At 39.9% G+C, this 144,179-nt stretch overlaps 3 protein-coding genes and 1 long non-coding RNA gene across 6 annotated transcripts; 2 read left to right on the forward strand and 2 right to left on the reverse strand.

Annotated features, from left to right (window-relative positions):
* Positions 1–6,561: 6,561 nt before the first annotated feature.
* LOC146763672 (uncharacterized) lies at positions 6,562–11,912 on the reverse strand. Of its 2 annotated transcripts, none has more exons than XR_014951195.1 (2): positions 8,387–11,912; positions 6,562–7,927 (listed from the first exon to the last, which is right to left on the reverse strand). It is a non-coding gene; the product is annotated as an uncharacterized LOC146763672 (long non-coding RNA). The 2 variants fall into 2 exon arrangements; XR_014951194.1 differs by having other exon boundaries at positions 6,562–7,961.
* Positions 11,913–14,307: 2,395 nt separating this feature from the next.
* NR2F1 (nuclear receptor subfamily 2 group F member 1) lies at positions 14,308–27,323 on the reverse strand. 2 transcript variants are annotated; one of them, XM_021541562.3, is made up of 4 exons: positions 26,321–27,323; positions 22,739–23,266; positions 17,500–17,687; positions 14,308–17,415 (listed from the first exon to the last, which is right to left on the reverse strand). In XM_021541562.3, exons 1-4 carry the CDS (start codon positions 26,769–26,771, stop codon positions 17,407–17,409), a joined length of 1,176 nt encoding a protein of 391 aa, XP_021397237.2. In that variant the 5' UTR covers positions 26,772–27,323; the 3' UTR covers positions 14,308–17,406. The 2 variants fall into 2 exon arrangements, with proteins under 2 accessions (XP_021397237.2, XP_021397236.2); XM_021541561.3 differs by having other exon boundaries at positions 14,308–17,687.
* On the forward strand, positions 27,323–28,503 carry LOC146763673 (uncharacterized). Its single transcript, XM_085567354.1, has 2 exons — positions 27,323–28,091; positions 28,454–28,503. The coding sequence occupies exon 1, from the start codon at positions 27,464–27,466 to the stop codon at positions 27,803–27,805; it is 342 nt and encodes a 113-aa protein (XP_085423480.1). The 5' UTR covers positions 27,323–27,463; the 3' UTR covers positions 27,806–28,091; positions 28,454–28,503.
* Positions 28,504–28,762: 259 nt separating this feature from the next.
* LOC116184592 (uncharacterized) lies at positions 28,763–100,403 on the forward strand. Its single transcript, XM_085567984.1, has 10 exons — positions 28,763–28,847; positions 30,121–30,270; positions 30,883–31,372; positions 39,848–39,898; positions 55,485–55,570; positions 57,801–57,853; positions 57,961–58,094; positions 73,404–73,449; positions 75,871–75,966; positions 95,464–100,403. Exons 1-7 carry the CDS (start codon positions 28,763–28,765, stop codon positions 58,081–58,083), a joined length of 1,038 nt encoding a protein of 345 aa, XP_085424110.1. The 3' UTR covers positions 58,084–58,094; positions 73,404–73,449; positions 75,871–75,966; positions 95,464–100,403.
* The last annotated feature ends 43,776 nt before the right edge of the window (positions 100,404–144,179 follow it).

The following is a 144,179-nucleotide window of genomic DNA, read 5'->3' on the forward strand; positions in this document are numbered from 1 at the left end:
AAGATTTTTGCGCTGCGGAAGAACGAGAAAGAAGGGAAAGAAAAACAAATCCAGACTCCTGTTGTGCTGGCAATATTTCGGGAAAAGGGGTGCTCGTCTTTCTGGCGTGACACCTCGCGATAAGGAGAGGGGGTGTGCCTTGGCCTCCGCGCACCGCCCGGCCGCGGCGGAGAGGCTGGGACGTGGGGCGAGTGGAGTGGAGAAGCTCCGAACCGTTCCTCTGCTAGCTCTTCCCTGAAACGAATACGTGGCCGAGCTTGGCTGGCGAGAAATTCAAAGCTCAAGACAGGCACAGCTTCGGTAGAAGGGCAATTGTCATGGTTTTCTTCCCAACTGGATTAAATTTAGAAGACTTAAAAAAAAAAATTAAGTTTTTTTAGGTTTTTTAATTTCGGAAAAATAGAAGGGATGGGTTAGCATGTAAGTAACTGGAGTTAGAACAAGAGCCAAGCTCTTCAGCATATAAATTCTCATTATCAGCTTTCAGCCTAGCAAAACTAGAGCCATTTGCTTGACTTAATCTGTAACATATGTTTGGAACAGTAGCAGATTGTGTGTGTGTGTGTGTGTGTTCGTGTGTGTGTGTCTCTGTGTGTGTATCCGTGTGTGCGTGCATGTGTGCATTCACGTGTGTGTGTGTGTGAGTGTGTGTGTGTGGTTTGGAAATTATCAAGTTGTAAATTTTCTGCCTGACGTTTTCAGCGCCTCCTATTTACAGCGTAACACATATCGAGAGAGAGAGAGTGAGACTCCACAAAGATCCCATGGTATCAAATCTGAATAATCCGACCCAGAATCACTAATAAACTTTATCAATTAGGCCACCCCAACTCCTTTGGATTCATCCCACTGAGAAAGGAGCTGCCACGTTCTGAGAAAATTAAACAAGCAATTCGGTAGCATCCCCATGCTTTATCTGCATGATTCAATGTTTACTATTACTTATGTACCATTTCTCCTCAAAGTATCACAGGGGTAATGCAAACTATAGAAGCCTCCCTGTTCGTTAACAATAATAACAGCAGTGACAGCGCCCATGATGATCCTGCAGAAGATCGTTTGTTTAAACTCTGATTCACTCTGCTAGCTTTATGTCCCACAACAACTTCTAAAACATCTGTCCTGCAGGAAAGTAATTTTTTCCGTACTGAAGTGACATTTATTCTTTAAATATAGGTTTATAACAGAGCCCGAACAAGATGAGAGGAGATTTTTGGGGAGTAATATACACACACATTCATATACACACATGCACACCGAATTTAGCATTATCAGTGTTTACCTTGGCTATTGACGCTTAAAAAAAAAAAAAAAAAGTAATAAAAATTACATAGAATGGCTTAGAAAGATCCAAGGCCCGTGATTTTTTTTTTTTTTTTTTTTTAATCTGCGTTTGGAATGCATCATGATTGTGTGGATTGGTGAACGGCAGAGTGATACAGGGATAACCACAGAGGACATGTTGCTATTCCTGCCAAGCGAGTCCCCGAGACCCCCGAGAGCCGTGTGCCGGCAAGGCCCGAACGTGAGCGATGCCGGCCCGCGCCTTCCCCGCCGCGGTCCACAGCGGGACCGAGGGCGCGGCGCCCCGACGCGCCCGGCCCGCGCCGTCCCGCGGGCGCTCCGCGGGCGCGGCGGGGCGCGGGCGGAGCGCGGCGGTGCCGCGAAGCGCAGCGCCACCTGGGCTCCGCCGCGGGAAGCGGAGAGCGAGGGGCGCGGAGCGGCTGCGGGGGAAGCGCGGGGGATCGCCTCTTCGCCAGCGGAAGGGACGGCTCTGTTCTTCTTTTTTTAAATTACTTTTAATCGGTTCCGCGTGAACACTCCACGGGTGGTGGGTTTGTGCTCGTGGAGGGGAGAGCGACGCGCGCCTGCCTGTTCACACCCAGGACTCGTCAACCCCGAACGCACGAAAAAAAACTAGACAAAAAGCCAACTAACCAAGTAAACCACCAAAACTCCTCCTCGGTATTACCATGAGGAGCAAAGACTCAACCGGGGTGCGGGGCGAGTGCGCCCAAAGAGCCGAGGGGACTTGTCAAGGGGAACCGAATAGGCTGCTTTACATGTTACTTGATAGCAGCAGCAGTGCCTTGCTTGAAACTTAGAAACTCCAATGCCCTTATCTTCAGACAGACAAACAGGCGAACAAACTTTACCGGGTGTTTAGATCCTCCTCTCAAAGACAGCTAAACAAAGGCAGGGCGTATTAAGTGACCGCTGCAGCTCCCATCCCATCGAGTGTCACTTTTATTTCACACACGTATAGGTATCCCAGGGACAAAAACCTCTCAAACCAACCAACAAACAAATCGCTTCTACGTCGTGTTCGAATTATTTCTGCAAAATTATTCAAGTCGTGGGCGGCATGCAGACACCGAAGCATCGTCCTGCAAGCTGGACAGAGGGTTCCATTGCCGAGAAATCGCCACAAACCATTCACCCGAACCGTCTCTAGAGTGTTTGGAAGAAAATTACTAACACCAATGCACGCATCTGTGTAAAAATTTCTTTATTTTTAAGCCGTTTTAGAGGTTTACTCGATTATTTAAAAATCTTCTGTCATATTTCCTAATAGAAAACCATGCCGGTTTATCTACTGCAATTTGCTTTTTATTGGTCGGGGGTTTTAATATCTTATTGATTAATGATGCATCTATATCATTATGCTAGAATGTTACTGCAGGTCTCTAACTTACTTACTTTCTTTCTTTCTTTCTTTCTTTCTTTCTTTCTCTCTTTCTTTCTCTCTTTCTCTCTTTTTCTCTTTTTCTCCTTCCCTTTCTCTCTCTCTCTTTCTCTCTTTCTCTCTTTTTCTCTCCTGCTTCACTCCTTGTGTCTATCATACTTTCTCTCTTCCTTTTCCCGCTCCCCCTCTTCTTCTCCCGCTACCTCTCTCAGCATTTCTGAAAACAGAAAGCAGATGTGATTAGACAAGCGGCGCCCGGGGTCCCGTGGCTAGCAGGTGCACCCAATTTCTTCACACTCACTGTGAGCATTCTTAAAATGGAAAGTTATAACTGAAAAGCACAGATTCCTGCCCCTTTCGACCGCGGCCACCTGCATGCCGTGCAAGTGCGTCGTGGTGTGGAGATGAGGAAATTAGCACTTGGATAATAACAATTTGGGGCTATTTCGACAGGTCGTGATACTCAGTACAAGTACGAGTCAGCCGAGGGCTCCTCGCAGGCAATCTCTCATCTGCCGAACGAGGTGGGGTGTGTGTACTACCGGTGCCCCGCCGGGCTTACCCCGTCCCTCGGGTGTTCCCCACGACCCCCTTCCCAGCCGGCAGCGGTGAAGCGGCAGCCAGCGGGGAGGGAGACTTTTTCACCCGAGGGAGGGCTCGGCACCCGGGGTGTCCGGCTAAACCTCGCTGCTGAGGTTTGCCTAAACGTAAAACCTCCTCCGGGATAGCGAGCCCAGCTGTTATATTAACATTGATTTATTGCTTTTAAAAATAAATGTACACACACACCAACAGCACTCCGTTTTGTTTCCCCAGACTCAAGAATTTATTTCCGACTTGGTGCTCATCTGACAAAACAATGCCCTTTAATTTTGTTACATATCGATGAGAAAATCTGTCTAGTTTTTGGTTGAATTTATGGTTCTACTACTTGTGGAGACTTTTGTGATACAGCAAAACCCAAGGTCAGAAAATATACACAAAAATAACAGCTAGGCACAGAAGCAATTATCAATAAAAGAAACAACATCTAGTAGATGTTATTATCTAGAGTCCATATGCAGCCAGGATCACAATTAGAAAAAGGAAAAACCTTTGAAGCTTGAAGTGAGCAGGTAGTTTGCTTGGGGTTGTTTTTTCTTTCTGGTTTGGTTTGGTTTTGGCTTTTTGTGTTGGTTTTTTTGTGTGTGTGTATGTGGCTTTTTGTTGGTTTTTTTGGTTGGTTGGTTGGTTTTTGTTTGGGTTTGGTTTGGTTTGGGTTTGGTTTGGTTTGGTTTGGTTTGGTTTGGTTTGGTTTGGTTTGGTTTGGTTTGGTTTGGTTTGGTTTGGTTTGGTTTGGTTCGGTTTGGTTTGGTTTTTTTATGGTGATGACCGAGTCTTCGTTCATTTGTAGGAGTAAGAGATCTCTAGTAAACCACGGTTTTGCACTAATAAAGTCCGTGAAATGTTATCTACAGTTATTGAAGAGAAGAAATACAAGATTATCCATACCATGCTGCCTTACTTCTGTGCAGGTCCCAATTACCAAATATATCTGATGTCTGAACTCAGTGGAATTAGATTGAGCTTTGAAGCAGCTTTTCCGATACATTTCGGTTTTCTTTGGCAGTCTTTAAAACGCCACTTATTCTTTTCACTGATACACTGTGTTTATGTCCTCCATTTCACACTCTCATGGAAAAAAAAAGTTTTGACATCTTGGAGTTGGGTCAAAAATAGTATTTTTAAAAATCTGTGTATTGTATTTCTCATTCTTTCCTTCTAAGCACCCCGCCCCCCCCCCCCCCCCCACCTGGTGCTAATCTATTATTTTAAAGCAGGGGTTGTTTGCACTAACGAAAGCTCCTTCAGTGAGAGTGCAGACAGAGGGATACTCCAGCAGCATTAGGAAAGCAAAATAAGACGTCGACAGAGTGTAAACAAATCCTCTCCTCTCCTCTCCTCTCCTCTCCTCTCCTCTCCTCTCCTCTCCTCTCCTCTCCTCTCCTCTCCTCTCCTCTCCTCTCCTCTCCTCTCCTCTCCTCTCCTCTCCTCTCCTCTCCTCTCCTCTCCTCTCCTCTCCTCTCCTCTCCTCTCCTCTCCTCTCCTCTCCTCTCCTCTCCTCTCCTCTCCTCTCCTCTCCTCTCCTCTCCTCTCCTCTCCTCTCCCCTCCCCTCCCCTCCCCTCCCCTCCCCTCCCCTTCCCTTCCCTCTCCTCTTGTCCCCCTTTCCCTTTCCTCTTTTCTCTCTCGGTTTTTTGGTTGTGTTCTAGACTCACTCACTGTCTGATGTATCAGAGAACCATCTAATAATCACTTTAGAGATGTTCAAATTAGGACACTCACTCTTTTTAAGCACTAAGTGAAGACGTGACAGGTTTTGTTATGGACGATAGTTAGACCTTTGTAAGAAACTCCCTTTCTTTTCCCGTAAATACACCACCTACAAATAAAGACCTCCTGTCTTAAAGGCGTGACTCTTCTCTATGTCTCTGTCCACATTCTGTGTACTGGCTCCGCATAAACTCAAACTGTGGGTCATTTAAATATTTTTTTGCAAATAGTTAGGGTTATGGGCAATTTGGTGCTGTATTTTCTTTTTCTGCAGAAATTGTACTATGCTTTTCCCTGCTGATCCTTACGTCCACATTTCCCTCGGTAGCAAAGAGACCTAATCAACCCACTAAAGAAGATAGCAGAGGATCTCTGCATATCACTAGAAACTCCCCTGCCCGTGTTAGCAGTGACTTTCTGGTCGGGCTCTGGAGCTAGAAAGGGGAGGAAAAGGACAGAAAACGGAAAGGGTTGGGGTGGGGCTGTTAGGAGAGAAAATTTTAAAAGCACCCTGGGACTCAGAAAGGGGCTGTTTCCTTAACACCCATGGGACAGGCCTGCCTGCTCTGCCCCGCCACGCACACGGGCATGTGGAAACGGGTACAGAGACCCTTTGGGGAGTTCAGAAATCACACCTCGTCCCCTACCAAAACTGGCTTCTGAGGCAGTCTAGGGTAGGACACGGGACTTGGGGGCCACTTAGAAGTTTCCCCCCCAAGACCTGTGTCAGGTAGTGGGGGTAGAATGGACTGGGATTTGATGTTACTATCATCGTGTCTTAAGCCCGTGCGGGTTCAGTCCCGAGATGCAGCTGCACACCCAGAGGTGCACCTCCCCTCCAGCCCGTCTGCCCCGGCTGGGGGTCGCCTTTTAGTGTTACCGCCCGTCCCCAGACTTGATAGGTTTTGTCATCTCAATTTTGAGGATGCAAGGAGAGTGGAAGCGCCTCGAAGCCCTTTCCAGGGGGGAAACAGTAGAGGTTCTTTGTGGGTGCAGAGAACATTTGTGACACACTCCGGCTCATCTGGCAATGGCTCTGGCCTTTTATTGCAGATAGAGTAAAGAGGCGTGGGTGCTTGCATCCCGATCCCCCTCTCCATACGAAGGACAAAGCTTGGTAAAATAGCCCGTGTGTGAGGATCGCCGGGAAGCACCGGCTGCGTTCCCTAGACAAAGGTGGAAGCTGAGGAAGGAGAAATGAGGGATCGCACCTTCTGGCATCTGGTCTGAAGAGAAGAGAAAGACGTGTTGAGGACGCTGGAGAATAAAATCTGAGTTGGAACATCAGATTTTTAAACACAGCATCCGAGGCCGTGCCTGTGCACATTTTCGTATTGATATGCAATTAAATGTCAGCAAATTCCTCTATAAATTATATCGTTGGGAATCCTTTAAGATTCAAAAATGCCTGAGGTTAAGTAGCTTTTAAAACGTCAGTTCTGAATTACTTATTCAATGAATGGCTACCTTCAATCTTAAACCCATTGTAAATATACTATACATATGGACTTCAGTTTATCTCTACATATTTCTTTTTAAAATGAGGGAAGCGTTCTTAAAAAGCTACTTGTAACACTTTATTTTAGGAAAACAGATGTTAACTTTTTTACATATCACTTTATGACCGAGTACATATGTAAATTGGAAAGCATCTAGAACGCCTCGATTATATGCTAAATGATTTTTAGTAGAGACATGTTATTCCTGGCACAACCAAGGTATATGCTACATCAATAAAATAAACATCTGTGATTTTGGCATGACAGGAAATAAATGTGAGTTCCTATAGAGTTACTATAAAAGCAGGGAAAGCGTTCGTGTAGAGGGAAACACACCTGCAAAGGACTACATCGGCTATTTACACAGTCACGATGAAACCAGGATCTCTGCCGTAGAGTAAAAAAAAAAAAAAAAAAAAAGAGAGAGAGAGAGAAAAAAGGTCTCGGAATTCCAGGAGAAAAACGAACGCGACCCTGGATGTGCCTTTCTGATAACATATCCCAGGCAATGAAATAAAAGCCCTGGAATGTTTTCTACACAATGATTGCGCTCTCTCCCTCTCTCTCCTCTCTTAAAAGCAGAGTGTTTACCTCGCAGGAATATATTAGCCACAGTTTCCTCCTGTCAATATTTAAAAATTACCAGAGACTTCAAGGGACTGAATTTTTCCCTTTTCACAGCGAAATATCTGTGAGAGACGTTTGTGTTTGCAAGGAGTTTTACGAGGGGTCTGAGTACATGAGAGCAAGGCATAATAATTAACTGTATGCAATATTTATTGCCCTGTGATGTTTGTTATCATGCAGGCGAGTGCAGTCATTTGAGGTTTAACAAATATGAGAGTTATTGATCAAATATAATGAATAAATATGCATATGTTTTATTTATCTGTGCACACACAGGAGCATATCTGTATACACACAGGAGCATCTCGTTATTGAGAATGAGGAGAGCTGTCTGCCACTGCCCCTGCCTTCCTGTCCACCCTGCCTCTGTGCCAAGAGACTGCAGAGAAGTTGGGTTTGGGGTTTTTTTGTCATATAAAGTATCACAGATACGGGAAAAAAATAAAGGTCACCAATAAAATTGGTCTCATCATGGCGTATAATGGTAACAAAATGATGCTGAATAAAAACCAAAGATCTCACTGGCTGGGGCAGCATCGTCGCAAACCATCTGGTGCATATTAAAAGCAGTGCTGTAAATATTGCTGGAAACTAATGTGGTACCAGATCCTATAGGCGCAGGGGCCTGCCGAGCTTTTCATATGCTGGATGCGTGGATGGCGTGGCACACGGAGGGAAAGGTGTCGCATCGGCCAGGAGATCTTAGGGCATGATTTTGCATAATCCTGATGGAAGTTTGTCCCGACAGAGAGCGGAGGAGGCAAGGAAGGCAGAGGAAAGGCCTCTCTCCCCGTCCCGCTCGATCTGACGACGATAGGGTATGCAACTGCTGACGTCACTTCGCATCAGGACCGAGGAACAAACGTGACCCAGGCAGGAGATCATCTGTTTCTCATCACTTGGGAAGTTTTTCTCGCTTCCCTCCCACCCTTCTTCCCTCTCCCTTTCTGCCCTTTCCCTCCCTCTCCCCCTTTCTTTTTATCCCCTATATAAACCGGGGCAGGCCCCATCCCGATCCTCGCTCTCGTCCCATCCTCGCCCTCGTCCCCATCCCCGCTGCCGCCCGGGCTCCTCGCAGGGAAGGGACCGGAGGTCGAGGAGCACTCACACGCGGGGTGTCCGGCCCCTGCCCGCCCCCCTGGGCCTGGGTCTTCCCTTCCCCCCCCATTCCGATGCCATTGTTCGCGCTCGCAACCCAACTTTGGCTGCCGATTCAAAGCTCGGCACTCCCCTGGCTCCTGCATTGTACTGAGGGTCACTTACTCTTTTCTCGGAGTTAGGCTCTGTTCCTTAATCTCTCCTCTTCTCTGCTCCTCATGAGCTGTCGCGTTCTCCCCACGCACCCGAAGCTGCCAGAGAAGCTCGTCTTGGATAAACCTGCTGCTAATCTCGGCCCGATTCAACAAACACAGAAACAAAAAAATATCTCTCGTTCTCTTCTTCCCCACACACCTCCTTTTTTTTTTTTTTTTCGTTTTCCCTCTTCCTCTTCTTTTCCTCTAGGCTTCATTCCCCTCAGAGCTCTGCTGCCTTTAATTATGGGAGATACATTTCTTCCCTGGGAGTCATTCATGTTTTTTAGGTGGAAATATGTTTCAGCTGAGTTATTTTTGTGCAGAGACCAGTGCCCTATATCCAGAGGCTTTGAGTGAAGTGCAGATTGAGACATATCGGGTTCCCTATAAAAGGATCATTTCTTGTGGGAGGTTGGACACGAAGTTTGGACTCGTGACTTGCATTCCTGAGAGACATGCATATTTTAAAACAACAAAGCAAGCTCGGAAGAAGGCTTAGAGGAGGGGAGGGGGGGAAATAAAAGAAAAAACTTCAAGAAGTTACTAAGTTACAAACATCTGTCAACATGGACCAATTTGTGTGGCTCTTAGGGGGGAAAAAAGTACCTGCTATTTTTTTTTTTAATCACTTCAGGGAGTCTCAGCTACTTGCTGGAAGTTGATGTGGCTCTCCAGACGCTAAGAAATGCAGTTTGGCTCAAAACTGGGAGCTTAAAGCGCTTTAGTGGCCTGTGAATTTAAATCTCAACTCCTTCTTTATTGGCTCTTTGCGTGGAGCTGGTTAAGCGTTTCAACGGATATCTCACCTCTCAAAAAGAACCCCAGGTGGGGGAAAGACAAAAGGAGAGCAAGTAGGGCGACTCGTGTGTTTGTTGAAGGAAGCCACTGGCGCACCCGATCCCGCAGTGCAGATAGAGGAAAAGTGAGAAAGCAAGGGGAAAAAGAGCAGCCCTGACTTCCCTGAGGGGAATAGGGATCCTAGGGGCCGCAGGAAGCACTTCAACATCCTAAGGAGAAGGAAGGGAAGGGAAAATTATATATATATATATATATATAAACTTGTGCGAAGGTGAACGGAGAGGTTGGCCGGAGGCAGCGGCAGGTGGGGTGGCAGCTTGTGGCCGGACACAGAGCGCGGAGCGCTGCACGCAGGGCTGCACGCTGCAGCGGTGCGGGCAGCGGATGCGCGGGGGTCTGGGCTGCTGCCGGCAGTTTGCAGACAAAAGAAGAAGGCCTAATGGTGAGCTGGATATCTCTGTTAGTTGTCAGCGCTGGTACACGGCTGCCGAGAAATGCTAATCAGCCCTCGCTGAGCGGGATGGAGTCTAGGCTGACTCCTGGCACACACACACATGCATTCAGGCTACTGCAGGGTCTCTGACACGCAGACATATGCATCTCACTCCTCAGTGGGGTCGACCGTGACCCCCACGCTTTGGTCTGGGCTTTGTTTAATCCAGCGGCGGTATGATCCACCTTAAACGTCATATACAGCAAGTACCTTCCTAAACAATATAATAGCATAGCTTACAGCCACCAACCCGCTTCTTCTTAGGAGCCTCTCCCCACCTGCTCTTCCCCCTTTCTTCCTTCTTTTTAACGACTGAGGGTATTTTACACCTGTACTTTTGGATTTGACCCGTTGCTTTAAGTTTGGTGGAAGGTTCTGAATGAGAGGAGATTATTATTGTATATCCAATGATTGATTATACAGCCATCATTGAAATTACTAACAGTAATCTTATGTCAGCCAGACACTCCAGCTTTGAAACATTACTCACATGGTCCTGATTTTACAAAATTTGGGCTAAAAAAAAGGCGAGAAGATATAATTTCCTCCTGAAAAATTGAATTTTTCTCCATATTACTAATTGTTGTCTTTCATCGCAATTACTTTTATAGACTGATTGGGCCCATTACATGTGGTGTCTTTGTATTTTCACTGAGACTACGTGGGTGCAAGAGAAGAGATCCTGACATCCCTCCTCAAGCCTTCTTCGGAATACCTCCACCACCCTCCTCCACACACCAGCTCTTGCATCCCAGTGACCATCAAAACTGCTCTAGCGAGAGTAGCCAGGGTCCCCACCTTTCTATGGCTTTGGCAGTGTCAGGGAGGGGTGTTTCTGGTCCTTTCTCACGGACAGAAAATGCAAATTTTTTCTTTTTTTAGGTGGCCGCACTTTACACTGGGACCGCCATGGAAAGATATCAGGCAGGGGTGCCTTCAATTAAAAAAGAATAGAGCGGTAGGTGACTGCATAGCATTGTCAGAGACGCCTTGGAAGAAACGGGAGGGAGGAAAAAAGGGCAGGAACTGTAAAGTGGGACCACCTTGGGAAGTGGTCACCTTTCCCATCTTTGCAGTTTCAGACTCGCTCCCCCGGCTATTTTGCGCTGAAGGTGCTCAGACAGGAGAAGGGGTGGGTACTGAAATGCTTAAAGGGAGCATTTAAACCCAGAGCCTTCAATGAAGGAAGAAAGAATGGGCGTGGAGGTGGAAAAAAAGTTGGAAAATGGATTCGCTGACAAGTAAGGATAATAAATGAGAGGCGCTTTCAGATAGATATCTCAGTCGTGAAATTGCACCCAGCTGGTTGTGTAAGCAAACAAATAGTTTCATGTTAGGGACTCTCGACTTGTGGCTTGATGAATAGAACACGACAGAGGTAAATGGCTCTTTAACTCATTTAGGAATAAAACTCTCTGGCTTCCTAAGTAAGAGACCTTGTGACGCCATGGATCCTGAGCAAGTACTTTAACAAGAGTTTTATTGGTTTCCACTTCTGCCCCCGGATCTCCCCTCTCGTTCACCTCCTCCTTCACACCTCTGTCCTTTTAATTTTTTAAAATTGTTTTACTTTTTTTTCCTTCTTCTTCCTTTCTTACATCCCTCCTTCTCGCTCTTGATTTCTCTCTCAATCTGTTTTTGTCTGTTTGCTTGTTTGTTTGTTTGTTCCCCTATTCCTTTTCAAAAGCCCCTCGTATGATAAATTCTCCCACATCATCAGCACCTGGAAACCCGGCAGGTTTGCAAGGTACCCGAACACAACAGGTCTGCCCTTGGCACCTTAGAGTTGTGGTTTTCGAAATGTATTTATTTTTTTATTATTACTGGGGAAATCACTTCGGAAAACTCATCCTCCCTCTCTCTGACCCGCTGCTGATTAAACAGGGAAGGGTGTCTAAAAAAAAAATCCCACATCAAAGTCAGTGGCTGTGAGGATAGAGAGAAAGCAAACCTTTTAAAACAAATATATAGACAGGTTTTGTGGAGGTCATGCAGTTTCAGAAATTAGTCCAAGAGATATAAAAGAAAGGGAACAAACGTGGGAAAGGGCGAGGTGACCCCAATTTCTGCCTGTCCCATTAAAACAGAGAGGAGAGAAGACTTATATATGGGTCTAAAAAATGGAGAGGAGAGGAGAGGAGAGGAGAGGAGAGGAGAGGAGAGGAGAGGAGAGGAGAGGAGAGGAGAGGAGAGGAGAGGAGAGGAGAGGAGAGGAGAGGAGAGGAGAGGAGAGGAGAGGAGAGGAGAGGAGAGGAGAGGAGAGGAGAGGAGAGGAGAGGAGAGGAGAGGAGAGGAGAGGAGAGGAGAGGAGAGGAGAGGAGAGGAGAGGAGAGGAGAGGAGAGGAGAGGAGAGGAGAGGAGAGGAGAGGAGAGGAGAGGAGAGGAGAGGAGAGGAGAGGAGAGGAGAGGAGAGGAGAGGGGAGGGGAGGGGAGGGAAGGGAAGGGAAGGGAAGGGAAGGGAAGGGAAGGGAAGGGAAGGGAAGGGAAGGGAAGGGAAGGGAAGGGAAAATAATAAAAGAAAATAAAAGAAAATAAAAGAAAATAAAAGAAAATAAAAGAAAATAAAAGAAAATAAAAGAAAATAAAAGAAAATAAAATAAAAAAGGGAAAAGAAAAGAAAAGAAAAAAAGGGAAAAGAAAAGAAAAGAAAAAAAGGGAAAAGAAAAGAAAAGAAAAGAAAAGAAAAGAAAAAAAAGAAAAGAAAAGAAAAGAAAAGAAAAGAAAAGAAAAGAAAAGAAAAGAAAAGAAAAGAAAAGAAAAGAAAAGAAAAGAAAAGAAAAGAAAAGAAAAGAAAAGAAAAGAGAAAAGAGAAAAGACCCGCTATTTCAAGACTTATAAACTAACTCTTTGAATAGTCAAAATGTCCCTTGAAACTGGAGGAAGCACGTCGACAGTGTCTGTAGCAGCCATGCACACGCGTTCACGGACACTCCCTGAGTATGGCTGCACGCAGGGACACTGCTGGAGGGACCGGCTGCAGCAAGCCCTGACATCCCTGTTCAGCCCTCCATCCCTCTGTCCATCTGTCGGAGAGTCCATCCAGGCCAGGCAGTGCCACCGTCCCTGCTAACCCTGCCTGCTCACAGCTGGTCGCATCTGCTGTCTGTTGAGAAGGCGACGTCTGGCTGCCACACCCCATAGCTAATGAGAAAAAACCAAACCGAACCAAGAAATCAAACAAGCACACTCCCCTCATAAAAACAAGCAACAAACAAAAAACCAAAACCAAACAAAAAAAATCCACAACAAACAAACAAATAAACAAACAAAACCCCCCCAAAATCCAGCAAAAACAAACAAACAAACAAACAAACAAAAAAAGAACAAAAAAACCAAACAAACAAACAAAAAAACCCCACCAAACCCGAAATCGAAAAACCCGCAACAAAACACCAGCAAAACCGGAGGTCCTAGTCATCCCCTTCTGTCAGATAAAAGACATTTCTGTCTTTGTGTAGGTAACCAACCAGCATCCTGCGAGTGAACCCACGCAGAATCCACCTTTTCTTGTATTACTTCTGCTGACACTTGCAGTGACCCCGAGCCAGATTTTCGTGCAAGAGCGTCCATTTGCCTCAGCACGAAAAGATTCTTTTTCATCTTGATCCGTCGATTTTATTGGTGGCGATGAGACAGGTCACTCGTGATGGAGTCCCATACCCACGCTCCCTCACCAGTTCTACTTTATTTCGACCGATACGGGGAAAGCGGGGGTTATCCTTTACCCCTACCCCTAGAGTGGGCTTGTCACCCTCCTCCTGCAGATGAAGGAGGTGGATGGAAGCCGAGCCACCCAAAAGGTGCCTCCCGGGGGCAAGGGCGTGTCGAGAAATCCCGGGAAAGGGGAAGCCGCAGCCCACGGCATTCAGGGACAGCAGGAGGAGGCGCACACACACAGAAACGACCCTTGCCTCGGCGCTACCCCTGCCACCGCCGGCAAGGCCCCCTCCTCCTCAGCTCGGGTTCAACCTACCACTTAGCAGCATTTCCAAATATTTATTCGATTAAATGTATAGAAAAGGCCTAATTGGGCGGTGGGAGGAGGCAAGCTAGTTAGCGAAGTGCTAAGAGGAGTGGGAAGGAGGGCTTTGTAACTGCTGTGCCCCGAGCAGGTTCCCTGCGCGAGGCTCGGGTGGGAGGGTCACCCCTCTCCCAAATCCCACCGACCCCCTGCTTCCTCCCCTCCAACCCCAGCTCAGCCTTTGAAGTGCTGCCACAGCTGCTGGTGAGCACGGAGGGGCCGCGGAGCCCTGCGCGGCGGGATGCAGGGATGCAGGGATGCGAGGGAACTCCCTGCCGACTCCGCCTCCTGAGGAGCTCGGGGAGCCGAGGAGCCTCCGGGGACAGCGCCCGCGCCCTTCGCAGCATCAAGGCAATGTAGATGGGGCTGGTTTTAAAGCAGTATATTGCAGATTACGAATAAGTCGGCAGAAACTTGCTGAGGGACCCCAGCCTTTTTTCCCCCCAGCAAATAGCACGCGATGACGCGATGATACAGTGCTTTCAGGTGCCATATGAATGAAGCTGCAGAGCGGCAAAGGAAAACATCCACTGACACAACGCAGGTTGGGTAGTTAACACTTCAATGCACAATACCGTCTTATAAGCAAAGTTTAATAAGGGATTGAAACACTTCTTTCTAGGCACATACATGGAAATAAGTGCATCTCGTACACCTCCTCTACACCTGCAAGTTTCTCGGCAATCCGTGGGTTTTTATTATTCATAAATATGAAAATCAATTGAAAAATATCTACGAAAAGGTTTATCTGTTTTTATCAGTGGGATAACACTGTAATGAATTTATTTACATCCCATTGGAAGAAACCGAGACCTGTTTTTCTTTTCCAATATCCCCGTTTGATTTGTTTATTTTTAGGTAGAGAGGGGGCTGGTTTTTTTTATTTTGTTGGTTTGCTTTTTGTTGTTATTTTTGGTTTTGGGGTGTTTGTTTGTTTGTTTTGGTGGGTTTGGGTTTTTTGGGTTCGGGTTTTTTTTTTTTTCTTTTTTTTTTAATTTGCCGTTGTTGTTTTTTTTTTTTTTTTTTTTTTTTTGTGTTTTTAACTGCTAATTCATCTGGGTCCCAAATCACCCATCCCACCATAAAGCAGTGCTGAAAATGTTTCTTTCAGCACCTCCCATGTCTGAGCATTCCCTCTTTCCCCCTGTTGAGAGCCCGGAGGGGCTCTGGACTGCCTCTCTCCAGGGAAGGCCCCGGGGAAGGGGCAGGAACAAAGCTCTCACTCATGCAGTGTCCAAGTGAGTGACAAAAGGGAGGATGTCTGTCTGTCTGTCGAACTCCCAAATCCCTGTTCTTCTGTGCTCAGGTCTGGAATTATCCAAATCCCCCCCTTCTCCCCAGCACCTATGAATACAGGCCGTTTCTCCATCTTGAATGGGGTGATGCCCCCATAGAGGATCTGCCCGTAATCTTGATTATCCAGCTACAACCGTCTACTGTATAGAGCTGTTCTCACCTCAGATCTGCTGCGCCTAGAATATTAAAAACCCCAAGCGAGTTGAATTGAAAAATCTTGCTAAAGAAAGAAAAAAAGGGGAAAAAAGAAAGAAAGAAAAAAAAAGGATGGGAGAGATTAAGAGAGAGAGAAGGAAGGAGAGAGAAGAGAGTATGGAAGATAGCAAATTAAAGGGAAAACACTGCCCATGTCTTCACAAACCAAAAAGTCTACCTCATCTAGGCTTGTTTGGAAGGCACAGGAGGTGTCTGTGTGAGGGGGACAATGTTATTTTTAAAGATCCAGCTTTATTAATACATTAAGAAAGAGCTCCCTTGGCAGTATGTTTTCTTACAGCTCTGCCTCAGATCCTATAAAACATTAATGCACTGAAAGCAGTTACAGAGATCTGCACCACCAGCTAGAAGCCTTTACCTTCAAAGGAGCTCCATTACAAAAACGATTTTTAATTTTCTGGGGAAAAAAAGACAAGCTGAAATGAAAAGGGGTTTTTGGCACAGAGCTCAGACCCTGGCAGTGGGTGGGCCATGGTGTGGGATGTCACAGCCTGTGTTTTTTGCATGGCCATGGCACATAAGCATACATGAAATGCACTAGCTCACCACCCAATAAGCAAGCATCCAGCTGGATTTCCGTATTAATGGAGTGGGAATACCCTCCACACACAGCAACTAGATTTGGGGAAAAAAATCAAGAGATCTGTTCTGGCTGACAGTAAGCAGAAGGCATGCACACTGGAGCACATACTGGGGTCTGTGAACCCTTGGAGTGGAAAAGAAGGTAAAACCAAAAAAGTCAGCCTGACGCCAAGCCCCCAGAAGCAGAAAGCCACCATGCCTGGAACAAACAGGACCCATGGCTGGGGATATGCCTCCTGCTGCACAGGTAGAGATGATGGCATATGGTGCCTTCAATCCATGCCCACGGTGTCTGAGAGTAAAAAGCAAGGTGTGAACTCAGCAGAAAATCCAGGTGATGGGAAAAGGTGTTTCAAAAAGGAGCAGGCCAGCCTGATAGGCCCATCAGCCTTGATGGAGAGTTTGTGGTGCGGTTCCCTTGAGGTGAGGTCACCTAAGGCATCACACTACAACTCCTGGTCCCTTTTTCTAGGCCTTGACAGCTCAGCCCTAAGCTTATACAGTCAAGTCCATTTTGGAACATCCTGTGGTTTGCACAACTTGGTTACCCCTCCCAAGTATTTTTTAAGTTCTCCTTTTTAGCACCAGTAAAGGAGTTAAAAATATAGGGAGATTTTTTGTTGTTATTATTTGTGTTTTTCTTTTTTTTTTTTTCTTTTTTTTTCTTTTTTTTTTAGTGAACTGTTGGCATGTTTCAAGCAACAAGACTCATGGGTTGTGGGGTGATAAGTTGGGTTTTTTTGCTAAATTCTTTTATTTTTTTAAATTCTCACTTCAATTTTAATTCTTGAAGAACAGCTTTGACAACATATATCGCACTCATTATAAGAAGCAAAGGGTTATATCAAAAATTATTAGTATAGAATCACAGGAAATCTGGTTTGGAACCAGAAAAAAAAAATACAAAACAGATATAGATACATAGACACAGGACAATTCTTTTATAATTATTTGGAAAATGTTATTTTCCCCTAATTCTCCTTTTTTTTTTCTTTATGCGCATATGATGTTTTTTAACTTTTACCAAAATCGAAAATAAAGACTAATATATTACAAAAGGAGTAACAATGTTCATGGTAAGTGTTTGCGCATGGAAATTTTGTTGTTGTTTGCTTGGTTTTGGGCTTTTTTTTTTTTATTCTACACAAGGTTCAGTTCAGTTTCAATGCTTTTATGTTTTGTTGGTTTACTGTACAGCATATATCAACAACAGTCCACAATAAATCCTGGAAGATCCAGTATCCCCTTCAGGTTTGATTAATATCCCCTCAATACTCATTTTTTTTTGTCTCTTTTATTAATATTATTTATTTCTTTTTTCCTCCTCTTCAAAAGAAAAGAAAACAAAAAACCAAAATAGGCCAAAAAAAAAAAAAAAAAAAAAAAAAAGCGAAACATCACAACCTCCACGGACGACAGGTCCGTCCTTCTCCCCGCCACGGCCACATCTGTGCTCCCACTGGCCCTTACTTTTGTTCAGTGTCCACCTCCCGGGCCCCCCCCGCACCCCGACTGCCCCTCGGTGCGAGCGCTCCCCTCTCCGCCGCTCCGCCGCCTCTCTGCCGGGGGTGCGGGATGGGCTCTAGGAGCACTGGATGGACATGTAAGGCCAGTTGAAGCTGCTCCCCGACAGTAGCATATCCCTGATGAGGGTTTCGATGGGGGTTTTACCTACCAAGCGGACGAAGAAGAGCTGCTCGATGACAGAGGAGGAGACGGTGCGCAGGGAGGGCAGCCGCAGCAGCAGCTTCCCGAAGCGGCTCGGCTGGTTGGGGTACTGGCTCCGCACGTACTCCTCTAGCGCGCACTGCGATTTCTCCTGGAGGCTCTCGATGTGCGCAGCATCCGATAGGCCGCAGGCGTCTGCCCACCGCACCGCACCCGCGGAGGCAGCCACAGAACGGCGGCAGGCGGGAGGAGAGTGCAGGAAGGAGGTGGAGGAGGAGGAGGAGGAGGAGGAGGAAGCGGGGGGGAAGATGGTTAGTGGCTGGGAAGCACACAGGGAAATTCCGCGAGGATGGGGGCCAGCCCAAAAGCGCAGCCCCCATCCCATCCCGTCCCATCCCGTCCCGTCCCATCCCATCCCGTCCCGTCCCATCCCATTCTATCCTATCCCATCCCATCCCATCCCACTCCATCCCGTCTCATCCCACTCCATCCCATGCCACCCCATCCCATCTCATCCCATCCCGTCCTATCCCATCCCATCCCATCCCACCCCATGCCACCCCATCCCACGCACCGCTGCCAAATAAATAACATGACCTTGCTCTGCCTCATCGCCAGTGTGGGTATTTTCACCCAGAATATGATGGGGTGCCAACACCCCACTCGTCCCAATCACACACATACACAAACCCCCACACTTTCTTTTCACATCCCCCCCACCGACACTCCGCGCTGTCGAGCGTGGTTTCTGCTCCAGGGAGCCCATCACCGGGATGCTGGAAACCTGGACCAGCCCCCTTAAATAACGCCGAGAGGAAGAAAAATAAGGTATTGGGGAAAATAATAATAATAATAATAATAATGATAATAATAATAAATAACAATAATAATAATAATAAGATAAGCAGAGCCGCACGTAAGCAGAGTGAGACACAAGGAGTTTGTTGACATGGCTGCACATCACAGAGAGGCAGCGACTGGGACCTGCAGCGACTGGCAGGGAGATGGCTGGGAGATGCCGTGTGGCAGGGGAGTCTCCTCTGCTCCTGCATCGCTGCCAGTGATCTCAAGTTTGCGATGTCTTTGTGGGCTTTACGATAAATCTGGTAGCAAAGGGTTAGGTTAGTCCCAGTTTGTGCTCAGCAGGCGTCTGTAGCTCTCAGACACAAAGCTGGGGAGAGCTGCAGTGGCTAAGCCTTGCCTAAATGAAACCAGAGAGACTCTTTCCTTATAGGTCTTTCTGGCACCCAAACGGTCAGAAACATACACCTTGCACCTTGCAGAACTACATGACCTGGGCAAAGGTGCACTAATCTGAGAGCAGAAACCCTTTACATCCACGTATTTGTATCTATATACATGATTCTGTTTATATAGATACAAGCAGAGAGAGGTACGGATGCATCTGTGCATTTGCGCACACACAGAGACACTTACAAGCACATATCCTATCTCATGGAACACATAACCGAAACCAGAGGATAATTGTGCACCAGCTGCTTGTGGAGGGACTTGCTCAGGAAACTACAGCCATGGCAAAGTGATGGGTATGCCCAGATGGTTGAAACCATCCACGTTGTTTCAGACATTCAGAATAGATATTAAAAACACCAAACCAAACAAATGACCAAAAAACCTAACCAAAAAACCAACCAACAAACCAAAAAACCCTCCAGCCATCAACATCAGAGCAAGGCGGTCAGCTAGCAGTGCAGGTTAACAGATCAAAGCCAGACTTTACTAATATAAACATCCATATATGAATTAGTTAATGGCCCACAAAAAGATATTATAAAAATGTGAATGTAGAGTTGTGACCCTGAAAAGACACAACAAATTAACAAATTATTCAAAGCTAAAAATAAAATAAAATCTGTTGCACAGGCATTTTGGAAGCTTAAGTATTCCCTTACCAAGAACTGACTTTATAAAGATTTCTGAACACCTTCATCTACAATACTATGGCCTCAAGCAAAAATACAAATAAAACAAGCCATAATTTAGGAACTTCTGAGAAGGAGAACCTTTGACCTGAGCTGTGGACTTAGCATCCCTCAGACACACTATTATCTGAGATAGGCTGCTCTGCTAATCCATACTCTACCTTTAATGCAATGATATTTTGCAACATCTAAAGCACCAGGTTGCAACATATATATCTATCAAAAGCTGGGGCCTGTTCTTGTTTGCAATACATATCAAAAACCACAGACCTGTTCATATGTTGATTGCCACAAATCAGATTCCATATTTACATATATCTTGCTATTTTACATGCATTATCTGCCCATTATGCATTAGGATCCTATTCAACTTCCAAACAATGCAATATGAAAGGGTCTTACTGACACCCTGGCAGAGCTTTTTTCTTTATGCCCCATATGTCATACCCTTAAGGTTAGTAAAATATTTATCAGACATTTACAATAAGTGCACCTATAAGTGCAGGTCACTGGACAATGTGGATGGCGAACCTGCTCTCTAAAAGGGCATCAGCCTGATATGTGTGTGTGTTTGAAAAATTGCCACGGATTTTGCCTTAGAACTCCAAAAACTCAGAATTTTCTCATGCCACAATATCTGTTGGTCTTAAACTATTTTAAATGGTCTGCCATATGCCTTCACTTGGATTTTATTTCACTGTCTTAAGTGGGGGTGGAAAGGCTCAATTCTCCCTTCAGAATAAGATTAAAAATAATAATAATTAAGGGATCCACAACTTGATTAGATTATGCAGCCCAGAGAGGTGCAATCCATGGGAGAAATAATGCAATCCATGTTTACTGAAGGTAAATTATTATTCCATCTCAGAAAGTGGGCTAATGTGAAAATCCTGTGTGTGCTTTGCGTTTTTATATGGCAGTGTGTCAATAAGGGAAAGCTCTATATTTCTTCTTGCAGTCCATGGAAAAGAAATTATGTAAATAAATAACCATTACTGTTCAACATACTCCAGCCTTCCCCTTTGTAGTGGTGGTAATGTATTTCATATTACATGTTCAGAAGAGTTTAGTGTTCAGAAAATAGGACGTAATCAGTTGGCATCTAACTAGAAATCAAAAGTTCTTATTGCGTTGCAAATAGATTTATTTGATTTATGTTATCTGTCTCTGTCTGTCTGCTCCTGGAAACATTTATTTATGACAATGAAAACGTAGATGAAGAAATTAATAATGCTAAAGCTTGGCAGCAGGGAGAAGGAGATGAGCGCATAGAGGAGGGTATAAGAGAGGAGGGTAAAGGCGGCAAGAAAGGAGCTGGTTTTGGGTTACTAAACAGCATTTGGATGGTGTCCAGAATTTTACAGAATAAATACATGCTCTCTGGGGTCCAAATATAGAAACCACAACAGGAAAAATCCATGCCAGTTTTAAATACTTAGTCCTTAGTGAAGGACTTTGGACAGTATGCCTAAAAATGTATTTTCTGTCATTTAAAGTTTGTTTAAAAGTTTGAGAAAGGTTTCTCATTAATTCCTTTCTGAATATGCAATGAAAAAAAGTTTAGTGAAAAGTGGAAATGCATGCATGGGGTAAGGAGTAGTGGATTACTCCTGACAGCAATATTTCTATTTTCTGAGATGCCCTGCGTGATCCTGCTCTGAAATAATATTATTGTTCCCTTCCTTCATTCTCCACTCCACTGTGGGAAGGGGCTTCTCCCCTCACAAATGTTATTACATTTGGTTTTATTATATGTAAATGAGGGGATCCTCTAAAGCCACTTACCCTTTTTCTAGCCAAGGTCAATTGTTTCAGAAGTAAAGGAGGAAAATTTTGGGGAACAGGGAGAGAGAAAAAGAAGGAAAAAAAAAAATTCCCTCAACTATGTCCCTGTCAGGGGCAACTTCCTTCACAGGGCCTTTGACGTGTGGAAGGGCTGAGGCACAGGCCAGGCATTTTCCCAGCTCTGCTTAGGAGGAATCTCTCCAAGTTGCGTCTAGGGAAAAAAAAAGGTTCTCCTTGACTGTGTGTGTTTATTGATGAGCTCCCTGAAACGAATGGGAAAGGAAAGTCCGGGAGTCTGCAGGCAGGCTGTGGAGTTAAATCACCCTGATAAATGCAGGCAGGTCTCTTTGTCACTCTTGAAAAACATGTTTCCATCAAGAAGACTTATTATGATAAAATACATTAAAATGTCGAGTTGGCTATTCAGTAAATCTTCCGTTTGTTTTAAGATTTGCACATTATCCTTTGCAAAGAAATATTCTCTCCAATGCTGCGAGACTGCATTTGCACTGGAAGTAAAAGGGGGCAGTCACAGTACATGTCTCTGACCACCCTGCATACAAATTAGATACTTCTGTCTAAATAAATTATCTGATGTTCAAATCGATATTAATACTACATTTGCTACATTACAATATAGTGCAAATTTAGGAGACATTTTAATACAATGTAAATACTATCTTTCGTGCTTGAAAGGCAGCAAATATTGATGGATTATGAACTGCTCAGTGTTAAACAAGGCCTTTGAACGATTTGCCATCTTTGTTCAGGAATGCTTTTAATTTTGCCTTGGTCTGGTTTTAAGTCACATTTATCAGAACTGTTTAGTTATTGCTAATTGGGAAAAGAGGGGAGAAGCTCATACAAGAGAGGAGCTAGGGGATGGGGAGAGGGGATATAAAATATGGAAAAGAAAAAAAAAAAGAAAAACAAGTTGGAAAGGTGGCAATTAGCCACATCGTGATGATAATTAGAATAATTTAAAAACTACACTGCCCAGACTCTTATCTTGCCTTGTTTCCATTTCCTATATTTCCTTCACATAGTTCCCCTTTGATGTTTATAAATTCTCCCTTGCAGGTTACAATAATAGTGTACATATTATATTCTTATAGGCTATGACCAGAGCACTTCAAAGGCAATGCTAATGCAACTTTCCTGCTAGTTAATTCAAACCATCTATCACAGGGAAAAATTGTTAACATGCATGTTTCCACCGCCTACACTTAATTTGATTTTGGTTTTTAGTATTATTTTTTTGGAGGGGCTGTGTGTTAAAGAGCCAGTATCAGTGGCAATGAGGATGATCCCTGGACTGGAGTGTATCCCCATCAGGTGCTATGCTTCCTTGACCTCCAGTCCCTTTCCTTTAAAAATTATTCTATTTAAATTTCCCCCTTATTTTCCTGCATGCAGTTTGGGATATTTTTTTCTTTTTTTCTTTTTTCTTTCTCTTTTTTTTTTTTTTTTTTTTTTTGTTCTCTCCAGACATCTCACATCCCCAACCCGTCCCCTCACCTGAGGTGAAGAGGACGATGGCTTTCAGGCAGCTGTATTCAGCCGAATCGACGTGCAGCGCCTTCAGCTTCTCCACCTGTTCCTGGAAGATGCGGATGTGGTCCATGAAGGCGACAACGCGGTCGGCCGACATGGGGGAGGCGTGGAGGCCGGCGGCGGCCAGGAGCGGGGCCACATGGAGGGGCATGGAACACTGGGCAGCATTGAGGACGAAGAGCTCGCTCCAGGTGAGCCGCAGCAAGGCCACCTGGTCGGTGATCTGCAGGTCGGGGAAGAAGGGAATATTGCGGGCCCACTCGACGGCGCTGAAGAGCAGACGGGCGGCCAGCTCGCAGATGTTCTCGATGCCCATGATGTTGTTGGGCTGCATGCACTGGCTGCCGTAGCGGGAGGTGGGGTAGGGCTCGGCCCGCAGCAGGAGGGAGATGTATCCCGAGAGATAGCAGTGCCCATTCAGAGGGTCGCCGTTGGTCAGGGCGTACTGGCCGGGGTTGGGTTGGGTGGGCGGCATTCTTCCTCGCTGAACCGCTGACAAAAAGAAGGAGAGAAGGAGAGGAAATGTGCATCCAGGAGGCTCGCAGGCATCGCCCCGGCGGCGCTGCCAACCAGCCGGAGACAATGCCGGGCTTCTTCCCCTCCCCGCCACCGCCTCGCCCCCGGCACACGCACAGGCACGGACAGACAGAGGCATGCGGAGTCGGGCAGCTGCCGCCGACCTGCATTGAGCCCCCCGCCCGGCCCCTGCATCGGCCCCGGCCCCGACCCCTGCTCAGGCAGCCTCAGCCCAGCGGCAGCCAAGCGCGTTCCACTCCCCCCACCCCCGACCACAATGCAGACAGGCTTCACAAAATAAACAGATTAAAAAGAAAGGGGGAAAAAAAAAAAAAAAAAGCCAAGGCAAACAAGACAAATCCGCACACAACCCCCTCTTCCCCCCTCCCCTCTCGTAACAAAAGAAAGGCCCGCACGTAAAAAAAAAAAAAAAAGGAAAAAAAAAAATCAAAGAAATCCTGCGGGTGGTGAGAAAGTAGAGTTAAAAATCACAGCCAACTGTAAAAAATATAGCCACGCTCTCTGGTGAATCGCAGCCTACTGCCCTTATACCGCTGAAATGCACAAGTAAATTGATGTATCCCTTTTTAAAATGAAATATTAAATAAAATAATTCATAAAACCAAATGCGTCCATATTCTTCAAAAAATACCTCGACGTTACCCTTCAAGCTGGAACAGGTCGCAGCGTTCCAGCTCCCCACTGCTAACTTTATCACACAGAACCAGCTTTCCATCGAGACCCCCCTCCCCCGCCCAGCAAAGTTTTCCCTGCTAAAAGGAAGAGAAAGGTTAAATATTATCAAGGGAAAGGGGGAAATAAAATAAAAATGTCCGAACTTACAATAGCCAAACATTCGTGGGAAAAAAAAGGGGACGGTGTAATTAATATCTTTGGTGAGCTGTTGCCACTGCAAAAGCCTGCAGTCAGCGTTGCACAGTGAATGCACAAGCTTGCAACTGCAAAAACACTGGATTCATTAACCATCTCCACACAGAGCGTAAGCATGCCTCGAGTCCCGAAAGCTGACCAAAGTTGGTTTTTTTTTTTTTTTTTTTTTTTTTTTTTTTTTCTTTAGTGTGTGCGTGTGTTTTATTCCTTCAGTGCCAGCGTTTGCAACCGCTTGCCATGTAAACAAATGTAACTTCAGGGGAAGATACGGCTACTCAGGCTTGTACCCTGCACACACAGACACCCCGCACAACCGCACACGTTTGCAGGCACACACCCGCACATGCAATCACTCATGTTTCCGGCGCGCCACATTTTTCTCAACTTTCTCTTTTCTTCCCCGACGAGCCCTCCTCCCACCCGGGCCAGATCTCTGTCCTGCTGCCCTTCAGCCTACCTCTCCCTCTTCAATCTACTTGTAAACTTGGCAGATATTTTTCATTTAACTGCATGCATAATTCTCACTTTTTTTTTTAATTTTTTCTCCTTCCTTTAAAAAAAAATTTGCTTGCCTCCACTCTCCTAGGTGCCTACCAACAGCCCCTGCAACTACCAATGAAGCCATCATATTTGTGAGCTCTTTCAGATCTGGAGCAGCCTAATTCAAATTCTTTTTCCGTGGCATATAAAATACAGTTTTAAAATCCCTGCTCTGCAAAATCACCTATTTTGCTGACGTGACATCTTTAGAACATCTTTAACGACAGTCACAGGGTAAACTTTAAACCGAGAGAACATGTTTCAAGGAGAAAGGAGGGCAGCAATTCTCCCTACACGAGGATGAGTCTGAACGCAAGGAAAACCACAGACAACTTTTGGAAAGAAGGAGAAAAAAAATCAGCAGAGCGCTTGGAAATAGTGGGGACCCCGTGCCAGATGCAGGCTGCGGATGCTGCTAAAATGAGAAGAACCGGTAAAGAGGTTATAAATCGAGATTTGTATGAAGACTTTAAGGAGAGGGTGGAGTTTGATGCAGAAATAAAATGAGCAGCGCACTTAAAAAAAAAAAAAATGACAGAAGTACAGAAACACGGTTCAGTCACAAACTTTCCTTTGAATGCATGGAATGAAAACAAGGCCAAATCTCTCACAGAAGCACACTCCTGGGCACCGGGAAGCACATGGAAGCGAAGACAGAGTAGCACATTTCCTCCCCTTTTCTTTTTTTTTTTTTTTTCCCTTTTCTCCCTTCTATCTTTTTCACACCCTTTCCTCTTTCTTTAATTACAAGTCTTTCATCTTTCTTTCGGGTAAAATGAGCCTGAGAGATGAATCTCAAATACCGAGAGGTATTGCAGGTTTAAAAAGAAATGATGGGGTGGAAAGGGGGTGGGGAGGGGGTGAGGGGGAAGGAAGCTGAATGGAGTCACATCTCGTACGGGAGAAAGATGTATCTCCCCCCACCCTCCGGTCTCATGCCAACAATAGACAAAACCACATCTAAAACACGCACACGCACACACGCATACACGCGCGAGCAGGGGGAAGTGGGGATAGCGGCTAAATGATAAATATTTAGCAAGCGATTGTAATAATAGTAGTAATAATAATAATAATAATAAATTCTCTGCACAATTATCAGGAAAGGGGAGAGTGTGGCAGTGCTGTAGAAGGGGGTGGGGAGGAGCGGGAGGGAGGGCAGGAGGCACACACCGAAAAGCAAAAGAAAACACCACCAACCACCATCGACAATAACAACAGAACCTGGTGCAAAGCTGCCAGATGGAGTGCAGGCAGAGGAAGAGATTGACATGTGCATGGAAATATATAGAGAGTCCTGGCTGGATTGCTACGGAGAGCTGTAAATATATATATATATATATATATATATATATATGCACATATATATATATGTGTGTGTGTATTTATTTTTACATATTTATATTTATATGTGTGTGTGTTTGCACGCCGCGCGTGTGCGCGCGCGCGTGTGTGTATAGCTATATGTATATGCATATAGGTGCGCGTGTGTGCGCGTACGGACAGGCAGACACAGACAGACGGAGAGCCCTCGCACACGCACGCCTGCACAGCCAAGGGGAGAGGGGAGCGATAGCATAGTAGTGAAGAAATATTCACCTTCCCGCCTCATGCCCACTTTGAGGCACTTCTTGAGGCGGCAGTACTGGCACTGGTTGCGGTGGTGCTGGTCGATGGGACAGTTCCTGTTGGCGCGGCATGTGTAAGTTAAGTTCCTGCGGACGCTCCTCTTGAAGAAACTTTTGCAGCCCTCGCAGGTGAACTGGCCGTAGTGCTTGCCGCTGGACTTGTCTCCGCACACCACGCATTCGATGTGCTGCTGGCTCTGCCCCGAGCCCTGCTGGCCCGCTCCCTTGTCTCCGGCCGTGCCCGGCGTGGAGGGGGGTCCCGGCTGGCTGGGGGTCTGCGGGGTGTGTGGGGTGGCCGAACTCCCCTGCTGCTGGGGCTGCTGCTCCCGGGCCGGCTGCGTCGCGGCCGGGTTGGGGCCGCTCGGAGTGCCCCCGGCCACGTCTTCCTGCGGATCTCGCCAGCTGCTAACTACCATTGCCATATCTCGGGCCCAAAAAAGTGCTGGGGAGCGGCGCGTCTCGCTGCGGGCTGCCGGGGAGTGAGGCGGGGGGCGGGGGGGTGGCGGCCGCCCGGGCGCCGGGGGCGAGCGGAGAGCGAGGGGACCCTTGCTGCCGCCTGCCTCCGCCTCTGCTGCCTCCGCCGCTGCCCTGCTGCCGCCGCCGCTGCTGCCGGCTGGAGCCGCTCCTGCCGTTTTCTTTATTTTATTTATTTTTCGCCGCCGAGAGCCCCCCTCCTCTCGCTCGCGCTCTTGCTAATTTTTTTTTTAGAGAGGGGGAGGGGGCGACGGAGGATTTTCTCTTTCTCTCTTCCCCCCCCCTTTCCTTTCCTTTTCCTCCCTTCCTTTTCCTTTCCTTTCCTTCCCTGCCCTTTCCAGCGCTCCCCCCTCTTTAAAATACCCCCGCCTGACCGCTTCTCCCCTCTGCTCCCGCTCTCCCCGGCTCTCACTGCCTCTCCTCGCCCTCCCCCCCCCCCCCCCCCCCGCCGCCACTTCAAGTTGCAAAATCAGAAACGGCAAACAAGGCTGTCGGGAGAGGCATTCAGGAGAGTAACACGCCGGACACGCACACGCAGGCAGACACGCGCGCAGATGCCCGGCACACGGCTCCCCACTCGCGCACACGCACACACGCACGGGCACAGGCACACGCGGTCCGGGCGCTACGAGCGCGGAGGATGTGCAGGCATAGAGGAAGCCGCGGCGCCGCCGAGGAGGAGGAGGAGGAAAAGGAGGAGGAGGTGGAGGAGGAGGAGGGGAAGGAAGAGGAGGAGGAGGAGGTCGCCGCTCGCCGCTCGTCGCCGCCGGGGCTCGGCCGCCGCCGCTCCCGCGGAGGCTGCTGCCGCTGTCGCTGCCGCCGGTGCCGGTGTGGGCTCTCGGGGAGGCGGGAGGTCGAGAGAGGAGCCGCTCGTCGGCGATCAGAGTATGGAGGTGTCCGGGGGCCAGGTCCAGGGCAGTGCGCCGTCAGCCATTCAGGGCGGTGGAGCCGGGGAGCTCGGCGGAGGCGGGCAGGGAGCTGAGGCAGTTTGATCTCCTGTCGCGGCGGCAGGGAAGGAGGAGGAGGAGGTTGCCGGTCGCTGCTCTTTCTCTCCCGAGCTGCTCTCTCTCGCTCTCTGTCTCTCTCGCTCGCTCGCGCTCTCTCTCGCCTTTTTTTTTTTTTTTTTTTTTTTTTTTTTTTTTTTTAAATCGCAGAAAAAAAAATCGGATGTGACTAAATTCGCAGAGGAGACGAATTCACGGCGAAGTGTAAAAATAGAGAACGGGAATAATAACGACACTTGCAGGAAAAAGAGAGATCCAAAGTAGGTCGGTAAATAAATCCTCTTCTCTTTCTTGCCGTTTCGGTGTTCTTCTGTGAGAGCGCACGATACTGGTTGCGAGGAAAAAAAAAAGGAAGAAAATCGGTGGAAATAGTCCCAAAAAGATTCTTTTTGTTTGTTTGTTTAGTTGCTTAAAAAAAATATTTCGTGTAAAAACTCATCACCCAGAAAAGAAGCCCACCCCCAAAATTAAAAAATAGGCAAGAATGGTTAAAATAATAACGGTATTAAGATGTGAACGCGTTCTCTCTCTCTCCGGACTTTCCCCCTCCCCCCTGTTTCTCTCTCTCTCTCCTTTCCCCCTTTTTTCTTTCTTTCTTTCCGAGTTTGTTTTTTTTTTTTTTTCAGTTTCACCTCTCTCCTCTTCTCCTGCAGGAATGAAGCGAAAGACACAAGGAGGAAGGGTGGAAAAAAGAAGAAAAGGAAGGAGAAGAGGGAGATGAAGGGGGGGCACACAACTAATAGAATATGCAAGAAAGAGAAGGGGGGGAGAGAGGGAGAGAGGGGGAGAGAGGGAGAGAGAGGGAGAGAGAGAGACCCAAAAAATGAATGCGTTTAAACGGTGAGCCTAGCGAAGCAATGTTTCCGAAAGGGGGATCTGCGCGAATGTCTGTATATAGTGAACTTTGACACTACTATTGAAACTGACACGTTTCTATGGAGATAGCTGCCTTATATGGAGCTCGTGTCAAGGACCCAAGAGAAGGGCTGCTGGCAACTGATAATCAAAGGCGACTGACTGGTCAGAGCCCTGAACTGGGGGGAGAGAAATTGGGAGGCTAAGGTTAGCCAAGCCTCCTTCACTCCATTGGTTACCCCCCCAGCTCCCACCCCCTCCGCGCTTTTCTCTTTCTTTCTTTCTTTCTTTCTTTCTTTCTTTCTTTCTTTCTTTCTTTCTTTCTTTCTTTCTTTCTTTCTTTCTTTCTTTCTTTCTTTCTTTCTTTCTTTCTTTCTTTCTTTCTTTCTTTCTTTCTTTCTTTCTTTCTTTCTTTCTTTCTTTCTTTCTTTCTTTCTTTCTTTCTTTCTTTCTTTCTTTCTTTCTTTCTTTCTTTCTCTTTCTCTCTTTCTCCCTCTCTTTCTCCCTCTCTTTCTCTCTTTCTTCTCTTTCTCTTTCTCTTTCTCTTTCTCTTTCTCTTTCTCTTTCTCTTTCTCTTTCTCTTTCTCTTTCTCTTTCTCTTTCTCTTTCTCCTTCTCCTTCTCCTTCTCCTTCTCCTTCTCCTTCTCTTTCTCCTTCTCTTCTATCTCTTAATTTTTAAAAATTTAAATTAAAAAAACATTCTCTGCTACCTACTGAATGGGATGGGGAAGGGAGGGGAGAAGGGAGGGGGGAGGAAGGGAGGGAGAGAGGAGATTCTTCTGACAAGCACAGTTTACACTGAGATCCCCCTGTGCTGCTATTTACTTTGAGACCTGAGTAGTATGGGTCATCTATGGCCCCTCTACTCCCCACCTCCCCACCCCATCACACAGAGGAGGATGCATTGCGAAAGGTAGAAAGGTGCATATAAAAGGACACGATATGGGCTCCCTGTGAAAAGTTAGTGTGGGTTGGGGTTTTTTTGTGTTTGTTTTTTTTCTTTTTTTTTTTTTTTGGGGGGGGGGAATTTTTTTTTGGTCTTTTTTTCCCCACTACAGATCTGAAATAGGGATTTGCCTTCCACTTTCCCGTTGCAAAAGCCACTCCAGGGTTTTTAATGATGAGAAGGAAACACGCGCGCTGCACGGAGGAGCAGGCACCCGTATATGCACACCCCTGCACACACACGCGCTCGAGTCCACACACGTATTCAAATCCCCATATGTTCCCATCCCACTTAGGGCTATTTTTGCAGCCTGTCCCTCGCCCCTCACCCCTCATTCCTCACCTAACATGTCCACCTGCAACCCCGCAGGGTTCCACGCTTCTCGCGGGGGTTTCACCCCTACCCTTTAATTTTATTTTGGGAGTGTGTGAGCAGTCACAACAACCCCAAACGGTCCTGCACGCAATGTCCTTCGCTTCATCCCCTCCCCAGGGTCTCCTGCTCTCCCTACGCAGGCGGGTGAGGAGGATGCGCGGGGGGGTGGTGGGCTGTCGGTCCCTCTCCTGCCCCTCGGCTCCCCTCCGCGGCCCGGCGCGGCTCCGGCCCCGGCGAGCAGGAATCGCTGGCTCCGGCTGCCATCTAGTGGGCACGGAGCCGTCGGCCCGGGGGAGCCCGGGAAGCCATTCCGCGGCCTTCCACCCCATCCCCGATTTAACAAAAAATGCATTTCTGCTTTTTTTAAAAACAATTGTTTTCAATAGAAAACTAAACTGCGGAGAAGACCTTCTTCTTTTCAATTTCTGTCTCTCTCACAAGCCAGCCTTATCGGCAGCTTCCCTTTTGTCAGCGATCTGAAATTTGCCTTGGGTTCGAAAGACTGAATGTGACAAAGAAGAAGCAGACTGTAAAAACTGAACAGCTTCTCCCCGCAATAAAAAATCCCACCAAAACTAACACCCCAAGCCCCTCTACTCACCACTATATTTTTCTCTTACCTCCCATTAAAGTTTATAATCAGATTAGAATCTGGATGGAAGACCTACAGAAGGAAAGTGAATTAAATAGGTGACAGAAGTTTTATTGTTACTATTTATTTTTGTAAAGTGATGTTGCTTTAATTAAAAGTAGAGAGAAAAAACCAAGCCCCTCAGATTTGATGTATAGTGATCATTATATTTTTTTTTCTTTCCCTGTCAACTCTGAAATCTAAGGCTGGGAGCCTCCTGAAGAAAAGATTCCTTCATCATTTCTAAGATCAGAATAAACGCTTGATTTTGTCCCGAAATAATGAAGAGATTTTCAATGAGGCCCTTGGCCAAGCCGTCTCTGTTGTATGTTGCATTGATAAAAAGGATGTTATTGACTATGCAACAGTAGGCTTCTTTCCTCTCTCTCGCTCTTTCCAAATAAAGTCTCCGTCCTGTCTCTTGATCAGTGAAAAGGTGAAACGAATAAGATTAAACAGGACAAAAAAGCAAGCTCCGTATGTGTATCATCTAGATTTTACTCCCCAGACTGTGAAGAGACAGGGAGTAAAAGAGGCAGAGCAAAGCACGCGGGGGGGGGGGGGGGGGGGAAGAGAGAGAGAGAGAGAGAGAGGGAGAGAGAGAGAGACAGAGGCAGAGACACAGACACAGACACAGACAGAAAGCCTGAGAGAAGGTGGACGGACCCAGCAGCCGCAGCCCAGCTCCTCCCGGACCGGGCACCCTGCCGACGGCCCTGACTCCCCGGGCCACCCCAGGCAAGTCGCCGCTTCCTTCCTCGGGTGGTTTCGGGACAGAGGGAGGGGAGTGAGGCCACGACACTTGGCAGGGAGACCTTTCCCAATCCTGCCCCCCCGGGCCACCTCCTCCCTTGGCGTCATTTGGGCATTCCGGCATTTGGGAGGAGTGAAAGGCACCCGGTCCTTATTCTGTCCGAGATTTTTTTCTCCCTCCTCCTTTTCGTTCCCCTTTCCCCCTATAGAAACATGTGTGGGTATTTCCACTGCTCCCCTCCCCAGATAACGAGCGTGTCTCACAGAGGTGACCCACGCAGGCACCGATCTCAGGTCCCAGGACCAGCTGCAGCCGCAGGGCGCCGGGCTGGGGATGTGCAAGCATTCCAACGTTCTTCTCTTTCACCTGCTTTGTTTGTTATTTGATCACCTAATGAAAAGATCGATGGCAGCTTGTTTGTCTGGGTGATAGTGTCAACAGATTACAGGGGCAGTAATCAGATGTTTCCCAGCCGGGCTGGGCACAATTGTAATACAGAAGGAGCCTAAACATGCTCAGACTACGCTGGTCTGGGCAGCGGGGGTTGTGCGGTGGGGAGAAATTTTTTTCCTTCGTCTGGCTGGAAACGCTTGGTGGTTTTCATTCGCTCTGTGCTGAGGGAAAGCAATTTCTAAACGTGGTTTGAGAAATAACCGAGGGGTGAAGGGCTAGTGAAATTTGCAGGAGTCCCGAGTTAAACCCATCTCCGACGTCCTGTGGCTGTGCAGTAGCCTGTTAGGGAGGGGAGACGAGACTCTGGGCGCCCATCAATAAAAGTTTCGTGCCTGTGTTGACCAGGTTAAAGCACAGTTCAGGCGACGAGAGGCATTTCCTCTCCTCGACAAATTACAGGGATACTTTAAAATGGTCACAACTCACATTTAATTGGGAAATGAACTTTGATTCCGTTTTTAACCTCTGTGGATCTGGAATGTGTAAAGGAGGTGGAGCTGGGAACTTGGAGACTTAATTTTCCCTCTGTCATACTAGATGCTACTTTCCCCAGGCCAGGGTCCAAGGCTGGGATCTGAAGGTGGGAGAGTTTTGGGAGGCTTTAGGGGGTGGTTTTGGTTGTTTTTATTTGTTTGTTTTTTCCTCTCCGTTCTGTATCTCTCTTCTCCACCCCCGTCTCCTCCCTCGTGTAACACAACCCGGAATGGCACTGGTTCCTCTCTCGTCCCCTGCAGAAAGAAAAAGTTCTTCTGGAGATTAGTGGTGACAACTTTTACAGGCTGTTTCTGCCAGGGAGGGAGGTGGGTTGAGGGGTTATAGTATAATATAAAACCCAGTTGATGGTATTATTATTTTGAGCTCGGATACATAGCCTATGTTTTCCTAAACAAGTAAGTGCCTTCTTCAGCTGCCAAGCTCCACAAGGAACTACATAAATAAATAAATAAATAAAAAAAAAATATATACAGGCACGCACAGACACACACATTTAAAAAAGTACTCACACACACGGGGACGTACATACCTATATACACATATATATGCACACACCTACAGAGTGGGGTGAATGGAAGACAGTATGTGCACACTTACACAGGGTGAAGTGAACAGCTTTGACCTACAAAAAAAAATTCATTCTTGCATTCAATTTTTAGTACATTCGGTTGTCCTCAGTTCTGACCTGTGGGCACCTACAAGCTGTAAAACCGGAATGTTGTACTGGGGTTTCCCCCAGCACCACCGTCCTCCCTCGGCTGGGTTCTTCGGGTGACCTTTCTCCTGGGCCGGGCCTATTGCAAAGCAGATGTGAACGGTCAGACCTGGACAGTCTTCACTGTGCATCCCAGCCCTGCTGCTCCCCGGGCACCCCCCAGCCAGGCTGGGGATGGTAGTGCTGTTCCAGGCCTCCACAACTGGTGACACCAAGCCAGGCCTCATTTCCCATCAGCAATGCTGGGGCTTTTCCTCACAGCATTTGCCTCTCCATTTGTCTTTTTTCTCTCTTTCTTTTTTCCTTCCTTTTTCCTGCCTTCACCCAAGCCAGACCTGAAGGATAACTAAGTTTTTGAGGAACGCAACATATGGTGTGTGTGCGGGAGGTGGTGCTTCTGGATGAGCCGCGGTCACCTCCTGTCCTGGGCAGGTTGTCTCCGGTGAGTGGCATCACCGCGGGGAGATGTGAATAAGTGCGGCTAGCTCCTCCCGGGCGTTCTGTGCTGCTCGCACCCGCAGCTGTCCTGAAGGACGCACTCTGGGACGCTTTGTGCCAGCCCTGCTCGCTTTCTAAAGGAAGCCCGACGCCGAGGGTTTGCCCATCCCGCCCTAGACATTCCGGGTGGGTGTCTCCTAGCTCCTGGTATCCCTGTCACAGTCACCCTAGCCTGTCGGCCAGGACGTTTCATTACGTCCCACCGAAGGCGACTGGGCTTGGGAAACAAGGCCCTCCACCTTTCCCTGCTCAGCTCCCCCTCCGCCCGTCTGCCGCACATGCCTCGGGCCACGCCATCATGCATAACCTTCCTTATTTACTTATTAAAAAAACCCCAACAAAACCGCCACTCTTCGGAGCGTACTCTTTCCTCCCAGCTCTTCTGCGAAACATCATCTTGGGGTCACAGCTGACATCACCACGGTATCCAGAGCTGCTGCTCATCGTAGTGGGTCTGGCAACCCATGAGGTGTTGTGTGTCCCACCCCGCCGAGGTGTGCCCACTTTTCCTCGCCTTCCGCGTGTGTTTAACCCAGAGGCGCGACCGCCCTTCCCTTCCGCACACACCGCCTGCTTCCCTGGAATGATTTCAGAAGGGATTGGCAAAAAAGCAGTGTGAGAGCGGCCCTCGCAACTCCCCCCGCCACGCCCTCGAGAAAGCAACTGCCGTTCCCTCAGCTTCCTCGGCAGCGGGTCCGCGCCGAGCCGGGGTTTGTCATTTGTTAGCGCTCTAAAGTACCGGGCTCCAGTTCCAACCAGGAAGCAGGCACTCGTTATCCCTACAGAAACGCCTGAGCACCCAACAGTCAGCCTTTTTTCTCAAATTAAAAAAAGAAAAAAAAAATTTAAACCTGTGCCTAGAAGTAAAAACCGAACCAAAAGCAAAACTAAAAATCACAGAATCCCAAATAACAACCACACAACACAAAAAAGGTGTCTTTGAGAGAACGGGAGAGAAGGCACCCAAAGCGAAGGCCACTTTTCTAACAGCACAAAGAAACATAGCAATTCCCAAGTAGAGCTTCACGGACAGAAACTGATGACCTTTGGATGCAGATCAAACCTTCCTGTATAATGAAAATCTGCGAATAATTTTCAACACACTCATGAATCCAGGACCAAACATTTACATTCGGCACAAATAAAGCTACGGTGATCAGAGCGCTGAAGCCAAGAGAAACAAAATTTTACAAAAGCCACAAGCATAACGCTTTGCACTGAACAGCTCTGACTGTATTTTGTGCTTTCTGCTTCTGTTAGGGCTGAATTTGGTGTTTTTATGATTCTGAATTGGGCTGGAGATTTTGGCGAAAAGCTGACGTTTGGAAACGAGTGTGTAAAGTCGTGATATTGTCCTGACTACGCTGTCGATGGCAGTATATAATAATTTCCTTAACAGTTACCTGTCAGACATTCCATTTTTTTTTTCTAGCTGAGGGCATTAGTCAGTCAGGACTAGATTTGGGCTGAACTTTCCACAGACCAGAGACCGGCTCCAAGATGTTTAATTATTTTATGTCACTTTCTCCCCTGCATCCGAGATAAAACTGTGCAAAAGTATGTTTGCTGGGAAATACTCAGCAATGCTACAGTAGTAGCGATATAATCATATTTATTCATTAGAAATTGATCTGAGTAATAAACCTTAGCATTTCTATTGGAACTGTCAGGAGCAAGATATGTTTATTACGGCATATTCTGTCTGCGTGGGGAGGACGGGGGTGCGCTTTCAATAAAGTTTAAACGAAACAGAATAAACACAGTAGATCGCTCCAGCTCAATACAAAAGCTATAAATGACTGCTACATTTTCTTACCGCACAAAGGCTTTTGAATATTTAAAAAAATATATAATTCTTCACACGTTTCTAGGGGTTAAACCCAGACATATCCAACAGTGTCGTTAATAAGTTACACAAAATTGCCTGATCCTATCAAACGGGTCTAGAGTTATATGTTTTATTGTTAACCCCTTCCACCGAATCTTCTGAAGCTGAAAGGGAAAGGGCTTTTGTCCGAGTTGATCCTTGACTATTCTGGGGCTCAGGTTGGTGTGAAAGGGACGAGGAGGTCTCTTGAAATCTCCTTTTATCTACTCCTATTTTCTCTCTGGATCAGCAACTTTGAATAGAGACCATCTAATCGCTCGTAATGGAAAATGAAAAAAAAAAAAAAAAGAAAACAACCCACAAGCCACCCAACAAAAACAACTGTATGTGTGCTCTGGGAGCTGCGAAAATGCTTTTGCGCTGGGCTGCCTGGCCGAAGGGGTGCGTGCCCTTGAGTGCGCCAGACGAGGACCAGCGTGAGCAGCCCTCTGTAGCTGAGTCCTGCTATGCGCGCACCCTGCGACTCGGCGGAGACACAGGCATGCCCTGTCCCTCCTCCCTTCGCCCCCGCGCCAGGGTGCTCCTGCCTGGGGCTAGGTGGTCTGGGGGTGGGGAGCGACCAGCATCTCAGACACCCCTTCCCGGTGCCCGAGCTGTGAGGACCTTTTTTGACGAGTGATGCTCGGAGTTGTAACACGGAGAGTCGATCAGACACTATTTTCCCTCTCACCCTCAGACTCCTGGATTTTCGTAATTTTCACTTATTGCGGATACCTGGACTGAAAGACAGTCCCGGCCGCTGGGAGTGGGTAACCCCAAGAAACATTCGCCCTGTGGCGGGTAACCAACTCCGCACATCGGTCAGGCACCGACGGAGGTGTGCGCAGGTTCCTGGGAATCCTCTTGCCAAAGGCTTGTGTTTCTGCTTTTTTTTTTTTTTTCCTTTTCTTTTTTTCTTTTTTTTTTTTTTTTTTTTTTGGATGCGTTAAGGAAAAAAAAATAGAGGTGGGTAAACTTGGGGAGCTCTGTCAAATAGAAAGTTTTCTTCTAGAGGCTCAATCCAGGGCACTATCTCTTCCTTTCTAGCAGCTCAGAAATTGGCGTTTCTTTCTCAGTTTGGGATGCTTTTGCTGTAAATTCCTTCATGTGACTACTTTGTTGCTAAGGTTACTAGTTCCCATCCCGACACACAAATCTTTTCCACTCCAGGAGCAGCTCAAGTCCTGGGCAGAAGTTATGGCTTAAGAGACTTACTTCAAACTCCTTGGAGTACCTCCCTGCTAAATACCTGCTTAAGTCTGGAGGTTCAAATGAAGTCCTCCTCCCGCCATCGTGTGTCACCTCCCTCCTTCTCTCTCGAGGTACGTTTTGCTGGAACTTCTGGTAAATAGATGGCGAGAAGAAACACAGTGCAATAAGGATTAAATTAAGTAGAAGAAATCCAGGCGGTGTATGTTTTGAAGCTCCGATGGGGCGTCAAACTGATGTTTAACACATTTTTTCCACTCACTGTGCACAAGTCCTCAGCCCCCATCGCCTTGTTTAATTTTTTCAGCCCCGAGGAGGCGGCAGTTGTGGGAGGTGGACAGAAAAAGGCTCCCTCGACCCACAGATCTTTCCCTATCCTCAAATGCCATAGGAAAGGGCAGGGAGACACCGTGTCCCCAGGCACGGCTGGGGACACGCACACATTCACATTCACACTCACAGACACTCACACAGACACAGAGGTAGAGCTCAGGTGGAAAATGTGGGGCTTTTTATGTGGGGCTTTTTTCTTTCTCTCTCTTTTTGTGTGTTTTTTTTTTTTTTTTTTTTTTTTTTTTTTTTTCCTTAGCAGAATTACCCACCTCCTTCCTCCCCACTGCCTTCGCCTCTGTCTTGGTTGCACCGGTCAGGAAAATACAGTTTTACAGTTTTATCTCCTCGGCTCAGCAGAGTGGACAGGTGTTTGTACACGACTGAGCCCTCTAGCACTACTGAGAGAGTTGCTGTCCTACATGCAAAAGGAGAAAAAACCTTAACAAAACCCCCTCAGCCTCCCTCCCTACCTCCCCAAGAAGCCCCAGAGATGCTCTTCTCCTGAAAAAGTTAAGCGTGACTTAGTAAACATTTGTAAATGCAAATAGAAATGAATAAATAAACATCAAACCAGGTAGTTTGGGTGTAATAGTTTAGCAGGACTAATTGCAGACAATGAAGCTGAAATGACTTCTCCAATTACCTGCCGGTTGGAGCTTATTTGGAGGAACTGTCAGCTCTAGCGACGGATAATTGCTTTATTGCTCACAAAACTATCATCTATTTAGAACATATGTGCTAATTACTCTGGATGGGCGTCGGAAAAGAGACCATAAATCTATTAGCCCTTTAAAAAGTCTAAGAACAACCAAACTCCCTTCCTTGGACCTTAAGGGCAAGATTTTCGCCTGGATGGTACTCTTTCCATAAAATAAAATAAAAATAAAATATAAAATAAAATAAATTCAGCCATATATACATGTATATTTGCCAGAGTATATTTGCGACTTCACAGTGGGAGGGAAAATAAAGGATAGCATCTTTCTGTAGACCAAACTGGTGCAATAAATCACTGTCATAAAACCGATTTTCCTCTTTAGCCTTGCACTATTTTTCCCCCCAAAAAGATTAGTTTAAAAATCATTTAATTGGATTACTCTGGAAAATTAATCTCCTTTGGGCTCGCTAAGTTTGTGTACCAAATATCTGGAATTAATTCAGTGCCACAAAATGCATCTGCGACGCCTTTTGTTCAAAGTAGCTAAAAAAGGGACAGGTAGGGAAGGTAGCATTTCGCCGTACGCATTCATGTCCCCTCGCAGTTCTCTATGCATATTCATTGCTGTATGTGTCGCATTGTACCGCATAAAATTGCTATTGTAAAGGACATAAACAGAATTGTTTGCTGGACTGTGCTGTGGGTCAAGACACCAGTGAGGGGTGAGGAATTCAGGGGAAAAAAATAGAGAAAGGAAAAAGCTTTGGCAGCCCAAGTAGGCGTCGCGCACCGAGGGTCATACCCAGGTCGAAGCGGCTTTCCGTCGCTATCCGCCCCTGGCCGCTCCGCGGGTGCGCACTCCCTCCGCGCCGCTTCGAGCCACTCCGCCCCCCGCCCCTGCTCCTCTCCGCTTCTGCAGCTGGCCCCGGACCTGCGACGCTTTCGGAGCCGTCTGAGTGGAACTCCCCATCCAGGGCACCCGCTGGGAATCAATAGGATCCCTTAATTTTCAGCCCTATTTGAGTGTGAGCAGCACCCTCGCGAGGTGCCATTAATTGCGGGGGCGGTGGGGGGTTAGAGGCTTAATGACTTGTCAGGGGGGTGGTGGCGACTCAGTAACGCAATGTCTTCTTTTCCCCCGCCTTTTACAAGTGCGGGCTGTGTCGCTGCTAACAGAGCAATAAAGCTGGGTTCATCTATATATTTTCCCTTTTTTGTTTTCCCGGAAGCAAACGAACCTGTCGCTTGTTCCCGGTGGTTTATATGCAGATTGTGATACTGTACGGAGTCCTGGGGACCGAAGGGGCAGGGAGCCTTCCCGGGGAAAGAGTGTGGGAGGAGAGATGGTGAGCGAGGAAGCTCCTCCTGGGTGGAACAGGAGGCAGGTATCGCTTGTGCGAGTGTCTGTGCGTGTGAGCTGAGATTCAGGCTGGGCACGGGGTGGGCACGAAGCAGGCTGGAGGATGAGGCTGAGGAGTATGAGGGTGAGGATGAGGGTGAAGGTAGGTTTTTACCTCTTGAGCACTGGTCTAGCTCAGCGCCCTATAGAATAATCTCTCTGCCCAGACCCAAATCCCAGCCACTCTTGCACGCTTGTCACACTTCATAAGTTGTGTGTGGCATTTCCAAGTCAGCATTAAATTTTTAGTGTCAGCCGCTGGTGAGCTGTGAACCGCTGAGTGGGATTGTCTGCATTTAATAATGTGTGACACAAACACGCGTGGAATCACATGGAGGGAAAACATGCAGAGCAAGGTGAATGTCCCATGCTAGAGGCTGACGCTGGGGCATATAAAACGAGCCCAAGCCCCGAAATCCTGGAGACAGGTGAAATACCAGTTCTCACATGCAGCCAAACAACTTCCACCGCAACACGCGTGAGATCCTTACGTGGACGTGCATAAATAGATCCCTATTTCCAGAGAGAGTTTATGTACTTACTAAAGAGCCCTGTGGTCTGCAATGAATTAATTATTGCACCTCGGATCCCTGCTGACCATGCACCACCCTCGTGTTTCTTCCCATCGTGCACAGGTGAAAGTTTTTCAGCCCCGTGCTGTAGCTAAACAGATGATGACACGTTGAAAGACTCTTTATCCCTAATCACGTGATGTTAAATGAATCTTGAAGTCCCTTTTGAGACAAACGAATAATTCTCTCTCTTTCTCTCTCTCTTTTCTCCCTGTCTATCTGCCTGCACTGTGAACGTGCCCTGTGGAAAATATTTACAGTTTGGAGGACTCTAACCTTGATTTTCCAGCTTTGAGCTCCCTCTGGAAGCGGTAAGAGCAACTACTCCATTTTACTGTACATATTCCACTACCATGATGGGTCGCAGGTGTTGCAGTCGCTATTGTTCGCACCCCTTCTGCAGCCCCGCAGCCAGAGCCCAGAGATTGCACCGTCCCCCACATGCTGCTACGCACAGCCTCAGAGCTCGGGGTTTTCCCCTTGCTGAGTATGCATGGAGGTAGAGAGTGGCGAATTTGCGTCCTCACCCACCCCCCGCTTCTCGCCGCACTCCGGCCGCCCACTGGCCTCTCCCGTCTGTGCTCAGCATGGAGATTCTTACTTTCTCCCACGAGGGGAATAGATAGCTCATGCGTGGACAGGCATCTTTTTCAGTTTAATGTCAGGAGTGCCGAACGCCTAAAACAAGGCTGGAGGCAAAGTTCCCCGAGATAAACTGGAACTGCCCTTTAGCCCCAGGCTGGAGTGGAGGGAGGGTCAAGACAGTCACTGAAGGATACGAGGCAAAAACTAGGCAGAGACGACTGGCAAAACAACTCCTAAACAGGAAAATACCTAGAAACCTCGAGCCGTGCACATTTGACCAGAAAGCATTTAGGATGGTGACTTTTAATTTAGGCTGTGCAATGATCCTTTGGAGACGTTGTAAAGGGTGCATTTGTAACTGGCTACAAAAGTGAGGGGTGGAGGCAGGATCCTGTGCTATGCCGGAGCATCCCCGAATAACATTAAACTGTGTCATGAATCAGTGTCATCATGACGTATGACACACCACAAGGGATCATGATGAGTGACTGGCATAATAGACACAGATAGTGGACCAAAGTCTCCTTGACAATTCTTAGTCATATGTCTTGGGGGGATAGTTTTACATTCATGATCCGTTTATTTTGAGCCAATATAGGGAGAGAGACACATGAAGCACACGGTTAAATCTGTCTAAGTAGGATGAAGACAGGCTTAAATGGCACGCAGCGTTCCCGGGGAGAATCTGAAGAGGTCGCCGGTTTAGAAGCGAAACACATGGCAAAAACCCACCTGCTATTAGGCTCTACATAATTAAACAGTACGTCCCTGGTTTCTCCTGCCAGCCCAGGGAAGGGTTAGCTCACCCAGCGTATCTCCGTGCTCCTCCGTCAATAAACTGCGGAGCCCCTTAGGCAGCACGCATCGCCCGTACCGCGGGCTGATAATCTCCCGTCCTATCGCAAACAGGGATGCCGCTCGTGTTCTTTTCGTCACGCTTGGGCTTTGCTGCGGGCTGCTAAGCGCCGAGAGCTAGCAGGGGCAGATGGATAAGTCTTCTCCCTTCAGGTCTGCCGGGCAGGTGAAAGCACACCTGTAACAAACGCTTAGTCCGAGAAACGCCCCCGATATGCCTCTCACTACGAGCTGGAGAGCCCGAGTTGCTGGAGCTGCGGGTTTTCTTTTGTTTGCCAACTTCCCGAGCTACCAGGTGGAAATGACATTACTCTTTTTCCTCCCCCTCTCCTCCAAACTTACGTCTCCCTTTGGTGGTGTCTCCAGAAGGGCGAGAGGGCCCCAGTGACCCTTTGAAGGGGATCAGCACTCCGAACTCCGCCTGTCCTGGTTGGGAATGCTTGCCATCCCAGCGGAGATCACTGACAGGCTTCTTCCCGGGAGAGTAGGACCGCGAGGCTCCCTCTTCACACAGACCCTTCAGGAATACTGATAACCTCTAGAAATCTCCATAAGAGGCATTCCAATGGGCAAAATAAATGACATGCGCCCTGAAAATAAAAATAAGAGTACAAGAGTGGAATCCTCTTCAGCCTGGGCTACAGCCCCCCCCCCCCCCCCCCGCAAAAACCAACCAACCAAAAAATATCCCAACCTCCCCCCCACCAAAACTGATGGTCCAGATGCTAAGAAGTTTATTAAGTGTGTGAGTATCTAATGAAGGGAATAGCGACATTGTTAACAGAAAACATCTAATTAACAATGACTCCATTTGATTCGGAGGATGAAAAAGCCTTTTAAAATCAGTCCAGATTTACTGGCCTAAACACAGCAAATTTTTCAATATAGAGGTTGTACTAATTCTGCCTTCTTTCAAGATGTCATCTGAAAGGTAATAGGCTAGGTGAAGTAATGTAGTTACACTGTAGAAACTTTTGTTTTCCTTTCTTAGCAATTTAATTCGGTGCTTCTTCACTTTCTCAGGAACAGACTGACTCCATCAACGGCGATTTCCATGTTTAGACTCATGTCTGTTTGAAGCATTTAGGTTTCCCAATCTGCATTTCTCCCGACATCAGCAGTATCACTGGATCCTTACCTCATCAACCTTTTCAAAGTAGGGGAAAGTCGGAATAAAACATGAGTCCTAAAGTGTGCAAGGTAGAGAAGCCGACTTGGAAGTGGGCTATCAAAATTACCTTTTTGCCCTTAGCATGGGAAGAGCGAAAAATAAAATAAAGAAGTGCTCCTCCTGAGAGCGCCCCGGTGGCCGAATTTTCGGCAGATTAGCCATTTCACGAGTTTTCCGCTGATTTTCCAGCGTGTTGCCTGTCTCCCACCGCCTTCGGGGGGTCGCCCTGAGGGATGGGTGATGCTTCCGATCCTGTCCCACTTTCTAAACAGGTGTCACATTCACAGGAGGAGAAAAAAACAGCGAGGGTGGGGAAGTCGGACCGCGCTGCCACGACACGTGTGGTTTTGTTTTTGTTTTTGTTTTTGTTTTATTGAGGCGGCACCCGTGAGCGGCAGCAGGTGTCGCTCCCAGCAACCTCCCCCTCCATCTAAGAGGCGGGGGGAAGGTACACCTCTGGATAACACGAAGTGATTTTTAAGTACCTGTCGATGGCATCGACAATTCCGTATCTTTGCTCCGCATGCGTTTCTCTAAAAGGGGACCGGTAAAATAGTGAGAGGATGGAGGGGGACAGCGGGTCTAATTCTGCCCAGCCTCTCTGCCCTCACAACCGGTGACAATTGATGACGTGGATAGTGCCCTCAGCCCCCCCTCCGACCCTGCCCCACATGTATCCAATGGAGCTGAAAAGGCGGGTAAGGATCAGTGCACCTGGCGTCTGCACTTTGCAGCAGCATGAAGAAAAATATCTATAAAACTAAACAGGCAATCAGCTGAAATCTATCCTCTTTAAATAAACTGATTCCTTAGTATTTTCCCAGTATTGTTGTAAGTTGTTGTCTGTGATGTCCCCCAGGGCTCTTTCCTCTGCTCTCTGATTTTGTGTATAAAAGCACCTCTGAGTGATGGATTACTGTGTCATTGAAGCCTGCGAAGGATTAATTTGTTTCATTGATTTCTCTTTAGGCAGATTGCCAGAATTCTCTGCTTCCCACCTTTCTCTAGGACTTCAGCAGTAATAGACAGTAACAACCTAAGACAAATCAGCCCATTCTTGTAAAAATAGAAACACAAAATCCTGAAGTCCCAGGGAGGCTGTAAAGAAGTTTTTTCCTTTTGCTATAGACCCACTAATTCCTTAAGTGAGTCCATTTTCTCTCCTTTCACCACTTCCCTTTAAAAAAAAAGGTTATCATGTCCTGGTGGGAGTTGCTTAGTCTCATGAGCAATTTCAACAAGCAGTTAGATGTGAACAGTGAACATTTGATGTCACAGAGAAATGTTCTGTTCATGCTAAACAGCAGGGATAGGAATTACAGGAGGATTGCATAAACTTCAAGGTTCATTCTTTCTTAAAATCACCAGACCACCTACATCTAATCTATTTTCTATCCATCTACCTATCTGGGATATTGAAATAAAATGCAGTTTATGTCAGGTCCTGGAGTTGCTAGTCTGTGGGGGTAGATGGGTCTGCAATCTCCCAGATCAATTCATCTGCATGTTTTCAGGATCATCTGATAAAAAAAATCAGGCCTTGAAGTGTTGGGCTGTGGTGACAAAAGGGAGCTGGGCACTCCTTTTAGTGCAGATTGTGGAACCATGAGGGGAGAGAACGAGATCTGCTGCTGCTGCTACTCTGACTACAGCACTGCTCTTTTCAGACCTCCTTTACCTGCAGCAGAGTTGGTCAGCTGTGCTCTTCTGTTTGTTTCCACAATGCTTTCTAAATACTGTATTGATTTAGTCTTCACAAGTTAAACTTTAGGTGTTCCTAGTGCTATAGTAAAAAGTAATGTTACCACAGATTACTGTCTTTACTGCTTGGGCTTGTGGAAAGCTGTGTTATACAAACCCAGCACTTTTGGATATCATTGAGAGCAGAAAAATGTTAATTTTACCTCTGTATCTGACTTGTTATGAGTGTAGCTCAATGGCTACTTTCAAAGGGACAGTAAATTTATTGTATTGGATAGCAAGTCTGGGAAATTTTCAAGTTACAGCCCTGCTATTATTTTCCCCTGCTCTCTCAGAGGATGTTAGCCTACTACGTTCTTTTTAAATTTTCTGTAATTTCAGGTGAAATCCAAATACCAGTACTAGTGTCAAAGCATGATTTCCTTGTCATCCCACAAGAAAATATGCTTTGCCCGGCCTGTAATATTCTTGTGTTTTCTTGCATGAGACCCCTCTGTGGTCTGTCAAGTCTAACATACCCTTCTTTACCTGGCAGGTTTCAAAGGAACTTTAAAAGTAGTCATAAAGAGTTAATTCAGGTTTTCACTCCTGGGAATTCCTTGAAATCCCTGTTTTGTCTGGGGAAACACTGCAGTGTGGGTTAGCCTGCAGAAGGACAAGGGTGGCTGCCTCCATGCATGGCAGCCTGGGAAATGCTGATATCCTGGGGAATGCCGCAAACTTTCCTTCAAAGGCTTCTGTGGTGTAACAGGGACCCTCACTTTTCTCACTTAATACAGACCCTCTCTGCTGAGCATTCCCACTCCTGATAGTTTTTCACTGTCAAGTAACTTTGAAAATAAAGGCACAAAATGCAACAGTTCACATTCTTCCTGCTTGGATAGCCAAGCCCCAGGGAGGCTTGGCTCTCAGGGCAGCGTTTGTCTTGCTTGGAAGCTAATGCTCTCATTCCCTCTGCCCCTTTCTCCTTGCCAATCCTTTTCAGCTTACACAGGGGAATCCTTCTGCTCCTTTGCTAGGCAATAAGGAAAGTTATGCTCTTGATTAATAATGATAACAATATTCTTGGCTTGTAAAGTCTGAGTTAGGAACAGAGACAGATTTCCAACCCTATCCCTCCAGTTTGTAATAAAACAGGCAGAATCCATCACAGACCAAATTTAAAATGCTTAAGTCAAGCTCACATCCTTTCATCCCTTCAGAGCTGGAAACAGAGCCTGTTAGATTAGCAAACATTAACCTCTTGCATAGTTCTGAATGTAGGATTAATGCCTACTGAAGGGATAACTGTATGACCATGACACACACTAAACTATACATTAGGGCTGTCATTCTATTGATTGGGAGAAGTTTGCATGAAGAAGGACTCCCCACCAGGGAGAAAAACAGACTAGAGTGGGAAAAAGACACTCTATGATGCACCCACTCTATCTGCTAAGATGCTCTTTTAAAAACCTCAGTTGCCATTTCTGGCATTCACAGGGCAGATGTGCTGGAATCTGCATGCTTCACCCTGCAGTTCTGGTGCAGACAGACCACACAGGTTTTCAGATGTGACCCTAGGACTGGCTCATCTTTGGACATAACAGACCTCTGCCAATGCTGGATTTGCACATAAGTAGAGTTTTGCTTGGACTCTGCCCACATGGGGTTTTGTGGTCTTCTGGGACTCTAATTTGCTGTACTTATATATATATGCACATGTACTATATATATATATGCACACTATAGCACATATATATATATATATATATATATATATATATATATATATATATATTGTATATAATACTATATTCCCATTTAGCTAGTTTGGAAGAGACTGCTCCCAAAGACTTTTCTCCCTCACACCTAAGCTAAGGAAAAAGTGGAGTAAGCTAAGAAAAAGTGGAGAAGTAGTGATGAATACCATGTTTGTCAAACTTTCTTTTCATTAAAGTATGAAATCTTTGTGCTAAGAAAGCACAAGCTGATTGTTTCCTAGGGTTTGCTGGGTTAAATACAAACACTGGATTTACCTCTGATCACATCCAATTTTTGTGTCAGTCTCTTATAACATTGAATTCTACAGAAGCAACTGCAATTTCAGTGCATTTCTGAAAACAGACATTTTAAGGGCCCATCAAAACACTTTATTAGAGCAATCCTGAGGTCTCATCTGTCATTTAAAATTCATATTTATAGGGGACTCATGACAAAGGTGAGACCAGCTGTTTTAGAATTGAATCTTTTAGTCAAGGTAATTTTTGATTGCATTAAGTGCGCTGGCTCACAAGTTGTAAGAGTATTGGACTTGCTCTTAGTAGCGATGAAACCCTGCAGTTTTACAAGATGCAAATATTGGCCTTGGTCAGCCTGAATCATCAGATATAAAGAAAAACAAACCTGTGAGGAAGAGAAACAAAGACATCCCCTCTGATTGACACAATGAGGATTTGTGCCTTGCTGAGACAGGTCCATATATTTTGTAAAGGCAACTATAAGACCCTATAAGACTATAAGACCCAACTTCTGGAAAATATAAAAGATCTTGAATGGAAAGGTAAAATTGTAGCCAGAGTTCTGATAACTTTTTCCCTTGTAGCAGGGAGTAACTATTATTTTTTTCCCTGTAGCAGCCGGGAGTAACTTTTCTCCCCCTGCATTACTGAAGGCCATGCATCCATGGCTGTATGTGAACATAGGTAGGGAACTGCTGGGTACATGAAAGCTGGAAGTTAGGTACTACAGGGCATCAATTCTGCTGATATCAGCTCAACTCTAAGTCATTTAGCTCAAATAGCCAGGTGAAGGGTTAGAAAAAAATACGAGTGTATCGCAAGGTACCCAAAAACTGGACACCATTTTTTCTCTGGAAATATGTTCTTCCCAGCAAGTAATTTGATTTTTTCCTCCATTAAATGTATTTGTTTTAAATTCATCTAGAAATTCATAGAAATGGTTAACACTCATGCACTTCTGAACAGCATTTGGGAGTAGATCTCTTGCTTACCCATTTACCTCTCCTATTGTGAAGCTTTAAACCAGCAGCAGTAAAATTCACCTCCATGAATTAGGAGTTGCTATATTGCAGATCAAAATTTTGCTGTTTGCAGAAGCATGGAAAGAATACCATAATTTAATCTATTTGGTTAGAACTTAGCATTCAATGAATAACAAGTTTCTGCTTTTCCACAGAAAGTGTGAATTAAAACTTCAAATGAATGAGTACAACTTTCTTGCTTCGTATTTTACAGCCATTGCTGTATTGATAATTCATTTTTTCCAAGTGAGTAAAAAGTATGTGGCTTACCACACTAGCGCCTCATTACTAAGATCACAGGGAACATATTGAAAATGGTGGGATGTTAGATAGTTCTAGTGCTTTATGTAGCTATTAAAATTAGCTGCACCAGAACTTCTTTCAGTTTATACCATGTTAAAGGAAGTTAAAAAAAATGCAGTTATGGTTCTAATCAGCTTTTCAGCTCTACTGTATTCCACTATATCAAGAAGACCATCACTAATAAATCATAATTGTGTATTGGTAGAGATCATGGGTCTAGAAGGGAAGTATGATTTTTCTCATTCCAAAATTCACTGATTTTTAACATGCCAACCATTACACATATTCATGAGCTTGTGACTAGAAAATTATCCTTGTTAGACGTTCTTTTTAAAGAGCTCAACAGGAACTTTCTTGACTAACTGCTTTGGGACTCCTTCACCTAGAAACACTAACAGTGACATTAGTTGGAAAAATGCATAGGTTTAGTCCACACTGCACACTGCACCAACAATACCTTGACCTTGTGCACTTCATCATCTGTGGATTGTAAATAATTTTTGAAATTATTTTATCAGTTAGAAAATACATTAAAGTTAACTATGACACGTCTCAATCAAAACTGTGTTTTATCTTCTGAGTAATATTTTCATGTTTTTCCTTAACATTTGGATAGTAAAGAGAAAATTACCCAAGACTTTATGGTGTTTTTCAACTTTTCTAACTGAGTCAAAATTATCTTTCCAAAGTTGCCATTTTGGTTTTCAAATTTCTTTCTTCATCCATTGTCACAATGGCACCCTGTCTGGTCTGTGAGCATTTCCAGAGACTGGAATGCTATGGTTTCACTGGAAATAAAAAAATGTCCCAAAACATGAGTTTTGCTCATGGTTCAGTAGTAGTTTACATTTGATTTGATGCTGCCCATTAGGCATGACAACAGCTTTAGAGAAGGTTTCAAATGCATGCAGTGATCCCTTGCAATCATTATAAAATAACATAGGAATGCCTACAACAATAGGAACAGCACCATGGTTATAACTAATTTTAGCTAATTACATTCTGTTTTTCTAAACTCAAGTTTATTTCTAAGCTTGATCAAAACTTCCAGAAATAACTGTTTCTTTCCATTACCACTTTTTAGAGTGGGATAAGTTGTATTTCACTGCTTGATGAAGCCATCTCCATGTTCTCTGGTTTTTTTTTTTTTTTTTAGAAATGACCTTTGAGTTCATAGGGAGGTGTAAGTCTCTCATGTAGATTATCAATAAAGTAAATTTTTTAAAATCCTCCTGGTTAAAATAACATCAAAATATATAATACATTAAAATTTATCACTTAACAATTAATTCTCACATGAAAAAGAATTTATATCAGTACAAATTGACAAGAGGCAATTGTCTGTCAATGGACTTGCTTTTAGGTAGGGAAAGAGGCCAAGAATAAAGCATCTCACAGCATGGGTGCACCAATCACTCAAAAATTGCTTGATTCAGTTGTCAGGATATTGAAAACATATATTTAGAAATGCATGAGATAACAAGGAATAGTACAGCAAACAAGGAATTAAAATTTCAATGTAAGAGAAACTGCAATTAAGGGATTTCCTAAGTAATTCTAGCTGCATGGCTCAGAAGTTTAGTTTTGCAGCAAAAGCCTGGAAGAGAAACTAAATATTAAAAAACTGCACTTCTGAATATGATTAACACATATTAAACTGCATCTTCAGCACAGTTTCATATTTAAGGTGGCTGTGTCTTGTTTCCATCTCTGTCTACAACTATCTATCTGATTCTGACGGTCTGTGGTAAAAATACAGATGTCATTTGGATGTCATTCTGTATTAAATAATCATACAATGAAAAGATGCTTCTCAGCCACAGAAAGATGGTAAAGCAGTTGCTCTTTAAAAAAAGCCACACTAAAGCCACACTAGATGAATTATGTAATTTCCATGGTTATAAAACAACTTGAGAAATTGTACTGTAACAATATGATATATGGTAGAATTGATTACTCCAAAAATCCTTTCAAGAGGAAAAATTGCTGGGGAGAGGGGGAAGGGAAAAGCTTTTTTTTCTGTTCAAGCTTCACTTCCTAAGGATTTAGCTTCTGTGGAGAAAAACCTCACATTCAGTTGTTACGTTGAGTGGTCATTCAATTTATTTATTAAATAGTCAAATATATTCTTTTCAGTATATATGAATAGTTTAATTTATTCTGCTGAAAGAGAGATAAGTATCAGAAATAGCAATAGAAGTCACATAATGAGATAAGAATACTAGAAAATCTGAGGATTTTAGTACAGTCCATTATTCATTCAATTCCTGGCAGCCTTTATGATTACAAATCATTTGATTGACTAACTAGACATTCTCAAAGTGAATTATGAATCAGGTTCATTTTTCCTGGTTGAGAGTTGGTACATGTTGTAACTCTTCCACTTTGTGATATATCAACCTCTTGTAACAGTAATAAGAGATATAATCAACTCCTTATTTCAGGACAAATAAATTGGCTTTTCAAAAATGAAATGTAGTTGCTAACATTTTTACAGTGTGAAATTTAATTTCTTCTGGCTATTCTCAGAGTGCAGTCTGGTCGATGACAGAGTTTTTGAATATTTGACTTTGCTAAAATTCTTTTAGGAGCCTCACACCCTCAGTCCAGGCATACTGATAGCCGTGGAAATTTGGTGCTGAGTCTAAGAGCAGTAAGTGGTCCCTTTACTTGTTGAAAACAAGCCTCAAACACTGAAAACCTGGCCCACAATTTGCTCTTTTGTGCCTGGCTCTAATCTCAGTTTGGGAATATGGAACAGTTTTAAAGATATTTAAGTTTACTTTGAAACACAAAAAAGGGAAAAAAAAAAAAAAAAAAGAAGAATATCTTCTAAAGTGTACTTGACCCTCAATTCCTCTTTCATGAAAAGTCCCTCAGGCTTTTGTGGAAATTATGCAAAGGGAATGACTGGCAGGCTAGGGTAGGACTCATTTGTAGAACAAATGCACAATCAGATCACAAATCCCCCTGGAATAGGTTTAGTGAGAGGTGCATTTCACCTTCAAATGACTATAGGGAAAACAAAATTAAAAAAAAAGACTGCTCAAAATCTGTGAGAGTGAATGTCCAAGAAAATCACTATGAAGAGCATTCGTACCTTCCATCTGCATGGCAGATGTAGCCCATAGTGCTGGTTTGGCTTTCTGGGGTGTGGTGGTCTCTGGATCCTTATGTCCTAGTCAGCAAAAGCAGCTCCCAAGTGTGGTGATATTGTCTGGGGTACATGACAAAGTGTTGGGTCTGAGGGACAGGGTACACCATATCCTCTGGTACATGTGCTGAAACAATGCCTCTTCCCACATGGGTTTCTGTGCAACAACACCACCACAGGTCACAGCTTTGCAGGGAGGAGAGGATTTTTCTGTTTCTTAGGGAAGTTAGCCCAATGTTTGTGTGCTTATTTTAGTTCCAGTAAAGGGATAGGCTGATATTCAGTGGATTACCATTATTTGTAAAACAATTTCAAGGACTTAAATCCCCTCTGTTTCCCTTCTGAAACATAAAAGCACATCTCTAAAGCAAAACCTTTTGGGAGAAAAGATGTATTACCACTTTAGTTTTGGAAGGCCTTAATGTAATGTGGTGATTAGTTTTAGAAACAATGGTTACAGACTTCAGATTTCTTCTTTATTCATCTTTCTTTCTTTCTTTCTATCTAATTTCTGGCCTTCTAATAACCTTAATGAAATGATGAGTAGTTTAGAATATTATTAAATAGCTTTCATAGGATAAAAAATTTCTGATTACATCATGAGTACAGATTATTATATATTCCATTAATTTTAAAATTATGATTAAGAGGATAATACCAAAAAAGATGTTTGCAACAATTTTAACTAAGCTGTGTTAATTGAGTTAGGGGATAAGAAATGAGATTTAAAGGGTGAAAAATGACTGAAATCAAAGTCTTCATAGTTTTGAAATCAAGTGGATTACGAGAATGGTCAGAATGGAGGAGGTGGGGGGGTGGTGTCAAAATCTGAATGAGTGGTTTGAGTAGAAAATTCACTTACTTTTAGGCCATGTGTACTGCTTTTCACAAAAGTGATTTGCAATGGTGCCTGATGTCATGTGAAAGGTAAAAAATGCCTGCTAGTTATCAACAGGATACACGTTGCTCATTGTCAGGCAAAGGTATGCAACAAGAATGGACACAGAAAAGTCTGCTCAAAAGTTGTCACACCTGGCAGCTCTGCATCCACTAATGTGCAGAAGCACAGCAGATCAACCTCCAGCATGCCTGGGTTGGGATCACTGTCCAAAGTGGTGCATGGAGTGGCAGTGACTTTGTTGCCTTTCATTTAATATCTCAAATGTGGGCCACTGTTGTCCTGATCTGACATTTGTTTGTAACTACTATTTGTCAGCACAGCATGAATTTTTACCAGGCTATTTTACTTATTGCTCTGAAATACTAGTTGGTAGTTAAATGCCACTTTTCTCGTTACCATGCTCTTCTTGGTGGCCCTCTCCCAGATTCTCACCATTCAGAGGACTTTATATGCAATGTTCACACCTCTCCACTTGAACATAGCTCCAACCTATCTGGAAAAGGCAAGATTTTTTTACCTGTGCTCCTTCAACATTAACCAGAGAGTAAATGAGTAATCAGAGACACACACATGCTGGGAGAACTTCTGGAATCATCTGTACTTATGAAAATTACAGCACCCTTTGCAGTTTCCTTCTGGGGATGTGAGAGGAAACCAATACTCATGAAACAGACTTGGGAGAAGGACGACAGAAAAGCAAATGAAAAGCAAGATGCAGAACTTAAGTTACCAGTAAGGGATGATGGAGGCAATATGCCTTTGTTTAAAAGATTGACACAGGTAGCCTGTTAAGGACAGGCTAACTCATATGACCAATATCAGATTGGCTATCACATATCTCTTGCTTGCACATGGGTTCCTTACACTCAGTATGTGCTGCCTCCTTCTTTGGCATGTTTCAAAAATTTTATACTGATTCAGGGCATAAAGAGAAATCTAAACCATCATATGTCCCAATGAAGCTGGGGAAAGACTGATTACAAAACATCAGCTCTTGAACCCCAAAGAGAAAAGCACAAAATGAATTTGAATTTAACCAAGAATAATAAAATACTGTAATGACTGATGGAGACATTAGTATTGCAGGCTTAGTAATGTTGGTTGAGATTTAATATGTACCTCTTTCTTTCAAACTTTAATTAACAGCTTTAATTATTTAAAGAAACAAACAAACAAACAAACAGTGCATCCTTAAACACTACTAAAAAAAAATAAAGTCATCATTGATATTTGAAAACAGAAATAAAAAAGAACATATTGCATTCACACCAACTACATACCAAGCAGAATGTTAATAACATTAACCTTTACTCTATCAGATATTTTCAAGAAATACCACTATATTTTTTGCAATGGCTCATATCTGTCATTTAACTGACATGTGAACTTTTCTAAGTTTGCCAAATCACTGAGGCCTGAATACCATTCAGCAATGTTAATTTTGTTTTCCTATTCGAGCTTTTACACAATTATTCTCATGGCAGTCATTCTAGCCTTGAGTATAAATAATACTTCAAGTGGTTTGTTGATATCCAAAAAATGATGTGTATCTACATTAAGAGACTCTAGAATCTAATGGGAAAACCATGCATATTATTAAGCTGAAATGCCTGTTTCTTTCCTCCCAGATGGGAAGTAGTACAGGGTAGTGCCATGGCATATGCATTAATTTTATTCCTTCCGCAAATTTTAGCACATATTATTTTTGCAGATTTTGAATCTCTGCCTCCCACCCAGTATACAGGAGAGTTAAAAAGGAATTTGCTGCAGGGAAGATCTCAGCCTTAACAAGGGCCCTGGATAACTCTTAGGTGAGCTGAGGAAGAAGAGCATGGGAACAGTTCTGCTTTGGAAAAGAGTAAGAGAAAAAAATGAAAGTTTGATAGAAGGAAATCCCGAGGAGGATTAACAAGGGCAAAAAAGAGAGATAGAGAGTATACTATTTTCCTGGCTCCCACATTTCAATCTTACAGACTGGGTATGCTGGATCTGAAGGTTCTAGCATTAAATAAAGGGCACATTTAAAATCGGGATTACAACCAAAGAATAATGAAAAACACAAATCCCAATATCTGTTCATCAGTGTTGCTACCCAAATAAAACTTAGTCTGTAACAGATTTCTCCCTAAGTCTATGGATCTCTTGCAAATGATTTTCCACAGTTTCATATTACTTGCTTTTCAAAATTCCAGGACTTTTCTTAATTTTTCTTGCTTTTCAGTCCAAAGGGCCTTTTAATTTCCTCAGGATCTGAGAAAGTGAAAGCAGCACACTGTAATGCAAGCTGAATGTTTGTGTGGGAATAAGCTGTGTGGGAGCATTTTATAAAATTGTGACTGTTGGTGTTTGCAGATGTGCAAGCATAGAATGGCATCATCTCTAAAGACTGATGGTCTAAGGAAAGGTAGGGCAGTACAAAAAGACTGTTTATTTATCTCATCAGTATTTTTCTTTTTGCAGCTTTACTCTCTGGGTTCCTGTTAATTAATCTTGGTATGTGTTTGGACTTCACAACCTGTGCCTATCACTTACAAGGACTTTTAAGCTAACATCAGTTAATGGCTGCAGAATCTAGAGTGGGTGTTGAGTCTTGAGGGGAGCCCTGGGTAAACTTGCTCAGAGATGTGGGTTCAGAATGGTATTGTCCTTTCACGCTGGTTCAGCCAAAGGCTGCAATAAAGTAACTACTGTATTTAGATTAAGTTACTCTTGCTATTCCATAGTCATAGGAAAATGATATCTAGAGGTGAGCATAGGGATGGTGAAAAGGCATGTGCTCCACAGCCTACCATCAATGCAGCTCCTGGGAGAAGCCCAGCCTGCCACACATGCACGATGCAAGCTGGCTGCCTGTGCCTCTGCAGAACTACAGAGAGAGCCGTGGTCCTTTCCACTGTATAAAGGCTTTCTGAATTGATGAATTGATCTGTCTCCTGAATAAAAGGAGGTATTATGGCAGATAGGCACACACTGCTTGATTTGAGCATCACAGTGCCCAGCCAGATCTGTGTCAGCTACATAATATATTCTAAAAACACAGATCTGTTGGCCAAGCACAACAGTGCATACCTAGCTGCAAATCGACACAACATTTAATATTTTTAGTATCTGCTTAATCCATCTTAATTTTAATTTGATGCAATACCTTGGTCCTCTCTCTCTCCACTGAACAACTATGGTCAAAACATCTATATTTTAGACATCTGATTTAAGTGCTACCACTAGATGGGAAGAAGTCAGCCTTTATTTCTGTAGTCCTTTTTTTGTCTTTTTTTTTTTTCCTCTTCTGATCAGCACAGATGCAGTTTTCATCAGGATAACTTCTGTTGTGCTTGAATTCCTCTTTGTGTGGTTCCCAGCATTTCAGACAGGCACTGCAAGTATCACACCCTTCTCTGGTATGCTATTCCCATGGCAGAGAGAGATGGGTAATGTTTTCTGAGCTTCTTCCTCTATTTTTATTCTTCCTCTATTCCTCCTTTTCTATAGAGGATCAAAATGGATTATTTTCATCTTGACATGCAAATGCCTAGGCTGTGCCCTTGGCTGAGATCTCAGCATTGACTACATAAATGAAAGATATGGGAGCAGCAGAGTTTTAATATCGTATATGGAAGCGGCAGACTTATTTCTTAAGGAAAAAAAAAAGAGAAAAAGTTACTATAGTCCTTTGTGCCTTGCAAAAGAATTAAAAAAGCCTAATAAAAACATTTCCTCATGCACTACTGAATACTATATTCACATGCAGTCATTGGTCTGCACAGAGGCAAATGAACATTGTGTGCAGCTCGATATCTTATTGTTGTACTCAGATCTGCCTGTTTGCCATGCCAAAAGTATCAATGGGAGTAAAAGACACATGAATAATTTTACCAAGTCAGATTATACCTCCAAATATGAACATTTAATAACTGATGGAATTATAAAAGAAATAGGGAGGATTTCTAAGGCTGCTTGAGAAACACTTACAGAGATAAAAAGGTAAAATTCTTCACCCATTTTCACTCCACGCAATAGCAGTTAAGTAAATGAAATAACATGACCTGCAAATCAGTGCAGGATATGACTCTCAGAACACATCAATACACCATAAAATTCATCATGTGGTTTCATGTTAACATGAAAGAAATTGTGTCTGACCTCGAAAGCATGCACACTGGCTCACTGTTTCTAATTATTATAATATTCTTTTTCTGAAACTGCAGCAGCAAAACACTATCAAGAAACTGCCTCCTGGCTAACATTCTCAGCAAACCCTCATGGCTATTTATGCAAATGAGCAGCCCAACAAGTAAGTTGTTAGCCTAAATGAAAATTATAGCAGATAAAAATTTTCAGCCTGGGAACTGAGCTAACAAGGAAAAGAATTGCATGAAGCTGACAGCACAGTTTTGAACATTGGGAAAAATAAAGGAAAGCACAGCTACTGGAATTAACTCATGGGACTGAGGCAAACAGAAAAAGTCCACATCCATTGTTATGTTGCACATAGCTAATGAGTGCATATGCTTTAACACACTAAAACTCAAGACAGTGTTTATGGTAGGCAGTGAATTAAGCGTGGACTGACAATGTAGCAGCATGGTGCTACTGTTAATTGTCCTTGCTCTTTACTTCCCTTCAGGAAAAGTGTTTGGATGGGGTTAGGCAGCCTAGATGCATTCTTCAAAGCATTCCAGAGGAGTAAACAAGGTATTTGTAAGAGGCTGGGGAAGCACTCTGGCACAAGGTCCTAAGCTGGCTGAGTGGGGCGAGGAGTTGGAGGAGAAAGTTGATAAGCCATGCTGGGCTTGTTCTGCAATGTCCCTGGCTGCTGTTCAGACTAAGGTCTTGGACACAGCCCACTGACAGGCCTTCTGCCAGGAGATTTTTTGCTATAAGAGTTTTGCTTAGGTAGGATTTTATTAGTAAAAATTGTCTCAATCCTCCTTTTATAAAAATCTATCCCACCTTTCTCTTCTACCCCAGGACAGGGAATATTTTGTGTATATATCTGGGTGAAATGCACAAACAAATTCATTTCCCATGGATAATATATTCAGAGTGATTTGCTTTTCAGAGTCAGAAGCTCAAAATCATGAATTTATTATGCAAAGTAATAATTGCAAATTATATTGGCAAACTACATTCCAGAAAAAAAAGGGAGTATTAATATAACTAAAAGGATTTTAAAAATACTGGCTCTTAACTTGGGGCTACTACAGATATTTTAGGAGGTTGTATATCTCTGTTCCATGTAAACCACCAGAGGCAGTAGCTTTCATTTTAAAGGTCTGGTGAGATACTGCAATTAATGGGCCCATCTAACAGCATATGTTGTGCTTGTATTGAGTAGTAAGACATGGAAAAAAAAAGAAAGAAATGCTTAGTGCCATAAAAATTTGCATCTCTTTCTAGTTCATTTTTTAGTGCAAAGAAATGAAATATATCAGGGTCAGATCATGAAAGGATTTGACTCCAGTTTTTGGGTCAAGCTAGGCTATGCCTTTAGTGGGATAACTGGACAGCACATTTTGACTTTGTGGGTCTTAAAGAATCTGAAATGCCTCATTAACAATCCCTTGGAGAGATAGAACACTTCCCAAGGATGACTGGAACAGCCCAGCTGCTCCATGTGAAACTAGGGGCAGGTGGTTATCCCTCCTTCAAGATGCCCACATGTTCCCTGCCTGGCTTGGTCCTTTGTGGTTATCAGCAGAAAGGGGCACTGACAGCTGCCAGAGTCAAGATCTTTAATGCAGTGCTTATCAGCTAAAAGAGATTTATTTGTTCTCCTGGATCTGTATGTTATATTAGGAGTACTCACAGGATTAATTTGCAGTCGTGGTCTTCTTCACAAAAACCCCACAGCTCTCTGCTGCTATAGGAGCATTTTCCTCTCTGGCACACATGTTCCATTAGAAAGCATTCTGAAGTAGATAATGTTATGCAGGCTAGTTGAGATTTGTGGGTAGTTATGACAAAATTAAAGATAATGTCCTTGTAAACTTTACAAATAACGATTGCAGTACTTACGGTGTAATTTACAAATATGGACCATCAGAAAGTAGCAAAGCTTGTCAAGCTAAAACTTCAGTGATATTTTTATAATTTCATAAAATAATTATGACCTGAGTGCAAGGGTGGGATTCAGTGATTCAAGTGCTGTACAAGTTTGTTTCTGTCTCTGTCACACATGCTGGCTGCACTCTTGAGAGAGTATAGTGCTTCCCTTCCCATAAGGGACATGCTTGAGAATCATTTTCTGCTACCAGCCCAGGAGGAACTTATTCAGGTTGTGGTGTGAGAGTGCCCATGTAGCTAGGCTTCTAGGTCTAGGCTGCCAAATAAGGCATTTGAGGCATTTAAAACTTCACCTGGTTGTAGTTAAAGCCTTAAGGGATATGCCTTTATGAGGTGGGGAGAAGAGTGATAGCTGTGCAGCATTTTCAAGGGACTTTAAAGACTTAGGAGCTGTGAGAGTTTACAACCCACTGCAAGTAGAGAACAAACTATCTAACCCTTATTATCTTTTCTTATAGTGTGCCTTATTGATAGTGATTACCATAAAAGGGGTTTCACCTTGTTGAAGAAGGTAATTAAAAAAAATATGAATATGTAACTGAGATGTTTAGTGTGTAAATACTGAATTTGTTAAAATTATCCTTCACTGAACAGAAAACTATTTTGCTTTTCAAGCAGAGCAAGAGAGATCATGATTCACAGATCGTTTACACAGGCCCGAGACCAAGACCGACATGTCTTTGGACTGAAAAAGAGGAGCAGTCTGCAGCCTCCAGCCTTACCCAGCTGTGTTATCAATAGCACTTACAAAGGTAAGCCTGCTCCTCAGGTATCACAGCATAGTTCCTCCAAATGGAATCATACTGTAGTACAGTCTTGGTCTTTCCCATCAGGTGAGGACACAGACTGATAAACTCTTTCAAACATGTAGTAAATCTAGCTAAAAGCACAGTTAAAATTAGAAAAGGGAATTGGAGTTCAGCAGAACTCAACAAAGCTGAATAACTACTCAATTGAATCCAATTCTCTTGGTATTTGTAGACCTATTCTTGTGAGGAATAACTCACTGTTTTGGGAACTACTTTGGGTCATCCAAATCATGCTTGATGTGGCAGTGTTTTGATATGGTTTGGGAAGTTTCTGTCACTTTTTCATGTTAGTGAAATTACTATCATGACTGATGACCTCAATAGCAAAGAATGATGTGTTCTATATTTCTCCATCCACTGATACAAAGAAACTTTGCCATAAGGTTTAGAAATAAGTCTTGAAATACTAAAAATAGTTACAACTATAAATGAACATTGTGCTGAAGTGCATTGCTATTAGGCAAAGCTAACAACAGAGGCTCTAGTATGAGCTGAAGAGGCTCAGGTTAAAAACTATGTTGGTGGCTCCCAAATTGTGTCATAGCAATAATGCAAGAATGTAAAGCCAGGTCTGTATTTCCTTGCTAGGGTCTCAAGTCTGATTTTGAAGCTTCAGTTGGCCCTACTGCCTTGAAAACTACAGAATAGTTGGTTTTTACTCTATTTTAACCTTCAAAATGTTTGGCAGTCCAGAGTCCTTTTTCTGCTGGTGAAGGAGAGAGATCAACCCACCACTGTGTAAGAGAGGCAGGCTCTGGGTTGCTGACTTCTGAAGACACCAAGGTGACCTGGACTGAAGTGCATCCAAAGCTGATACCATGCAGGTGGCTCCAGCATGCAATCCACAGTGCTGAGTAAACTACACATTTCCTACCCTGCCCTTCATAACCTGTTCAAAACAGCAGAGAGAAGCATCTATTCACTCAGTAGACAAACAATCTCATGAGTGTAGATATTTTCAGCTGTTTTTTGTTTGTTTGTTTCTCATAAAACTGAGAAGGGAAATACTGTTTTCTGTTAAAATATTTTGGGAAGAGGGCAGAAAGTGATAGTGCCTGCCCTCTTCTTGTAGTGCAATAGCCCTATTGTCAGAGCTGTCACAGAGGAAGAGGAGACACGTGGGTCCCATTTCCCCTTCTGCCTTGAGCTGCTCAGACCCTTGTTTCCTGCCCTTTAGAGAAAAGGCTCTAGTCAACGGGAGGATTCAGTATTCACCAAGAAACCAGTGAGTGAAGATGAAAGGGAGCTCATGGCTTTAGGGGTCAGGGAATCCTTTCAGTTGCACTCTCTGCTCCCAGGATAATTTCTGTTTATTTAAAGACTGCCTCGTGTAAGCATACACAGCCTTGGGATGACACAGTGACATGGTTTCACTGTTTTCTGCTGACCCACATGACATGAACTGTGCCTTGCAAAAAATGTATGGAACACACATGTTTTTGTTGAATAGACATTGAAGATATTCAATTGACAGAAAAGAGTAAGAGGAATATAAAATAGCACTATTTGAGATAAGGAATTGTACTGAGAAGGTAAAACAGGTTCTTTGTTTATCCAATCAAGAAAATAAGTAGTAAGGAGAAAAAAATATAATCAAAGGAAGTTTTAATTTTCCTTCTCTCTCTCTTTTTTTTTTCCAAACAAAAACTGCAATTAACCTGTTGAACTAATTACTACTAGGTGTAACTTAGGCCAAGAGATTAGTAGGATCCAAAAAGGATTACACAAGTATATGCATAATGAAAATATCCATAAAGTACAATAGGTAGAATATTATCTCAAACCCTTTTAAAGAATAGCTTACATCTTTATACCAAGTGAATCCTATGTACCTCTGTCTAGTCAAGGACCTTGTGAAGCACTCCTCATTTTATCCAGGTCTGTACTTATCTTCCTTACAGAAAAAAACCCCAAACAGTAAAAGAAGTCAGCTAAATTACAATACACTCCTCTGCATTATTTCTGTTCCAGGGGAGCAGCTGTTTTATTGCTCAGATGGAACAGTGATTTTACAAATTTGTGTGATACTTATACTTCTTATATTAGCATTTTTACCTTATAACTAAAATTCAGCTCTGGTAAATAAAGGGAGAAGCATAATCTGACCACACAGCTAGGAATGAAATGTTGTAAGAGGAAATCCACAACAGTGGAAACATAATTTTCTATTATAGGTGTACTCCTACTTGCAACAGGAGTGAGCTGACAACAAAGGTCTTTGCAGAATAGCTTCCAATACCAATAATGCAGTGGGAGATATGGACAGCTATCAAATTCCCTGTGTGTCATTTCATACAGGCTGAGGATAAGCCTTTCCCCTGCACTCTGTTTTTAGGTGCACAATGATGCTTGGAAAATCAGAGAACATTTCAGGGTTGGGGTATTCTTCCTCCTCTTTCTGGACTTAGATATTTAGAAATTAATAAGTACAGGCAGATCTTAAAATAACTGTCAAGGTTTTATAATTGGTTTTAGTGTCTGGGAGGCCATAGAAGTTAAGGGAAGACTTAGTCTTGCATTATATTAAGTAAATAATTATTTACTGTCTGTAGTAAATGTCAAATCAGAATTTCATTTGAATTTATATAGTCTTTTCCCCTCTGATCTCTTTTTTGCTGGTCTCTTGAGCCATCTAAATTTTCCCATTCCTGAGGAAGGCTGCCCTTCTAGCCTCTTAATGTGACCCTAGAGGTGAGAAGACCAACTGGTTTTCTGTTTGCTGCTGAATATATTGTTTTATTGTTATGAAAATATAGAAAGGTCTTGCCTTGCTACCAGACTCACTATTTCACATTGTCAATTCCAGAGAAACAGTCCCACCCTAGTTATAGCCACCAGAAGGAGCTGAGCATCAAACACTGGATTCCTGAGTGTTCTTGTGTCCCCAGGTACTACTGAAGTTTTTGCAGTCCAAAGGTGTTCACTGCCTTAAGTGTCCAAGACTAAAGAAAGCTCTTTCTATCAATATAAATGTATCAGTTAAATTCAGTTGTGAATGATATTTAATAATTCCAGGGTCTCTTTACTCTTGTTTTATAATTTGTCACATTACTTTATTACTGTTTGCAAAAGTAACAAATGATATTGCAACAAGGATTCATTTGGGCAGATTAAACCTGCAGAGGGATTTCAAATGCAGGTTTTTGTTCTCTGGAATTAGACATCAGTACCCTGTGGAATTATTTCTGACATTTCATCCATCATACACTCAGAACAAACAAGCTGGTGATGATCTCTTCCTGCTCATAGAACAACTTTCACAAAACCTTCCCAACCTATTAGTGTCAGGAAATTGTGCTTGGAAAGTTCAGAGAAAAAAGAAAATTCTTCTGCATATGAAAGGCAGAAACCTTATAATGTGTCAATAACATGCATTGGGAGGTCTGTTCATATAGATACCTTTAGCTGGTGTAAATTGGAACGACATCACTGGTGTATGTATATTGATTTAGTTCAGTCCTGGAATTTTCACACAGGAGTGTCTAGATCTACAGCTGTCAGAATCTGGACCTGGTTCTAAAAGTAAAAAATGAAACTGGTATTAGGTAGAATGTAAGGTGGACTTCTTCTTTTCCTCTTTGTTTGAAAAAGTATATTCTGAAGCACATAAGTTTCCATTATAACCTCTTGCACTTTGCTATTTTCAGTCTTTTCTTGAATTTTTGAGCATGTATTTTAGTGGCCTAAGGTTTTCTTTCAGCCAGCTGTTTGGCCAAACATGGCCAAACTAGATTAACTGTATTACATAAATACATCAGTGAAAAAACTATGGGCTACCTCATAATTAGAGGATAATAACCTTTTAAACTCTATTAATTATATTTTTCCTATTAGATCTCAAATAGGTTTCCCATTCTGCATAGGACAGCAAGTATTTTTTTAATTACAAGAGGTTTTTATCCTCATCCTGCCTCCTCCTCTCCCCTGCTATAAAAGTGAATATAATGTGCTTAGATGTAATATGGTCTCACACTGAAATCTACAATCACGCCCCTAAACTAACAGAAAAGGTAAAATCAACAAAAGGGAGATTCTAGAAACAGAATGCCTGAGTCGATAAATGAGAACAAAGTTTTGAAAAGCATTGCAGAGGAGTAATATAAGATATTGCTGGTGTACTTCTTCATCATTGTTTTCCTTCACTAAAAGTTCTATCAGCTGGGGACAGTTACTCACGTGTTTGAAGCTGGGTCTAGTTTCTCTGAAATCAGATTCCTTATTCCCAAGACTCCATTCCACAGTGCTAGTACAAACATACATCAGCAGCTGCACAGCATATGAAAGAGTTAGCGAGGACCTAAAAAGCAATTACTCAATTTCAGATCTCTGTCCCTTAATTTCACTGAACAAATCTGAAGCTGGGGGAAACAAAGTCAAAGAAAGCAAAAAAGCATTTTGGAAGACTGAGCATCTCACCTAAGAAGTGAAACTCACCTAGTGCTTAACCTTGTAGGTAAGAAGTGCTGTTGTGAAGAATGATCGCTTTCCCACAAATAAAGCTTTAAAAAGTGCTTGGATCTTTGCTGATGAATACAGAGTGTGCTGGTGCACTGAGCTTGTGTCAGCCTTACTTCTGTCAGGGGCAAGCACAGTTCTGGCTTGGAAAACCGTGTGCAAGTTGATTTCACCTCTGATGGAATCCCCTTAGAGTTAGCAGGGTTGTGATGTGGATGAGTAGGGTAGAATAAAGTGAAGGAAAAAACTAAGTTCAAAATTCTCAGATTAGTTCCTGTGGCATTCACATAATTCTGTCTCTCAGGAAAAGCACAGAGAGGAGAAGAGAAAACAATCTTTATCTCTGCTCCTTTATTTTCTCCATGTGGAGTGTGGTATGGAGATTGTTTACCTGAAGTGATTGCTTGATTGGATTCTGGTGAAGGTTGTTTGTGTTCAGTGACCAATCCAGCTCTCAGTACTCGGACTCTCAGCAGAGAAGTCACGAGTTAGTTAGTTGATAGGGAAGTAAGAAGTATGTATGTAGAATAGGATAGTCTCTATTTAAATAGTATATTAATGTAATATAGTATAATTTTAATAAAGCTATCCTTTAGCCTTCTGATCTGGAGCCAGACATCATAATTTCTTCCCAGCTGGGACTGCCCTTTTTTACTATAACTTCCAAAATTAACTTATTTCTGTTGTAGTTGTTGTTACTGAGCCTAGATTTGTGCTGTTTTCTAGTGTGTGAAATACAAGCTATTGTAGACAGATACTGACATTTTGTACAAACAGGTGCACACTAATCCTGTGGCCTGAACTTTACAAATAAAGGCATTAACAAGTTTCTCCTACAATAAGCAATAGTGCAACCATGAGCCACCTTTGTTTTAAAGGTGTTGGTGTGTGCCAATAGAAGTGCTACACTGAATAATCTGAGAAAAAAGGAAAAAAACCCAAACCCATATAAGATACAATTTACCATAATGGGGAAGTCAGAAAGTTTCAGAACAACATCCTGATATTTTTATAATATTTTAGCTACTTAAGCTCAATCCTTCCTTGTGTTTTCCTATCTGAATATTTAAAATAAAGTCTGAAATGAGCAAGAGAGAGCTTCTCATGCATACAGTTAGATATGTCTATGCTGTGGATATAGGCCTTTGTAAATTTTAATAGAACAGTTGCCAGTTTCCCGCAGCTGTCACTGAAAGAAAAGCTGTGGGACTGTGGATAAAGAACCTTTACCCTTTTCTTCCTTTCCCTCAAAGCAGTGAGATTTACCCTAGGTAATCATCTGGGGTGAATCTCCCTCCTTGTCTCCTGCTGGTGGAGGTGGCCAATGTTACTGTGAGATATATCATTTGAACGCTGCCACTGATTTTCAGCCTGGCTCTTATCTATCATCCTTCATTAATGTACGTATAAGTGTATACAACCATTTAGGTGTCTCCTGTACTAACATTTCAGGAAATTTTGCCTCAGTAGGAACAAGTACTTCCCCACCAAAACAATTTGCTAATTTTACTATGAGCATAACACTTGTGAATGGGTCCATGAGCAGTTCTGGACCCAAGCATATAATCTTTATATGTGTCATATCTGTCTTTGTCCTGGAGATGTTTAATTTCTCTGAGAGTATATTTTTTTTGAGCTGGGACAGAAAGTAAGAGAAAAACATATCTGGGTGGGATGGCTTAGAAATATCAATGCCAGTTTTTTCATAAAAGAAATACCAATGCCAAGTTTTGTTATTTTAGACATTCACCCAAAACATCAGAGGATCAACCCTAATCTCTGAGTCACTAATAAAACTCCATCAGTGCAGAAGACAACACAAAACTTTTTGGTAGAGATGGGCTTGGATGTCAGCTTGAGTGAGATATGTATAGATCTGAATTGCTGCAGAACAGAGGCAGGAATCAGGGCTAAGGATTGCCCAAGATGCTTTAAAAGTAGGTTACTTTATTTATTTTTTTATCCCTCTAGACTTTTTCTGAAAATCTGGTTCTGCTTCTGAGACATTCACAAGCAAAAATTATGGAAGACATCTTAAACTGAGTACTTTGTAGCAGACAGCTCTTTTATGAATGACTTGAAATTTCTTTTCTGCCTGGAAAAAGTGAATTTTTTTTCAATCTTTATATTGGAGCTATAGAGCCTAAGGTGTGGCTCCTATGTGGTGGCAACAACTTTTTTGATTTATTCAAGCAGACACAAATGTCTGGAATAAAGAAATCTTAAATAACAGATGAAACTTGGTCACTTTGATTTCCAAAGTGGTTCTGAAGATAATGAGAGAATACAGCAACAAAGCAGTAGTCCTCTTCCCATACTGATCACATAATTAGGATGTGGACTTATATGCCAGACTTAATATCACTTTCTCGCACAAGGATGGAAGCTTAAAAAGGATCTGTGTTTCATGGTGACCCTTGAAGCCCGATTTCCTACATGAAGCAGAACACAGCATAGAAGTTAGGCCATCCCTCGCCTTGTATTTCTCAAACTGCTGTCTAGTTCTAAACTGTTTACAACTGCAAACTTTGAAAAAGGTTAACAGTTAAAAAAAAGGAGAGAAAGCAAGACACCTACAACACACTGCAATTGTCCTGTCCAGCATGAGAATCTCTTTTAAAGAATAAGGAGTTTGTTGGTTATGCAAACTGAAATGAAGACACCAACCTTTAATATCCATGAAGGTAAACAAATATTTCTAGATGACAGAAACTACATTTTAGACAGTGAAATTTGGGTGAGTTGAATCCCAAACATCTTTTACATCTAGATATTTAAATGAACAGTAAAAAACTGAAGTTCCTACTAAATAAAAAGAAAGTCTTATAATATTTTATAAAATGTATAAGTGTACGCAACTGATTAAATGTCTCCAGAGCTAAAATTTCAGTACCTGGTAGTACTCATGCATTTCTCAAAAGACATGAAGTTTCAAAAGGCTGTGATATAACTTCAGTTACAACAGTAGCTGAGAGACACAGCACAAGGTCTAGGCTGCAGATATCAGCTTCATCCTGTGTTTCTGAAAAGCCTTAAAAATGTACTGTCAAAGAATTAGGCTGGAGTACTAAGAACTCTAAGGAGAGATATTAGGCTGGACTTGATATACTAAGATTTGTCTCAAGAGAGATACTATACTCACTAGGATTCCTTCTAAGTTCTTTTGTGCATCTAGCTTGTTGTCAAAGGTTAATAATGTATGTTTAAATTTACTTTTGCCACATGCATATGCATTATGGAGTGAAAACCTGACTATTTCTACACATCAAGTTATACAACACTGCAATGGTCAATTATGGCAAAACTGGGCAAAACTGTGGCCCTGATACTGACAAGTGCAAATTTGATTTGATGCAAGTTGGGAAGGATTTTAAAGTAAAATTTGTAAATTTCTTCATTGGGCATCACGCCCTTTGTCTCAAGCTTCTAAGGTCATAAATACCTCATATCAACATGCTACCAAAAAGCTTATGGTAAATAAATAAATACTCAAAGTATTTAAAGTAAATAAATACTCAAGCTGTGTTGCCAAAATGATGCTTTTCTTACAAGAAAGATTAGCCTTTATCTGAAAGTCTATTGTGTGATTGCATCACACAGACCAGTTGATCACTTCACCAACCAGCACCATACACCACACAGAATTTAGAGTAAACTTCTCCTCTTTAACCTGCCCTGAGGCTCAGCTGGTGGTTGGCATTCTACACATCTGGTGACATCAACAAGGCTGACAGAAAAATATGTCAGTGATTACAACTTCTGCTTTGATTAATTGACTCTATAATTTGTCTCTTTGAAGGGGGTGGGGCGGGGGAACAGGACTATATAATTAATGTCTTTTGAAAGAACTGTATCTGAAGCAAGCAAAAATATTTTTCTAGATTAAACCATTACAACCTTTCCCTATACTAGCAGATTTTTTCTTAGCTCAAATTTGGTATCAGTAAAAAGGTATTAAAGTATTGACCTAAAATAAGTTGTGCTAGGGCTTGTTTGTGTGTTGTGCATTATGGAAAGTACTCCTCCATCAGAACAACCTACAAAAAAGGCTACATATCACAAATTATTGAGTTTCTGGCTTTCTAGGGTAATAAATTACCACTAGTAACTCACTGAATGTTTAGAGAGAGTTGCAAGCAACTCACAAATGTCCAACTATATTTTTTTTAAATTTAGCTTTTGAAAAATTGAATGGACAAAAAGACAACAAAAATTTTTAAGATGATAACTTAAGCTATATGAAGCACTGAATTATATTTAAATACATCCTAAGAACTGGGTGATCTTGCCTTATTCTTATCTGTATATAATTTTACCCAATAAGAAAATAATGTTCCTTTCTTATTATGGTTATAAGACTATGCTATTCACACTGATTGTCATGTATGAAAAATTCCAGCTCTATCTGATACCACAGTGACTATTAATTTCGTAATGGTGATCACCCTCTCATCCCATGACTGGAAAGAGAAACACAGAAGGATCACAAGACCCTGCATTAATAATGTACAATTTACATATATTCACATTCTACCATTGAATCAGAAATATTGTATTCTGCTTCCTTACTTTGCCATTTGCTTTGTGAAAGCCTTAAATATTAATTGGGGATCAGTATTATTTCTTGAGCTAGTGTTGACTTTTATAAATATTTCTTGCCAAGATATACTTTCTATAACACTGAGAAACAAGCATTAGGGATATCACTTCTGCAGTATATACAGACATAGAGTGGGAATCTACAATAAAAACACAGAGAAAATTATTGGTTTTCATTCCAGTTTTATGATCTTTCATCCACACATTGAAAGTGGGGATGCATCCTCTCTCCACCTGAAGCTAGCTACCTGAAAGATTGGCAGCTGCCTGCAGACCAGGCACACCTTGCACTTAGTACCAGGTGGGCAAGGTTTTAATCGTGGGTGTGGCGATAAAAAGCCTGGAAGGGCTCACATTTCATGCACTGACCTAGACAAACACAGTATCACACAACATCTTTGCTACAATCCAAGCTAGTTCCCTGATTCAACTTTTTCTACACACAGAATCACAATGGGTTCAAAGAGACCACAGCAGAGCAACTCATCCTACCTCCCTACTCAAGCAAGGTCCACCTGGAAAAAATAGCACAGGATTGTGTCCAGATGGTTGTGGAACATCTCCAGCGAGGGAGACTCCACATCCTCTCTGGACAATCTGTTCCAGTGGGTTGTCACCTGCATAGCAAAGAAATTTTTCCTCATGTTTAGGTGGAACTTTGTGTACATCAGTTTCTGTCTATTGCCTCTTGTTTTATTGGTTTGCACCTACACACATCTGTGATGTCCTTTCTCAGCTGCCTCTTCTCAAGGCCCAGCTCCCCCAGTCTTTTGTCTATGAGAACTCCTTCAGACCTCTGACCAACTTAGTAGCTCTCTGCTGGATGTGCTCCAGCAGCTCCATGCCTCTCTTGTACTCAGGGGCCCAGAACTGCTCACAGTACTCCAAATGCAGTGGCACCAGGGCTAAACAGAGGAGAAGGATAACCCCCCTCAACCTGCTGGCAATGTTCCTCCTAATACATTCCGGCATTCCTTTGGCCTTCTTGGCCACAAGGGCACACTGCTGGTTAACATACAGCTCTCTGACAGGATCCTTGGGTTCTTCTCCTCAGAGCTGCTTCCCAGCAGGTCAGCCTGTGCTGGTGCCTGGGGTTATCCATCCTCAGATGCAGGTAAATGCATTTACCCTTTTTGCATTTCAGAAAGCTCTTTGCCTATCTGCCCAGTCTGTAAAGGTCCTTCTGGAGGGCTGCACAACTCTTTGAGGCTTTGGCCACTCCCCTCAGCTTGGTATCGTCTACAAACTTACTGAGGAGGCATTTGCCCCTTCATCCAAGTCACTGACAAGTTAAACAGCACTGAACCCAGTAGAGAGCCCTGTGGAACACCTGTAGTGACAGGCCTCCAACTGTCACAACCTTCTGGAATCTGACTCAGGAATGCAACTCAGCCAGTTCTCAATCCAGCCTAAGTGTCCATTCGTCCACCCTATGCTTCTGGAGTTTTCTAATGAGGACGTTGGGAGAGACAGCCTTATAAGAGACAGGGCAGAAAATATCCACTTCACTCTCCTCATCTGTCGGGGTAATTCTTTAATTGTAGTAGGCAATCAGGTTGGTCAAGCATGATTTACCTTAGGTGAATCCTTGCTGACTACTCATGATCACATTTATGTCTTTCATGTTGGTAGACATGGCCTCCAGAATAGAGCACTCCATCTTCTTTCCAGGGATCAAGGTGAAGCTGACTGGATGGTAGCTCCCTTTGTTCTCTTTCTTGTTCATTTTCAAGACTGGAGTAATATTTGTTTACTTCCAGTCCTCAGGTACCTCTCCTCATCTCTATGACCACTCAAAGATGATCATGAGAGGCCTATTTATGATGTCTGCTAGCTCTGTCAGCACTCATGGATGCATCCTGACATGGCCTGTGGACTTGTGGATGTGAAATGTATTCAGGTGCTCTCTGACGCAATCCTCCTTCAGTGAAGGAAGGTCTTCCTCCTGACATTCCTACACCCTGGTCTCCTGGCTTAGAGATCCCTGGGGGCTGATGTTATTGGTGAAGACTGATGCAAAGAAGACATTCAATAACTCTACCTTCTCTGTGTCCTCTGTTACCAGAGTGCCCTCCATTTACTAATGGGGCCACGCCATCCTTTGTTTTCCTTTTGCTATTTATGTATTTGAAAAAGCTCTTTTTACCATCCTCGATATCCTAGGTTAGATGTAATAATAGATGAACTTCGGTCTTTCTAGACTCACTACAGCAGGGAAAGAGGGGTCCCTGAACATATTTTTCACACAGTACAGTCACAAACATAAATTGTTTACATGCTCCTGTGTCTTGATACATTGCTGAGTTTGGCCTTTTAGATATCTTGGGTTAATGCTTCCCCATCATCACAGCAAACTTCCATTTTGGGTTTACTTGCAAACAGGAAAAGAACTAAAATTAATTTAAAAATCCCTCTTAAAATCCGTCTTGACACAAGAGGACAAAAAGTTGTTCTCGGGAGTCCTGCGAACTGGTGTAAAAGGTTAAAGCTAGAGTTCCTCTCCAGTAAGTTATTCTTAGTAAATTTGAACTGTTCGTTGCACACATACATATATAGATGTCTTTATATATGATTTCTCCTTGTGAAAAGCATTCTGGCTTCTTAACAGGCATGCTTTCTCATTGTGAAAAGCATTCTGGCTACTTAACAGCATAAATTATACTGATTCTATATGATTCAAACTATAAAATATAAAATTATATCCCATTTTCAACATGTGAATACATGGGTTATGTGGAATTGAAAGATCAAACTGGAAAATCTTCATTCTCATTTATGAGTTATTTTTTTCCCATCCCACAGCCCCATTGGTTTCAGCTGGGCTGAGTAAGGTCTCATATAAGACCACATTCTGGCCTTGTTTTAAAACCACCTTAAGTCTCCAATCTTGCAATCTGGTCTGTGCAAAGACAGTCATGTTATGCCAGTGGGCTGTTTTCTGGTGTGGGAAGACATTTTATGGATCAAGGCCATAACAGTTAACTACCCAAACAAGAACATGACGAAACTTCACTGTAGCATTTAATCTGATGTTTTTGAGGTTATATTAACTCTTAACTTCAGAGATGTGCAGTGATTTTCCACCAAAAAAGTGTAATATTCTTGAAGTATTCTTACAGCTTTAAGATGACAAACATCACGCAAATGTTAGAGAATGGCAATGTAGTCACTTCTGTTAGTCTGAAGTCTACAGCAGGAAAATAGCAATGCCTGCAGAAAAGGTGATCCTTTCACGACACCCATTCCTCCAGTTGAATTTTTGCATGATTGTTTCCCTGCTGTCTTACACTGACATTTCCAATTTGCTTGTGAGCAATATGGGCATATGTTTTGGTTTGAAAGGACAGGTGTCTGCTAAGGAAGGCAGGAGTGTCTCTTGAAATGGAAAATTTAAACCTTCTCCCTCCAAATTGTTATGACTTTGAAATTAAGGGAGGGGTCTCAGGCAAAGATATGGGAGTAGGAATGGCAGTTCTTTATTAGGAAAAATAAAAATAAAAATGCAGTAAAACAAAACAACACTGGCAGAGTCCCATGGGTCAGGGTGCTGGTAGCAGTCCCATTAATGGTGGCTGCTCCTCCTGCAGTGACAGATGTGGTTATGTTGAAGCAGTGGTCCTGTTAGAAGGGTATAGCTCGCCTCTGAAGGTCCAGTGGTGGTGTAGATGGGCCTAGTCTTTCTCTGGGAATCCCATGGAAAAGGCTGCCTGTGGTGTTCTAATCTCAGATTATACCTAGGTAGGAATGCTTGGCTCCTCCCCCTGGGCAGAACATCTCACAATGGTATAATGTAATTATGTCAGTCATGCAGTGAGATGCAATGGCCCGTTAATAGAAGATGTCTCCTCAGAGGGAGGATGGGTCATGGAAGAGACAAAGAAAACTGGGCCACCTGATTTTAACAGGTGGCCCAGTTAACAGAAGATATCTTCCCCAGCTCTAACAGAATGCAATAGAATACACACCCCATGTCACATCTTGCATTTGCAACCTAAAAAAGTTTGAAAGGTCAATCAGTCACCCAAAAGGTTTAACAGACCACTAGACAGAAATGATATTTCTGTTGCAGTGAAACAGAGGTACCTACCTATTTTAGACAGCTTTGTAGTGCCCATCTGCTTTCACTGCTATCTATTTTAATACTAATAGTGATCAGAAATATGAGTACTCTCAAGAGGGTATTTTTCATAAACTTTCACTGGACTCTGACTGGCACATTCACATCTCTGCAGCACTTCAATGTGTTCTCTTCTTATAGATATATCAGTACTTAACTCCTTTAGTGAATGGCATACAGATAGATGGATGCGCCCACATGAACCATCAGTGTGCAGCCAGGTGTACATTACAAGTAGAAAAAACTGGGGCTTGACATGAATAAAAGTGTCCTATCATCTTGTATATTATTTGATCTTTAATGACTTTATCTGACCATTGGTTTTTTATGACATGAACACCACTGTAAGGTTTCTTGTTTACCGTTAAGCCCATATAATGAAGTTCCAATGCATTCATAGTTTCAATTTTTAAATATATCTTTCCTGAATAAAAGAAAAAATGGTGAAGGACCCAGAAGAAAAACTTTGCCTTTGGGCTTCAGAGTCTCTTGACTTGTAAAATAACACTGGTGGGCTACATGTCTACAGCTTCTCATCTGTGTTAGAACAAGACTCGAACATCTCAAATCTATGAAGAATTGTATTCTTTCTGTATCTCCTTAGCTCATGAAAAGTCATATTTCTGCCCAGAAAGGTGCAAGTGTTGAATAAAATTTTATTTCAGACAGTTTGAATCCAATCCATCACCTGATTTTGGATTGCCATTTTGATAATTATCAGGAGCCGCATAATGACTAGAAGGGCATCCCAGTAGGATTTATCCTTGCTGGAGAGGAGAGCTGCAGAAGTTAATCAAAACAGGTACAGCCCTTCTTACATGTTACTTCTTCTGCTCATCTCCCGTTCAGCATCTTTCTAATCTGTGCAAGTTCAGTACAGTATTCCTTATCTGTGCACTCACAATGATCTGAATACAGCTGTCAGCATCTTGATCAAGGCACAGCTCTAATTAGATTTTTCTGTTGTAATTGAAGGAAACATACTTCGAAAGTTGCTCCATGCCATAATTCAACTACCAACAGTATGTGATTTTGATGAAATTTCTGTTATGTTTAAAAAAGGATATATTTCTAGTTCAAGCTTTCACTTAGGAAAGACTTTTGGAGCAAAGGTGAAGACCAAAAGGCTTAGCCCAAAATGTAAGGGCATGAAAGTAAAGGAGAGAAAAATTTAAATACTTAAATATAGGAGCTTAAAATGGAAATTTGTGCTCCTTTTCAGCCATGGTTATTTTCTGTTCTAATCTACCTGTCTCTGTGAAACAGACAAAGGCAGATGTGTTATCAGTTTAAACTTGTTTTTGCAGCCAGACAAGAGGATATATTTAAGAAAATAATTACTGTATTAACAACAACAACAACAACAAAACAACAACAACAACAACAAAACAACAACAACAACAACAACAACAATAATAATAATCATCATTATCATCATCAAAATTAATACCGAGTACCAAAAATATGCAAAACAAATAGGGGTCATGATCAGGAACACTGAAATGTTAATATTCAATTAACAATAACAGAAGTGATGTGGGACAAAGTATGCAAATGATGAGTGTCTCAGGCCAAGTGTTCTCAATAGGAAAGTCATTAAGTAATTTGTTAAAACTGCCCACATGACTGTTTTTTCAGCTCATGAGAAAATCCATGTTAAAAATGTTTGCTGTTCTACCAGCAAAACCAAACATGTTTCATAATGCAAGCATTAAGAGGATGTATAACCTACACAGTATTCACAGCTAGGAAAATGATAAGGAGAGATGCTTGAGGAGAAAAAACTTGCTAACCAGAGGTTTTTACATGTGCCTCAGCACCCATGTCACATATGCTGATTTCTCAAGCAAACCTGTTGCCAACAGAAATTTTTTCTTGAACTGTAAAATTCATAGGATGTACTTGGCTTACATCAAGAACACAGCATTTATTCCCCACACAAACAGCTCTGTCTAGCTTAGCTGGATATAAACAGAAAGACTGCTTCACTCATTATTTATACAAAGATAGCTGCATTCTGAAGATTCATAGGAACTGGAAATTGGTCTACTTCTGATTTTTACTGTTCTTTTGATTTTCAGGGCTGTCAGACTACTGAAAATCATCTAGACCTTCATCTACACAAAGGTAATCCACAAGTGACTTTTCCCCCCTGGGAGTACTGATACTGCTTTTTTAGTAATAATAATCATAAAATATTGATATAAAGCACAATCTTTACTTGTACAAAGAATTTGTCTTCCAACCTGTCCAACCGGCTTTTGAGCCTACTTGTATGAGTAAAGAGTACACCATAGCCTAATGGCATAAACCTTGCTGCAGATGTTTGAAGAATATTCTGTAAGAAGAATATTCTTACGTATCTGGAATTGCATTACACTTATGTGTCCTGGCAAACAGTGGCTTTTTCAAAACAAAATTATTACTTTTATGAGTCAAGTAGAACTTATTCATAAGTGTTTTAGGATTCAAGTAAACTGATTTTTACATTATACACCTCCTTCTTTCCCCTTTTTCACCCACTGGTGGACCAAGCAGTTGAAATACTGAAACAAGCCTAGCAAGGAGAGTAAGAGGAAAAATATTTTCCTGGTGCTTTGCATGCTGTCATCCACATCGTCTCACTTGTTCATGAAATGCAGCCACAATAGGGAATATATGAAATAAGTTTCCAGCATTTTAAAGCAAAGCTTCAGTGGAAGGGGGTGAGAGAGGAAAGAATAGTGCAGCCAGTGGAAAAATAACTATCATTTTGGACAGGAAGAATACTGTGGATCTGCAGCCATCTAGGACTGTAAACCAAATCTTACCTATTTTAAGAACATTTAAAGGATTTGTGGGACTGGGTCTCAGTTTAGTCTCTGAGATTAACATTCCACTTGTGCAAAGTACCATGGAATTTTAATGAATAAAAGTAGCCACAGTTTCTGCTCTCTTCCTGAGACCTGTGTATTTGCTAATTTAGACACACATTTCACATGTGACTTCAGTGGTGCATACTGAGGCTGAGAAAAGTGGCATCTGTGAATCTTATATAGTCCTAGGTACACACATAAATGTTTCCCCACCTTAGATAATGAGATATTAAAGTACTACAATGAACACAAAAATCTAAGAGGCCAGTCCACTTTGATGTTTTGAGGGGTTTCTGAATTTAAAATAATGAAAAAAAATCAAGATATTATTTAAATTTCTGTTCTAAATGCATTACTATTTTTCCTTAGGAAATGAGTCTCTAGGACTCATTATTATTTTTGCACTTGTTTCAGGCCCTTTATGCTGGGTCGTCAAGGGGAGTTGGATATTTAATTCATTTTGGTAAAATCAAACAGACCTTTTTCAAGGTCTCTGTCTTAGCTAGTTCTTTTCTTTATTGCAGGTTTTCTGAATTATTTTTCCCTTTAAAATTTTCATTTAGAGTTGCAGGGACCCATCAGCACCAAAAAGTGAGAGGAGCTGGGTAAGGAACTTTTTGGTCTCATAATGACCATCCAAAAACCTTATTCTAGCCTGAGAATCAAGATGCTTGACCCAAATCTAAAATTTTCTGTAAATCATTTATGTGCCTTTAAGAAAACTGTTCAAAAAAGTTGTTTTTAGCCTTGAGATAAGGCATTGTGAGAAGTGTAGCAGATGCTTTGGGACAAAGTTTCAAGCCTTTTATTGACTTTTGCTTTGGACATAAATTAGGTAGCTGTCTGTATAAAATCTGGTTACACAGTCCTGAAAATCTGGCTGTATTCTTTTTGTTAATCAAAACTATACAATATGGTATTTTTTATTTCAGTAGCATGAAATATTTTGGATATTAGCTGCTTCTTAAAATGACTATAAATTTCAACAAATACCAAGAAAGACAACAGCTTCAAACAAAAGTGGAAACACCTCACCACAACACCCAAATCTTTACAGAGCATTTCACCCAACATTTCTGGAGTTTACTGCACTCTCTAGTGCAATTTCTGTAGCTATAAAAATCTGCTAATTGTCACTTAATGTCACAAGTTAGAGTAAATGCTTACATGCTGAATTTTAATATTTGTGTTTTTGTTGTAATTTAAAAGTAATGTAAAAAAAATGTTATAACCTGCTGGAGCACAGTCAAGTTTTAGTAAAATCTGGCTAGATGACATATTCTCTTCATATGGGTGGGCGCACCCATCACTGGAACCAGCTGCTGGGTCTTGAACAGGAAAAGAAGAAGCTGGTAAGAGGCAGACCCTGTATAGAGGGGGTATAGTGATTTTTCTTATGCCAATCTCCTCCTTTACATAATGGGTCAGGTGTGAAAACTCCACTCTGGGAGAGCACAGGAAGTTCAAAGTAGCCTGAAGGTATCCATGCCTTTTGATGGACCATAGTTGACTCAATTATGCTGATAAGAGAGGCATCTGTAATGTCTTAAACAATTGAAGACTCCTGAAGTGTTCTATAATCCACAGCATTGCATCATTCAGGGTGAAACTTCCCACCCTGAGGAGGTACCCAGGCATTCCCACCTGGGATATAAAAGTGAATATAAACACAGTGGATTCCAATGTTTTGTAGGCTTTCTCCATTCCTGACAGATCAAGCCAGTGACGATCACTTCAACCAACATACATCAAAATTGCAACAACAAAGTCTCCTTTCAGCATTCAACAGGTGGTAACTCTATACCTTTCTAGTTTCCTTTTTCCTATTTTTCCTATTTCTACTTCACATTTATTTTTAAATAAAAATCCATTCTATTGACTTTGGCATATGGTCTTGTTTGCAATAACCAGATCTTAACACTATATAATTACCTTTTAAGTCAATTACTCTGTTGTTTCTCCTTATGACTCTATTCTCCTCAAATTATATCAGCTGAGTTTTTCATTATTATTTTCCAAATAAGAAAAAAGCCAAATGAAAAAACAAGAGCAAAGTTCACAGGCAAAGATTCTAGTCTTCTGCAGAGTTCTCTGTATGTGAGCATATTCAAGATAGCATACTTATTGATGTAGGGGTTGCTACTTTTTATGATGCCTAGTTAGTAAAGTCAGTAGCAGTAAAGCCTTGGACTTGGTAGAAAGAAGTCAGTTGCGCATTTGAAACCTTAATTTTGTGGCTATAAACAACCACATCACATTCCAGCAAAAACAATGGGGTTGTTTTCAGCACTGCTCTACCAAGGAGGTATGTATTTTATTTTATTCTTGTATATACAATTAAAATAATGCCAATCACAGAATTCTGCCCTGCATTCACTTCTGAAACAGACCATGGGGGATGCCACTTAAAAGTGAAAGTCCTGCCCTTCCTTGGGCCAAATAATGAAAGAAAAGGCTAGCAGTGCAGCAGACTTCTCATTAAAACTCATCAGACTTCTATTAAAATTTTGAATTTATTGACTAATTACTAAAGCTTGCCCCAGTGTGCAATTAAAAAAAAAGATGTCACAAGCAGTCTTTTTTCCTTCTGTGTGGAAATGATGGAAGTATTACCTTTGTCCTAGTTTTGGCCAGAACCTGGAGGTTATTCTATACCACCTCACAGAGTTGCTGGGGCCAGGGTGAAGTGACTCTCTGGCTTCCAAGAAGGGCATAGTTTCTGATTGAAAAGAAGTGGTGGCATTGTCTGCCATTGTTCATTTCCTAGGAGCCCTTGGTGAGAATTTTTGGAAGTGAATCACCCTTTCTTTTACATACTTTTGTTGTTAATATTGTTGTTACTGTCCATTTTCTTATCTCAGTGCTGTTTGCAATAAACTCAATCAGTGATCTTCACCTTTTGTGCATCCAACTCTCAACTCCATCCTGCTGGAGCAGGAGTGATCTAGTGACATATGGTTTGGGAGAGTCTTGATGAGGATGCTGAATTAGGGAGTACCATTCCTAAACCATGACAACCTTTCATCAGGCAAGTAGTAAGGAATTGCATACATGGAGTACAGGCAGGTTCTCTTCTTGCTGTAGAGGATTTCCACCAGTGCCTGTGTTCTTGTTGAGTAATAATGAGATACCATAATGAAACAGTAGAAGATGCATGTCAGATGGTTCTCCAATAACATTAGGAAAAAAAGCAGCTGATGTATGGGATATTGAAGGCAGATTAAGTTGTTAATGCATATTAGTATATTCTTAATTTCCTTTTAATTGAAAAAGACATATTGACTTTAATTAAAACCATTTCACAGGAACTGTCAATTAGCACATGTCAAACTAGTTAATTCAGAACAGAATTATTTTAATTAGGGTCTGCTTTCCTTTAACTGTGGGGCCAATGAAATCAGCTTTTCCTTATCAAGAATTTAAATGTCTCAAAGAAATACAATACAAATCTCTAAAAACCCTTATCTATTATTAGAAGCCCATATGGATAACATTAAAATGATGGTGCTGGCATTGTTCATGCCACAGACATCAGAGTTTCCTTTATGACTGTTTAAAAAAAAAAAGAAAAAGATGGCTTTGAAGAAAGACTATTTTAGATACACAGATTTATCCTACATTAAAGAGATTACAAAATTTATGACATGGATACTCACATTTAAATTATTTAATATGTCTGCTTAAATAAATGGGCCTACTCAAACCTCTTGTATGTTCTGTGAGCCAAAGACATATAAAACATTTTCAAAGCATTCAGCATGCAGTTCTTCCCTTAAATGAACTATAATAAAAAGGAGAAAAGAGACTAGATTTTTTATTTTTTGGACAACAGCATCATTGTTAACTTTCATTGCATATGATTTAACAGTGATTGCTAATCCAGTGGCTGTGAACATCAGTGTGCTAATGTCATCTCAGTTACCAAATAGTATATAGTCCGTGTCTTGACTTTCAGATACTTTCTGTATATATCTCTAGCTTGCTGATGGGTCTCCACATCTTGGCTGATGTACTGATGAAAGGACCTTCTCCATGGTTTCTGAGAATCTCCATGCGTGACATCTGTAATGCTGGTCACATCCCTTCAGGAGTAAGAACAGCTGAGAAAAATATAACAAATCATAAAAGGAATAAGTGCAAAACTTAGACTTAGTCTAATCATACAGGGTTTAGCCACTGTTTTACTGACCTCTGTCAACATAGGATTACAGAGATTTATGAAAGGAATACTTAATAACTGAACTGTGGATTCTAAAGAGGATTATCTGTTAAGATATTTCATGTATCCTGATGGTTTGTTGAATATATTAGGAAGCTGATTATGGGCCTAACTCAACAGTAAAAGAAGAATCATTCTTCCAAAATTAAGTATAACTGGTGTGCATTAAAATTTAATGTGTCCTAGAACTATACTTTGCCTAGGATCCTTACCCATACCAATTTTCCCCCCAGGGCAACTCTCTGGTAAGGGGTGGGTGTAGAGCTGTAGGAGCGTCATGTGTTAAAATCTGTGTTGAGGATTCTACAAAACCTTGAAAAATGGATGAACTTTTACTTAGATGATTTGCAAAACCAAAATACTGTGCCCCAGGAGTCCTTCATCTCAAGCAAGAGGCTGTGTAGAGATGTTACATCACTGCCTAGTCTCCTGTGTAAAGTGTGCCCTGAGTATAACTAACAACTGTAGTTCTACTTTTAAATGTGACTGTAGATTGGTAACATAACACCCTAATATTTATTCATTAATTCCATTGTGGTCCACATTAAATTTGTGCTCTTCAAGTTAAATGCTTACCATAATTTAGAACCCATTCAGCTGATCTAAGTCACTTTGACACTGAATTGTGTATTTCAACTTCTTTTATAACACAGCAGAAACAGTGTTTTGCATTTGGATCATCTTTGGTTCATTTGGTTCAAAATGGCAATTAGCAATAACTTTACTTTTAAAATCACTTCTACATCGGCTGTGCATGGGAAGTAGGGTTATGTTCACCAGAAGGGTTGTAAAACTGTGGGTGACTGCCTTTATTGCTCTGTTATACTGAACTTCAAACTGTAAAAATATTTGAACATTTTAAATAGTAAGAAATTCTAAGATTATGGTGAAATTATTGATGTAGCTCATACATCATGGCAGGAACAATGGTGAAACAATTTTATGAAGGGAAAATAATATACCGAACCCTCACACAAAGCTAGCTACAAAAGGAATTAAAAGCAGAAGATCCTCACTGTAAATATACCAAAGCCTATTATGTGCCATGCTGTCAAAGTAGTGCAAAGTATTCTTTTTTTTTTGGCAATTAATACTAAGGTGATTCATTTCTTAGCAGCAGCCCTAATATTTACACCCCTATGGATCTCATGACTTAGTAGCAAGCTTTGACTTCAATTAAACCTGTCAGTTTCTGATAGCAAAAAATCATTACAGAACTTCAAAAGCACTTGAACTGCAGCAAGATCTTTACGATTATCTGTATCTTTCTGCCTTTGTTGGCTCCTTGATCTTCTGTGGCAGCCCCAGCCTCTCTGTCAACTTTGTTCTGTAAGAAGTTGAACCTTAAAGCTATTAAATATATATATATATAAATATATAAAAATATATATATATATATATGAAAATGCTTCAGTATACAATAGATTTCACCCAGTCTGACATTCTTTTTGGGATAAATGATTAAAAAAAATTGCCCATGTGAGTCATATACTGTTCATGTATTGTTCATGAATCAAATGAAGATCCATTTAAAAATTACAAACATTACAGAAATTTAATAGCTTTTAAACAGATTATTTAATTTACTGTAGTTCTGATTTCCAATCATTTTATGCAAACAGCTATGGCAGAACTATTCCAGAAAAGGGAGTAACTTTCTGATTGAACTAATTTCTTGATGGATTTAAGAAATATTTTAGAAGTGAGAATTTCTCAATTATGTATTTGTCCTTCAGAGCACGACCAAAGAGGGCATAAAAATGCAATCCTACAACCCCAGAAGAAAGCACAAAGAGTTTGGAGGATTCATTCCATTCCTACAATCACAGTGAATAAAGCCTTATACGCATGCAGAGTAGAAAAGATGATTTGTTCTGACTAGTGTATAGATCACTTCCTCAGGAGCCTCTGGTCCCTACAACTTGCCTTGCCTGGCACTTCCTTCTATTCCAAGGAGGACTTCGATTCATGACAGCTGGGCTCATGTTAAACCATGATAGCAACTGGTTAGCAGCACCCAAAAATGGAGCCCCCACCCATTCAACTGTGAGAGTTTCTTGCTCAGTCTTCTAGGCTGATGTCTTTTTTTTGCTATTGTTTTGAAGCACAAGCCAGATTCTTTTCAAAAATCACTGTCTTTTGGACATCTGTGTCTTCTCTTGACTATTTTTGCAGAAATCAATCTTTGTGTTTATCAATAAAAACGGCATGGTCAAAAAATAATGCTAAGGCACCCAATGCATACCTAATTATTTACAATGTTGTTTATTAGTTGTAAACAAAATGAGGCTTTCTCATAATTTTGAACAAGGGACCTATGGACCACCAGCAGTTCACTGATCATAGATGAGGAGCCTCTGGCTTTGCTCCCACTGTGTCTGTGAGCATATTCTTTTGTCATATTGCCTCACACTGCAGCAATATTACCTAATACTTTATTAAACAATTCTACAAGCATAACTAAAGCATTTGAGTTCTTAACATATATTTAAGAAGGTTTAGAGTCCGCATATTGTATTTTTCAGTGAATTCATAAAATTATGCCAACATGAGCACATCTAATGATGAAAATGTTGCATCTGTTTCCCTATTATCCCATAAAATAACAGTGTATTTTTATTTATATGAGTAGTTTTACATAAAAACATTTTACCAAAACCCCATTCATTTAGGAAATACATAAACACAATGAGCTTAATAAAATAAAGTGTTTTAAAACATATTTTAGTGATTATAAAATGAAGAGAAATTAAAAAAAAGTCCTAAACTGCTTTTATTTCTTCCTCATGATGAGAAAGAAATATAGGTTATCATCTGGCATATTATTTGTCATGTGGCAGTGAAGTGAAATTTGTGCCTCACACCATGTATTCTTTACATGATGAAAATGAGTATAATTTAATTTTTTTATTTGAAGGTTCTGTCTGGGTACATTGGCTACCAATTTTATTTTTATTGCAGCGTATGGATAGCTAAGTCACATATCCTTATGTTAATGCAGAGTATATAGGAAAGGAAAGGGAAAGTATAATTTTTGTTGTTGCTTTTGTAATTTGAAATTTCCATAGTGTCTATGCACATTGGCTACCATTTTATTTTTACTGCACTGCACTGATAGCAATGTCACTTATAATTAACACCAGGGTAGGGAAAAAAATTGGAAAACCAGATTTTGCCCCCTGCTTCTGCTATGAACATTGTTTGAAATTTTTGTATTGTGTGAATAGCATTTCCAGGGGGTGGTGGATATACTGAAAGATCTTACCTGCATTGCAAGCGATGTATAATGGTATATGTGTTTGTTTTGCTCCATAAGAGAGTGGATAGAAAATATACCGCTACTCACATTTCTTATCAGTGGGATACAAGTTGGTTCACTATCTAGGAACAGTTAATGTAGAAACACAGTTTCCCAGGAAAACTGGAATAATAACAAAAATTTATTTCCCCAAATCAGTATATTTTATTAAAGTGCTTATCTCATGCCTCCCAAAATAACTTCTGTGTCCACCTCACCTCACTGTCTTTTAGCTTCAGAGCAGAGAATGTGACACCCTCCTTAGGATATGTAGGGGGTACTCTGTAGCTGTGGTGGATTAATTCCTCATCAATGACTTGTATAAACAACAATCACCAGGATGGACATGGCACCCACCTACATGGGGAGGACCAGACAAGCTGCATGACTGGCCTCTTTTCCATGATGTGTCATTTTACAAGTTAGCACAAACAGCAGGTAGGAGTATGGCCCTTGGATTAATTTTGGGAAGACTGTGCCTTTTTATGGTGGATTATTGTGAGCAGTTGTCTCAGTTTTGGAGAGCAAAAGAGGTCAGCTTGTTTTACATTAAAATGTATTAGAATTTGTGTATCATATGCAATACTGCCTCTTTATCCTTGACCTTTGAAGCAACTGTATTGTGGTAGTGTAAACTGACTTTAATTTTTAAGGAGCCACCTTGGACAGACAGAAATAGGGCTGTCAACAGAAGATGGCAAGCTCCATTACAGTCCATCTATAGCTTGGGTAGTTCTACTAGTCTGAGATAGATTGTTGCAGCTTGCACCTTGCTCTTTAGGCAGAATACCACAAGCTGGTCAAAAATGCTACTGAAAAGACTGGAAGGCATGTCCTTGAAGAGCAGCTGAGCACTCTGGGTTTATTTAGTTTGGAGAAAAGGGGGCTGAGGTGTGAGGTCATTGCTGTCTACAACTTTCTGAGCAAGGGAACTGGAAAGGGAGGTGCTGATTTCTTCCTGGAATCCAGCAGGATGTGTGGGAATGGTTCAACCTGTTTCAGGGAAGCTTGCTATTAGGATGCATTTTTAATTGAAAGGGTGGCCAGACACTGGGAATAGAGGGATGCCCCAAATCTGTCAATGTTTAAGAGGCATTTAGATTATGTGCTGAATAACATGCTTTAACTTGTTATTTAGGTAAATAACTTCAATTAGCCCCTCCCCTCCCCTCCCCTCCCCTCCCCTCCCCTCCCCTCCCCTCCCCTCCCCTCCCCTCCCCTCCCCTCCCCTCCCCTCCCCTCCCCTCCCCTCCCCTCCCCTCCCCTCCCCTCCCCTCCCCTCCCCTCCCCTCCCCTCCCCTCCCCTCCCCTCCCCTCCCCTCCCCTCCCCTCCCCTTCATTCCCCTTCCCGGCAAATTTTAACTAATTTCTAAAGACCTCCATGCGTTTTTATTTGTGTTTTCTATTTTCCTTTAGGCTGTAATGGAAGTTCTTTGTTTTGTACTGGCACCTACCAGAATATTTTTAAGTTATGAAAAACATACTTATCTCAGGACTCCACAAATGAACTATGACATTTTCCCCCTCTCTAGTTTTTTATTAAGCTCAGGGGACTAATTCCCTATTGTTCTGCACCTTGCGTAGGTCTTATGTGTCAAATGGGTGTGAAATGCTGGCTAAAGCTACAAATATATCTTTGGCTGATTAACTTGAACTTTGGGATCACACCCCAGAAATTTGTGTCCAAATCTTACATCCAGTGTGGGCTGAGCCTGTTCAGATGGCAGGTGATATCACAGGTATTAATAAGCCACTTTCTCTTCCACTATTATTTTTTTAACAAAATGCTGGTTTAATTTCTAAAGAATATTTCTTCACTCTACTCCTTGCTTTTTATTTTTTGACAGCCACCATGAACACTGGCAGGAGGCTGACAATCAAAAGTAATAGCAGGAAAAATTGATTTTCCTCCACATGTTGAATACACTGCCAAAACCCCTTTGCAATCCACTTGCAGTCTGCAGACTTGTTGTTACAGAGAAACCAAAGCTAAATAACCAATGATGGATATTTTTATATGCTAAAAATAAAACAGCCCAGAAGACAAAAAAACAGTTTTAAAATCATAATCAAACTTACAGTAATAATAGAAATTATGTATTACTTTCTGTGATAAACTTTCTCCATGAAATATTATTCTTTCTCTGGAATAACTGTAATGGATGGTGATAGATGCTGGTACTCAAATATAGTTTTTTTTTTTCTGTCAGAAACTTATCCTTAGGGTGTTCTAGTTAGCAACTCCTTTGATGTTATGTTATATTATCAACCCACACCTCTCATCTCAGAGACTCTTCAATGGAGTGTGTACTTCTTGAATAAAAACTTCTTGTACAATCTTCAGAATAAAATAATTCTTGCTTCTAATTTGATCATTTGACCTGTTAGCCGAGATAAAAAGAGTGCCCTTTCTTTACAAATAGGAAAAACCAAATACCATAGCTTATGAACATTATCATGGTCTGGCAAAGTCAATTTTGTATGAAGCACAATGTTGAATAGTAAGTGTCTTAGTAACAGCAGGAAAAGAGATTTTTTTTGAATACTCTGTTTACCACAGTCACCTACTTATCTCTCACTCAGGCAATACTACATTGAAAGGAAATTTCTGTGAATTGGAGAAATAAGGATTTGATCACATGTAGAAAGATAATTTTCCTATTTTCCTATTTTGGGAACTTATGCACTGATTAAAAAAGCAATTATAGCAGATTAGCTGTAAGATTATTACAATAATTGTCTGATATTCTATATAATTAAGTTATATTTAATAGTTGTTATGAGATTAAGACACAAATATATATCTATGTTAAAGAAATATCTTCAAAATTCATTTGTAAGAAAGCTGTATTAAACCAAATATTGAGATGGGATCATTTTATGTCTAATATATCTAACAGCAAAGAAGAAATTGCTGACTAAGACAGTGGAGAGAGAAATATTGGTGTCATCACTGTCTCTTTGCAATCACTTCCCCAAATGTTTATACATGTAGGCACTGACTAAAAATCACTTAAAATGCTATTAGAGCTTTTGCTGATTGTTTACTATGTTTGACTTGCTTATCTAAATACTTTAAACTAGTGCATTGTTTGAAACTATCTTGCAACAGGTGAGTTTAAAGGCTAGTTTAAAACTTGTGTGTTGATTACAAATGAGCAGAATAATTCTAGATTATTTCAAAATTTATGTAAAAATGACTGTAGCAGAGTACCCTAAAGCATCTGACTATTTATACCCAAATTTTAAAATAATAAATATATAATAATTAACCAGTAATTTTGCAATAGATAATTTCTCTCTACATTTAAATGCATTTAATAGTGGAAATCTTCAGGCTAGCTAGTAATGGAAGACAAACAAATGTTTAGTGAAAAAAAATAAAGAGAATGCATGCTGGTACCCCTTTGAAAGCAACTTTCAATCTGAAAGCACTATTAACACACTTGATCTGTCATGATGGGTACCAGAATATGATTTTACAAAAATTAAAAGAAATTATTATTGGAATGGACCAGAAATTCAACAAAAAATATTTGATAAGGGTTATATTTCTGGACATCTAGTACAAGCAATTATTGGTAATAATAAATTTTCTTTCATTGATGACTATCAGAGATATTAAAATGGTGTTTGGTAGTCTGTGGACCATGTGTCATTTTCCTGGTATGCCAAAGAAGTTCAAATACAATTATTTGGGAAGAACATTATTACATTTCTGCCTTAGATTTATGGTTGTATTCATAATAGGAACTGGTTTCATGTTGTGCCATCAAGTGACTTTGTGTATTACCCAACAGCTTTCTTCCTGCCAATCCAAAGCTAGGCCCAGAAGGAAAAACTGCTCACTGACCCACATACTACTCTCTTGCTCTCAAAACATTAACATCAGAGCATTTGTTGTAGGACATCACAACTAGATATGGAGAAATTTTTGTAGCAGAACGAGATGCTAAGGAATGATCTGCAGATTTCCATGGGGTTGTCTCCTGTTCATGGTTGGTGTGTAACTTGCTGTCTGCAGATGGAAGTTACTTCCCATTAATAATTGATGTTGCAATACATCCTAGTCTGTTTTAGTGGCAGATAGTGTTGCTTAATTTAAAGAACACTGCTAAGATCTTAATAGCTATTGGTTTTGATGAGCAGAAACCAGGCTAACACTGGCCTCTCTTTTTTTCAGAAACACTTGAAAAACAACTACTGCCATGATCAGAAAGTAGCAATCCCTTTCCACAAATTCAGTTTGTCCATAACCTTGTGACATAGACCATAAATATCCTTATATTTCACGCACTTGAACAATTAATGTGAACAGGATATATAATATTTACTTTGCCAAAACCCAATGTGCTATATGGTGACTGGCAGCCAGTCCCCAGTGGTGTCCCTCAGGGGTCTGTGCTGGGACCAGTTCTATTTAATATTTTTATAGATGACATGGATGAGTGCATAGAGTCCTTCAATAGTAAATTTTGCAGAGGACACTAAGCTGGGAGCTTGTGTTGATCTGTTGGAAGGAAGGAGGGCTCTGCAGAGAGATTTGAATCAGTTGGATGGATGGGCAAAGTCCAACAGAATGAAGTTTAATAAATCTAAGTGCTGAGTTCTGCATTTTGGACACAAAAATCCCCTACAGCATTACAGGCTGGGGACAGCATGGCTGGACAGAATTCAGGTGGAAAGGGACCTGGAGGTGCTGGTTGACAGCCAGCTGAACATGAGCCAGCAGTGTGCCCTGGTGGCCAAGAAGGCCAAGGGCATCCTGGCCTGTATCAGGAATTGTGTGATCAGCAGGAGCAGGGAGGTCATTCTTCCCCTGCACTCGGCACTGGTGAGACCACATCTCGAGTGCTGTGTCCAGTTCTGAGCCCTCCGTTTGGGAAGGATGTTGAGATGCTTGAGCACATCCAGAGGAGGCAACAAGGCTGGTGAGGGGCCTGGAACACAAGCCCTGTGAGGAACGTTTGAAGGAGCTGGGGTTGTTCAGTCTGAAGAAGAGGAGGCTTAGGGTGACCTTATTGCTCTCTACAGCTTCCTGAAGGGAGGTCGCAGACAGGTGGGGGTCGGTCTCTTGCACCGGGCAGCAACTGACAGAACAAGAGGACACAGTCTCAAGCTACATCAGGGAAGGTACAGGTTGGATATAGGAAAAATTTTTTTACTGAAAGAATAATAAAATACTGGAATTGTCTTCCTAGGGAGGTGGTGGAATCACAATCTCTGGATATGTTTAAATAAAGACTGGACTTGGTACTTGGTGCTATAGTCTAGTTGTGGTGTTAGGGCATAGGTTGGACTTGATGATCTTAGAGGCTTCTTCCAACCTCATTATTCTGTGATTCTGTGATTCTATGAGCAACCCATCTATTAGCAAAGGGTTAATTTCCTACTCCACGTGAGATCCAGACTGTATGCCTAGCTGACTTACTTGCAATGACACTACACTGTGGCAGCAAGGAAAATATTAATCAGTTGGCACTGGGGCTGCTACTGCAAAATTTACACCAGAGAAAAAAATTTAGAGGAGGCTGAGATCTGGATAACGGAAAAGCTCATATGATTTTCTGCACCAGACTATGGAGTTTAGAAATGAAAAAATATTTAAAAGGAAGCTACTTTTTGTTTTTGAAAATTATTCTTAGTGAGTTTATTGAATATGTTTTATTTGCACAGATGATTAATATGATAATAATAGTAAATTGCTAAAAGAATGTGTCCGAAAACACTAAATCAGAAAATACTTACTGGACCAAATAATTTTTTGCCTGCTTTATACCTAAAATCCACATACCCTATAGGAATATAAGACAGAATAACAGCTAGGTCACTTTATTTTAAACAAATTTATCTTTGGTCTTTGAAAACTGGCAAAGATATCTTATCTGATGACTTGGATGTTTTAATTTTTAAGTAATATAATGAAGAGTGTTCATGACAGGGTAGAAAACCAACTGGTGTATTTAAGAAAATACCAAGATTTTTTACATGCTTCAATGTTACCACAATTTCTTGCTGAAGATTTATGGAAAGAAAAAAAAAGATTAAATTCATAGAGTATCGAACTCTGTCTTTTGCCTTCCAAATGCAATGATGCTGATTTGCATTTTAAAAAAAAAATAAATTGTTAAACAATAAGAATAGGCAAGCCATTTCCATTACTGGAAATGTCCATTTAAGTTTTAAAACCTTTATTCAGCATGTAACTTCTTCTATGAGAAACTTTTATCCTGGTTGAACAATCCCCAATTCTTTCATCTTGTCTTCATAGGAGAGGTGTTTCAGGCCTTGTGGATTCCCTTGTATTTGCTTCAATAGGTCCAAATTCTTACACTGGGAGCCCTCAGAGCCCAGTGCAGCACTTTAGGTGTGGATTCATTAGAGCAGAGTAGAGGAGCAGAATCACCTCCCTTGACCTGCTGGCCAGAGTGCTCTTGATGCAGCCTGGGATATGTGCTGGGACATGTCCAACCTTCCTTCCATCAGTATGCACAAATCCTTCTTGTAAGACCTGCTCTCAGTTCTCTCATCCCCCTGACTGTATTGGTTCTAGGGGTTGCCCCAATCTAGGGGCAGGACCTTGCACTTGGTCTTGTTGAATGAGATATATTTTCTAGAATCCCACTTCTTGAGCTTGTCCAAGTCTCTCTGGATGGCATTTTGTCCTTCAGACAGATTGGATTTATGTCATCAAAATATGAGTGCGAACAATGAAACAGGAAAGAAATACATAGTCAATAGACTTCAAATTATTATATGGATCTCCACAGATATAATTAGGACTACTTAATCTCATTTGGCTCTACCTTTCAAAGAAGTTTGAGTTTCTAGTGAAATGAAGGCCATTCATGTTGGATAAGTTACCCATAACTCCTTTGCCTTCATGTTTCTCCTAAAGCAGTTGTAAAAAGATGCTAATTTTTTTTCATAGGAATTTAGAAAAGCACAAAACTAAAGTGGGCCTCAAAAATATGAAAAAACTTTGGATTTGATACTCTGCCAAGTAACAGAAATAGATGAGAGCATACACTGACAGACTCGGAGCAGTTAGGACTGAAAGATTAAATAAGATGTGAGAAATCAAAATAATCAGAGATCTTTGGGAACAGATATAATATTATTACTTTAATTACCAATGCAAATGGTACACATGTAGACAATATCATGCTAAAGAGAGGGGATAGACAGGTTGAATGTTGAATTTCTCTGTTCCTTTATTTCTTCCTTTCTCTACTTCATTAATCCCCATGTCAAAGGAGTACAATTTTTGTCCATACATTTCACTGGAGTTTTATCAAACGAATAGGGATTCTGCAAAATAATCTGTGATCATAATTGTATCTTGTATCATAATTCAGTGGACAACGATTTCAAAAAAGAAAGTTCCAAAACTATCCCTGTATTTTCTTTTTCATATTTTATGGTGGTTGTGATTAAAGACTTTAAATCAATACCAGTTGCCACACAAGAGTGTCTGACAAACTATTGTCATTTTCTCCTATAAGATAGATACATCAGGATAAATATTTCAATGTCAAAGCCAGTATTTCTTTTTCCTCCATGAGTACTGTTAAAAGACTTCAAATATTTATAGATTTTTAATTAAATATTATTGTCAACACTTATCAATATTCAGAACTTAAATTTCTCTCAGCAAATTAGTTCCCCCAGTGTTTTTTTTTTTTTTTGTTTTTAAATTCTATTCTATGGTCACATTTCAGAGGAAATAAAAATGTGGACTTAACAGACTGATGCATGTCATGAAAATGAAGCAATTTAAGAGATACAGCAATAGCAAGTTACCAGGACTGAATGATCTCCCCTCAGAATTCTGACAATAGAAATTTATTAATTATAGTATGTATAGATGGGTATTTATCTTTTCTCTATAAGATAGTAATAATAATATAAAACCACCCCCATCACAGACTGAAAGGCATTAATACTGCTAATTTCAGTGTTTTGAGTTTAAGGATTAGTGTGAAAATTCAGACAAATTCTGGTGCTGGTAAAGCTGTTGAATTGTCCTAAAGATGATAAAAATGCAGGACTTGAAGGAGTATAACCTGAAAGGACTAAAACAATGCCTCTTCTGTAAAGAGGAGCTGAATTAGAGCAAATCAGGTAAAATTAAGAAAGGAATAAAAACCCCTGGATTTTGCAAAATCTTATTGAGACACAATGTGCCACTGTCTAATTCTTTGTGCCAGTGGTGTTACTTCTCCAGTTGGGAGAAAACATTTAACATCGTGGAAAAATGGAACAGTTAGTCCCTTTGCTTCTCATGGATTCAGCTAAATCATTCATTTGTGGTCATCCAAATTTTGGTCTACTTTCTTGCTCTTTCAGTCAATCAAATGGAATTTTTAATGTGTCCAGTAATCCCTATGCCTAGGCTTTACCTATTAAAGCACAAGTAAGCACAAAAGTGATGCAGGGCACTGGTTAACGGTGACTTTCTCTCATACATATGTAAAAAGCTTGTCAAATACACCTCTGCCTAATGAGAAAGCACAAATGTTCTGACAAGCAACAGCAACAAATTAAAAAAATAGTCACTATCCTGTCAAATAATGTTTGTATATCAAGGATCTTGAATACAAAGCATATTTATCAACAATCACATTTTGAGTAGAATTCACATGAATGTAACACCTTCTCTCTCTAAGGTTTTGAGTGAGGCATATTAAAGCAGATCATACAACTTACTTATCCCAGGAACAGAGGTTCTTTTTCAAAAGCTGTCAGCTTGCTGACAGATATGATGAACTTCAGTCTTGTAAAACATTTAATCAGACTTGTTCCAATAGCTTCAGTCCAAGGAGGGTTACTGTTTTCTTTAGAAAAATGTACATAATTGAGGAACGATGAATACATGCATAACTTGAATGCAAGTAATTATCTATGACATTTTTTATTTGTAATGAATAGATACTAGTCCATAACAGGCTTAAGGGAAATGTAAGCAGTATACGGAAATGTGTTTAATACAAGGCTATTTGCCAAAGGTCTGTGCACCATTCATTCAACTTTAAGAAACTTTTGAAAATATAGGTTGCACTTGCAAACTTACATGTATGGAGAGCTGGCAAGCTGCCTAGTTTGTACTTAAAGGATTGTCATCCTTGGAAAAATAAATTTCTCCAAATAGACAAAAATCAGTATTTCCATGTTTCACTGCAATCAAATGATAAGGCTGACAATTTAATGGCTCAACACATAAAATACATGTGGATAATTAGTTATTTTAATTATCAGAATTACAAATTCCTCTGTTTTCAAACATTGTATACATATGACAGATATATTTAAAAGTTCTACTAGATGCCTCCCCATCCGTAATCTTTAGTGATTTCTCTTAAGCTGTGAAATAATTTTTTTCCCAAATGCATGATTTTATAATTAACGGGGAAAAAAAATCCAATCCTGCACTGCAATCAGATTTTTAAACCTTTGTGTTAATGTCCTGTTTTATTAAATTTGATGTATATTTCATAGGCTGCTTGCCTGTTAAATGTATGTGGAAATGTGCTGGCATTCCAGCTGAAGAGATCTTTATGAGTGAGAAAATGCTCAAGGCTTTTTCAAAGTAGGTGCTGAACATATGTTTCTCTTCTTTGACTCTAGAAGATGCTAACAGCTCTTCCAGCAGACAGGTATCACAAGGTTAAAGGCTAGCAGAGCTGTGCACCTTCAGGATCTGACTGTCAGCAAAGGAGATGAATAGTTTCTCAAAACTAATAAGGAAAATGACAGCAATGATAAGAAGCAGAAGGACCTGACAACAAAAGAAAAAGAAAGGAAAAAAAAAAAAGAACCAGCATAAAATGAATTCTGGGTAGTACAACACCTGGCAGAGCTGATTTTAATATCTGGCAGGTTGAGTTCACTAATCTTTGCTATTCATATTGATGTGATACTTCATAGAGTTTTAGAGATTATCTATTAAGACATGCAGTAATGTTGTTACAACATGGGAACAAGTTTTCTAGCACCTGCCATTCATTCTCCATGATAAAAATTGATATGATCTTTTTGAAATGCCTAACAGATAATTACTCTCAACACTCAATAAGAAAACAACATCTTTAGAGTGTCCTTTATCTTTAAAAAATTTTAAAAAGTAGACTAAAACTCACACCAACATTGTCTCCCCCTCTCTTTTGGTTCTTTGATTACTTGGAGCCTTGTAATCAAACTAAGCTTAGTTTCAGGACCCTTGGGGCAGTATCTCTTAGTTCTCTGTCAGGCTGCGTTGGAAAACAATCAATCTTGTTCTTGCGCTGGCTTGGTAGAAGTGCCACAACACATGGAGTGCGCTGCTTTGCTCTTTCTCTGAAGCTTCGATGACAAAAGTTTTTATCAGAAGCTGACTGTATTTAGGATTATGAATATGCAATGACTCTCATTAGTATTGAAGCACAGGAACACGGTCTGACATCCCTTGCCACTTTTAGCTGCTGCAGAGTTGTCTAATGAATTGTCTTGCTCTTTCACTCTCACAGTCTTTGTTGTTATGGCCCAGTTTGAGAATACTATTGATGGCAAAAAATTAATTGCCAAAACCCACTCTTGATTTTGTTAAACAGTTTTGAGTCAATGCTTAAATTGTCAAAACAGAAAATCATTAAACTCTACAGGATACAAATCCATCAAAAGTGGAGAGAATATGCATGTCTGCATGCATAGCCATAAACAAGCATAAAACTGTATGGCACAGGTATGCATCCAGTCTTGCAACTGTACTTATACATAAAACCAGATGTGTATGTATCAGTGATGTGTTTCAGAAGCCTAATGTCCTGATGATTTCTTTTATTTTTCCAGTAAAAATAAATGGAGATAATAGAAAGTTTTTCAAATGAGCTTGACTCTGATACATTGCTACTTCATCAACTGTTTTATTCACTTCCTTATCCCATTGGAAATATGCCAAGTACCTTTCAGCTCATCTGCAATCTGTTTGAATAAGTTATTGATAAAGACAGTTCCAAAAAGTGATTAAGATATATGGCTTGATTTGTTGTATTTGAGGAGGTGTGTAGGCTTTCAGAAACAAGTGAAAATGACCCTTTCCCCCCAACTGGTTAAATTAAGTATTTTTTCCCCTCTTAATCTAAAATTTCTTCTGACATAAAATAAGCTTAAATGGTTCTACAGATTGTGAAGGGTAAAGTGACTTGAAACAGCTAATTCAAAAAAGCTTAAGCAGCGTTCTGAAATGTATGTGTGTACTGTAAATAATAAAGGATAGGAAGTTCTCCCAGTAAGATGTCAGTCCTCTGAAGCTCTATATCCATTTAATCAGTAATGGAAATGGTCCCAGTGCAAGAAAAGAGGATCTCTTTAATTTTTACTGTGATTTTTTGGCATTGTTGCTCTAACACAAGCTTGGTTTACCTCTTAATCCAGCCTCAGAACTGTCTGTTCTTATCAGCTGGATTAGAAAATAATGAACATCTACATCTTGTGAGTATCAAATACAAAAGCAGTTTAAAATAAATACAGTTCTGACAAAATTGGCTCAAGTACCATACATCAAACACTTGTTACCTCTCTTTGCCTTAGTGACTGCACATGACTAAGAAAGAGTGAGTGATAAAATCTGAAGAAAGATGAAACCAATCTGGACCTTTTTAAAGATCATCAATCATTCTGCACAGCCATGATATTATTATTTCCAGTAAGCCTTGTTCTCCCATTTTATGGACATCTTAAGTCTCCCACCCCAGAACCAATACTACCATGGGAAATCATTTTTATGGGCAGCATCTCAATGTGGGCCAATCAGATCTAATCACATAACAAGCTACTGAATAATTCAATGTTCTCTGTAATTTTGCATTCTTCCTGCACTTTGCTGTCACTACAGGGTTTTAAAAGTATGGATTTTTACAATATTTATTAAGAAGATAACCATTTGCAGAAATTTTTCTTTCTCTATGTATTTCAATAATCATCTTTCCCTTAGATGGTTGCAGTGTATACACTACTGTACACAGAATATTTTTTATAAAATAATAACAATACACAATGTGGTACTCAGCTTTAAACTCTCCCAGTTTTTAATATACCAAATGTAAGGACAACAATAGCAAAACAATTGTGTTCAAACATAAAATATTCATATTTACGGAGCAAACTATAACCAGCATGTCTCTTAGCTGTTGCTATGAATACAGGGCTTACATTGTATGTGAAAATATTTCAGTTTTAATTGCAAATCTGTGCAGAGATGATTTGGGGTCTGTAATTAGCACATAAATTTCAGGCTTTGCAACTGCTGTGAAAACACACATTATTTATGGAACTATTATCTAAATATAATTCAGTGTTTTTTGCTTTCAATAACTACTGTAAAAGTCTGATTTAATAAAATGTGAAAAATTTCCCATCTCTTGCACTTCTGTTCACATTATGGAGCGTTCATTCCTCTGCACTGCCATTTCCCACTCAATCTGCCATGGACTTTGCTTTTATCCACACTTGACTCACACCTCAGGGAGATTTCTTCATAGCCATAAAATGCCTTGCACTTAATTTGTTTAAAATGAAAGCCTGGATTATTCAAATAGGTCTGAACTGCACAAACAGAGTAGTTTATGTGGCCTCCATCCTCATGCTTTTCATCATGGCTAGAAGCAGGAATAAACATGAAGTGTAGTCTAAGCTTGGTTTAAGCTTTTGTGTGCAGATTTCCAGTTATCCAGAGAAAGTTAATGGAAGGATGAAGTGTTGCCTTGTTATCACCTGCTTATTGTGAACTTCAGGCTCAACCACTTCTAGCTCCCATCAGTGTAGGGCACAACCAGTGCAAAATTTTCTTCTTCCTTGCCAGAAATCCCATTCATTTTCAAAACAGGTTACTCACAAAACCTGTTTTACAGCAATTGTTTCAGAGACCTTTCACTGTTCTTGAGTTTAAAAGTGTATTTTTAAGTCTCATGGAACTGAACATTTTTCTTGCCAGCTTTGTGCTTGTCTCTAGGTTCAGGACTGGAGCTACAGATAAAGAGACTGGGCACCACAGTGCCAGGTTTAATAGTAAAACAGAGCTTGCAGTAACAACAATGACAAAGTCCATAAATCACATCAGAATGTGACACATCTGAATTTTTCTCTCCTCCAAATTTTTTCCCCATATCTTTTTGGGTCTCTGTGTATATAGTTTTGCTCTCTTGGAAGGAAAATACTTGCCCACTTTCTGTCTGCTTCCAAACTACAAGATGGCTTTCTGTCTCTGGCTGCACCAGCACCTCTTTTCAATGGCAACCTCAACAGTCACTGCAGTAATATTCAGAATAATGATCACTAACAGGGCTGCCTTGCTTCTCCCAGGGCTGCCTGCTCTTACAGTCTGTATCTGCAGGAGCATCACCCAGGCCACTCACAGGGTGGGTTGAAAGCTGTATCTGTGCCAGAAATGTGCAATTTTTTTTGCATGGGGCTACCAGGATTTTTTGGGAGCAATTCCTTTTCGTATGTCTGTCCAGTTGCTGGCACTGGAGACAGGAGGAGCTCTGGATGGCATACACCAGCATAATTTTATATTTGGACAGTGAAATCAATGTAATGGTGCATATGCTCTACTAAGTTAAAAAGAGTAATTGAAAGATAAAGTGTGAAGCCATTGAAAGCTGTACATTAAAGTTCCAGCATTATTACTACCATTAAAATTTAAAGTGACAGAAGCCCAATTATGAACAGTTATTATATAAAATTAAGGTTTTTTTTGTCTTTGTAAAGCCCTCATTTCTGCTTTGCCACAGGATCTGTCTTCACGGCTTCTGGTGTCAGCAGGATCCTGAGCCTCCTGATGAGGAATGGATGAAAAGGGCAGAAAGGCTTGAAGCCTAATGGGGAATGGCAAAGCAGAATCTGTCAAGTGGTTTAGCCTGCTCTCGTGGTAATATTAGACAAAGCTTCAGTACCTGAAAGAGACTCCAAACCTGCCTTTGAAACTGAAAATGGCATCTGCGGGCCAAGAAGACAGCGAGTACATTTTTAGGAAGATAAAAAAGGATGGGTGAGACAGGAAAATTTTCTGACAGACAAGTGAGTTAATAATTGTTGTGTTTGCTTTCTTCACAGTTTTGGTGCTGTTTCTTTCCACAATAAACCTTAGCATTCAGTATACCTCACAAGACTGTCTGCTCAAATAAAAAAAAATTCTTCTGTATCTTTCTTTGGCTGGTACTATATGGACTACTTCAGATCAATACGTTATACCATCTTTAAAACGTCACAAACAATGTGCTTCCATTGGTGTATTGGTATATTTTCATTGCAACGGTATATATTGGTATTTTTGTATATTACCAACATATTGGTGTATTTTTCTTAATGTCTGGCATGATGAGAGGCCATGAAGGCCTGAGCTTTCTCATGAGAAGGAAGTTGCTATTTTCTGGGAACAGGGAAAATTTTAATACAGAATGTCTTTGAAAAATATCAGAGTTGTACAGTCTTTCACACTAGGATTTCCAAAATTGAAAGTGGCATTTGGCCCAATGGTAGCAGAACTGTAATCTAAAAATTCAGGAAAGTAGACCTGTCCATATATCAGCCACCCACCATTCAATGTGCAACAATTCAGTTCAGTTTGAATTCTTTTACATTATCAACATAATTCCAGACACAGAACAATGAATCTAGTTTTCAGATAAGATTAGTGACACCTGAATAATGTGGAAAATCCCTAAGTAAATGCCCAGATAGAAGGGAAATCAGAGCACTTTTCAAATCTGACAGAATCAATTATTTCTCCTTACGAGTGATATCAGAATTTTAGAGTATTTTTCCTAGCTACCTGTCAAGCAGCTGTACATAAGATTGTGACATATCATTCTCACCTTCAGCAATGTTGCTGAAGGAATATGAGATACTTTCCATACACTAATCATCATCAGCCCAAACAGTTTTCATTTTTAATCCTACATTTAATCAAAATGGAAGTGATCAGAAGAAAATATCAGAGAAATTGTTCAGACCACACTTGAGAACATTCATCAAGAGGGGTGTAAAGTAGAGGCAAAAGGATGTTCGCTTTGAAGGTACTTCTGGGGCAGGGCATAAAATGACTTCAAGAGCAGAAGATACAAATACACCTTACCAGCTCACCCTTTCTGATGGTCATAAGTATCTGTGCTACAAAAGAAAGCTACAAAACATTGCAGGGAGACAAACTAGTGACGAAGTCAAGCTTTTACCTGCCTATTCCCCAGAGCAGAAATTAAAGCTACCAGTGGAAAAGGTTTTTAATTTTCGACTGGTAGGCCAATTGTCAGCAGTTGCTTTCCACAATACTGGCAAGCTCAGTATGTGGTGTTTATGCACTACTTTGAATATTTGAAGTGGGACACTGTGCAGCAGCTAGAGGACAGCATCCGTCTGTGCTCAGTACTGTACAAATACTGGATCAACACATCAAGACATCTCTGTGTCTAGGAGATTACAATGAAGGAAACTGACTGGAGATTTTTCATTGTCCTGTTAAGGACAAATTAGCAGTGATGCTGAATCCTAGAGGAAAAATTCATCACTTATGTCACTCCAACTGTACCTGTATGCTTATATGCATATGTATGTTGTTCTGAGCTTGACCTAGCCTGGGCTGGCCTTGCACATGAAGGAAAGAATCACCATATGTCATCACCAAAGAGGTTGCTCCCAGCACCGTCCTTGCAGCTGGCTGGATACTGGGACTAAGTAACCTTTGGGATTCAGTCCAAAGCTTTCCTGCAAAAAGAGGTGAAGGCTCAGCCCAAAAAAGGCTATTTAATGTTGATTTAGCAATAATGGTGAAATCATTCAAGGAGGGAAACATGATCTATGCAGATGGACAATGCAGTGTGTAAAGCTGTGATCTGCCATCAGATTGCGAGAAAAAGAATTATCTTATGCACTGTAGATACTCTTCACCTGCTTTAATTTTTAATAGAAATGTTCCTCTTCAAGTGCTATGAGCAATACAAGTTTAATGTGAACTTAGAGGACCATGCAACAAAAGTATAATTGACTCACTATGATCACTCTTTGGATATTTTTTTCCTTTTTCTTAAGTCATAATATTTCATTCTTAATGGAATCAGAAAATGACAGAGAGCTGGAATCTGACATAGCTGTCAACTAGTGTGAATTCAACCTAGTAGCCAATATTGAAATTTGGTTTAAATTGCTGCATAAGTAATTGTAGATCAGAGTATTGGAATCAAAGAGCCATGGTAAGACATAAACCACCTGCAGGTCATAGGCAAAAGGAAACAGAAATAGTGTTTACAGAGGTCAAAGGTTTACATTTTTAAGTATCACTGTATTGGGAAACAGAGGTCACTTTTTATGTTTGTGGCATTTCTCTGTAAAAGCTGAGTTTGTTTTACATGCAGGTTTGGTATCTTTCCACTAACTAGTCTTACAACTGAAAAGCCAAATAAACATTATTTACATTGAACATTTGAACTGTTGGCCTGATACTGACACTCTTTTTAAGCCCAAAGTAGCTTACTTTCATCTTCTCTCTGCTTGTGCTGCTTTACCCCATCAGTAGTAAGCAATGAGGAAAGCTGCAACATCCTGTAGCGACTATAACACATCCTCCCTTTAATTACAGATTTATGTAGTATGTCAAAGCCCATCATCTGAATGGGTAAGATTGAATTCCATGACTGCTGAATTGGACATGCTTTGAATTGAAATAAAAGTGGCGAGGTGGCTGTGCTTATTAGGGGCTCCTAGTAGAAGTCTTGGTGCCTTATGGAAAGGTACTGTTACTGCCTGTGTTGTTTTCTGGAGGTTAAAACTGTGAAAACAGATGAGAAACAATATTTGCTCTATCAACCAGACTAAAGTTAATAAATCTAATGTAACTGGGAAAAGAACATCACAATTTAAAAAAATGTGGCCCAGTCCCAGTTTTAGGGAGTAGATGAGGGGCGATGAAGTCATCACATCCTCACACAGGAAAATTAACAATGTTATATATTGCATATAAAGCTCCCAAACACATTATTTTTCTCTTAAAAAGATCTCAGACCCAGAAGCTCTCCTATCGCTTTGAACTTGTAATTTCTCTTTCTGACCAAAGTTTGTAGTCAGAAAAGACAGAACAAATTTAGTATTTTTTACATCTTTTTTCAAAGAAGGATGGCTTCACAGCTGTTTCTTGATCCTGATTAAATGCATAGGAAGAGTATAACTTGCTAATTTTGGGTATTAGTCCTTACCTACAACAGTGTGAAACAGAAAAGGAAGGGATCTGCTTAGTCACAGTCTGGATCTGTTGTTCTATTTTCAGTTTTAGTAACAACGTTTTGTTATTCTTGCTAATGACATTAATTTCTTTTCTGTATTTCACTGTATTTCACCTTAAAACAATTATAGTAATTTTCCATTACAAAATAATTGTAGAAATACTAACTTATGCAAAGTGTTTTGAGATCTCTTAGGAAAGGAGGTATAGAAAAGGAAATCTGTACAAGAAGATAGCTGGCAAGAAACACCAGCTTATGGTACCACCACCACCACCTGTGATGCCATCATCTCACAGTACACTCTTTCTCCTTTCAATTAACACATCTTAGCTCATACCTTATCAAAATATTTGCACATATGCAAATGTGAACATGGGCCTAAGAACTTTCATCAAGGGAAAATGTTTCCTTGTGGAGAAAACTTATTAACAGTCAAAGCAGTGATGGAATCAGCACTTGGGGCAACTCCAAAACCACCTACTCAATCTCACAAGGAAGAGAGTTAGACACAGATCCTGGCGGCATAATTAGTATTTCCTCTGGTCTGGCTCTTGTTATTTCTGTTCACATCTATTGAAAGAAAAAAAAAAGTTTTAAAGCTGTGATTGTGTTCCCCAGCAAAGCTGAATTCCATTTTGCAGGAGATTTTAATTTCTCTTATATCCACTACCAGGCTGACAAAATCAGATGACAACTACTAATTTCTATTTCCCTCTGTTGACATCACCAGCAGATAGAAATGTGGGAAAGCTGCTTACATCATTCAATTCAATTACATCATTCAATTCAATTGATATGCTGGTGATGTCCCTTGCCTGAAGAATGTGCGTAACTATGTATGTTTGCTTCTCACTGTCCTTTCAGCTAAGGATTGGAGAGGAGACTGGAAAGAAAGGAAATTTTTAACCTTTTCTTCTACTTCCTTCTTTCTGTGCCTGATATTCTTTTCTGCCTGATATATAGAAAAATAGGGTGTGTGCCATATTGTGAGTAATAAAAAGGTCTGTATATAGGAGATAAGCAGGCAGACACTAATAATATTTTGAGTTTGTTTTGTGTATGCTTCTTCTTGGCCCTACTCCTCCCTTCATTCTTTAGTTTGTAGAAGCATGCAACTCAAAAAGAGCACAGCCAGGCTCCCAGTGCATATGGTGTAGAAGAGAATGAAGGACTAATCATTAAAACACCTTTCATTTAGTAGTATCTACATTAGGAATACCTCGCTAGGCACACTGACAACGACATTATCAGGCACAAAAGAAATGTACACAAATCCACTTCAGTTTGGCCCTAATTTCTGAGCATTAAGTGTGTATTAAAGGCTCAGAAAAGTCCTCCCTTAAACTTAATTAAGAAAGGACACAAGACAAAGTTTTATAAATATAAGAAGATGTTGTTGCTGATGAACTGATTTTGAATTTTGCATATTTGATTTACACCAATAAAGAGGAAGAGACACATGCTGCTTTCATTGTAGCATTGGTATCATACCCTCCACTTCTCCAGATATAAAAGGTATCTAGGCTGTTTTTTGTAAACATATAGGTGGGCAGTATTTGTGCTGATATTTTGCTGTATGACAATTACATGAGGGGCAGCTTCTAGCTGCTGATGGGGCATTGCTACATATATCAGCTCTATCCATGCATGGCTCTCACTGGAGGAAGGAAGAAGCATCAGAGGGTCTCTGAAGAGAAACCTAGGCATGGGAGCATCCTTGCTCAATGTGTTTAGAGGGTTTTTTCAGCTTTTATTAAGGTTTTATCACAAACTTAATCATATAGCTTGGTAGTATCAGGCCCTTGTTTTATTGCAATAGTGGAAACCTTGAGTTAATAACAATAGTGGAAACCTTAAATTAAATTGTCAGATATAGTGAAAGTAGGACAGAACTCTCCATAGACACCCAACTGAAGGTAGCACTGAGGACTGCAACCATACACTGCAAGGTGGACACACAATGGGGAAAAGGAAAGACAAGTTCTTCATCCCTCACTCTCTCAACTCACCACCCTGCATAACCTCCCACAGCTTGAAGCAAGACATGAAAGTCAGCATTTCGCACCCTCCAACAGCTTTGACATGACAGGTATGGTATTTTCTTACCCACAGGATTGCCAAGGAAATCCGCCCTAGCAAAAGTGCAAAAGTTTTCGGTATAAGGAGGTGGGGTGCAAAAACTGGCTTCTAGGCAAGGGTTGAAATTACTCAATCTGAAACAAAATGTAAAGCAATTATTGCCTGGAAAAAAAAATCATACTAACATTTAGAAGCCACAGTGATAGTATCTGTCCCTTTCCAGGCTGACATAAGCAGCCTTGATGTCATTATAAAATAATTTTATTTTTGTTTGTTTGATATTTAGGATATCCTTTATTTGGATGTGGGGGGTAGCAGGATGGATTGCCTTATCTTCAGCTTTTATGCTGAGAAATAATTGCCACCCCAGAAAGGTAATTACATACACCATTGTTTATATGCATAATAGGCCTGGAAAAGCATGTTCTACAGATAGAAAAAATAAAAGAAAATCCTGCTTTCACATCAGGGTGGAACACTATGCAAAGTGACAGATTGCCACAAATAGCATTCAAACCCTTGCACAGTAGTGGTTGATTTTTCTTCTGGGGAAGAGGGGGAAGGGATGAAGGCCATGGAATAGGATGGGAAGGGGAAAAAAAAAGGAAGACAATTGTGTCCAACAGCCATAGTAAAATTCACAGTGGTTTTTTACTGTCTTGATTGCTGCTAAATGGACCTGATCTTTAAGTTGTTTTTAAAAGTCACTGCCTCAAAGGGACATTTTCTGTTGCCATCTTGTGCAAATACCACTTCTTCTAAAGTGGCCTTAATTTGAATTGCTTTGAAAGCAGACCAGATAATCTGCTAGAATATGTTGTGGCATGATGCATCTCCTCTTTGTGCCCTTAGTACCACATAGAAAGTGAATTTAGCCCAGAAAAGGACAACTAGTCTCTTTTCCCCCTCCCATCATAATATAATGAAAGAATAAAACAGTGTTCTGTGATGTCACACCCATTTCAGATTTTTTAAAATGAAAAATATATATTTCTTCAAAATATTGAAAGTTTCAGAGCTGAAGAAAGAAAAGAAATGCATATGTATTTCAATATTGAACCAAGCATTGTTAGATGCTGAAGCAATTCATAGCAAGGCTATTCTCTGTGGCAGTGTCCAGCAAATTGCATGAGCTGCTTGTTAGGCTTGACAAGAGTGTTTTACCTAACAAAGGCCTCAACAGCTCAGAGCAGCAGAGGAATGTCAAAATGAGCACATTTCACACACAGATGTGTGACCATTATAGTCTATAAGAAGATGCATGGGGTAGAGGGAAGAGGCTGGATGCTGGGAAGGCTAACAGTTAGCAGTAGGGACATGGCCCTACTGACCACATTTAATCAACCTTTCTGTAAACAATTCAACATTTTCATTGTTCTCTAAAAACTAATAAAGACAAACAAGCACTTTTCATTCATCTTGAAGTAATTTTCTGTCAGGTTTGAGCCCCTTGTGGCTTACAGCTTGTGCATTGCTAGCTGTGTGATACAACAACTATTTCAATTTATTTTACAAACTCTGGCCATTCACATGTCAGTTAGTGCTCACCAAGCCAGCATCTGAAATTGTGCAGTTAACGAGTTTTACAACATTTCTATCAAGAGAAACTGTTTAGCATAACTGACTCTTAAGGAGTTATTATACCTCTAAAAATCCATTTTAAGGGGCATTATTTAAATAAAATAGAAAAACGGTTCACTGCCTTTTAAAGGGGCTACAAAAAAAGTCCATCAGATCCAGTGCAGTAATCCTCAGCTTAAAGCACTCTTGAGAGCACTTCTGGGAATTATCAACATAATGAAATGTTTTGTGAAATGTCCAGATAGATTCCTCTACTCAACAATTTTACTGCACTATATTTATTTTCCCTTTAATTTTTAAAGAACTGAATACTTTTTTGAGGTGATGATACTACATTGTTAGATTAACTGAATGCATTTTTGTCGAGGCTGTAGTATAACTGAGGGATTCAGTCTGTCTACAATCTATGTACATTTGCACAGCAAAAAAAGAGTCAAGCCCTTTATGTTATTATCAGCTCTAAAAGGGTTAAATCACAATGAGGCTTATGCAGATTTGCATTTCTCTTGTAGCACATTTTTCTTATACTTAACAAGTTTCTTATCCAGTGGCATGTACAAAATACTATATTGAAAATAAGTCTTAAATTGATCAAAAGAGCTCATAAAAATAAAATTTGTTCTGAACTGCTGTGAAATGGAGAAATTTTATGAATTTTAACTTAATAGATATATTTTAACTGTAACAACTAATGAACCAGAATTACTAATACCTGGAGTTCACAATGGTAAAAACACTGTAGCATTTACATGAATCAATCTTATCTTAAACCACCTAATGGAGTGAACTCCATGTTTACGATGCAAATTGGTTACCATTCCTGCCTAAAATGAGCAGTGGTAAGAGAAAAATTATATTATGGTACCATGAGAGCTACAGTAGGCACAGAATGCAGGTGCACACAGATAGAGGCAACACATATGCAAGGTTTTACCTGGTGTTATTTCTTCAGTAGGACAACAAATATCGTAAAGGGTTTTGAGGGGAAGCTGTATGAGGAGCAGCTGAGGTCACTGTGTCTGTTCAGCCTGGAGAAGAGGAGACTGAGGGGAGACCTAATCTTGGTCTACAACTGTGTCAGGGAAAGAGGAGCAGCAGGAACTGATCTCTTCTCTATGATGACCTGGGGCAGGACCCAGGAAATAGTCTGAAGTTGTGTCAGAGGAGGTTTAAGTTGGATATTATAAAAAAGTTCTTCACCCAGAAGATGACTGGGGACTGGAACAGGGTCCTCAGGGAAGTGTTCACATCACTACGCCTAACAGAGTTCAAGAGGCCTCACAAAGTTCAAGAAGGACAATCCTCTTGGGCACATGGTGTGACACTGGGGAATGGTTTTGTGCAGGGCCAGAAGCTGGACTTGATGAGCCTGATGGTCCCTTACAACTCAATATATTCTGTGATTCTGGGATCAGTTTTATCTAGTTCCATTAAAAACCTCAGTATTATGTGTCAGCCAGAAAAAAATTGACTCTTCAGAGTTTTTATACTCATTCTAAGACAGAGACTAACACCATCACACCTTGCGATCTTTTAACAGACACCCGGTAACTTTCATGCACAAGACACCTAGACAATAATTTGTGGTCTTGGTGCCCTCTCAGAGAAAAGGTATAACCTTTCCTGAGGGTATAAGCTTTTCACAATCACTGTAGGCAGTACTACAGTAGTAGTGCCAAAGAAGCTGTCTCAGAATCTACCGAGACAGAAATGCATGTAGTATGACATCCAGACTGGAAAACCTATGATTGAGCAACTATACTAAGTGAGCTAATGGACACTTTCCTAGTAGCTGAGCTACAGCTCAGTTTTGTAAGATGTCAGATATTTGGGCACTGTCTGTACTTATTAAGTTTTAAGCAGTCACTTGCAGAGCTGGCTAAAGCAGTGGGCTTTTTTATGACTGAAATCTTTATTGGAGTAGTTTCATGCTCCTTAGCACTCTGCTTAATGCCTTGGTATATCAAAACACATAAAGCAGGAGAAAAAGGAGAGGGTTTTAAAAATATGCTCAAATTTATGTTATAATCAGTGGAAAACTTAACTACATTTAACTACATTTAAACTTAACTACATTCAAAAAATGTAAAATTAGTATGAGCGGTTGTACTTCTGAAAGGTACAGAGAGATGAAAGCCATCAGCTTCCCAGGTACTAAAAATTTTGGATGGTGAAACTTTGAAAGAACCCACTGTATAAAAAAAAATTGTATTCGGGTCTAGAGAGAAAACCAAGGAGCAACAGACCAGAAGTGAATTTTGTAAGACTGATCACACAGGCAAAACAATGGAAGGAACAAAAGAATGAGCTGAACTTAATTCCAGTGACACTTTATGATTGTACACATTCACACTTAGTTGTTAGCTTTCTGCACGGTCAACCAGTAGATGCTGCAGCAGGAGCACTAAAGGTCTGCTGGAAAAAGGTAGAAACAGGCCATTAGGATACTCTTCACAGTCCTCCCATATTTATAGGATATGACTTCTCTTTACAAACTCCACTTCCTTCTGCTTCTTGGCCTTAAGAGAGTTTTTATAGGAAATTCAGAGCTGTATCATCAATCAAAAGCAACAGCAGGAGGCCTGAAATGAAAAAAAGGATGTGTAAGACCTCTTCTGCTGTGTGCTGAGGAGATATGTAAGAGGAAAATTCTTAAGTGGATAGGAGGTGGCTTGACTGCAGTCGTGTATTTTTGCACAGTTAATTACTGTAATGTTTTCCCCATTAGTTTAACTGGTATGGCAGCAATATTTCTTTGTGACCTGATTATTTATACATAATGTTGACCAAAATGGAAGGAAATATTTTTTGACCATGCACAGACATTTTTTGTTCTGGAGTGAGGGTCTCTTGCTTTTGGGGAAACATCTATGTAAAGCAACCAAAAAAAAAAAAAAAAAGAAAAAAGATGAGTTTTAGGTATGATAGATTTATTTGTAGCAAATGAAAAGTCTGTAGCTGATTTTTTGTGTGTCAAAGACTTGATGTTTGCTTCACTTAGTTTTCATTTGTTCATACAGGTTCAACTTGCCCAGGACTTGCTCCATTTTTCTATTTTCTAAAAGGACTTGTTTTGCCTCTGCATGTAACATGCACATCTAATTTACAGGACACTCTAATAGGTCTTGGAGATATACAGACTTGAAAGGGTCTAAGCTGGGATGCAGACAATGTTTGACTATTCCTTCCTGCATGCCTGTGTGGGGCAAAGTCCCTACAAATGAGCTGTGGGTGGGAAGCACCTGGTTCATTAATTATTTTACTGAGAACTAGCTTGGCTATCCTTCAGCCCACACTGAAGTCTACTGAAGTTTGGATATCTCAAAGCTCTAAAATATGAGATAATATTATTATTTGAATCCTGTATCTATAGGAACAGCCATTCTTTTGGTACATATTCCTCTGCACTGCTGGGCTAGCTGTTTTCTGTTCTATTCCCAGAAAAACACTTCCATTATAAAGAATGCCAGTCAGGGGGCATGGTCAGTAGAAAGCTGCATAAGTGTGCTCTACCTCTCTAGGGAAGCTGTTGTTCTTGTTAAGCCTTTTCCCCTTCAGAGAAGGTTTGTGAATGTTTTGCAACACCATGACTGAATTAAAAGAATAATGTTAATGACAAGCAGAATTATTGAGACACCATAATTTAGGCTTAGGTAGATAAGTTGTCTAATTATTTTAAAACATTAAATATCATAAAGAAATAACCCAAATCTGAACACATGCAACAAAGCTGATACTGTGTAGTGAAGAAGACATTTATATTCACAGTTTCTGTCCCTAAATTGGTGACAATCTAAATGCCAAAATCCTTCACATTAAGTGGAGCTATGTATCAGGATAATGAGATACAAGCCCACATCAGTGTGGTACCATGACTAATAATATCAACAAGCTTTGTTTTAAATAATTCTGACCTTTGATAGGGAGAAGTAAAACATGATGAAGAAAAAGTGGAAAAATTGCATTAAAAAATCAAACATTTTCTTTCAGCTAGTCTTTTATATAAAGCTGGGTGACTTAGGCTGGATTTCCCTGACCTTTTGGGACATGATGATAGAGTTATTTGCCATGAGTCCAAAATTTCATTCACAGACTTTTAAGTCTGATTGATATACTAATCTCTGTAAGAGCTGGACATGCAGCCGACTTCTATTACACCCACAGATGTATACAAAAATTAAGACATTACAGCAAGATTAGCCTTTGTTGTTTTTTTTTTACCCCGGCTTCCAAGAAACAGAGCTTTTTTTGGTCATGGAAAGACTATGCACATATCCAAGTAAGTTTGAACTCATTAGTTAATTGCAGCCGATTTTCTAAGGGAATGGAAGGGATTGTGAATCTAACAGCAGAGCAAGAAACTCTGCACCGTATCTCACAGTGATCAGGTATATTCAAATGACACATGTGGCAGGTTCTTTCCTATCCTATTGACTTATTAATATCAATGCAAATTTCCAGGTATACTCCCATTTGTTTCTGAATAATTTCTAAATCAGTCATTTTGCCCATGGTCACTTTACTTTCTCTTCCTCTCTTCAGCCAAGTCAAGCATGGTTAAACAAAAAGACTAGTTTCAGCCTCATGCTATCAGTTGCTGTAGAATGCAAGATTAAGCTTGAATTCACAAATAATCTTGCTAAATCATAGGCATGGTGATCTGCTTACTTTTAAAAGGATGAGGTAAATGGATATATAATTCTCCATACTTCTGTAAGCAGCTGCACCAATCACAGACAGCAGAAATTATTTGTGATTACCACTCAATAAAAAAAAGTTCATGAATACAACCTACCACAACAGGCTGTTGGAACTTCTTGAAAACACCTTATAAAAATACCAAAAAAAAGCGCAGTGGATTCTACATTACAGAATGAAGAGGCGGATGAGAAGAAGACAGAAGAAGAAGAAGAAGGAAAAAAAGAAGCAGCAGCATTGGAGTCTACGTTGAGAACATGGAAGATGGAACTTGGGAAAAGATAAACACTGCAGTTAACACAAAATGTGCAGACAAATGTTAGGGAAACTTCTCCGAGATGCAATGATGCCTGGTACAAACCTTCCTCTGCCATCAACTGCTTTTGGGTGATTGGATTGGATTGGACATACATGGGGCAGTCCTGGAGTGGGGTCAGCCCTGTGTAATTGCCCTGTTTTTTGGCGTAATTGCATTTGAAAGGCAAAAAAGTAGGCCTTTCAAAAATAGAGAAAAAACTGCCCCTTCAAATGGTAGTACAGAGATCTGTGACACAGGACTGTCTTAAAAGTGACCTGCCCAGTTGTCTTGGGTATATACTACAGCTGTACATTTAACTACTCACAGATGCAAGATATGCTACAAATTTATCACACCACATGGTTCTGTGATGCTGTAAGTACTTATTAATGTAAGTTGTTCTAAATGACCTCTCAAAGAAATAGGACTAATTTTCTTAAACATTTTGATGTTATACACAACACTGTAGTGCTGCATATGTATAAAGTGTGCATCCATTTGCCTGACTTATTTTACATTTATTTTGTTAAAATGATATGAATGCTTCATGTAGCCTCTTAAATAAATATATTCTGGCTTTATACTAATTTATAAACTTGATTAATATATTAAATTTTGCTAGATTTATATATATATATGCTCTTATTAAGTTTATAAAATGATAAATTAATTTTAAAATGGCAGTTTTACTACTGTATCTTCTGTTGAATTTAAGACAGTGCAGAAGATAGTATACATCTAAAAAGTCAAGGGGTAGCAACCAAATGAGTATCCATTACTGAATAACCCTTTTTAAAAATCACAGCTGGTATTCTAATTGTCTCTGTGTTAGATGCTAGATATTGTTAAATATTGTTTACCACAGAATAGGTTCACTCAGGATGTAAAAGGTGAATGTGCGTCTTTCTCAAAGTCCCATGCAATAATTCCTATACCAACTCTGAAAATGGAACTAATATGTCAATGATTACAATTACAAAGAAGTTAAATATTACAGCTAATTTTTTCACTGAAATATAATCCAGGGATTAGCAACAATGGCAAATCTGTTTTATTTGCATTTAATTTGTACCTTCACACTATTATCTCCCATGTTTTAGTTTCAGGAAATGTGGTTCAGGCTATTATAACCACATTTCATGCTGCAGTTGCACTGTTTGAGCTCTGTGCTAGGAAATGACTTAAAAAATAAAGCTAGCATACTTTATTTTAATTATATTAGAGCTGTGTCTAAGTGCAAAAAAATAGTACAGCATATATTTAATATGGAGCATGGATTAACAGTTTTATGAGACATAAAATCTATTTTCTATTTACAAATCAGTTATATATCTTTCAACAAAACAAATGCCTATAGTGTAAAAATGAATAAGGAGAACATCAAACTAGCAATCATGTAAGCAGTAAATAACATCTTAATTGGCCTGGAATGCTGGAGCTTGATTTTTTTGGAATTAGGTTTATTTATTGATCTATATGGCATATTTATCTTTCCAGTGATTTGTACAAGTCTATACTCTTTCCTCAATATTAGATCCATGTATGGCTTTATACTGCAAATGCCATTTTGTGAAATAGCTAAGTAGGAGAAGAATCGTTGCTTATAGAAAAGCCATCCATTTAAAAACTTTCACTGAGGCAAGAATAACTTCACAGTTTTTACACTTTGTCTTCTGATAAAAAGAAGGAGGCAGAGGGAAGGGGAAGAAATGCTGCTATTATGCAGTTGCCACCCAATGAATGCTTCAACAGTCCTTTACTCTTCGCTGGTTTGGCAGTGACAAGAAAACAAGGAAGGATCCCATGTGCATTCGGAAATGTCTTTTAAATGCTCCTGCCTATGTTCCTCTCATCAGATGCAAGACTAGCAGGCAGAAATGGGTATGGTGGGCTTTATACATGGTTTGCAATCTCTGGTTCTTCTCAGGAGTTTTTGTGCAGATTTGTCCTTTACATCCACACTGTATTTCAAGTCACACAGCACTTCACCCCATGCTTTGCACACCATGCAGTTGAGAACAGGCAAATTCAAACTTCCTCCACCATGGTGTCTGCTGTTTCTTCTTGCTGAAACATAGGTGTCTGCTAAGTCGATACACTAGAGGAAGAGGGAAATTTATCAATGACTCTCTTCTTTCTTATAAAAATATAGCTGAAAATGTCACTGTGGAGATACTGGTCTGTTGCTTTGCTTAGGATTGTAAAACTCTTGTCCTTAAAACTGCTTCTGCTGTTGATGGTGGAAAAAAATTTACAAATAGCAATTTTGCAACTTTCCATCTTTTGCTTTTATGAAAGTGGTGATATAAACATGGAAAAGATTGTGCTCTGATACCTGTCATTACTCTAGTATAACCTTAGCTGTCTGGAAATGAGCTAATTAAATTTTTGGTGTGTCTTTTAGAGAATACATTTGCATTTGACATAATTAGTGGTAGGCAGATCCAGCTATATCCAGGGGGAATCTCAAGACAACTGCTTTGCTGACTATTAGTGCTTAATTTCTGAATGTCAAATCCCACACATCTTAATTTCTAGAGAATAAGCTCAATTGAACTTGCTCCCCAGTTATGCAAAAACTGTTCAGATAAAACCAAGTGGACACGAATGTAATGAATGTGGTTATTAAATTGTTTCAATTGAAAGAACCCTATTCTTATACCATCATAATGGGAACAATTTATCCCCACTGATCAGCCTGTCTCTTTTTCCTGAGCTCTCTTTGATCTTGAAGCATATTGCAGTGGTGTGTCCTATTGAAAAGAAAAACTGGGGCAATTTTAATGCTTTTGTACCTTACCAGTGCTCTATTTTTCGTTGTTTAAAAATAGCTGTTAATTATAAGTGCAGTTTAAATGTCTCAAGTGACCCAGAAATGCAGGTTGGAATGAGACAGATTGTGTGTCTCATATAAAACAGATGTACTTTCACAGAGCATCCTGAATTCAGCCCTCAATATGTAACCTTCTTTAAGGTTATTTCAGTCAGGTATTGAGCTTGTCTAGCTTTTAGATATAAAATCTCACACATTTTGAACAGTGAAGACAAAACTTCATCTGTATTTACCTCAAGAAGAAAAAAACTCTTTTTCTGTGTGGGTGTATTTTGCCAGTGGTGGCTGATGGGATGAGGGCATTTCCCTTCAACTCCAGAGACTCAGGAGACTGTATACCTTATTTAATCTCCACCTCTTCTGCCTCTTAATGTAATAAACCTCATAACCCTTAAAGAACATTTAGTGGTAATAAACTTTCAGGAGATCATCTTATTTTGACTGGATTAAGCACTGCACAAGTACCAGCCATACCTTGCAGATATAAAATTTCAAGCCTCTGTGTTTTGAGATGCTCAAAGTAATTTTTTATTTTCTCTTCTACCAAAAAATTAAATTTAATTTCTTTCTGTGATGATGTTCATCAAGAGAAGTCTCAAAAGTAGGGTGTAAATAAATTAAGGCAAAACAATGTTTTACTGGAGGGCCGGAACATATCAGTTGTTCATCCGTCTATCTATTTATAAATTGTTAGGCAGCAATTTACAGACATTTCAATTCGTTGACAAGACTTGGTTTCAAGTTTTTGATTATAACAGGCTGTCAAGAGCATTGAATTTGCTGAGCTCACCCATAGCCCTGAAGATCAGTGGTACACATTTCAAAGTCACCACCATTTCATGAAACTGAATGGGTTAATGGTGAAGGAAGCCAAGGATCAACCAAGCTTGGATTGTATGTTGAGATCTCAGTCATTAGGAGAGACTGACATCCAGCTAAGGGCTAGAAAGTGCAGGAATAATTAGTCTGTGAATGTGGAAGAACTTACCCGCTCGAGATGAGCAGCAAACCCAGTCCACAAGAACATTTTAAACTTTCTTCCTCTCTTTTTGACTATTGGGTATGATATACATTTCTTTTGTCATGTCAGCTAAGAATAAGGGGGGGGGGGAAAGCCCAAAGTAAAAGAAAATAATAATCCTTCAGGAGATCCAATTTCTTTGCCTAGTAAAGACCAAGAATTTTATGGCTCATGTTCAGACACATCCTCACATATCAGATATACACAAGATGAATAGAGAAAAATTCTCATTTCATAGTGGGAACAAGTATACTACTTTGTTTTCCATTCTCTGGGAAATAATTTTCAGTTGAATACTTGTAAAACTTTTCCTGAATCTCAGAGGATGTTAAAAATATATATATTGCAATACTGTGAGTTCAACTTCAAGAGAAGCCACAGACCTCATTGTTTTCTAACATCAGTCCCTCATTGATTATATCTGCCCTTTGGAACTTTCTATAACTTTTGTTATATAAACAAGAGTGCTTCCTTTAACTATTCCCACTTTTAACACCTAATGCTGGAAAATAACATATTTGATAATAGCTGGAATGATAGCACATGTATATTGGAAATAAGAAAATTAACATTTGGAAAAATTGTTTATCAGTTGTCACTATCTTTCTACCTTTTTGGACAATATTTTGGTGCATAAAGGACTATCAAGGCAGAGATGTCAAGAGAAAAATTGCTACAAAAAGTCCATGGGCTTTGTTTTAGCCTCTATATTCTCATTATTATTTCTAATTATCATTATTATTTTGTGAAGCAAAGGCAAGGACTCAACCTCAGTTAAAACAACAGCACGAGTTAACCACCCTGTTGATAAAGCAGTGCAAACTCAGACTCTAGCATATACTTATAATTGAGTGCTATCCTGATGTGGGATGGATACACACTTCCAAGTTCTCCAGTAGCGAGAACCTTAATTTGAATTTAGGTGAAAGTATTTTAACCGGACTCAGTACCTTCTAAAGTGAGTTAAGCAGGCACAACTGTACTGCTAGAATTGTGCTTAGTTCAAGAAAGCTTTATTTCAAGGTGATTGGGCCAGTATTAGTTTTTGTGCTTTAATTTTAAATTTACACTCTCTAATGATGTGACAGTGACAATATTACTCTACTAAAATGAATGCAGTTTGATATATGAAGTGACAGCTGTTATGTGGTACTTCCCAGCCCTCCCCAGTCTTCCCCTTACCCACAACCCCACCTCTGCACAAAAAGGATAGGCAATCAGCTTAGGAAAGGTTTTCATAGAAATTGGGAAACCACAAAATTTGACTAAATAATAACTTTTTAGAATTTGAGTGGGTCACAACATGTGAGGGAAAATCATGGAGCAACAACTCTTTAAGGAGGCAGAAGTCACAAAACTTTTCAGAAATCCATAGGAAAGATGATCTAAATAATACATAGATGACAAAAGAAAGCAGACGGAAAGGTTAACAGGCAGCAGTGATAGAGGACTCTGCTGCTTTACATTTACTTTCAGTTTTAAACTGGTCTCCATGGAACTGTTTTATGGACTAGTGGTTCTATTCAGATTTGGAAAAGTTCATGCAAATATACTGAGTTTTTGTGTTGGTAACATTAATTAGACTTTTTAAAAGTCTGACAAAAAAAATTTCAGTAAATTCCTATTTGTCAGGTAAAAAATCCCACTGTGTCATTTTGCTTGCTGAGAATAGAACTATTATGTTTTCTCCCCTTAGTTCAGACATAAAACAGAGCAGCTGTATGTTGCACATCAGGCAGAACATATACATGCATATAAATGTTTCCTATATTCAGTCTTTGCATTTGCTTACATGAACTGCAATGAGTGAACCTAAAATATCCCTCAGTTTCAGAGAGGGATTCATTGATTTAAACAACTATGATCCCTCCAATGGAGCCATTTTTCCACTCAGGATTAACAGAGCTTTTGCTGTCATTCTTTGTCTCATTTCAGGCACTACGTGACTGAGGGCCTTTGGAGGAGGTCCAGAGGAGAGGAGCAAGAACATGGTCAGGGGAACATGATCCATGAAGAAATCCAAAAGAGGCTGATCAGACTCTAGAAGTGAAGATTCTAGAAAGATACAGTCACAATGTTCCCCAGCTGAAAATTCTGGTGCCAAAGAGCAGAGAGATTTGTCCTCCCTAAACTGAAAAAATTGTAGAAAAATAACTTACAGGCTTGAGTTGCAGGAAGGTAGAACCAAGTTGGATGATGCAGGTTTATGGGGGGATGGTTATGGGAAGACACTACAACTAAAACATGGTGAGGTTAAAGGCAGCTTACATAGAAATAGCTTGGGAATGCATTTGAAGTATTTAGAATCCCTTTGAATTTTTTCTCTAACTAGTAATTACATTTCCCTTCCCAGTTATTTACTGCATTTCTTCCTACTCTAAGACTTACAAATAAAGGTTTATTGTCTTCCACAAAACTGCCTTTATCATTGTGCTGCTCCTTTCCTCTCCTCCTTCCCTTGTGCAGTTTTTATACCTTTGTTGCAGCTAACCATGCAGAGCTAATCAACAAACAAAAATAAGCTGAAAAACTATAATGTAAGGAGACAAATGTGATTTTTGGTGGACCAAGAACCTGTCTCTCTATCTGTGTTTTATAAGTCTCTCATAATTAGCAATTTTTTCTTTTCCATTCTGTGCTTAAACCCAAACTTCATGATCCTAAAACTGATGCCAAAGTTTCAGCTGAAGTTATATTCATCTGAGTTTTGTAGTTAAAACTGCTTTATGCTATATTTTCCTAATGAGACTACTATTTTGCTTTTATTTTTGCCCATAAGTTCCTTCATGTGCAGTGATGAGAAGCTTGGAGCCAATTTCATGCTTATGTTATGGTAATTCCAAAACTGTTTAATGAACAAACTCTCCGTATGGGAGGTACAGAAATAGGATCCTTTCCAGACAGCATCCTAATGGGCAAACTTTTTTGTCTGTAATTCCTACTCTTTGTTTTCCTTGTCATACTTTGCCTCTTAGTCTCTAGCTCAATGAATTTTATTCTTGGTGAAGGACATGCTTCAAAAAAAATTAGAGCAAATATTCTGAATAAGGGTTTGCATAGTAGATAAGGATTCTTTATTTTTCAAGGAAGAGGTCTTTCAATACAAGATGTAGAAGATAGATTTCAGATGGGTAGGCTTCCAGTCACCATTGCAGAAACAGGCGGGAAAACCACCTCTCCATTGGTCCTGGAAAGAATGAACACACATTACACACATTGGTTGGTATAGGCTGTTTGTTTCTTTGGCTTACTTTTTTAAAATTTAGACATATGACTGAAATATTGGTGATAGTAATTCACATACACATAAATTTAAGGAATTGTAGCTGGAGCAAATACCTTTTAGGAGAAATCAAGCCAATGGTTATCTGTTACAGTGCTCAAACATTGTTGCCTCAAGCGCTGGATGGAGACCAAGTCAATGGATCTGTGACATGATCTGATACTGGACCATACTGAATAACTGGGCTTTGATTCAAAAAATATTTAGTTACATGCATATTTTAAAATTCGTATACGAAGTAGATTTATCACATACCTCGTAGCCCAATTTCCCAGGGCTTGTGCTTTGTGCTCCCACTTGTTGCATCCTATGGCTGATGCTAGCACTGGTACCCAATTTGGTGCTATCATCCACAGATTTATCAGGTGGCAATTGTCATCATGAAGACAGCTGTAGGCAGAACTGCCAAGAGGATACTGATTATTACATCTTTTGCTCTACTAACTCTATTTGGGAGCAAAAGTACAGAATAAAACCTTCAATAAGCTGCATAATTCTCCTGTAAATAACATTCCATTCAAAATAGCCAGGAATTTTTTGCCCATATTTTGTGCCATGCTACCCTTTGAGACAAACTGGTGTAAAGCTCAGTATATTTTCCTAGGTGCTAAATCCACACTAATCACTGAGGGGGTAGGAAAGAAGACATTCTTTCTGAATTTCTGTGATCCCTGGCCCTTTACTCCAAATCCATTAATACACAGGGATTTGGCACGATTGGACCTGCTGGTAGTCAATTAATTGACTGACTCTGTAGCTGGTGATAAGAAAAATTATTCCACTACAATTCAAATACTTCATAATATTCTGTCCCAAGTCGATATTATATATATTTTCTAAATTTCAAGACGGAAGACATGTTTTCAGTCAAAAGCTAAAAGCTTTGTGTACAGAAAATTGTAATACAGTCCTTTATATTTTTATGTAAACTGAAGTTAGAAGACAGTTTTCTTCTGTCACAATTCCTTGCTGCCACAAGGGAAAATATGCTTACTTGGTGGCAGGAAAAAGAGTCCATTCTCAGAGGTCAGTTTAATTAATACATAATTGTAAATTAACTTAGTTGATTTAGTATGTGTGTTACTTGTGAATTTTATTAGAAAAGTGTGTGTGTAAAGATGCAAGAAACAGTCCTGTTTCTAAAACAATAGAAAAATTGTGATACAGTGAATTTCTTTCAATTTGATTTGCTGGTTTGCACAGAAACTTCGGATCAATCATATGACTCTTCTGCACCCAACTTTTTCTTCTTTAAAATGATAATTAAAGCTCAGAATCTCTTTTGAAGAGGCTCAGACAGAGATATAAATAAAAACAAAATGATACTAGCTCCAAAGAACCAGTTGAGCTTGGATTACTGAACTCTCATAAGATAAAAATGAGATTTTAAAAAAAAATTCTAGTTATAGTTAATTGCAACAAGGCTGTGGTGAAAATAATGAAAAGTTTAGGAAGATTTGATGGGACAGTGTGAGAGGAGGCTGAAAAGACCAAAGAGATTACAGGGAAAATGGAATCAAAATTTGGTCTTGTTCTCCCTGGAGTCAATGGCAAAATCAACTTCATGAAGTACAAATTCAGATTCAGAGGATGACCAAACAATATAAACATATATATATATATGAATAAATGGTTTGGAGTCAGTCAATTCCTTAATGTGAAGAAGTGTCCTATCAGTGACACTACAGTGGAGGCTCCTTAGAGCGAGCAGAGAAATTCCTGTCCTTATGCAAGATTTCTGACAATTTGGCACTGTACAAAGCTGAACAGATCAAAAAAGGCAGACAAATTTTACAGATCTCTACAACATAAAAATAATTTCTAACAGCTAAGAAAATCGGCATATTATAGGACATAGCTGAAACCTAGAACTGTGTAGAAATTAAGCCTAGAATTCTATAAAAACTATCTATGCCCAAGGTAAATTTTCTATACTGTGATTTCATGCAGTTTTTGGCTGTCTTGCCACTGTCAAGGCCTGCGAAGACAATTTCACCTATCTTCTGTTCTCATGCATCCATCACCAGGCAGTATTCTTCTTCTCTGTTCTTCTTTTCAGACAGGTTATGTATAATGGATTTATTCCAATTGTTGAGAGCAGGAGGTATGGCAGATATTATTGTTAAACATGCAATAAAAAGAGTTACTATTTAATTGTTTCCTATGCCTCACTGTTTGTCTCCTACATAAATTTTTCATTTTCAAACTAACTCTTGGAAGCTGCTGGTTTGTGTTGGTGTCATGGGAACCTGGATCTTACATGTGGAACTTCTTGAAGTGTGTGGGATTGCCACACAGACAGGTATTTCCATAAAACCACTGTTACAACTTCTCTCAACCACAGGGATAATAACAATTGAATCAGATGCTTCAATCAGAGTACAGGGAAACAGATGTGTCCTCCAAAACATTATATTATTATCTTTGGATTTTTCCCTTTTCCTCAATTGCTCAAAAAATTTAAAATATTTTTTCCTAAGTATTTAACATCAAGAAATAGTTTTTTTCCATGTAATTTGTACACTGGAGGATTTAAAAAAGTCTTGTTTAGATGACACATAAAATGATGGTGATAATGCTTTGGAATTATATTTTTTAAAATGTGAAAGTTTTCAAATTGTTTGTGTGGGAGGAGAAAGGAAGAATAGTTAAACTAACAGTTAAATGGAAACTACTCAAGCACCTGAATTTCACAGTATTTGTCTTTATCACAAAACTGTGGAACTTATTGTCACAGAGTATAATACCAAAGATGTAACAGAAAACAGACAGGAATTTGATAAAATTTGTTGGGGATTAATTTGATAATTGAAAGTCGAAATATGCAATCCAGATGATTCCACAGTTTACATCCTGTGTGCATGTGGTGAAGGATGTCCATGCCCCTCTAGACTCTTTTCACAGGAGACTGACAGCTCGCAAGAAAGAAAGAGCACAGTGCTTGAGTCAGTATGGACCTTCTGAATCACATACACTCTGATGACTCTAAGTCCACTGAAACCTGAATATCGCACAGGGAGGTTGCAAGGATGTCTGGGGAGAGAGCAAGTAGTGGGAAGTAATGACATACTGAGGAACTTGGAGGAGGCAGAAATCAAGTTATTCAGTTAAAGAATGTGTGGTGCCTCAGGTGAAGAAGTAAGCTAGAAATGATAGAAACAGCTTTAAATAACTTGTTCACTGATTTTGAACAAGGCATCTCCTTCCCACTTCCTCACCAACAACTTATAGAATTTGACAAACTTTACAAGATAAGGGAGCAAATACTCAAGGGAATAAAGGTGAAGGGAATAAAGCATGACATGCAGAATTTTACAGATGAAATACAGTTGAAGACACACAAACATTTTTTAGCTGGAGATAAACACCAGCATGCTTTAAGGGAGCTCATCCAGTCATAGGAAGTATAAGATAGAAGCAAGGGCAACATTTTTCAGAGAGCTCTGTACAGCTGCCAGAACATTAGATCTGTGTACAGTCAGAAAGTAGACATGGAAAATACCTTCACAGAAGTGTCTCATTATAATTAGTCTCATTATATATATAACTGTCTCATTATTCTTATTTGAAATAAAGATTATAGTCAGGAGGCTTTGACTGGTATAGGCACATCACTGCTGCTCAATCTGTAGTTTAGGAAGACTGTTATCTTAGATCCTCCTAAATGCTGACATAAACACCTGAGCATCCAAGAACACACATTTTGAAAGTGAAGGCAGTGCTTAGTAGTGATTCTAATATTTGGAATGCCAAATATTTTGTTTTATGGAACTCTGTTTATGAAGAAAAAGAAAAAAGACCAAAAACTACCTAGAAATAATAGGAGATGGTAGGCATGAGGAGACTGATTTTGCAGTGTTTGTGAAAACAGCTTCACCAAAACCATGTGAATACATGAAGATTGCGAGTCTGGGTCTGCAGGAAGAATCTGAAAAATAGTGTGATATCCACGTGTAAATGGTCTCCAGTGCAATTATCAGGCTAAAAAAATGATGGAAAAAATAGTAATTTTTTACAATGGTACCAGAGCTATTTTGTAGTTTAAAATTGAAAGCCTGACCCATCCTGAATATATCAGCTGGCTCACACAAACCTTCTCAACTTCTGCATAGTTCAGTTGCTAATCATTAGACCTGGCAAAGTCTCACATGCTTCATTAGGGAAAATGTATGGGCTGAAACCCGACCCAAAGATTGAGAAAGTTTTCCAGATTCATAAATGGGAAGGATTCTTCAAAACTGGAGGAATAAAAAATATTTAAAAAGGTAATCCATGTTATTTCTGAATGAACAGGTGGTGAAACAAGAAGTCAAGAATCATCAGAACACTTGTCTTTTTGGTGTGTCCTTTCTCTCAAATAAAAGAAGTTTGACTGGAATACAGGTTCATACACTGATGTACCCCGCAGCTACACTGGTTTTACAAGACTGCAAGTCACCCGAGTTAGCCTAGGATCAAAGCTGGCCCTCTCACTTTTAATTTTTCTTTATCTGTGAAAATGAGTTGTTTCCAATTTAGACTTAAACATTGTAAGATTTGATAAAAGAGTTTTAATCAGAGGTCTCTTGCTAATTGGGATGCCTGAAACTCGTTTCAGATATAACAGACCTCTTCTGAAAATATTTGGGACTAAGACTCATTCCAGGAAATATTAATTAATTCAGTGCCTAACTACTTGAAGGGTAGAGTCCACCAGCCATGTGTTGGAAGTATAAAAACGCTTCTCATAAAATACTCTGTCCTTTAGCATAATAGAGGCTGACTCAAAATCCATTGAATTTTATTTTTTTTAAACAGTATAGTCCTTTACAAATTATTCATACCATTCTAATGCTGTTATTGCTCAGAAACATTTCTGTTTAGGAGCACTGTAATCCATAAGAGCTGCTCTATGCAAGCTGGATCCATGGTGGGATCCTACTGGATCTCCATTCTTACCTAACATTAAATGGAAGAGTGAAGAATTCCCTTTCTTTGCTGAAGAAAGGGTGAAGAAAAACTCAAATTAGACTGTAATCCTGAACACATACATGGTTGTGATTTAGTGATTGTTGCATTTAATGTTCACAGGGAAATCTGTAATCTGATAATTTGTTCATACACTCAGACCTTCAGTTGCTGGCATTCTGAAGATGAAGATCAAAATAATTTAAAGCTGTAAGCATCTCAGTAAAGTTAAAAGTGCATTTTGTAAGATCCTTGCTTTTTTATTGCTTATTTACCTAGTTATTTTCACAAAGTATTAAGTAAATTATCAGATTTAAATTAACAAAGAAGGAGATAAATGCTTTCAGTGAGACAGTAATTTAAACAAAAGACTCACAACTGGAAATCAGAAAAAAAAAAAATACTTTCTTTTATTCCTTTTTAGGAAGTCTTAATTCCTTTTGGCATTAAAATTTAAGCCAAAACAGAACTGCTTAAAACAATACAAAGCAGAGAAAATGCAAACATTTTTAAAGCTATACTCTTTCAAGGATAATACCTGTTAGTTCTCTCTATGAAGAATCCTCCACTTCAGAGATCTTTCCTATTTTTTTACAGAAGAGTTGAACTTATCTCCAGGTGACCTGTAACTTTGTTAAGGATATGAAGGTAATTGGATAATACATTTACCATTTAATAAATTGAGAAATGTATTTTAGTAGTGCAAGTATAGCTTACTCAGCACTTCCCTCCCCAGCTTAATAGCCTTTTCACTTTCAATAAAAACACAGAAGCCCTGGTTTCATATTATACTACAACACACTTCTTGCAATTGATTTGAAAACCTGAGCAGGACAGACTGTTGCTGGAAGTGATGAGCATAACTAGCCCTGGTCTCACTGTCCTGAGCAGGAAGGCAGGAATGGCAACCAATCAACAAATATGATTTACAGAGCCAGACCTGTATCAAATTGCTGGCCATATGAAACACATATAGAAGCCTGCCCATTGAAGAGACAGTGATGGGCATTATTTTTTTTTGCAATAGGACCTAAAACATCTCCTGAGGGAGGAAATGTAAGAAGAAATTGCTTGTGACACAGAAAAAGTGAGAGAATTAAGCTGTGAAGGTGAGGCTATGGCATATATTGTGTACAATATATGGAAAGGAAAAGAGCTCTTGGAGTAGGATGCATCAACAAGCCAGCACAGATAAGGAAGAAACAAAGCCTGTTTGGAAGGTAAACAGCTCATGATTGAAAAGTGGAGTCTTGCCAAGAATAATAATTTACAGATAATTAAACAAAAAGGGTTAGCATAAATATGGGAAAAAACTATAAAAGGCTCAAAGCAGACTTAAATCTCCATTACATTATATCTCCAGTACATTACAGTTGACAGTAACCAAGAAGAAGAAAGACAGACATTACATAATTAAATTCCAGACAATCTAGTGTTTAGTAAGTGTTATCAGTCAAATTTTTATGTTAACTTGGGTAGTAGAGATTGAACCAGAACTATGTCACAAATTCAGTGTTTGAAACTGCCACTTGTTGAGAAAAGTTGCTGAATACTACTGGTTCCACCTGCAGTATTCATGGAAAGGACTTCAAAATGCTCACATTTTAACATAAAGATTCCAAAAGAGACAAAAGTATTACAGAAAGACAAATCGTGCATAAAAATATGTCTTCCAGGTCAATATTAAAACACTGTGAGGAAGCTTCGAGTATTGTACTAGATCTGCAGATGAAACTAGTAGCAAATCCCTGGAGTGCCATCTCAAATACTTTAAACTGCATAAATTGGTAGTAGGAAAAAAGATGTTTTTATCAAAACAATTTCAAAAATGGCAGGAATGTCAGGAAGTAACCTAGAGAGCTCTGTATATCTCTATGCCGTGTAATAGCTACTTTACAGTTAAAAAAAGTAGCAAGTGGCAAAGAACATGGTACTCTGACTTCTCTCCACCTCTCTATGACTACTGAGTGGCAAAATCCTTTTGCATCTAGAAAGTCTCTCAGAAGAAATAAATGTTATTATGCATTATTCCCTTAGGATGCTAACATAATTAAACTGAATTGCTCTCCTTTCTAGGATGAGACTTTTGTTTTTCACTAAAATACTAGGAGAATGAGCACCCTTACAGTATTCTAACAGAAAATAATGATTATTTCTCTTAATATTTCAATGTACCACAGAGTAACAAAAATCTGCAAGGTCTGAGCAGCTGAATATATGCATACATATATTTTTTTTAAGCACATCTTTTGACATGGAAAATACACTATTAGTAAATGGATCCTTCCTTCTACACATTCAGATTTCATTGGTGCTTAAAGGAAGATTTAATTCATTTATCTCTGGAGGATGAGGATAAAACCACTTTCTGACACACACCATTTTTTAGTGACATCTTAAAGTGATGTAGAGAAGAAAATGTGAGAATGTGGGAATGTCAGTGTCTTTCCTAACATGTCCCAACCCCAAATGTAATCAATAATTTCCTATTAAAATTATATATTAAAACAAATTATTTTTTGTGTGTTTTGCAGAGAGAAGGTTTGCTTGTATTAATGCTTATGGTGTATACATGCTTGAGTTGCTCCACAGCCCTTTTGCCTACTAACTAGGGTGATAGCTAGAGGCAATCAAATGGTGGCCAGTTACACAACACTCCTTTGAACAAGGTTTCACAGAAATGACATCTGTTGTGCATACAACCCATCTTCTAAGAACTAAAAGAGGTGTTACTAACATTTTGCTTCCTCATGCAAATCTCTAGGTTCCTTAAATTCTGTATGTATTCCACCATAAATAGCAGTTTTCTTTGTGAAGACACATAGCTTGATTTGGGTATCAAGAACATCTTGAAATTCATGCATCTGTAATGGATAAGACATTTTTTCATGTCTAAGGTCTAAATAAATACTGTTCCAGGAGAGATTAATCTGAATCAGAAATTGAGAAAACAGAGTCTGCTGAAGGCAAATTTATTTCTTATTTCTTGGCTACAGTAATTGTAGGTGAGGTATGAAATTTTCACCTTAATGACATGGTATTTGCAAGTAAGTCAAAGCAAAATATTTGTGCTACATTCTGCTCATTTTACTCACTCCATTAGTCCTACCACCTTCAAGGAGACAAGTGCTATGTACACAGCAAGCGGGATTTTGATCTTTGTTCTATTTCAACCTGCTGCAGTTTGATTTTGCATGATGATAGACCAGAGAGATATGCATTCTGTAAGTTTAAATAGCATTGACTTTCCCTAGCTTTAACTGCTGTCAATATTCCAGTTGGTGCTGAAGTCTTGTACAGCAGTTTTGTATCTACAGCTGAGGCTGGTGTTCTGTTCCCAAAATCCACCAACAGAGGAGGAGTCCCATTTTCCAGCCTGCTTTGGATTTACCCTGTTACCCACCTGAAGACAAAACATGACTGTCTCATTTTCTGCAGATTCAGTGGTAAGATGATATTATGGCAATATTAAGGGTTTTGCAGGCTAAACTAGACAGGACTGCTGCAAGAGAAATCAGAAAAGCACCTCAATTTAAATAAGCAGGAAAGAAATAATTGAATTCATACACAGCTTGGTATTGACAGAGAAACGTGTGTTTATAAATGCAGTGACACCAGTAGCCACTCAGTGATTCTCACTGCTAAAAAGCACCTGATACTAACACAGCCTTATGTAGTAGAAAGGTCAGTGTTGTGCAGACTGATTTCAATTCTGAGGAGGGGATTCTTGCCTCAGAAAGGCTACAGCCTTCTCATTAAATAATAATTTACAAAAGATTTTAACCCCTGTGGGTTTCTACAGCATCTCTACATAAGTTGTCAAAGATTTCTTTTATAATGCGCTTTCCAATATTAATCTACTTAGTCAATATCTTACACTTCTGCATATGTATGTGACGGTTTCTAATTTCAGCTTTAAATATGTATAAAATGTATTCTGACTTTCCTATTACAGTGCTCCTCTCTTCAATTTTCAGCCGAGTGACTGCAGTGGGTGACTACTGCTAGGGCACACTGAGATAAGAACAGCTGCTGCTGAGCCTTTCAATAGCAAGTACCTCTAAGCCAGAGCTGTACTGAGCAGCAGCTTGGATAGGCCAAGGCAGCTGACTCAGGCAACAAAATTTGAAAGATCATTATAATAAATGAATTAAGACCTTGAGTGGGCTGACAGTGCTGGATTTACAAATCCCTTCTAAAACACACAGGACTGATGCTGTACTTTAATTAGCACCTGGTTGATTTACAACTTTCAAAAGTAGATATTGTAGCATGCAGAGATGCTGAAGAGCACCTTTGCAAGAGCCACTCCTCAGGCTGTGAAACCACTTCATGTTTCCAGGCTGGCTAGCTTCTGGTCATTATTTTTTTGTGTTTTTTTAAATAAAGAGTTTCATTCAAAGCTTTAAAGAACCTTGGCAGCACTTATGTGAGCACAGCTCACAGTGCAAAATGAAAGTTAGAGCAATAAATGCTCAGGGTGTGCCAACAACCTGCAATTTTGGAAGTTTCAAAACTCCAAGGTGATATATCAGTTAATTCACTAGTAAATAATTCTGCAGATCTAATCTGAATGCTGTATACTGAAATGTTAATGTGCTTTTGAGTCTGATGAACTCGCAAGAGTGATGCCAGCATTATGCCAGCAAGTGACAGTAACTGCACTATGATTTTCACATACACATCCAGGGCAAAGAAAAGGGAAAAAAAAAGATGAAAAAGGAAGAAAGGAAGAAAGAAAAAGCAAGAAAGAAAAAGGAAGAAAGAAGAAAACAGCTGCCTTTTCTTTTTTCAACAGGAATAGATAGTACTAAAAGTCTATAGGCACATGAATTATCTTTCTCCTCTTTTTCCTTGTGAACTTTATTAATACTCATCTCTTTTGCTCCTTTAGCTGGCTGAGCATGTGCACTCTAAGCAGGATATGGACCCTATTAGTTCTCCTCCATCTCCTATTACGCACCCTGTCTGCAAAGGCTTGGAGCCTTTGAAAAATACAAGTTTGATGCTAGCTTGGGTTTTTGATACTTGTCAACATACACATAATGATTAAAAGTGCACCATAATTGAAACAAAAATACAAACTCTCTTTGAATTAGTGACCATCACTGTTTTCTAGATCAAGTGTTTCATGGTTAAGACAAAAGAAAGATGATAGAAAAATTGTGAAGAGGATCTGCAAAGTGTATATTGCTTAACAAATCATATTGAATGCTGATTGTCCTCTCACTTAAGCACTGCTACAACCATTGACAGGAACACATATAACGCATACCAACGGGTTCCCATATCACCAGGGGAACAATTAACTTAGAATGCAGTATCTGTGGTGGCCCATCCATTCCTGCACCTTGAATTTGCTTCTTGCAAACACTGCGGTACCAGAAGCATCCCTTTGGAACTTTGCAGAATGAACAGTGGACAGTGGAACAGAAACCTTTTCCAGAAAGGCTTCTTTCTTAAGATGTACACACAGCCCCTGACAGGACAATGTGCTCCCCTACAACAGCATTTGCATTGCATAAGCTATTTCAACAGTTTTTAAACAGGGAGGGAAACACAGTCTGCTTGCCAAACACCAACTGGACACATATAAAATACACTCAGGATTCTGTATAATCACTGTATTTTATAGAGGATTTAGTTTCACACTCCTAATGTGTTCAGAAAAAAATATCAAAAGAGAACACTCCTTCTGGGATCATGTCTTCTACAGTGAGGATTATCACACAGGCAAACAGTGGGTGACTCATATATGCTGTTTTCTGACTCTGGGATAAACTTGGAACATAAATTATGTCAATCTGCTGATATAAATCTTCCAGAAATCATGGTTGTCTTGAGTACATGGAACACTATTTTTCCTAACCACAGGTATATTTGAATTCAAGTAGGCTGTCAAATATATATTTAAAGGTGGAATGTACAAATGAATGTACACTAATTGCTGATGTGATGCATCATATTGCATCAAATATTTTTCATATTGTAAGAGCCAAAAAATTGTCATGCAAATATATAAGGGTGTTTTGAGTAAAAATAACACGTTACAATTAGTGTCTTGAGCTGTGAATAAAGATCTCTCATTTGAAGAAATTATGGTTTAAATATTTTAAATATTTTCAGTTAAAGATTGTTTCCAGGCCAGGATTATATCTCTATTTTTCAGGATATTACTAATGCCAGAAGAGGCATAAGAATTAGGAATCAAATGATTATTAATAAATTGTAATAATATTTGATGACTATAGAATATAGAAAGTATGCAATAAAAATTGGCTAGGAATAAAGATGAAGAAGAAATTGTTTTTGAGGCTGTTTCTTTTGTGCTTTTTGATCATAGGCTAAGTTACAGCCATCTGTCTGTTTCTGCATCTATCTAAATATGTGCCTGAATATATTTTTGGAGATTTATGTCTAATTTTCTGGGCCAGGAGAAAGCCACCTTCACTCTAGATTCATTCACTTGTTAAAACTTCAGATAAAGAGTTCAAGGTCATAAATATACCACATTGTAGAACAGGAACTGTATCACAATTATTTTCCTATGTTGAGAAATATCAGCATGAGGTTTTCTCTGTGATTCAATTAATTTTAAGTGCATTTAGTTCCATCTCTCATGCTTGAGAATATTTTTAAGATATCCCTTTGTTTTAGATCTTCCTGACCACAAATTTTTGTCAAGTGCCAAGAAAGGAAGAATAGGTTTAAAAATGCTGCGTAAATTTTGAGTGCCTGGTACTATATTTCAGATGGCCCAGGGGAAAATTCTCTAATGGATTACTGGGACTAGAATCAGTCCAATCACAAATAAAAATTGATTATTTAAAAAGGAAGAATAACTCTTAATGAATTGTACTAAACAATGATTTTTGGAATTTCAACTTCCACCTGTCTTGTAGAATTTTACTTGGCATCCAAACTTTTCTCTTTGGTATAAAGTAAAGATCAATTCTCTGTTCATAACCAGTCATTTAGTATTAAAGCCTATCATCACCATAGATGAAGCAACAATTTAACATGTTGCAAGCTTTGTCTTTAATTTAGTTGTGTATATCAAACATAACTGAAATTAGAGAAGATTAAAATTTCAATCTTTTTGAAGCCCACCAGTTGGAAACCTTCATGTCTTAGGTATCCAAACCTAAGGAAATAATGTTTTCCATTAAAGAAAATGCTAACATTAGCAAGCAAAAGCCATAACTGACATTGCATCCAAAGTTCTTAGTGATAGAGATTTAGCAGAAATGAGAATTTAATTAGTAAGGCATTCTTCCTCTACAGTTCCAAGCAATACAATTGTTTCTGACTTCAAAGGAAGATACTTTAAAGGACTGGGCACTAGAGGGTCATACAAGACACACAATTAGGTGAATTTACAGTGCACTTACAATGCATTGTGCTGTAATATGTGAAAATTGTGTAACACAGTTGTTTGCAAAATCCACAGCTTAGTGGCAGCCAAGCTCACCAAAATGACACTATTTGACTGTGCTAAACATGCTGAGAAAAGAGTGTTTCAGTGCCAAACCTCACAAAAGAAGAAGCTCCAAGAAAACACATTCTATGGCATATGTGATTATTTTGCTATACAATTTCAGATAATTTGTCAGTGAGATTTAGGCATAAGCAGACCAATGGTTTTTAAAACTTCAGTTTAGAGCTGGTAGAATTACATGTTAAAATGAAGTAAGATAATAATCTGCTTATCTGCAAAGCTCTTTGTTCACTCACTTCTACATAACAGCTTCCTTTCTTGAAAAAAGTCATAGCATCTGAATGTTAGATGCTATTTTTATTTTGTAAAACGAAGCATAATTATTTTGAACATTTGCTAAAAGAGCACTTTCCAGCCTAAGAAAAATATATTGCAGTACTGACATAATATCTACAGATATTATCTCATTCTGAGTCCCACTGCCTCTGCATATATTCAAAATAACATTAACCAGAGATATGAATGACTCACAATTGTGACTCTGGGAGGTAAAAAGATAGGGACCTATCAAAGGCCAGAAAATACTCAAAAAAATAATCCTGTAACCCCTGTGAGGCCATTGGGCAGAGGATGTTATTCCAAGACTCTGTCCCCTTGCTTTGTAACTGTTTTATAGTCCACGTGCCAAAACAACACGAATTTAGTTTTGACATACATGGCCATGTAGTTCCTTGGAAATCATTACTGCTTTTATTTGCGAAATTGGGAAAAATGCCAAATCATGAGTGTAACACCCCAGAACATTTAAATGCTAAGGGTGTCACCAAAATTCCTTTCCTGTAGGTCAGGGCATGGGAGAAATACCAATCAGACATTCTCAAGAGGTCAAAATTACACAAAACTTTGCAAAGTTTGCAAAGTACAGAAAATCAAGGAACTTGGTGATGGATAATACAACATCCAATTCAATATAAGATAATTTTCAAAGCATTAACTTAGTTCATTAACCCTGCCTGCCTGCCTGCGTGCCTGCCTGCTTCCCTCCTTTCCTGCCTTCATGTGGCAGTTGTTTCATATGTACAGCCTTGGCCTGGATTCACTGCTTATATTTACAGTCTGTGTATCACAGTGTATGCTGTTACTTCAACATTTTATACAGCAAAATAGAAATAGAGGTACAAATAAAAGCACCAAATGTGAAGTATAGCCAGAAGGTTTCAACAGAAATAACAGCACGGCTACTTAATCTTTACAGCATTTGAGTCGGTGACTTTGGAATTGACAAGGTTTCTGCTTTGAGCATTTAATTTTGTAATTTAAAGTACAATTCAATACAACATAAAAGGAGGGAATGTCCAATTCAGTTACACACATGAATCTAAAAATTTAAAGTGGTATGAACTGTATTACATCATATTTTTCATTTGAATATATGAGATGCATACCTGCTACATGCATGTAAAAATAGTGGTACTCAGGCAATAATATATTTTGAAGATGTCTGAAAATTAACTAATATTTAATAACACAATTTTTTTAGTTGACAGAACATGATAAAATTTTAAATTCATGTCAATTTCATAACTTATACCAAAATTCAGAAACTGATCAAGGCATATAAGTACAATTCCAAAATAATTCAGAAATAACTGAAAAATCTATTTGGTTGAGGAATCTTTGTCCCGTATATTACAATATTCAGCTTCACACATTAGATTATGCCCCATAGAAGGAGATATTAAATTATATAGACCAGATATGTGAATGAAAAAGTCAAAAGTTTTGAGTGATTTGGAATAAAGAGAGGACCATGACTTTCTTATTGTTATCTGTGTTTGTCTTCAGAATACAACAATTTATCACATTAACTTTTGATTAGTTACACATGTGGTGAAAAATTATAATTCTCAAGCAACATCATAATCCCCACCTCCTTGTTAAAGACAATATTATTACTACATGTGGTTTCATTTATGAACTCCGATGATGTAGTACCTGCTGCAAAAACAAAATGCCTGGACAGTCTTGAAAGGTTTGTCTGCCTTCTATTATGAATATAGAGAGAGATGATTTACTGGAAACAACAAGGCCATAACTTCATGGCAATAATGAAAGAAGAGAATGAGGTAATGTTCCTAGCCTGCTACACCTCACGGTGTCTCCAGTGAGATCTAATCTCCCTGTCTGACCAGATCTATTGTAATATCACTTTAAAAAAAATCATAATAATTGGATTTAATCCTTGATGAAGCTGGTATATAATAAAAAAAAAATCCAAATTGCAGAGAGGCTACTTAGTGAATATTCAACTGACCTACTAGCAGTATGAACTTCACCACAGGTGGAGATGTCCTGGCTATCTGAATCTGTGGCTCCTATGTAACAGAATATCTGGACAGTGCCGGTGCTACAGGGGATAAATGAATTTGCCAGAGGTGAATTAACTGTATCCACTGGCTACACCTACTCTGTGTCAGCTGTTCTGTCTGTGGAGTTTGTTATCCAAAAATCCACCACCTCTCTGATATGGGAAGTAGGTATGGTCCTGTTCAGTTTGATCCTAAAAAAGGATACTCAGAAATACATGGCAACTTGCAAACCAACATTGGTTTAAAGTATTGAATGAAAGTGCTTTGGACTTTGGGACCTTAGACAGATGTATGAGAAGAGACACTATGCAAACATACAGTGCAATACATGCTCTGGAGCACACAGATCCATGCATTTCTGCTCTGTCTTCAGTGTTAGAGGGCATTTAATAACACCAAAAGGTGGACATAAAAGAATGATCAATTAAAAAAATTCTTGCACATGAGGTATATAAAAACTTTGTAACTATATAACAGAGCCTATTGGAGGACAGAAATATCATAGGATTTAAAAAGGATTAGACATTTTTATCCATATCTGGAAGAGTAAGGGCTATAATTTAAGATACAAAGCATTTTGGAAGGGCTATTAAGCCTTGCATTCAAGCCTTATACTATCCTCTGTTAATAAATGCATTACTTCACAGACTTTTGCAGGCAGAGATGCCTGGATCTGATGGTACCCTGATGACACCAGAAATGAAACACTTTCTTCCACTTCAGACCAGTTAGAACATCATGGAACTGAGCAAGGGAAATGGAACAGAGTTGCTTGCTTACAAAAAAGTGCAAAATATAGAGATCTGACACTTTGGACCACTTGAGAGTGGTACTAAGACTTTGGGTCTGAATCGCTTTTGTAATGATGATGTCCCTGAGCACTAGTGTTCCCTTTCCAGTTATATCTTTTCACAGACATCATTCCCATGACATTTGGCTTTAGCATTTTTGCAATGTAGTGTAAAAACAGAGCTAACCAAAATTTAAGAAAACACTCAAAAGGCAAATTCTGCTGCATTATATTTACTTTTCTTTCTGATAGCTAGAAAATTTGTTCATGCCCCTTTTTCATACCGCTGCAAAGAAAAATAGCTGCTACAGAAAACACTTAATTTTCAAAACTTGGCTTAAGTTTTTTAAAAATAAAATGTTTGGTTGCTTATGTAATTTATTCTCCCTGGGCTTTTCCTAGACAAGAAGGTTTTTTTTCTCTCTACAGGTTGTTATAGTCAATTGCCTGACAGAAAGGAGGAAATACAGTCACACAGACATGAAAATTAGTAAAGTATAACTTGTTTTCTAGGTTTGATACCCTTTCCATCTCACTATTCTTACTGTATAGAGGATGGGCACTGTTTTTCTCTGTTGGTGGTAAAAAGCGATTATTTATTTCTTTACACAATCTGCATCTCATCACTGGAACTCAACACAGGAAATGACTGACCTGGGACCAGGCTGGACCATGCTTTTTCTTGCAATCCTGTTATAGGTGTGAAGGTAGAAGGAAGAAACATACTGTGGTGTTCAGTTGTTGGTTTAGGAGTCTAAGCAAGACAACAGATTTTCAAAAGATACAAGAGTGTTTCACCATGCTCTTTGACATATGTTCATGTTCATATATTTTCTCTATAGCACCTATAAAACAACTCTTAATTATATTCCCAAAAACAATTGGAAAAACTGGGATCTTATCATCCCTAATCATCTGTATCAATATTAAAAAATAATGAAATTGTAAAGGTTGGAAAAGACCTTTCAGATCTTCCAGTCCTGCCATATGCTTTAGACTTCCACACTATCTTGGTTGTTTTCCAGGAGAACCTGACCTGTTTGTTGCATAGTGTCATTAGAATGTGATCAACTCTCCATTTAAGTTAACTTTGACATACTCAAGGAAACAAAAATAATCTTACTTTTGGGATAATACCCTGGCCTTAGATCTACTGCACTATGTTAACAGCACATGGCATTGTACTGTTAACTGATCACATTGCTGCTTCATAACTTCTGTATTGCAGAATTAGATAATTTCATTTGATTCTTATAGATATAATAAATGCATGATGATAAAAGTTATATTTAAGAATTATACCACAACTATGCATTGGGGTAGATGAGACTTTTAATATGGATGCCTTATATACAAAGGAAATAATAAAACATAAAGACATCTTCAGTGAATACTGTTTTTGTAGATGATAAACCAGAAGTCACAATAATAAATAAATGTGATATATGGCATTTTGTCAGTTTACAATGCATTCAGATCAAGCTTCCAACTTTAACCTATCAGGGTTAAGATAGTGTGATGGTTAAAATACTAAGGTATTCCTTGGATTCTGTTCCTGCAGCTGTTTCAATCTCTATGATTAAACTGGGGCAAATATTTTAACTCTTCAGTGTTTAATTTCTCCATCTAGAAGACAATACTGAAGTAAATATAATATATATTATATAAATGTCTGTTTTTGATTTGAATACCATAGTAACTGGGAACAAACAAGACGCTGTAGTCATAGTTTCTCAAATCTGCAGTAGCCTTGGCAAAAGCCATGATAGGGAAACAGTCAACAAGGTCTGAATATCTCAACACAAAAATATCCCAGAAAAAAAAGAGAGCATGATAGCAGAAGAAAACAAGGAATTTTCTCCCTGCAAACTAGATAGTATATAAATGCAATTCAAGAGAAAGAGCTGCATTAGTACAAATTTGGGTAGTGTTGACCTACTGGTTGATCATTTGTGCCATGTGGAGGATTTCAATCATCAGAGTTACCAAAGAGGAAACCTTTCATAACTATTTTTATTCTACGCCCCCCTATCCTTCCCCCCCCCCCCCCCCCAAATATGGGCACATTTAACTCACATGTTCAGGCAGTACCTTAGGTGTGCATGTCATCAAATACCTTGCCTGTAGTCAGACTGCTGGAGGAACATGTTCACAGTAAATGTCCTCAGTTTTCTTTCAGTTGCCAGACCAGACTTCCTTATATTCACAGGTACTGATTAGGACAGATTAGAATGTCTTGATGCTTTATTGATTATAACACAAATATAAGAAATAGTGGTCTAATTTTAACTTTTACTGTGGCCTCTGTAGCATGATAAAGACAAAGAGGTGTTTAGAAGAGATTTGTACCACATATATAAATATCCCGCCTGGACATAAATAACAGTTTCCACTGTGCATTTGGTCACAGAACAAAGCCCACATTCCCATCTATCAACTTATTTCATATAAGTGTATAGCTACCAGAAGTGCCTGTGCAGTTAAGGTGCTTGCAGAGCAGTAAATACTGTCAAAAAACTGTTAAGACTAAGGGAAGCCTTTGTGACAACTACTTTGTGGGGGTCTAAGCTTCATTTTCTCCAAGTCCACTGCCAAAATTCATAGGAAATTCTTGAATATAGTGATAGGCAATATTTTGGTATATAGGGAGGGAGTTCCAGTTTACAAGTGAAAAAGGACAGAAAAACCAGAAAACCTTCAGTTTGGTTACAAAAATGCCTTTCCCTTCTTCAGAGTACTTATTGCTTTCTCAGAGATTAGTGCTTTTCTTCCTAGTGATGCTCAATGCAGATAAGACTTCATGGTGCAGATTCTGAAACTCACTCTGCTGGTGAACTAACCCATGGATTTTACTTTATACAAGATTATAGCAAATTACCTGATTTTTAAATACCTCTGACCAAGTATCACCTCAGTGGCCCCAGTATCAATACCAAATAATATCCTTTATGTTGGTGATTACAGCATAGAATTTGCAAAGGAATTTTAGAGTGGCAACAGTAAACTGAGTTAGCTATTCAAACACCATATTTGAAAATGAACTTGATTTCTATTGGTACCTGTGTTTCTGTTGCCTTCTATACATGTCATAAGTAACAGAAATGTTTCTATACCTTTTTTAATAAACATTCAATATGTATGTCTTGCACATTATAGCTTCAGTTATGTAAACTTAAATCTGACAGGCAAAACTCAGGCAAATCATCAGGCAAAACTCATATCAAATTATTGCATAATATTAAAAATATTTTCCTGATAATTTAAATTTACTTATTTCTTCTCATATTAAATACAAGCAAGAATTGTTGCAGTTTTGTGGTTGTAAGACTGTGTGCAGGCCAGTATTGTGAAAGGTTACAAGAGCCTGGTGCTTTAATGGGACTGGCAGATGTGTATTCCTCTGACTGTGTGTGATAGACATAATGCATATCCAAGGTACAGTAAAAATCTGTGTCAGATACAAATGGATCATATTAAAACAAAGATGCTGTTTTTCAAATGTGAAAGGATTTACTTCCCAATTTTGCACTGACCAAAACTTCTATGAGAGTCAGGTACAGAATCTGAAAATAATACACCCACATAAATGTAAATCTAGCAGAGAGAATATGCAAAATAAATAACTCTTAGTTGAGTACAGTTCTCCAAAATAGATTAAAGGATCAGATCACCTAGTTCCTCAGGACAGCTTCTAAAATATGAAATACCCTGGTATTCACTGTCAGTACATATCTTGATGGAAGCATCTTAAAAAAGGGGAACTCTAACTGATCAATCCCTCTGGAAGAGTACATAAAAGTCACGGAAACAATTTAAAAAATAGTAATATAAGAATAGGTTATTTACAAGTCAGTCTCTGACCAAAGGCCAAATCTCCATCTGCTGATGTGGAGTGGCAGTTCTTTAAACCTTAGGCTAACATGTAAACTCTGAAGCTTTAAATAATTCTCCTTTGAAATGGGGAGTTTAAAACCCTTAGTGAAGCATGCATATGCAGCCTTCACACTGAAATCCAAGTCAGAATTGCTTGATCTGCAAAGAATTTTGTATTGCACACTGGGGTGTAACATACACTAAAGGATCTATATGATTCACCTCACCTCCCCACATAACCTATTTATTTAATCTTTTCATTTAGCAAAATCTAAAAGATCACTTGTAAAGATAACAGGGAAAAAAGACAGAATCTAGAAAATGGAATTTTTTGCTTTAGGAGTAAACAGAGGGTGGCTAAATCTGATTGTTTATCCCCAATTTTATAACAGCTTTGCCATAGGCCTGTTTACAGATCTTCTCTCCTGTCATTGGCATGAGCCAAAAAGTCTCCATTTGAATAAGCATATGTCCCAGAAACAAGTCCTAGGGGTTCTCAGTGCAAACAATGTCTCAGCCCCTGTAAATGGGACTAAATGGCAAAAATGACTGATGCAAACCATGAAAAGTAAGATATTAAACATAGACATGGAGAATAGGACGGGCAGTTTACTATACAGACATCTATTATCCTTTTCCAGCTTAGGGTTCATATTCTGTCAGAAAGCCCTGTTGATGTACAATTCAGTTGGAATATACATATACTGTTTTATATGGTTTCTTCTTTGCATTCAATAGCAAATATATTTGGCAACTAATGGACTGCTAATGCAAAAGCCCCTTCCACTCCTGTAATTATCAAGTGAAAAAATTGCAGGACTTTATTTTCAATTGATGGGAAATATCCAAATAGATCACCTTTTATCACTGGAAGAATATGCTATCACCTTAGAGGTGGATCAGTTGTTCCTCATCTTCAAGCATAATCTATAGTTTTACCCAGCCTATAGCTCATCTTAGATCTGACCACAAAGCTGACAAGAGATGGGACAGTTATTGTCCAGTTGCAACTGCACCCAGCGCTGCTGAGCTGTGCTGTGCTAGAACAACTTCATGCTGATTATGCAACAGCAGCAAATAAATAAGTGAAGCCAAACCTGATATCACCATTCTGCATTTAACCCTGTTTCCAATTATGGAAGCCACCACATTAGCTCAGCTCTTGTACAATACAATGTTATAGAAGCATTGAGTGTGTGATGCATGTGGGTAGGTGAATACCAGGAATTCAGAATGCTCTTGATTTCAGTCCAGGTTATTTTGCCTATGGCATCCTTTGCTAGTGGTGCTGAAGCTGTCCTACTGTTGGCAGCACCAGAGTTAGGAATACTCCCTGTGCCCAGTAATGCTGCATAAAAAAATTAAGGATTGAATGAAAAAAAAAGTCAGGAAAGGGGCTTTATACCCCTTGGCATTCCCTCCAATGGGTGACAAATTAGTTTAAAAAGAAGAGCCAGGAGAAAAAAGATCAAAACCAGTGACAGGCTGCAACTGACTGGAATTCAGCAAGGCTCAGGGGTAAGAATGAGATAGCTGTAAACTACCTTTGCTGCTCTCTTAATTTAGTGCCGATCTTGTTCCAGTTTAAATTGGAGAATCATGACGGCTGCTCTGAGTTATAGGGTCTGCCAGCATTCTCAGGAGGTTTTCTTCTTTCTGCTGTTTGTGAAGTGAAAGTCATGCAAGGAAAGTACCTTGTGTCAATCACAGACTGGGATTTCTTTGATGCTGGCGTTTACTGAAAGTTCTATACTGTTTTAATATTTCACAGCTAACTTGTGACAGTGGCAATAGCAATTAAATTAAAGCACATAAAGTGTTTTCTTCAGATGTACTTTATAAATCCCAGTCCTTCTATACATCTCTTAACAATTTTTCCATCGAAATGCCAAAGACATGATTAAATAAAGGTGTCGGGTAAAACTCTTTATGCTGATGAATTTGATCCTGAGCACTCTATTTTTACTCAGAACAAGCACTAAGCAATTAATTCTTAGACATGACTTATGCCACTGGCAACTAAAACAGGGTCTGGCACGAGAATTTTTGAGAATAGAAAAATGCAATGTCTAGCAAAGTGTTACCACATTATGCTACTTTTGATCCAATAAAAATAGGAATTATATAAGTGAAATGGATGAAGAAGGGAAAGAATAACAGATATGAAAGTAAAGGCTGGTCATCACATTCTTCTGTTGACCTCTGTATAATTTTTTTCTGATAATTTATAGTCTGCTTACTCATTGCCCTACTAATTTGATTATCATTGGTACATGCAGATGAAATACAGCTTGCCCTTTGCTTATTTAATCCTATGACTTGTTTTAGCAATGAAATCAGTTCATTATCCTGTTTCAGGATTATACTCTAATTCAAAAAATCAGTGAAGCATACAGAAGGGTCCTAAAGCCTCTGTGGTTTTAGGTGTATTCAAAAGGCAATGATTTCGGTGTGGCTTAAATATGTGGTTCAGTGTGTTTCAATATTAAGGATATTGTCAGGAGAGTGCCAGGATCCATATGTTATAAATTGGATGCTGCAGTTTGAGTAGTTGTGCACCAGCATATCCTCTAAGCAGGTTTCAGTTCTATCTTCTCCACTTCCAACAGCAAGAAAGATGTGTTGTCTGGTTGTTGGCATGAAAATTGAATTAGAGGATTTATCTTTGATGTTACTGGTAATTCCCAGATCTAAAATTTTAGACTTTTTTTTTTTAATTAAAGATATAGATTTTGTTAAATCACAGGAAATGTTTTTTAATTTTTTCACAGGATTGTTTGTGGAGGAAGGATGATCTGGAAATCACTATCTTATTTGTGCAGTTGTTTTCTTTTAGAGATGAAAAAAAATACACTTAATTCACCAAACCCTTGTGAAAGGCTCTAAGAGAGTCAGTCTTCTGGATTTTCTGCTTATGTTTCTTATAGAAATAATTATCCTTTATGCTTATATAGCACCATATATGTGAGGAAGTATAAAAAGGAAAGAAAAGCAGATTCTTGAGATTTTGACAGAAGAAACCATAGGAATTCTCATGGGATTCTGAGTGTTGCTGAACAGGAATAGAAAATAAAAAGAGTGAGAAGATATTTTTTCAGGTTCTGCATCTTAGCAAAAAGAGGAGTTCTCTGGGGGCCTTCTCTGAAACTTGTCACAAAATTGAGATCTAGTCATCCTAGGCTAATGACAGTCATCAATGAAAGCTGATTTTCTTTCAACTGGAAGGTTGAAGAAATAGCTAAAAGCAAGAGTGGAAAGATATCTTATTTTTTATTTTCAGATTTTTGGTTTGCTCTTACCCGATGATGATAATTTTGCAGAAAGTATTCAATTGATGCTATATAAGAGAATTCACAAGGGCGAGCAATCTGTCATGATTATGATAGTTCCAGGCAAATCTATGAGACTGAAAAAAGAAATAATAATTTTTAGGATTCCCACTTAGATGATAAGGAAACTCATGGTTTCTTGGATGTTCTACCTCTCTTTTGATGCCATTACAAACACAATTTCTATGTTGACATAGCATAAGAAAAATTTTCCCTTTCCCAAAATTTCTAAGTATAATTTCAGAACCCAGTAATTAATTACCTCAGATTTTACAATTAAAATAATTCAAACAACAGGCATTGGAAAATTGGTACTGCATCATTTGAAAACAATTCAGTTTGTGTATTCTACAACAGGTTTCAGATTTTTTAAACATAGTGACTGCTATCACAAGTATAACAAATTTAATTTCCTTACTTAACCATCACTCATTCCTAGAAGTATTCTATTTTAACTCCACTAATTTTAGGTTTTCATAATGCAAAAGAATTTGAAAAACAAGTAAAATGAGCAATTAAAATCTGAGCACTATTCTGAAGGACCTGGTTGTAAAGTAATATTCATGTACTAATCTGTATTTAATTTATAAATATTGTCATACAATCACATTTAGTGTCATATAATAGTCAAATAAACACCCTAAGTTTTGTTTATGAGACAATTAAAAAAAATGAAGTTAAAAGGAATTGATACACTATTCCAGTTATTCTACAACTGGCTGTATATAATACAAAACATACGGTGCCTTAAAAAGCATCAAACAAGCTCCACCTGCAAAATACATAATGCTTGATTCTTCCAAGGTTAGCACTGCCCCAACTGATGAAGACCTAAATCAAGATGTGAAATTAGACTTTAGGTTTGAGTTGCAAGCTTTGAAACAATGAAAAAAATTTTTGTTTGAGACATCAGTGTCTTTATCCAGTATCACTAAGAAGGACTTTGTCCAGTCTACTTGATGTGGTGTAAATTCTCTCTAGTACACCACTTTTAGGTATAAACACAGAGCTCTGAAGTAGATATGCTTTGATGAATTACCCCTCCTTTATTTTGTTTGTGCACAAAAGTGTGTGAGACTTGAGTAAGATCCTCAAGGATATTGCTTTATCAGGCATGTGCACCTTTACCTTCTACAACTCTGGAAGAAAGCAGTCATGCAGACCTCCAGTGAGAGTAATGCATGCTCACCTCAAAAGCCTAAATGTCCACCATTTAGTCACTGTCTTTTTTTTTCAATTTTGCAATTTTAGTAAGCTGCCCCTCTTAATTCCTTTTTTTCTTTTCCTAATACCAAACTCAACCATCAGCAAGATCAAATTATCAGTCAGTCAAGGGAATTGGCTTTCAGCTCCACTGAAGTGCCTAACCTCCTTCTCACCCATTTCTGCTGGGCTTTTTTGGCCTCTGAAGGTGTGAGCTGTCATGGGATGGAAAGGCTGATGTGATCATAGGCTTTACTGGGCATCTGTTGGAGAGAACCAAGCAAATTTTCACACATACTACATCATGTTGATGTGTGTATGAAATAGAGGGTCATTTACCCCTCCACCACTCTTGTCTCTTCCAGTTTCTTTGCTCCTGGTCCTATCCCTTGACGGGTTCAGATCCTCAGCCTGCTTGCATGTGAGTCTTTGTTTCTTTCCATGTTTAACTTCATTGCATGATGGCATTTTCCTAGAGCTGTGAAGAAGGACATTGATGTACAGGTCACTACCACACTACCAAAAAATGCAGATCTCAGCATGCCTGTCCTTTTGCTCCATATATAAATGAACTAATGTTTTGAGAACTGCCATTGCAAAATGGGTTTTGTTGATCTCTGACGTTTACCTTAATGCAAATGATGACCTGTGAGTATGGAAACCCAGATTAAATTCTGAGATGCCTGAGTACTTGGGACTCCAAATAGTAATAGCAGAAAAAGAAGGGCCATCAGGACAAATAATAGTAATTAACAACAACATTACAACAAAACTCATCTCTTTTGTACCCTTTTTTTTCCTATTCCTTAGAGCACTGTACGTGCATGGGTTTAACTAGCAAAGTGTCAGCAGCACGCTGTTCTTACCTGGCCAGGATTTGGTTGTGAAAAGTCAGGATAAATTACAACCCTGACATGATCAGTTCCCTCAGTCATAGGAGTTGAGGAGAACTTTCTGACACAGACATGTTGGAGAGAGGGACAAGTGTGGTGAGGAAATACTGAGATGATAGCATGCTGGATTATGCAATAGTATGCTCTGATTTAGGGATGATGAATACAAGTGTTCTATTTCTGTGTAAATGAAGTTGACCCATGAACCCAACACTGAGCTTCAAAAAAGCAGTGAGGTGTTTTAAGGGCAGGCAGTGTCTCCTTTCTGTGTGCAGATACCCTGGGCTTTATTAATTCCCATGAATAGGTGGAGTGCTGTTGGGTCTCCTCATATTTTACTGTCATTTCTGCATATCTGTTAAGCCTCCTCAAATTTTACAGTCATTTCTGCATGTCTCTTTCACCTCACCAGACGCAGCATTTCAAAACCTGGTGTTTCAGAACTGGAAGTACTATTTCAATATTATTTCACCCACACTTCAGCATCATTACTGGAACCCATTTCATAGGCTTGGGTGTTTTTGGAATTAATATGTGCATTGCAGAAGTTATAGAAAGAATTCAGGTGTGCAATCTGAATAGCAAGAAGCACAGAAGACCTTCAGATGCACACATCTCAAAGGAATCAGGAAAGTAATTTTCCAATGTCATCAAGCAAATGTTCTCCTTAGTATTGTACTAGGGTCTTAAAATTGCAGGACCTGAGGTCTTCTGACGAGTGACATTGACCCCAAAAGCAACAAAATCAGTCCCTTTCATCCTGTTCTCCAGATCATAGGAAAACTTATGGTTTGACTCCCAGAGTTAGGAAAGAGATGTCAAATTTTCTGAAAATGACATTGGTTTTTTAAAGCTAAACCTACCTAAGATACTTGTGCAAAACTCCAAATCACAGAGAGGTACTCTTTTCCACAGTTAAAATCAATTGTTTAAGGCATGTTTAGAAGAGTGTTATTTTTCCTCCCAACACAGACATAAGAGATAGCAAGTACATTTGGCAAGACCTGAACCCTTTCTACCATGCTTTCACAAACATGAGACACTTTTGAAAGAAATGCTGCCTACTAGCAAGGGCCAACAAGAAAAAGGCATTTCTCAGGCATCAGACCAAAGAGAAGAAAAATATAACAGATTCCCTTTCAAAACTTGTCTGGAAAAAACCCAATTTTTTAATATGAATAAGTATCTACTGAACCCAAAGATGAAATGAAAATTTTAGGTACCCTGAATAGAAGAAAAAGAATAGATCAGCTAAAAATTGATTTAAAAAAAGAAAGAAAATTATACTAAAATATCTTTCAAAAGCCATATGAGTCCCTGACAAAAAGAACAGAATTAGTTAAAATGAATAATCTAATAAATAAATAATGATGGTACCCCAAGGTTATCTGTTTATCAGATTTCTATTGTAAATTATCATTCTTCTCCCTATACCACAGCAAGTCTTTCTCAATGTTTTAAGCAATTTCTTTCAGCTGATAAGTGACGTCCCATTTTTCTATATCCCAGTATTTCCTCATATTTCTGCCATAGCTTTGTAGTGCAACAGTCAGGAGTTAGAACAGCACTTTGAAAATGTACAGATTCCTTTCTCATTTTTAGAACTTTTTTTTAAAAACAAAATTTTGATAATTTCAGGTCAGCAACAGTGAGCCTTTGAATGGCAAATTCAAAAGCCAGACCTGTAAAAATGATGCACTTGACAAGAAAATCCATATATTGTCATTTTACGTGTATATATACTTAATAGTAACAACAACAATAATAATATATGTATTATTAAGCATTATGACATGTATGTATCTGCATGACTGTTAATTCCTAGTTGCTTTCACACCATTTGCATGCTGGTTTTATCCACATTGGAAAACAGTCCAGAATTATAAGGAGGTTGATGGTTCCAGCCCTCTCTGCCTGCACAAACCACCTGGTGTTTTTTACAGATGATGATGTGACCACATCCTGCCAGAGAATCTAATAATTTCTTTTCTTCTCCTTGGGGTGACCATTATGTCCAGCAGGTTTTATACAAAATGAGTCATTAATTAAACCTGGATTCTTTGCTGGTGGCCTATTGCAGGGCTGTGGTCTATTCCTGCTTGTTCTGCTCCTGAAAATAATATTTTGGGGGATTTCAGGCAATGTTATTTTTGTGATTTCACATTTTCTTCACTATTACTTCTGCCACAAGTTTTCCTCTAGGAGACAGAAAGGGAAAGGCTCGGTGAAGAAAAACACAGCCACCTCCAAAGTGCTAAAACTGCAATAAACCCATCATCTCTAACAACAGCGGCATGAAAAGATAAAACCCAGGCTGCCAAGAATGTAGTAACCACCCATTCACTTTTAAATGCTCTCCACACTTCAATGCACAGACCTAATTACTTTTCTGCATTCCCAAATCCACTTTGCAGGGCTGCAATCAGAAACCTGGTGTTAAAATATTTTAGACTCTAAGGATCAAGACTAATTATGGGCCTAAGCTGCACCTCTTGGTTTCCTTATGAAGCGGCCTGCCCCTCCCCCATCCACTCCACCCCCTTCCCTTCTTTTGGGATGTTTAAAAGCATGCTTCACTAGAAGAAAGGCTGTCCAGTCTCAGCCGGGGGTGAAGTAAAGAGAGAATAAAACAAAAAGCTACTCAGTCCAATTCAGTAAGCTTCAATGAAGCTGGTATATTTAATGTGGGCCCAGGGTTTGCCTACAGAATTGTGACAGAATACAATATTCTCAACAAAAAAAGATGTGTTTAAAGTCAGGCAAGGCCCCATAAGGCTGTTGTTGGTGTTTAAGCAGTACACCGAGGTATTTAGCTCTAAGGGTTTCTAAACATTCCAGCTGAGAATAAAACCACAGCTTTACAGTAGCTTCTTAAAGGTTTGGGGGGCTGGGAATGTTCCCTCCCCCTTGCATTGAAAAGTCAATAAACAGTAGGAAAGATCATGTCATAACAAGGATGAAGCCACCTATTACAGGCTATAGTGATGGCTAATGGTGCTATCAGAAGGACTAATCCCATATAGTAAATGCTGTAATTATTAAAATTATATTATGATTATTATAATGTCCAGGCATGGGGCATTTTTCATTTTGTGCAGCATGAATCCGCTGCCTATTCATTCACTCTTCCTATGTCTGCTGTCGGCCAAAATACAGAATTATTAGATAATGACATCAGCATTGCAGGTAGCAGCCAGCACTCTAAGCATGTCTTCTGTTACATGTATTTTATATTTTCTGGCATTTACCAAGCTGCTTTAGGTTACTTTGTCTGGAGCTCCAGTCCTAAAAGCTTTTATTCATGATAAATCATTATGTGCAAAAGTTGACACAAGTATTTTTCCTCATGAAATACTTTTAGATCCACTTACTAAATAACAGTAATAACATCATAATCATCATCAATGACGGCAACAGTAATAATAAACAAAGACTATTTACTTATTGCAATATTGGTGGTGAGCCTCTGTCAAGGACCTTCATGGGAAAAAACACCAAGGCAATATTTAGTTCTCTGATGTCTCACTCTCTTTACACAATTCAGGATAGGCTCAGATTATTGCAAATCACATAGTTATGGGCACATAAATATTTTAAACCCTAGTCCAGTTTAGGGCAATCAGAATTAAATAGTCACCCTCAGCTACTGATATGAGGGAAAGGGTTAAAACAAAAGGATGTTAAGAGTCAATAGCTCACATGAAGGTTTAAGAAAAATAATAAGGGAATTAGCAGAGACTATGCACATTGGTTTACAACTATCAGTTAACCTTCCTTGTTAGATAGGTAATTTAGACCACTCAGTAGCATCAAATATAAGAGAAAAAGGTGACCAAAACAATAATTATTGTCACAGAACTCAAAGGCTTAAACCCATAATTCCTAAGAAATAAAAACAGAGTTCTTTTCATAGTATATGCTTCATCTAAAGACTGCAATAAGAGCTAGGCCCTAGCTGCGACCCTTTACTCTTCAAGGTAGAAAAGTAGGTTAAAGAAAATAATGGCAATAATCACAGGGCCTTTCTACATAAAACACCTCTGAGTGGAGGTCAAAGATCAAACACTTAGGGCACTACCTGCGTCACACAAAGATCTCTTCCACAATAGAAATGAAGTACAAGACTGGCTGGAAACAGCAAGAAGACTAATCAATTCTAGAATTATTAGGGAAAAAAGAGACAAAAAAGCAACAAAAAAAGCGGATTTTAAAAGTCTGGATGATATTAAAAAAAAGTGTGACCATTCTCTTCTCAATTTTTTGGAAAAATAAGTCTGAGGATTTCCTGCCCTTTGCACAGAGCTTCTACCATGAATGAATGTTAAATATTTCCATTTCATTTTCATCCCCACCTATCAGCTACATTCTTTTGCACTGTGAAATTGTCCTTACATATATTTTTGTACCAGTTTGGGCACTTTTACAGAGAACCGAAGATGCTATTTGCTCAGTATTATATTCTTGATTTTCATTGCTGTTAAGGTTTTGGACGATTTTTGCACCATAGTGAGTAAGATCCCCACTCTGAACTTGTGTGAGTTATAGGAAAAGATTTGACATTAAGAATCATGAAATGAAACACACTTCTGCCTTCCTCCTTC

This window comes from Lonchura striata, chromosome Z (assembly GCF_050655825.1).
Source record: "Lonchura striata isolate lonStrDom1 chromosome Z, ASM5065582v1, whole genome shotgun sequence".
Taxonomy (NCBI): domain Eukaryota; kingdom Metazoa; phylum Chordata; class Aves; order Passeriformes; family Estrildidae; genus Lonchura; species Lonchura striata.

Bases quoted from the DNA above. Each gene is read 5' to 3' on its own strand.
- NR2F1 (XM_021541561.3), bottom strand. From the start codon at position 26,771: ATGGCAATGGTAGTTAGCAGCTGGCGAGATCCGCAGGAAGACGTGGCC. The intron at 23,267-26,320 runs GTGAATATTTCT...TCTTTTTGTCAG, and splicing joins AGTGGGCATGAGGCGGGAAG to CGGTTCAGCGAGGAAGAATG. The intron at 17,688-22,738 runs GTGAGGGGACGG...TGCGGTGGGCAG, and splicing joins CATCGTCCTCTTCACCTCAG to ACGCCTGCGGCCTATCGGAT.
- LOC146763673 (XM_085567354.1), top strand. From the start codon at position 27,464: ATGTGCAGGCATAGAGGAAGCCGCGGCGCCGCCGAGGAGGAGGAGGAG.
- LOC116184592 (XM_085567984.1), top strand. From the start codon at position 28,763: ATGGAGATAGCTGCCTTATATGGAGCTCGTGTCAAGGACCCAAGAGAA. The intron at 28,848-30,120 runs GTCAGAGCCCTG...TCCCCTCCCCAG, and splicing joins TAATCAAAGGCGACTGACTG to GGTCTCCTGCTCTCCCTACG. The intron at 30,271-30,882 runs GTGGGCACGGAG...ATCATTTCTAAG, and splicing joins CTGGCTCCGGCTGCCATCTA to ATCAGAATAAACGCTTGATT.